The 143684-nt window shown below is 38.5% G+C and overlaps 16 protein-coding genes and 2 pseudogenes across 18 annotated transcripts; all 18 read left to right on the forward strand.

Moving 5' to 3' along the window:
* Positions 1–8220: 8220 nt before the first annotated feature.
* Positions 8221–14263, forward strand: LOC128615954 (C-C chemokine receptor type 5-like; annotated as a pseudogene).
* Positions 14264–15801: 1538 nt separating this feature from the next.
* Positions 15802–19065, forward strand: LOC128605400 (C-C chemokine receptor type 5-like; annotated as a pseudogene).
* A 6227-nt stretch (positions 19066–25292) lies between these two features.
* LOC128605408 (C-C chemokine receptor type 5-like) lies at positions 25293–27639 on the forward strand. Its single transcript, XM_053620814.1, has 2 exons — positions 25293–25485; positions 26387–27639. Exons 1-2 carry the CDS (start codon positions 25464–25466, stop codon positions 27433–27435), a joined length of 1071 nt encoding a protein of 356 aa, XP_053476789.1. The 5' UTR covers positions 25293–25463; the 3' UTR covers positions 27436–27639.
* Positions 27640–29580: 1941 nt separating this feature from the next.
* LOC128605417 (C-C chemokine receptor type 5-like) lies at positions 29581–32206 on the forward strand. The gene is made up of 2 exons (XM_053620827.1): positions 29581–30287; positions 31043–32206. The coding sequence occupies exons 1-2, from the start codon at positions 30266–30268 to the stop codon at positions 32089–32091; spliced, it is 1071 nt and encodes a 356-aa protein (XP_053476802.1). The 5' UTR covers positions 29581–30265; the 3' UTR covers positions 32092–32206.
* Positions 32207–33520: 1314 nt separating this feature from the next.
* LOC128605432 (C-C chemokine receptor type 4-like) lies at positions 33521–37039 on the forward strand. Of its 2 annotated transcripts, none has more exons than XM_053620861.1 (2): positions 33521–34927; positions 35668–37039. In XM_053620861.1, exon 2 carries the CDS (start codon positions 35972–35974, stop codon positions 36950–36952), a length of 981 nt encoding a protein of 326 aa, XP_053476836.1. In that variant the 5' UTR covers positions 33521–34927; positions 35668–35971; the 3' UTR covers positions 36953–37039. The 2 variants fall into 2 exon arrangements, with proteins under 2 accessions (XP_053476836.1, XP_053476831.1); XM_053620856.1 differs by having other exon boundaries at positions 35913–37039.
* Positions 37040–38510: 1471 nt separating this feature from the next.
* On the forward strand, positions 38511–42172 carry LOC128605426 (C-C chemokine receptor type 5-like). 2 transcript variants are annotated; one of them, XM_053620838.1, is made up of 2 exons: positions 38511–39882; positions 40867–42172. In XM_053620838.1, exons 1-2 carry the CDS (start codon positions 39855–39857, stop codon positions 41904–41906), a joined length of 1068 nt encoding a protein of 355 aa, XP_053476813.1. In that variant the 5' UTR covers positions 38511–39854; the 3' UTR covers positions 41907–42172. The 2 variants fall into 2 exon arrangements, 1 of the variants encoding a protein (XP_053476813.1); XR_008385550.1 differs by having other exon boundaries at positions 39833–39882; positions 40621–40919.
* A 2310-nt stretch (positions 42173–44482) lies between these two features.
* LOC128605447 (C-C chemokine receptor type 5-like) lies at positions 44483–46624 on the forward strand. The gene is made up of 2 exons (XM_053620883.1): positions 44483–44828; positions 45571–46624. The coding sequence occupies exons 1-2, from the start codon at positions 44807–44809 to the stop codon at positions 46614–46616; spliced, it is 1068 nt and encodes a 355-aa protein (XP_053476858.1). The 5' UTR covers positions 44483–44806; the 3' UTR covers positions 46617–46624.
* On the forward strand, positions 46624–53916 carry LOC128605438 (C-C chemokine receptor type 5-like). Its single transcript, XM_053620872.1, has 2 exons — positions 46624–48223; positions 51098–53916. The coding sequence occupies exons 1-2, from the start codon at positions 48196–48198 to the stop codon at positions 52147–52149; spliced, it is 1080 nt and encodes a 359-aa protein (XP_053476847.1). The 5' UTR covers positions 46624–48195; the 3' UTR covers positions 52150–53916.
* Positions 53917–54625: 709 nt separating this feature from the next.
* On the forward strand, positions 54626–56242 carry LOC128615962 (C-C chemokine receptor type 5-like). The gene is made up of 2 exons (XM_053638388.1): positions 54626–54632; positions 54969–56242. Exons 1-2 carry the CDS (start codon positions 54626–54628, stop codon positions 56009–56011), a joined length of 1050 nt encoding a protein of 349 aa, XP_053494363.1. The 3' UTR covers positions 56012–56242.
* Positions 56243–74748: 18506 nt separating this feature from the next.
* On the forward strand, positions 74749–76903 carry LOC128615970 (C-C chemokine receptor type 3-like). Its single transcript, XM_053638400.1, has 2 exons — positions 74749–74770; positions 75665–76903. The coding sequence occupies exons 1-2, from the start codon at positions 74749–74751 to the stop codon at positions 76663–76665; spliced, it is 1023 nt and encodes a 340-aa protein (XP_053494375.1). The 3' UTR covers positions 76666–76903.
* A 12803-nt stretch (positions 76904–89706) lies between these two features.
* On the forward strand, positions 89707–93082 carry LOC128605473 (C-C chemokine receptor type 4-like). The gene is made up of 2 exons (XM_053620921.1): positions 89707–90169; positions 90505–93082. Exons 1-2 carry the CDS (start codon positions 90142–90144, stop codon positions 91551–91553), a joined length of 1077 nt encoding a protein of 358 aa, XP_053476896.1. The 5' UTR covers positions 89707–90141; the 3' UTR covers positions 91554–93082.
* A 3489-nt stretch (positions 93083–96571) lies between these two features.
* Positions 96572–99707, forward strand: LOC128605456 (C-C chemokine receptor type 4-like). The gene is made up of 2 exons (XM_053620895.1): positions 96572–96681; positions 97017–99707. The coding sequence occupies exons 1-2, from the start codon at positions 96654–96656 to the stop codon at positions 98063–98065; spliced, it is 1077 nt and encodes a 358-aa protein (XP_053476870.1). The 5' UTR covers positions 96572–96653; the 3' UTR covers positions 98066–99707.
* A 3494-nt stretch (positions 99708–103201) lies between these two features.
* On the forward strand, positions 103202–106365 carry LOC128605462 (C-C chemokine receptor type 4-like). The gene is made up of 2 exons (XM_053620909.1): positions 103202–103308; positions 103644–106365. The coding sequence occupies exons 1-2, from the start codon at positions 103281–103283 to the stop codon at positions 104690–104692; spliced, it is 1077 nt and encodes a 358-aa protein (XP_053476884.1). The 5' UTR covers positions 103202–103280; the 3' UTR covers positions 104693–106365.
* Positions 106366–108857: 2492 nt separating this feature from the next.
* Positions 108858–112173, forward strand: LOC128615980 (C-C chemokine receptor type 4-like). Its single transcript, XM_053638411.1, has 2 exons — positions 108858–108885; positions 109417–112173. Exons 1-2 carry the CDS (start codon positions 108858–108860, stop codon positions 110427–110429), a joined length of 1041 nt encoding a protein of 346 aa, XP_053494386.1. The 3' UTR covers positions 110430–112173.
* Positions 112174–113057: 884 nt separating this feature from the next.
* Positions 113058–116370, forward strand: LOC128605488 (C-C chemokine receptor type 5-like). Its single transcript, XM_053620963.1, has 2 exons — positions 113058–114544; positions 115091–116370. The coding sequence occupies exons 1-2, from the start codon at positions 114499–114501 to the stop codon at positions 116134–116136; spliced, it is 1092 nt and encodes a 363-aa protein (XP_053476938.1). The 5' UTR covers positions 113058–114498; the 3' UTR covers positions 116137–116370.
* A 6774-nt stretch (positions 116371–123144) lies between these two features.
* Positions 123145–124753, forward strand: LOC128605496 (C-C chemokine receptor type 5-like). The gene has a single exon (XM_053620974.1). It carries the CDS (start codon positions 123389–123391, stop codon positions 124475–124477), a length of 1089 nt encoding a protein of 362 aa, XP_053476949.1. The 5' UTR covers positions 123145–123388; the 3' UTR covers positions 124478–124753.
* A 3216-nt stretch (positions 124754–127969) lies between these two features.
* On the forward strand, positions 127970–130027 carry LOC128605477 (C-C chemokine receptor type 5-like). Its single transcript, XM_053620936.1, has 2 exons — positions 127970–128233; positions 128858–130027. Exons 1-2 carry the CDS (start codon positions 128188–128190, stop codon positions 129907–129909), a joined length of 1098 nt encoding a protein of 365 aa, XP_053476911.1. The 5' UTR covers positions 127970–128187; the 3' UTR covers positions 129910–130027.
* A 6703-nt stretch (positions 130028–136730) lies between these two features.
* On the forward strand, positions 136731–139811 carry si:cabz01093077.1 (C-C chemokine receptor type 4). Its single transcript, XM_053620999.1, has 2 exons — positions 136731–136903; positions 138028–139811. Exons 1-2 carry the CDS (start codon positions 136878–136880, stop codon positions 139055–139057), a joined length of 1056 nt encoding a protein of 351 aa, XP_053476974.1. The 5' UTR covers positions 136731–136877; the 3' UTR covers positions 139058–139811.
* The last annotated feature ends 3873 nt before the right edge of the window (positions 139812–143684 follow it).

Here is a 143684-nt window from a genome sequence, read left to right on the forward strand (position 1 = left end):
CTTGGTCAGCAGGTTTGGACTTGAGCATGACTTGGTTAGCAGGCTTGGACATGAGCATGACTTGGTCAGCAGGCTTGGACATGAGTATGACTTGGTCAACTGGGTCAGCAGGCTTGGACGTGAACAGAACTTGGTCAGTAGGTTTGGACTTGAACGGAACTTGGTCAGTAGGTTTGGACTTGAACGGAACTTGGTCAGCAGGTTTGGACTTGAGCATGACTTGGTTAGCAGGCTTGGACATGAGCATGACTTGGTCAACTGGGTCAGCAGGCTTGGACTTGAACGGAACTTGCTCAGCAGGTCTGGACTTGAGCATTACTTGGTTAGCAGGCTTGGACATGAGCATGACTTGGTCAGGAGGCTTGGACATGAGCATGACTTGGTCAACTGGGTCAGGAGGCTTGAACCTGAGCATGACTTGATCAGCAGGCTTGAACATGAGCATGACTTGGTCAACTGGGTCAGCAGGCTTGGATGTGAACAGAACTTGATCAGCAGGCTTGGATGTGAGTGGAACTTGGTTAACTGGGCTGGACATGAGCGGAACCGGGTCAGCAGGCTTGGACTTGAACGGAACTTGGTCAGCAGATTTGGACTTGAGCATGACTTGGTTAACAGGCTTGGACATGAGCATGACTTGGTCAGCAGGCTTGGACATGAGCATGACTTGGTCAACTGGGTCAGGAGGCTTGAACCTGAGCATGACTTGATCAGCAGGCTTGGACTTGAGCATGACTTGGTCAACTGGGTCAGCAGGCTTGGATGTGAACAGAACTTGGTTAACAGGCTTGGGTGTGCGCCGAGCTTGGTTGTCCGTGTTAACATCAACTTGGTGGCTCATCTGCTCATAATGCATGTGGAATGGAAGATCAGCACTGTTCGCCACATTAACTCCCTTCAACAGCTCATCCAAGTTGTAGCTCTGCCCTGGTTCTCCAAACTCCCTCAGAAACAGGTCTGAAAACTGCCTACTGTCCTCCAGTACCTGGGGTCTCATGGCTGCTACTCGCTGTGCCCACTTGTGAGCTGGGCCAAAAACTCGGGACATCATGAACTTAATCCATTGTCTCTCCCTTGGCTTCGGGTCAAACAGGCTTGAGAAGTAACTCTGGCAGTCTATCATAAAATAGTCCGGATGACCAAAGAAGCCATCATACCGATCAGGAAGGTCCATGAAAGTCCATTGTGAAAACTGCATAGAATCCTGCATCTGCGTCCTCTTCGTTCTCGTGCTGCATCCATGATGGGTGGAATATTCTGTCACGTATCGTGACGTAACGGAGATAAGGTAGGATGCAAGTGCAGTATGAACAGTTTTATTTAAGAGAGAGACAGGCAGACAAATCCAAAACGTGATCCACAAACGTAATCCAGTAACATGCAAAGTTCAGGTGATCGGCAAACAGGCATAAAGGGGCGAGGCAGGAATCAAGGTCGCGGTCACGGAAATACAGGGTCGAGAAACAAAACAAGAAACGTGAACAATAGCGCGGGACTGGTAGCGGAGAAACCAGCGTGAACTAAACAAACAAACCTAAACATGAAACATGACATGGACTATGACTATGATTCTAAACATGAAACATGACATGAACTATGACTATGGTTATCTATCGTAAGGACTCTAAACTAAGCTACTATAATATTCTGCCTTGTGTGCTGGGAGGCGCACGGTATATATGCGGACATGATCAGTGTCGTAAATGCTCGCAGCTGAGGGCGATGCAGACACACTTGAAAATCCCAGCCAATGACAGAACAGGGAGGAGACATGATGGAAACATAAACAAACACACGTGTCCAAATGTCACTACTGTCAACAAGGGAAAAGCAGGTGCTCGTGCACCTGCTCGTGCACGCGTGCTCACATGCTCCACAGCTCGCTGCTTAAAGGGGAACTCGTGACAGAAACCCCCCCCCCCCCGCCAACGGCACTCCTCCTGGAGTGCCATGAAACATCCATCTCCATTGGCGGCCCCGGCCCCCTGGGCAGAATGTCCCAAGCAGAGCCTGGAGACCGCACGGCATTCTTGGCGAAACAAAAAAGCAGAGCGACGTACACGGCAGAGCAGGAAAGCAGAGCGACGTCCTCGGTGGAGCAGGGAGGCAGAGCGACGTCCTCAGCTGAACAGGTAGGCAGAGTGACGACCACAGCCGGGCAGACAGGCTGAGCGAAGTCCTCAGCGGAGCATGAAGGCAGAGTAAATCGATGGATTTATAAGCTCATAAATATCTGAAAAGTTTCCTTTAAATATGATGCAAAATTAAACATCGATCCTGTTAGATCCTTTACTTTTAGCTCTCCATCAATTTCTTAACATTGCACATACTATTAATAATTTAATAGGCTTTATATTTTCAGGTGTAATCCTTCTGGACCTGAAGAACTTGGATCCAAGTCAAAATGAAACACAAAAAAGATCATATTTCATAAACTTCCTAAATTGTAACCTAACTAATTGGCCCAACCTTCTATAATAACTTTTCTCTAGGATCTATATAGCCCCAGGAAGAAGGCAGAGGACCGTAAAATGGGTGGGGGACCACCAGCACCTTCACTCACTCCGGCTGAGGAGGTGGCACTGCCCCTTAATCAAGGGGGTAGATCCAGGGGGCAGTTTGTCAGAGTCGGCTCCCTCCCATGATATAAGTGGCTTGGTAAAATGTGTGTGTAGCATATTAGTACTCAGGACTTTTTTTTTTTTTTTACGTTTCCAGTGCTTTAAGTGATTAATTCTTAAACAATCAAGATGACAATAAACACGGTCTTAAAAAAAAAAAAAGGAATTTTAAAATAACCCTTTATTGGCAATGTTTCACTTGTGTATTATGCATATTTATTTTATTTTACTGCATATGGTGTGTACTGTAATCTTAATTGTAATGCCCCTACTAGATGTTCCCTATGTCTTTGTATATTGGTTGTATTTGTTTGAGAATGTACACACTTTCATTCATTTTCTTACAGTTGCGGATGGACACATTGTATTAATTGACCCTCCTGCAACAGCACATCCTACCACAGTTGAAAGTGATTATTGTCTTCAGGTATTGTTTCTGTTTGCTAGACCACACATCATTACTGATTTGCAGTGTAGGATGAAGATGAAGAGACCATCTCTGCTGTGACAGAGGTACAAAATGAAGATGCTGGGAGGCCCTCAGCGGTTTAACATATAATGCATTCCTTTTTTAAAATTATGGGATTATTAAAACTTTTTCATTGTCCCCTTAAAGATTATGGCTTGGGATTCCCGTACAGAGGAGGGTCCATCTACCTCCACACAGAATCTTGGCAGTGTAAAAAACACCCCAGACATTTATAATATCAATTATATTGAATTATCATTCCTGCTTCCTGCAAAGGAGCTGTATAAGGTCCATCTTCAAAGGCAAATTAGAAAAAGACTGACATGGAGATGGAGCTTCTACAGCTTTAAATGGAGGGAAAAAAAGCTGAACATAAAAAAGGCCAGGCTTGAAACTGAATTTCTGAAGCACTGGTTAAAGGTGGACAAAGTATTTGCCTACTGATTATTATTATTATTATAATTATAATTATTATTATTATTATTATTATTATTATTATTATTATTCTGTCAGTTATTGTTGATAATTATTGGTAAAGCAGTGAATTCAAATGTCTTTTTCAATTACAGAAAAGAAAGAAACAATGAACCCCCACTATTCACTTGTGCATTAGTCATTTCATTAGAAATTATGTGGGCGGATCACATCTTGTAACACCCTGCAATCTCTTTGGTTCACTGGCAGTTCGTCTTGCCATCTTCATCAATGGTTCAACATGGTTTATGGCCAGGAAACTGCATAAAATTGTGTAGGAACCGTTTGAGTACAAGACGTACTCATGAACGGTTCTACACACCGTTGTCCTTTCCACTGTGCTACATCACCCACGTTATATACAGAAAACTCCATGAAGGGCAATGCATAAAATGTTCTCGGTGTAAAGTGCTGATCCATGGTGTGTCACGTTGGCGATGTGAGGTTTCAAAATGTTAAATTAACGATTCTCGCTATAAATGGTAACACTCCCGCAAATATTCATCTGGGTATTAAAAAGATTTCGTATAATCAGCGTTTCCTCGTCCACTGGATCTTCTTCAAAAGGGCACGCTATCCTCATCAGCACTCTGAAACAAACTAACCCTGGCAACTATTTGGGGTAATTATATACCCTGAAAGTTACCTCCATTTTTGGAACCGAAAGTTGAGCTTATCTGTTAACTCTGAGTAAACTTACCGCTAAACTTACTTACTACCCCTAAATGGTTTGAAGTCCATTGTCAACAACTGTACGTGATCACTTGGTTCATAGGTTGGAGTCTCAAACGGGTGCCTGTTTATGACTTCCTTTTGTCTTGAACTGCTTGACCTATCGAGGTGCCTCTTCCTATACTTCCTCAATTTTTGAAACCACTCATCAACAGTTGGTGCAATTGTGGGCATGGTTTTCCAGGGAAGAGAGGCGGGTGGCATCCCAGTATGTATTGGAATGGTGTGAACTGGGTGGCTGTGAGGAATGCAGATCTATTATAAGGTCTGGGACCATGGTAATTGCGGGTCTCATAATTGCAGGAGTTTGGCAGCTGGGCATGGAACTTTAGCCTGGGTACACATGCATGACTTAACTATTCTCTTGCAGTATTGCAGTATTTTGTAGTGTTAAGTTGTTAAGTCTTGGTGACACCTTTGTGACCAGTGGCAATGTATGTACAATGCTGTGAAAAAGTATTTGCCCCATCCTGATTTCTTCTGTTTTTTTTTTTTGTTTTTTTTTTTGCATAGCTCATGCTAAATAGTTTTAGTATAGCTTTAGCAGGAATAATTGCAACCAAATGCTTCCAATAATAGGAGATCAGTCTTTCACTTACTTCCAGGACTAGGATTTCGTCCTATGCTTTGTACCATTGTCTCGCTGCATAATCCAGTTGCATTTGAGTTTCAACTTATGGAATGAAGACCAGACATTCTCCTTTAGGATTTTCTGGTAGGTGGCAGAATTAATTTTTCCCTCAATTATTGCAAGTTGCCCAGGTCCTGAAGCAGCAAAGCATCCCCACAGCATCACACTTCCTCCACCATGCTTGACTGTAGGTACGATGTTTATTTTTTTGGTGAAATTCGGTGTTTGATTTATAGCAGATGCAATGGTACTCCTGTCTTCTAAACAGTCCCACTTTCAACCCATCAGTCCATCAGTGCACAGCCTTAATGTTCTTCTGTGTTAGCAGTGGTTTTCACCTCACCACTCTTCCATGGATGCATCTTTGCCCAGTGTCTTTCTGATAGTGAAGTCATGAACAGTGACCTTTATTGATGCAAGAGAGGCCTGTAGTTCCTTTTCTGTTGTCCTTGGCTCTTCGACTTGCTGGATGTGTAGTTGCTGTGCTCTTGGAGGAATTTTTGAAGGTCGGCCACTTCTGGGAAGGTTCACTACTGTGCAGAGTTTTTCCATTTGGAGATAATGGTTCTGACTGTGGTTCTTTGGAGTCCAAGAGCCATTGAAATAGCTTTGTAATGCTTCCCAGACTGATGTATAAGACCTTTTAACCAACTTCATGCTGTAAAAGTTGTAATTAAGTGTTGATTTGATTGAACAGGGTTTGCAGTAATCAGGCCTGGTTGCGTCTAGTCCAGCTGAACCCCATACATTTTTTATGGCTTTTATATGACCCTGGGCAGAGACACTCAGAATGAGGTACTCAAAAGAAGAAAACTGTGGCACTGACACTGGGCTTATGTTGTGTTGTAGGTTATGAATCACCATAATACCCCTGCCTCTGCCAGAGAGTCACGGGAGATCAACCCATAGCCTGTGGGAGTGATTTGATTAAAGATGAGTCCATCTCTCTGTTTGTCCAATGTTTCTGTTAAACACACGAGGTCCAGGTATTTTTTCTGTGAAAATGTCCGGCAAAAGCAGAGACTTGCTATTCACAGAGCGTGCGTTAAATAACACCGCTTTAACTGGACTCAGAGACACAAGGAAAAACTTGGATCAAGGAAGTGCTGACAAGTGAACACCAGTACAAAACCGTCTTTCAGCTTTATGCCAAAACATTGGAACTGAGATGGCAGTAGAAGACAGGTGGATAAAACTGAGCCTTTCAGAGTGATATATGTAATGCTTTGGTCTCATAAGTTCATAAGTGTCATTCGCCAAATAGAAGTTCCTGTTTAGGATCAGTAGCTGGCGTGCCGTGTACCTTAAAGCCATGCTGAGGGAATCCACATCCACAGTAACCTCACGGTAGCGTAAATCCTGGGCAGGGCAACAGCAAGGTAGAGTCCACAAGAGAAAACTTACAGATGAAAACAATAGTTCGAAGTTTCAAAAGAGATCCCATATTGCAATAAGCCAATTACCAAAACAGCGATCAGACTATAAGAGCTTAAGACGTCAACGCTCCATAACCCCACACTACCATTCAAAATAACTAGATAATCATGTACAAAACAAATAAAACAGTGAGAGGAGTGACAACCAAACACACCAGCGCTCCCAATCCACCAATACCAAGCATGATCTTCTTGATTGTTGCAGAGTAGTTTCTTTGATCACCCAAGTGATGTGAAATGGTTTTGCAATAATGGAAAACTTTCACCTGTAGAAATGTTGGACCTTGGCTTATCCAGTCCATATGGCATTACAGAATATTAATAGTGACCTGATGTTGTTCTGAAGACCATCTTCCATTCCTCTCTGATTGAAACTAAAGTATAAGCACAACAAAAGTCATGGTTTTGAGCTGGTCCAGAGCTGAGGGCATCAGAGCATTATTTTACTATTTTACCGATTTGTTCCCAGTCATAAGTTCTGTCATGAGGTCAGGTCCATGCTCTGAATATGTTATTCACTTCACTTGTGTTGTACAGAGGCCTAGGCCTCAACGTATGACATAACACACTCAACCTATCCATCCATCCATCCATCTTCAACCGCTTACTCCTTTTCAGGGTCGCGGGGGAACCTGGAGCCAATCCCAGGAAGCATCGGGCACAAGGCGGGGTACACCCTAGACAGGGTGCCAGTCCATCGCAGGGCACAATCACATACACACTCACACACCCATTCATACACTACGGACACTTTAGACATGCCACACTCAACCTAGTAAAAAGAAAAAGGAAAGGAGACGTCAGTGCAGAGCAGCAGGAAAAGCAAAGACGCAAGAACTACAGAAGACACTGGAAAGCAGGACGAGACAAAAGAAGAATTCACAGCAGTGAAGAGATCCTTGGACTTCACCTGCACAACATTCAAATGTGGATGTCAAAGAGACAGAGACCACAGAAAGAATCTGATTGGGTATCTGATCAAATGAAAAAAGAATAGGGAGGAGGTTAGGATATTATTCGGTTCAACTTCTTTATGTGATACTAATGAAGGGAGAAAGTTTTTGTTTATTGGAAAAACATAATCTACAACAAAGAATCAGAGAGAACAGAAAAAAAAACAGGAAGTATGTCGACATATGCAATGAACAACTCACTCAAGAAATTGCAAGTCTCAATTCAGAGACCATTCTACAGCAATGTATGGCTGAGTTTCGCAAGTTAAGCATCTAGCAAACCAGCCACAATGGGAAGCGTGAAACCACACAGGTCAAGGCATTACAAACATATTGTCCTGCAAATGTATAAATGTCTAAGAACACGGGTCAAAATGGGAAGTGTGAATTCACTCAGCGGTTGAAAAAAAATGCTTTGTTTCTTGAAATGTAATAGGAGGTTTTGGAAGGCGAGCCTACTGAACTATAGAAAATCTCTTAGTGATGCTAGAAAAGTCTATCTCTCTGTTACGCCACGGCCAGCAGAGGGCACTGCGGCACGGCTTCTGACTGGTCACGTGACTCTTTTGTTTTCGTTTGCTTCCTGCTTGGACATTAATTTAAGTCTGATCTTGTCTCTGATTTGCCCCAGGTGTTCATGTTTTGGTTTGATTATGTTGACTATTTAAACCCCTCGGTGACTGCGCACTTTGCGCAGTATTATTTGGTTTACGTTTGTCATGTCAAGGAAGGAAGGATGACGGTATGTGCTAATGTGTAGCATGCTAGCGGTCGTAGCTAGATGACCAGAGTTTGTATAGTCAGTAGAGACCGCGCTCCCTGTGTTTGTTTATCTGCTAATTAATAAAGACTTTGACCTGCACCCGCCTCCAGTCCCATTCCGTAACAGAATACTGTGCCCAAAATGTGGAAGCAGCAGGTCGCCATGAGTGCCGGTGAAGAGGCCAGGATTTGGGCGCTTTACCGTTCGTCCCTGGAGATGAGCAAACAGCTCGAAGAGGAAACTGCTCAGTGCAAAGCCGAGCTGCGCGCCGCGTCATCCCTCGTGCCATTTACCCCGTCCCCGCCGCCGAAGAGCGACGCCGTGCAACACAGCCAGCAAAGTGACCTGAGCATCTGGGGCTTCCCACTGCAGGGGAGGTACACCTTGCTGCGCAGTCCAGAGGTGAAGGCTGGCCCAGAAATTTTTTTGGGGGGGGCAATGAGGACAGCAGAGCTCCAGCCTGAGCCCTACGGGGAGGTCTCAGCTGTGGAGCTCCCACCTGAGGTCAACATGGCGACCTCAGAGGGACAGGCTGAGGAGGCTGTCCCGCTGCCCTGCCCAGCCGAGGAGGCAGTCCTGCTGTCCAGCCCGGCCGAGGAGGCCGTCCCGCTGCCCTGCACAGCCGAGGAAGCTGTCCTGCTGTCCAGCCCAGCCGAGGAGGCCGTCCTGCTGCCCTGCACGGCCGAGGAAGCCGTCCTGCTGCCCTGCCCGGCCGAGGAGGCCGTCACGCTGCCCTGCCCGGCCGAGGAGGCCGTCACGCTGCCCTGCCCGGCCGAGGAGGCCGTTCCGCTGTCCAGCCCGGCCGCAGAGGCTGTCCTGCTGCCCTGCACGGCCGAGGAAGCCGTCCTGCTGCCCTGCCCGGCCGAGGAGGCCGCCCAGCCCTCCAGTGCCGCTGGGGGCGGTGCCCAGCGTCCCAGAGCCGCTGGGGGCGGTGCCCAGTGTTCCAGGGGTGGTGCCCAGCATTCCAGAGCCGCCGGGGTCAGTGCCCAGCATTCCAGAGCCGCCGCCCAGCGTTCCAGTGCCGCCTGGGGCGGTGCTCTGACTTTCAACCCCGGTGGGGGTGCTGCTCCGCTCCTCTGCTGCCCGACGGAGACTGCTTCCCTTTCTGTGGCAGCGAGAGACAGTTCGCACAGGGGCCCGGGACCTCCGTTGGAGGGGGGTTCTTGGTGCTCCGGGAGGAGCACCCTTTGGAGAGGGGTTCTGTTACGCCACGGCCAGCAGAGGGCACTGCGGCACGGCTTCTGACTGGTCACGTGACTCTTTTGTTTTCGTTTGCTTCCTGCTTGGACATTAATTTAAGTCTGATCTTGTCTCTGATTTGCCCCAGGTGTTCATGTTTTGGTTTGATTATGTTGACTATTTAAACCCCTCACTTTGCGCAGTATTATTTGGTTTACGTTTGTCATGTCAAGGAAGGATGATGGTATGTGCTAATGTGTAGCATGCTAGCGATCGTAGCTAGATGACCAGAGTTTGTATAGTCAGTAGAGACCGTGCTCCCTGTGTTTGTTTATCTGCTAATTAATAAAGACTTTGACCTGCACCTGCACCCGCCTCCAGTCCCGTTCTGTAACACTCTCCACCTTAATAGAAGATAGCAAAAAAAATTTGAGGTTTCTATTCAACACGGTAGCAATATTAACTAGGAATAAAACCACTACAGAAAGAAGCACACAATCATTACATTTCATTAAATTTTTCATTGGTAAATTCATTAAATTTTTCATTGGTAAATTCATTAAATTTTACATTGGTAAAGTTGAAAATATTAGATGTGAAATTCAGGCTATTAAATTTAAACCAGACAGTATTATAACTAACCCTGTAGATGGTAATATAACAATATCAGATCAACGTTTAGAATGTTTTGCTCCCCTTAGAGAGACTGAACTAGCTTCATTAATCTCTCCAGTGAATTCATCAACTTGCATACTCGATCCTGTACCTACATGTTTCTTTAAACAGATTTGTCCTGGAGTAATTGAACCGCTTTTAAATATAATCAATTCTTCCCTTAGCAATGGCTATGTACCTAAATCACTTAAATTAGCAGTTATTAAACCCCTGATTAAAAAACCTGACCTTGACCCCTCTCAACTGTCCAGTTATAGACCTATATCCAATCTCCCCTTCGTCTCACAGATCTTAAAAGGTTGTAGCACAGCAGCTATGCTCGTACTTACATAGGAATAACATTCATGAAATGTATCAGTCGGGGTTTAGACCTCATCATAGCACAGAGACAGCGTTAGGTAAAGTAGTAAATGACCTACTACTGGCCTCTGATCAGGGTTGTGTCTCATTGCTTGTGTTACTTGACCTTAGTGCAGCTTTTGATACTATAGATCATACTATTCCCCTTGATAGATTAGAAAATGTTGTTGGCATTAAGGGAACAGTCCTCTCCTGGCTCAGCTCTTATTTGACCGATCGTTATCAGTAAATGGAGACTTCTCCACGCATACCGAGGTTAAATTTGGTGTTCCACAGGTTCTGTTTTAGGCCCACTGCTTTTTACTTTATATATGCTACCTCTAGGTCAAATTATTCGTAAACATGGAATTAGCTTCCACTGTTATGCTGATGACACACAGTTGTATGTTTCAGCAAAGCCAGAGGACAGACAGCAGCTTAATAAAGTTGAGGAATGTGTAAAGGACATTAGACGTTGGATGCTTATTAACTTCCTATTACTTAATTCTGAAGACAGAAGTACTTGTACTAGGACCACGTGTAGCTAGAAGTAAGCTTTCTGATCCCATAGTTACTCTGGATGGTCTTTCTGTTTCATCATGTGCAGCAGTAAAAGACCTTGGAGTGATTATTGACTCCAGTCTATCATTTGATGCTCATGTAAATAATATTACTAGGATAGCCTTCTTTCATCTCAGAAATATTTCTAAGATGAGAAATATATTGTCACTACATGATGCAGATATATTACTTCATGTTTTCGTCACCTCTAGACTAGATTACTGTAATGCCTTACTGTCTGGATGTTCCAGTAGGAACATAAACAAACTCCAGTTAGTCCAGAATGCAGCTGCTAGAGTCCTAACTAGAACCAGAAGATACGACCACATCACCCCGATCTTATCAATACTGCATTGGCTCCCAGTGAAATCTTGCATTGATTATAAAATACTATTATTAACTTATAAAGCACTAAACGGTCTCGCACCACAGTATCTAAGCAAACTTTTGGTTTTCTATGATCCGCCAGGCCTACTTAGATCAAAAGATGCAGGCTATTTGACGGTACCTTGAATAGTGAAGGCTACAGCAGGGGGAAGAGCTTTCTCTTATAGAGCCCCACAGTTATGTAAATAACTAAATAGATAAATAGATAAATTTGCACTTTTAAAATCTGTATACTGTGTTTATATGTTTCTGTAAAGCTGCTTTGAGACAATGTCTATTGTAAAAAGTGTTATACAAATAAAATATAACTGAATTGAATTGAGGTTTTAGCTATGTTAAACAGTATATATATATATATATATATATATATATATATATATATATATATATATATATATATATATATACACATGCATGTTTTAAACCAAGCTTTGCTGAACCTCGAGTGAAGATCATTCACTGAGCAGACAGCCAGGTTTGGTACTTATTATATACAAGCTTTAAGTACATCTAGTTATTGATAAATAGAGAATTGAGCTCTGTTTAATTTGGACTATTTCCTTTTACGGTACCAACTTTTATTCTTTAATAAAAACGAATCCTTGAGAGAAGAGATTTGAGAAAAAGACAAATTTACAGATTGGTTTAATGAAGCTAGAAAAATAGACTTTAGGTTTAATATTTTCTTCTTCAAAGAAACTACCTACTAGAAGCTCTCTATTCCACTTTTCAAAACTCCAGAGCCCCAATGGTGAGGATTCACTACCCTGGAATAAGGTAATAACTTATTCTATGCTATACCTGATTGTCTAGCTTGTCTAACTTACGGTTTTAACGTTATCGCTGATTAGCGTATCTCGAATATAGTAAAATTCATGTAGTATATCCTGTTAAAAGTTTACGATAAACCAAATACAAGAAATCTTTAATTAAATTAAATATTTTTTATTTTTTGAAGTGCATGAATGTGTTAAAAAGAACTGAAATACATTAACCTAGGTTCACCGATCTGTCAACAGGAAAATCAGAGCTCAGCCTCTTGTTAATTACAAATAACTTAGCCCACTTTCCCAATCATTCCTGGACTGATGGCCATGATTTACCCAAATACAACACATAAGTGCATGCTTTCCAGTTTGCAGTTGCTTGGTAGCTATTACTGGTGATTACTATAATTAGTAAAGTGTGTCTAAAATTTCTTTCACTAAAACTGACACTGTGTAACCAAAAAGTGTTTTTCTGTTTCTTTGATTTGAATGTCTCACTGAGTCTCTAAAATTTAGAATGGACAATTATTTATTTACACTCAAGTCTACAACATACTTAACTCTTACCATTATTAATAACTGTTCATATATGACTCAGGGGCTGTGAATGCATATGCTTCTTTATTTACTGATGTGTTAAGCATTTGGTGCATGTATTGACTCTTTATGAAAGCATTAGTTAAGTATTAATATATATTTTATTTATCTGTGGACCTTGCACCACAATACCAACATTTCCCAGTAGATGGCACTCCAGGACAAAAATAAAATCGTACAACTGACATCTTCATCAGTATATTCATTAGATGATAAAGAAGCTAAACTACCAGCAGGTTCAGCTACTTTTTGTAGTGCATTACCCATTTTTTTGGAGTATACATTGTTGTATTGTGTAAGTGATAATGATACCATTGTTTTTTCATAAACAGCTGAGGACTATGCTGATTACTAAAATATTATTAGCATTATTTAGTGCTGCATGATAACAAAGGTGATGTTTTTCTTAAACAGTTGCTGATTCATACAGCTTCTATGACATAAGTCAGGATAATGACCAATTACAGATCTGCAACAACAACAGTGTATGGAACTTCAGCCAAGTCTTCCTTCCTACCCTCTACAGCATTGTCTTCATTGTGGGATTCATTGGCAGTGGCCTGGTGTTGCGTGTCCTTGTCAAGTACCACAACAGGTCAAATGTGACAGATGTGTGTCTCTTCAACCTGGCCATTTCAGACCTCCTCTTCCTGATCTCATTGCCTTTCTGGGCTCACTACGCTGCCATCTCTGAGTGGACCTTCGGGAGCTTCATGTGTCATGCACTGACAGCGCTCTACATGCTGGGATTTTATGGGAGTATCTTTTTCAAGATCCTCATGACCGTAGACCACTATGTCGTCATTGTCCATGCCCATAACTGTCTCTTCTCCAAGCACCAGTCTGTCAGAGCAGGCATAGCTGTGGCTTTGTTTATATGGGCACTTGGGAGCTTCTCTGCCAACCATCATTTTCTCCAAAGTGAAGAATGAATCAGCTGGTAATACATGCATGGTGGAATATCCACAAGGGACAGCATGGGAGTCCTTTCTCGTACATTGAACTGAACATCCTCGGCTTGATCATTCCTCTCTCGGTGATGGTGTTCATCCCCACCTTAATGCCCATGAAGTCTCAGAAGAAACACAAAGCTGTCAGGCTCATCCTGGTCTTGATCATTATTTTCTTCCTCTTCTGGACGCCCTACAACATCGTCATCTTCCTGCATCAATTTGACTATATGAAGTGCTGTCAAGAGCACATAAACATGACTATGCAGTGGGTGGAAACCATAGCGTTCAGTCACTGCTGCCTCAACCCCATAATCTACGCCTTTGTGGGACAGAAATTCAGGAATTTAGTTCTCAAGGTTCTGAACGAGTGGTGTCCTCTTTGCTTTGGCCAGTTTATGAATATTTTATGCAAAACCTGTTCACCCACATTATGCTACATATTATTAAATCTCATTAAAACTTAAAACATGTTTTCTGGTCATATATTTGTCACACTATTTGCACATATAGTGACATTGTGTGTATGGAGTCCCTAAATTGTTCACTCCTCAGAAGGAAATCGTTCTGACAGCTTATACGTGTGCCAACAGATGGCACTGCAGCACAATGTTAAAAATTTTAATTGACAATAAATGAGAAAAGATGAAAAAAAAAAATGAAAAAAAAAATGTGGACCTGTTCACCAGGCAGTTGATCAAATAACTATGAAACTCAAAAACTTTCTGTTCGCTGTATTCTCGTTTTAGCACAGCCTCAAAGAAAATAAAGGAAATTATAAGCATTAAATCATTTGCCTGGTTCCTTTCAGTACTACAAGGAAGTATATCAACCATGTTGCACTGGACAACAGCATATACCGTACATGGTTTTAAACCAAACTAACATTACGGCTGATTACAGCAGGGATTTTTCATTGTAATCGCTAACAGGTTTTCAATCCAAACATCCACTTTAAATCAATCAAATTTCAAAGATTTGGCTCCTATTTCGGCTGGAATGTAAACCAGCAGGCACAAACATTTATAAAACCCTACAACATTGTCTTCATCTAATTCTTAGGCCTATGTTTCCAGTATCTTCAACCGTGTGTAAGTCCCCTGCATATACTCTCTATATTTATTCTCAGTCTACAACTATTTAGCAATACATGGAGCTGCTGATATCATTTTATATGACCAATATTTTGGTCATAAAGGAATATATTCAGGCCATAAATTGATATAATGAGGACACAAAATAATATAACAAGGTCACGGGTTAATATATTCAGGTCATGAGATAAGATATTGAGATCATGAATGAATATAGTCAATCCACAACATAATAAGAGATATAAAAGTTACAGTTGAATATATTATGGTTATGAGATGGTATTTTGAGGTCAGAAGATAATACCTTAAGCTCACTAGGTGTTATATTCAGGCAACAAGGAAATATTTTTGCGGTCAAGAGTTAATGAGTTAAACTACTGGTGTCAAGATGCAGGTGAGGAGTCAATGATTTTATTAATGGTAGCAAACAGGACAAAGATTCTCATTTAATCTAAAAAACATAGTAAAAAAAACCAAACAGGCAAGGGTCAGGCGATGAGCAGACAACACAAACAAGAACCAACCAGTAACAAAAGGCTTGGTAACGTCTGGCACAAAAGGACACAGAGCATATACTTCACAATGAGTGAATACCGTGAAAGTTTGTGAACCCTTTAGAATTTTCTAGATTTCTGCATACATATGACCTAAAACATCAACGTAGGACCAAAAGTCCTAAACGTAGATAAAGAGAACCCAACTAAACAAATCAGTGAAAAATATTATACATGGCCATTTTTAAAAAATATCATTTCCAAGCTGCTGCTCTGCGCTACTAAAATCCTGATTTGATAACCGTGAATAACTCTGACAAAATCACCATACACACAAGTTCAAGACAACGGGTGTGCTGTGATTTCAGCTATATTTACGTGTAAAATGATCACTCCGAGAGAAAGTTAGAAGCGACAGAATGTCTTTATTATTTTTTCTCTCACAGTGAATGTGCTGCTCACTGAACAGAGTAGCAGCAGAGAGGTGTACCTGCAGTACTGGCGGCTCTCTTCTACAAAAGGTTTGCCGAAAAAGTTGCTAGATTTGTTCCAAGGTGTTTATTTGAAAATAAAAAATAAAAAAAGAATAATAATAAGTCGCTAAAGAGATCTAAAAAGTGTATCTGAGCTGTCTTGAATATTTGGAGGAGGAGGAGGGGCTGCAGTGGGGTGTCGATTTCTTATTTATTGACTTTTTTATGACTCAAGCACCACTTACAATTTTAATCACCAATCGATAAAAATGGCTATTTCCAAAGGTTTCCAGTGTTTAAATTTCAAAAAGCCAAATTCACCCACTTGGGCGCACGGTGGCTTAGTGGTTAGCACGTTTGCCTCACACCTCCAGGGTTGGGGGTTCGATTCCCACCATGGCCCTGTGTGTGTGGCGTTTGCATGTTCTCTCCGTGCTGCGGGGGGTTTCCTCTGGGTACTCCGGTTTCCTCCCCCAGTCCAAAGACATGCATGGTAGGTTGATTGGCATGTCCAAAATGTCCGTAGTGTGAATGGGTGTGTGAGTGTGTATGTGATTGTGCCCTGCGATGGATTGGCACCCTGTCCAGGGTGTATCCTGCCTTGTGCCTGATGCTCCCTGGGATAGGCTCCAGGTTTCCCCGTGACCCTGAAAAGGATAAAGCGGTATAGAAGATGGATGGATGGATGGAATTCACTCACTTTGTATGAACCCTGCTTACTTTAATGGAGAAGGATAATTACTAGCGTTACCTCAAATCATAACGTAGAAATTCAATCGTGAAAACACACTAAAATACTCACACTGTTTGTTTGAAAGAAGGACGTTATTAAAAATGTCTGTAATTCCTAAATGGTTAATGTAATAATTTTTTTTGCTAAACCTCTTGCTGAAAAGTCTACACTTCATTCTCATTTTTAGTCTCTTCAGCAATATCTTTGCCATGATCCTTCCTACTATCGACAGGAGAGAGATTCCTCTGTGGTTACCACACTCACTTCGGTCGCCTTTCTTCTTGTAATCGAGCTAAGACTAGTCTATTTCAATGACATGGAAGTGTATACGTAGACTTTTCCTAAGAACGCTGATGTTTGTGTAACCGTTATAAACATCTCATTTCATCACAGATATATGCAAAAACACCGTGTAACAGCCCGTTTATAGCTGGCTCAATCACACACTCTGGTTAACTTACTCTTTTCTGCAAGCTCCCAGTGAACACAGTCTATTCTATTGATTTCTCTGTCTCACTCATTTGAAAATATAATCGTTATCACAAGTTGAGTATTTACTGGCCACAAAATTGCATTGCTGATTCCCACTTTCGGGGGTTCCTGGTTTGATCCTGAGCTTGGGTTGCTGTCAGTATGGAGTTTTAAATGTTCTACAACTGTCCACATGGATTTCTTCTAGTCTTCCTGGGATTCATTAAGGTAAACATGTTAAAATGGATCAAACATGCTATCCTGCTCTTTTGAAAGGTGCATTTTTTTTCTACTGTGTCTTGGAGTAAATCTTTCCTTTGTTCACTTATTTCTAATCACTGATTCGATCATTTTTTTCTCTTTATTTATTATTTTTTATCCTGTGTGAGTTTTATATTAAAACGAAAGCGGTGGTGATGATGACACTAACACATAAGCAATCTGTGGAAACGATTTCCCCCACTGTGACAACGAGTAGGTACATGTTTTCCATTTTTCATTATTGCAAATTCCAGTAACTAATCGGTAGGCGTTGATGGTCATTATTTGAATGAGTAAAGTGTATCTAAAATCCCTAGGGCATTTTTATTTAAGCTGACACTGCGCAGGTTTCCGCGTCTTTAATCTGAAATTATTACTGCGTCTCTAAAACCTTTACTGACTGTGTACATACTTTGACAAGTCTGCTTTTACAGTGCCTCAGAGTAGATTACTGAAACTAGACAGTATCAGTACCACTTTACTATAAGGTCCACAAATATATTATTAATATACAGTACTATTATAACACTGAAGCTTTGCATAATAATGAATTTATACATAAACTAATCCTTAGCACATCAGGGAAATGGGATTAGATAAATGATAACATCTTGAGAACTCATTTTTTTAATTGAAGCAGCATTCATTATAAAAGCATTAGTGAAGTATTAATTAGAGATGGCACCATACCACACTTTGTCTTTTCCAATACCAATACTGAAGCCTTGAGCGTCGTCCGATATCTATACCCAACTGATTTTTTTTTGTTTAAAAACTACTGAGCATTTTTTTTTACATTTATTTATTTATTTATTTATTTTTATTGTTTAATTTTTTTTTTTTACTGAACACTTAATAATAAAAAAGACTGGAAAAATGACACAGCTCAACTATTTCATGCAAAAATCACTTACATTGCAAATATAATAAAGTATAAATATAATAAAATTATTCATATTTAAAAATACAGCTGTCATTTAAGATGTAAATATTTTTTTTAAAATCCTTTTAAATTTTCAGCACAATAATTGAAGTTTAAGTATTTTTTTTTTTTTTCATGAAACCACACAGAAAAACAAAAGGTCCAACATGTCAGATCTGTGTCTCTTCAACCTGGCTATTTCAGACCTCCTCTTCCTGATCTCATTGCCTTTCTGGGCTCACTACGCTGCCATCTCTGAGTGGATCTTCGGGAGCTTCATGTGTCATGCAGTGACAGCGCTCTACATGCTGGGATTTTATGGAAGTATCTTCTTTATGATCCTCATGACTGTGGACCACTATGCTGTCACCTACACCACCCTCTTCTCCAAGCACCGGTCTGTCAGAGCTGGCATAGCTGTGGCTTTGTTTATATGGGCACTTAGCTTGGGAGCTTCTCTGCCAAACACCATTTTTTTTTTTTTACAAACAAGGAATGATTCAAATGTATCAAAATGCAAGGTGGAATATCCCCAAGGGTCAGCATGGATGTCATTCCCATACATTGAGCTGAACATCCTCGGCTTGATCATTCCTCTCTCGGTGATGGTGTTCTGCTACTCACGCATCATCCCCATCTTAATGACGATGAAATCTCAGAAGAAACACAAAGCTGTCAGGCTCATCCTATTTTCTTCCTCTTCTGGATGCCCTACAACATCTTCATCTTCCTGATGTTCCTGCATCAATTCGACTATATGAAGTGCTGTCAAGAGCACATAAACATGGCTATGCAGTGGGTGGAAGCCATAGCGTTCAGTCACTGCTGCCTCAACGCCATAATCTACGCCTTTATGGTGTAGAAATTCATTAATTTATTTCTCAAGGTTCTGAAAGAGCGGTTTCCTCTTTGCTTTGGCCAGTGCACAACAATTGAAAGTGAGTTCTCAGAGAGAATGACTTCTATGTACTCACGCTCCTTAATAATTCCCAGCACAAAGACAAAATAAAACCAATAATTATTACTTTTCGTCAATCCAAACGAATTCAATCCAATTGCAGATTCCAAAAGTACTGTTTATATATACAATACCCTAAACTTTGCAATCAAATTCAAAAATTTGTTTACATGTGCGTTATATATATTCTGAACAAAACATCCGTGCAAGCGCAGAACGTCTGTCGTTGCGTTCCACTGTGCTGTGCATGTGTGCAAGGTATTTTTGAATCTGATTGAGAAAATAGTCAGATTCAAGCTTTTACATGGCAAATTTTTTCCTATTTACCGGATTATTATCAGATCTACACCACCCCTTTCAATCTAATCGAAATTCCATTCAGATCGAGCTCAGTCGTACAGGTTGATACTGATTGAGCTATCGATCCAATTACTAACAAATTACTTGTTTGCATGTAAATGTACCTATTGATCTGTTGAGTTTACGTAAAAGCACATGAGCCCTGGAAGGTGTTTTATTCACTTGACTCGTTTGTGAATAAGTGAATAAATAAACCTATGGTGTTCCACAATTGTATTTAGTAAGAAGACATAATTAAAAATGGCTACTTTATTTACCTGATGTCTTTAAACATCTAAACTGAACACTTGCTTGCTGTTACAAATGTTTTTCTTGATCAAGCCCCAGCACTGCCAAGCTACCACTTTTGGGCCCTTAACCCTCAATTTCTCAGTTGTATAAATGAGATAAATGGAAGTCACTGTGAATAAGGGTGTCTGCCAAAATGGCATATATATAAAAATCAAAATAATAATAATAAAGTAATATTGTCTTGAAGATATATATATATATTTCTAACTAGAGTGCATTATTAGAGGCTATTTGGTGTTTCTTATGGTTGATATTAGGCAATGTTAATATTAACTTTAGAGACAAAAATATGCTGTGTGCAAGAAGTATCTGATTACAGTGATCCAGTCTTCCTTTTCCGGTTAGATGTACAATTTGTCCCCAATACAATAAAAAGTCACAAATATTTCCACTTTCAGCATCACATGTTTCACATCAACGGTTTTCTTTACAAATAGCTAATCATGTGAGAGTCTTCGTCCATGCACCTATTATGTGTCCATCATTAAAAGACTGACACAACCACTAAAATGTCTGGTTTTACAGGTCTGACTTCTGAGGAGCCTGTTGGCAAGTACTATTATATTTATTCTTGTCTAAACGGTACCTGCCCAAACACATACATTCCAGGTAAGTAGAAATTACTAATCTGACATGCAATCTAGATTTAACAGCCAGTTCACTTGAAGACAGCATAACAGATCAGACATAGCAGACTTGTACTGACTTGCTTGGTCAAAAGACTAAATGGATTTAAGTGTTGGGTGTTCTCTAACACCTCCCTCAGTGAAAGCTTTTAGAATTACTAATCCATATTTTAAAAAAATAATAATGAAAATACACTGTTTTACTATTACACTACTACTTACACAAACTAATAGTTGTCATATCTCAACCCGGCCAGGACTCAGTTTCCAAAGAAGCAACACTCACCTCCCATGCACACATGCGCTCACCATCCCCGGTTCTAATCTCCCACACCTGTCACTAATCACACACACACACACACACACACTCTCTCCACTAGTATTTAGAGAGTCATTCGCCAAATGTTCATTGCGAAGTATACGTTCAGTAGACTTGTTCTCTGCGTTTCCAAGCCTTTCACATTCGTTTGCTATCTTTGTTATCTCAACCTCTTCCTGTTTACGACTACGCTTTCTGCCTGTCCCCTTCTGCTTTGTTTGTCCGATCGCCTGACCCTTGCTTGTTTTACGACTACGTCTTTGGAACTACCCTTTACTACGCACCCGCATCTGCTTCTGTGCCAACTCCGGTTCGTGACAATAGTCCTACAGAATAGACTAGCATTAGATTATCTCTAGTCCAGGCGAGGAGGAACATTTCCCTGGAGTTGTGTCCCTGGACAACTTTTTTTTTTATACATCATTTGCTTTTCACATTGAACAACCACTTTTTCTCCAGATCACTGAGCTTCCTTGACACTGGGTTGGACTGGGCATTAAACAATGTGGTCAATGGCCTCTCAGCAGTAGAAGCAAAACACCTTTCTCCAGATGGTTTTGATGTTCTCTAACTGTTAATTTGAGAAATCTGCATGGGCTGAATTTTGCTCTTAGTGCTGGAACACATCACAAAATAGTTCAGAGGGTAAATAGAGTGGGCTTAGAGTGATTTTATATGCTTTGGTGAAGTCCTCTCTCATGAAGCATCAATATAGCAAGAAGACAAACAAAAGGACTAGGCAATACTAAATGGTCTGCACTTATATAGCGCTTTTATCCAAAGCATTTTACACTTTGGTCTTATTCACCCATTCACACACACACACACACACTCACACACCAATGGTAGCAGAGCTGCCATGCAAGGTGCTAACTTGCCATCGGGAGCAACTTGGGGTTCAGTGTCTTGCCCAAGGACACTTCGGTATGTGGAGTCACGCGGGCTGGGAATCGAACCACCAACCCTACGATTAGTGGACAACCCGCTCTACCACCTGAGACACAGTCGCCCCAGTAAATACTCACTAAATACTCAGATACAAGAGATAAATACCTAAAAAAGAGGCAAAAGATAAGCAACCAAAACACCAATCAAAACTTCATGAGTTGCAGACAAGGGGCATGACATCCAGTAGTGATTGATAATTTGTTGGGATTCTCTAGTAATGAGGGTTAAAGGGTGAACCAACGGATAATTGTTACTATCATTACTGTTTTTCCAATAAAATACTATTTTCTTTTAGGGTTTCATAGCCCATATTTGTACACTGGGATGTTCATGAAGTTGCAATCCTGTGTAGACTGCAATAGCTGGGTCAAGGGTTTTGCCTAGCATTTCTGGGATATCCAAAGAACCACTGTGAACATGACAAGGACAAACTGCTTCCTGAAGATGACTGAAAGAATCTTTATTAACCCAATGTTAACCCAATGTTTTATTAACCCAATGTTAACCCAATGTTTTTTTTGTACTTCATGTTCACATTTTTGGACATTTCAAAAGTAAACAAAGCCAATGTCAACCCACGCTTCGGGCAGTTCACACACTGGGAAATCCATCACAGGTAACCATAGCAATGACATTAAAAAAAACAAAAACAACTATCTATATTTCACATACTGTTGAACGTGTCTGTAATTGAATGACATGAATTAGTATGTCTTATGCATCATTTCAAGATATTGAGTAATATGCTTAGTTTCCTTTTGGCACAGCAGTCTGATTTAATTGATTTCTCTGTCTCATTCATTTACTACAAAAGGTTGACACAAGCTGAATCTTTAGTGGCCACAAAATAGATCTCATGGCATTAATATATTAATAAAACAAAACAAACAAACAAACAAACAAAAAAAACAGCACGTCACTTAAATGGCTCAATAATAATACGAAAGCAACTGAAATGAAGTAGCATAGGGGTGCAGTGGATATGATCGGCAATTCACAGCACCAGGATCCCAGGCTCAATTCTGAGCTCGGGGTGCTGTCTGTGTGGAGTTTCACATATTCTCCAACTGCCCACATGAGGTTCCTTCTAGGCTTCCTGGGATTCATTACATTACATTAAATTACATTACATTACAGCATTTGTCAGACACCCTTATGCAGAGCGACTTACAATTATCTCATTTATACAACCAAGCAGTTGAGGGTTAAGGGCCTTGCTCAAGGATTCATTGTTAAATGGAATATACGTGCTATTTTGCTCGTTTGAAAGACGAAAGTCTTTGACGGTCGGTGGCTTATTAATGCCTTGTGTTCTTGGGATAGGATCTAGATCCAGCATGACTGTGACCAGTATAAAGAAAGGTGAATGAATGACTGTAAATAAATAATACTGTAAAAAAAACACTGGACTGAAACACTCCATTCTTTACTCTCCCGTGCCTTCTGAAATCTTCAAATCTTTATTCACTGCAGTCAATCCTGCTTCCCCTGTGCACTTATTTGTAACCACTGATTCAATCATTTTTATCTCCATGCATCTATTTTGCATAATTATTTATGTCAATATTTTTTATCCAGGTGTCTGTCATTAAAATTCGCTACCATTTGTATGTAATACATATCGTCACAACAGTTTAATAAATATTGAGATGTACGAACTGTATATTCTTGGTACAGTTCTTGTTTGTGGAATTGCATGTTCCTGTTTTTTTTTCTTTCCCCCACATGGACGTGTTGTGTTAAGATTAGCTGAAGTACATTAAACTTTATAGGTTCTATCAGCAGGACAAATCCCCACCTCAGGAAAATCCTCATTCTGAATGTGTGCAGTAGGGTGTAAACATTGTAGATATTAGCAGTAGACTTGAAACATTGTCAACAGTGTAAACAGCGATAAAATGAATAGGGATAAACAATTTTGTATAGCATGAATATGAGAAAATGAATAAAAGAAAATCAACAAAAAGTCAATTACAAGGTAATTTTAATTTATTTATCCTTTATTTAGCCAGGAAAGTCCTACTGAGATACAAGATCACTTCTTGCAGAGAGTCCTGGTCAACAAGGCAGCCCAAATAGTTTCACATATACAATACGAAAAAGTAAAACAGAAGAAATAGTAAAAGAAAAAAGATATAGAGGCCATACCAGTGATATATCGGTAACACATTTCAACTCAAGTCAAGGATTATGTAAAACAACAACGGGTTTCCTTTACGGCAATGTGTAAAAGACCTTTAATAGTATTCAGTGTCAATAGTAATGAAGTGTTTCGAAGGTAATAGTATTTTGCAGCTCATTCCATGCCCAGGGGAATGCTGTTTTACAAAACTCTGAGGAACATTTAAATAGAACTGGGCAGTAGATCTAGTACTTTAATTGCTAATACACTGTAAAACCGGATGAGTTCATTTAACTAAAAAATTTGAGTAAACTAATTACCTCAAAATGTTTTTAAACATGGGATTGAGACCTGTTTTTAGATCCAAATACACTTAAATATAACAAAATTGAGACCAAATTGAGACTGAGACCAAATACACTTAAATATAGCAAAAATTAATTTTAAATTACAAAGTTTGAGTTAAATTTTTGTTATATTGAAGTGTATTTGGCTTAAAGAAATTGATTTATCAACTTAAACATTTTGAGGTAATTAGTTTCCTCAAATGTTTTGAGTTAAATGAACTTATCCGGTTTTACAGTGCAATATGTAAGTGGAAAAACCTAATATAGGTAAGATATAGCGGCTCTCGAGATGCTGTAATTGGCTACCACTAGCACGGCATCGTCTTGGAATATCATAACAATATAAATTCTTTTTTCTTAAATATCGAGTACTACTCCAGGAATGTCATCCCTGTAGTGCTGGAGTATAACCCATACTTGGCCTTAAACAGGATAAAAATGAATTCTATAGCAAGAGGCTTTAATCGTGTCCTCAGTTCAACCAAGCAGGAGTCATACAAATTCCACTTTTTAAAGCAATTGAATCAATTTTAATCTTAAGCTTGCTGGAGACTCTGATCACACACATAACCCTGCTCTATGTCATCATATTCATCGTGTACCAGAATTTCTATCAAGTATAGTTGTCTATATAGAACCATTGCTCTGTATTGTACTTTGTACTGTGTTCTTAGAATCTTTTTACTTTCTCTTGTTTTGCAAATTACCCGTAATAACATGGTGAACCCACAGGATAAAATATTGAGGCCATGAAATAAATATATTGATGTTATGAGATAATATATTGAGACCTATAAGATAATATATAATAATATTGAAGCCACAAGTAGATGTCTTGAGGCCACAAATGAATATATTGTGGCCATGAGTTAACACTGAGGCTATGAGATAATATTTAGAGGCCAAAAAAAAAAAAAAAAGGTAGTGGTCATGAAATTCTATAACTTGAGCCTCCGATGAAATATTTTGCAGGAACAGGTGAAAAAGTCTATTTGCTTTGAGAATTTGCTTAAGGTGGTGTGGGCTAATGTTACATCCTTGTCACAAGGGCAGTGACTCCAGCATCTATTTATGCATCGTTCCAAGATAATAAAGTATAAGATTATTAATCATTTCCATGTGTGCTATCCTGTGAACACATCAGTCTAATTCACTAGGTTTTTCTGTCTCAGGCATTTTACTATGAATGTGAATGAGACATATCATATGAAGCAGGCTGCTGCATCATTTAAAGGAGTCTGCCTTTAAAATCTGTTAACATTCGACTATAATCCATATTTATACTGTTAATCCGTCCCAGGGCTTAGATTGGCTTGTACAGTTCCTATCTGTGGTATGTTGTAAATTTACAAAATGTTTTTTGGATTCGCATGTTTCTGTTTGGTTGAAAAATAACTCTTCTGGCAGCAAGAAAAAGCTCCACCTTACGAAAGCTTCCCTTTTAAGCACGGCGTCTTGTTAGAATACACAGTCTGTTTCACAATCTTTCTTGGGCCGACGAGAGACGCTCATGACATTCCTCAACATGACAAGTAGGTTTCCATTTTAAGTTACTTTCTGCTCATTAATTCTTATTAGTACAATCAGTAAACTGTGTGTAAAATTTCTTAGACAGAGAGCTGGAAAACTATTTTTAAACATGGGATTATCACTAAGCATTAAATAGTCAGTCATTATCACTTTTTTGTTTTTAGCAAGCTTCAATTTATGTACAAAAGCATTGAAAAGTGTTTTGACAGTTCATAAATGTACCATTGTACTACAATGCAGACTTTCTTTTCGATATGAAATGTGTGAGAAATGATTCATCAACAAACAACTCCAAAGAGTTGAGTTCTATTTTAGCCATAAAGAAAAGAAAAGAAAAAAAAACCCATGGGGAAATGATAAGCATTTGTCCGTTAGCCTGGTTTCCATCAATACAAACCTTTTTTTGATCTTGAAGAGATGTACGAATGACTTAAACTGGGTTCGTTGTCTCTCTAACTGAAGAGCAGCTCTGATTATGTTGATGAGTTTCTGGGTATTTTATCTGAATACAGATTCTCAAAAATAAAAAAACTTGGGTTGACATGAGTGTTTTTACACTGTTTAGAGTAGATTACTGGAAAATGGCCAATATCTATAGCTGGCGAGAGATGGCAATCCAGCACAATAATAAAATGGTAAAACGGTCACTTTTGGACCAGTGTCTTAAAGACACCATTTTTTTGTAAACCGATAATAATTTCAACTGCAGCACTAGCCTTTTTTCTGTTTTTTTTTTTTCCTGGTTTTTAACATTTGATGAGACCACTGTTTCTTCTGTCCACCCCCCAAACAGCTGACTATTCTGCTTACTACAACCTAACAAATCATAGTTTCCCAGTCTGCAACAACAACATAATGGACTTCAGCTGAGACCATGTTTTTATTATTTGTTTTTATTAACAGCTGAGAGCTACCTTGATTACGACAACATACAGAACGGCAAGTACTCAGTCTGCAGTAATATCAAATTAAAGGCCTTCAGCCGAGTCTTCCTACCTACCCTTTATAGCATCGTCTTCATCTCTGGGTTAATTGGCAATGGCCTGGTGCTGTGTGTCCTGGTCAAGTGCCACAAAAGGTCCAACATGTCAGATCTGTGTCTCTTCAACCTGGCTATTTCAGACCTCCTCTTCCTGATCTCATTGCCTTTTTGGGCTCACTACGTTGCCATCTCTGAGTGGATCTTCGGGATCTTCATGTGTCATGCAGTGACAGCGCTCTACATGCTGGGATTCTATGGAAGTATCTTCTTCATGATCCTCATGACCATTGACCGCTACACTGTCATTGTCCACACTTACACCTCCCTCTTCTCCAAACACCGGTCTATCAGAGCTGGCATAGCCCTGGCTTTGTTTATATGGGCACTTAGCTTGGGAGCTTCTCTGCCAAACATCATTTTCTCTCAAGTGAAGAATGAATCACATGGATGGACATGCAAAGAGGAATATCCTGAAGGATCAGCGTGGAAGCCATTCTCTTACATTGAGCTGAACATCCTCGGCTTGATCATTCCTCTCTCAGTGATGGTGTTCTGCTACTCACATATCATCCCCATCTTAATGACGATGAAATCTCAGAAGAAACACAAAGCTGTCAAGCTCATGCTGGTCTTAGTCATTGTTTTCTTCCTCTTCTGGACGCCCTACAACATCGTCATCTTCCTGAAGCTCCTGCATCACTTGGGCTACATGAGCACCTGTCAGTGGCATCAGGACCTGAGCATGGCTATGCAGTGGGTGGAAACCATAGCGTTCAGTCACTGCTGCCTCAACCCCATAATCTACGCCTTTGTGGGGCAGAAATTCAGAAATTTATTTCTAAAGATCCTGAAAGAATGGTTTCCTCTTTGCTTTGGGCATTGCATGACAACTGAGTTCTCAGAGAGGAGGACCATTAGGTTTTCACGCACCTCAGTGATTTCCAGCTCAAAGTCAAATTCAATATTGTAAGCATTATCACGTTTAATGAACTATTAAGTCTTATTATGTCTCTTTTGTCAGTATTTCAGTTGTCGTACTGTTTGGACAGTGTAAGCAATGTGAAGTAAAGTTACTAATACTGTTGTTAAGTACTATTTGTTGATTATTTTCTGATATTGATAATGTAAAATGTCATGCTGTTTTACTTGTTAAGAGAGAACAATGAACACTGTATTATATAATATATAATACAGCACATAAAAGTGTGCTGTTTTAGGAAAATAAGGCTCTGGGTCCACTGTGACCCTGACAGGGATGATGCACTTCAAAAGGAGGAATGAATTCCTCATCTTTTAAAAAAAAAAATTATTTATTTATTAATTTTCATATGATTCATTTACATGTGATTCATTTACATGTGATTCATTTACATGTGATTCATTTACCTTTTCTCTTCTCTCCTCCCTTCCCTTTCCCAAATATTTCATTGAGAAGAAGAAAAAACAAAACAAAAAAAAAAACACAAAACAAAAACCCACCCCCCGCCCACCCCCGCCTCATTATGGCTACTCAGTAACTGTCGCTGGTTATATAAATATTATAAAACCCAAGAACAAGCACAAAAATTTAAGTGGAAAGTGTCTGTAACTCCATAAAGTATACAATAAAGGGACGCCATTTATAAAAAAAAAAAAAAAAAATTCATCTAATTTAGGAGCGTATACAATACCTGTCTTTGCATTAGAGTACCAGCAACTATAATATATCTACCGTTCGCATCAGCGATAACGTTAGTGGACGAAAACTGTAACCTTTTGTCAATTAAAATAGCGACCCCTCCTACTTTCAAATTAAAGTTCGAGTGGAAGACGTTTCAAATATGTAAAAACCTTACATCTCTTGACAGGATTACCTCTGACGTTCCAACAAATAAATCTTAAAGGCGTGTCTGTCCCAGCCGGAGTGGGACCCCCCCATGAATTCCTCCTCTTAACATCCTGACAGTAAAGCAGCTTGTACATGTCTTTTGGGTATCAACGTGTTTGCACATGTTTTTACATGCCAGTTTTGTCTCAACGGACAAACAGTTTATTCAATGTCTGAGAAGGAAGTCGTTCAGTGACTATAAATCCGATATGGCTGATAGCATCTATGTGTTCTTTAGATTATACATGCATTACGAGCGAGTTTCTAAATTGAAACCTGTACAGCTAAGTTCGTGCCAGAAGTGCTGATATCATCACATCATTACATCACAAAGATATTTAATACTAGCATATGGCATCTGCATGTACACAGTGAGGCTTTCACAACACTGTAAAACTGGATAGTTCATTTAACTCAAAACATTTGAGGAAACTAATGACCTCAAAATGTTTAAGGTAATTAAATTTCTTTAAGCCAAATACACTTAAATATAACAAAAATTGAACTCAAACTTTGTAATTTAAAATTAATTTTTGTTATATATAAGTGTATTTGGCTTAAAGAAATTGATTTATCAATTTAAACATTTTGAGGTCATTAGTTTCCTCAAATGTTTTGAGTTAAATGAACTTATCCTGTTTTACAGTGCAATATGTAAGTGGAAAAACCTAATATAGGTAAGATATAGCGGCTCTCGAGATGCTGTAATTGGCTACCACTAGCACGGCATCGTCTTGGAATATCATAACAATATAAATTCTTTTTTCTTAAATATCGAGTACTACTCCAGGAATGTCATCCCTGTAGTGCTGGAGTATTACCCATTCTTGGCCTTAAACAGGATAAAAATGAATTCTATAGCAGGAGGCTTTAATCGTGTCCTCAGTTCAACCAAGCAGGAGTCATACTAATTCCACTTTTTAAAGCAATTGAATCAATTTTAATCTAAAGTTGGCTGGAGACTCTGATCACACACATAACCCTGCTCTATGTCATCATATTCATCGTGTACCAGAATTTCTATCAAGTATAGTTGTCTATATAGAACCATTGCTCTGTATTGTACTTTGTACTGTGTTCTTGGAGTCTTTTTACTTCCTCTTGTTTTGCAAATTACCCGTAATAACATGGTGAACCCACAGGATAAAATATTGAGGCCATGCAATAAATATATTGATGTTATGAGATAATATATTGAGACCTATAAGATAATAATATAGGTCTCAATATATTATAAAAAATATTGAAGCCACAAGTCAATATCTTGAGGCCACAAATGAATATATTGTGGCCATGAGTTAACATTGAGGCTATGAGATAATATATAGAGGCCAAAAAAAAAAAGTAGTGGTCATGAAATTCTATAACTTGAGCCTCCGATGAAATATTTTGCAGGAACAGGTGAAAAAGTCTATTTGCTTTGAGAATTTGCTTAAGGTGGTGTGGGCTAATGTTACATCCTTGTCACAAGGGCAGTGACTCCAGCATCTATTTATGCATCGTTCCAAGATAATAAAGTATAAGATTATTAATCATTTCCATGTGTGCTATCCTGTGAACACATCAGTCTAATTCACTAGGTTTTTCTGTCTCACACATTTTACTATGAATGTTAATGAGACATATCATATGAAGCAGGCTGCTGCATCATTTAAAGGAGTCTGCCTTTAAAATCTGTTAACATTCGACTATAATCCATATTTATACTGTTAATCTGTCCCAGGGCTTAGATTGGCTTGTACAGTTCCTATTTGTGGTATGTTGTAAATTTACAAAATGTTTTTTTGGATTCGCATGTTTCTGTTTGGTTGTAAATAACTCTTCTGGCAACAAGACAAAGCTCCACCTTACGAAAGCTTCCCTTTTAAGCACGGCATCTTGTTAGAATACACAGTCTGTTTCACAATCTTTCTTGGGCTGATGAGAGACGCTCATGACATTCTTCAACATGACAAGTAGGTTTCCATTTTAAGTTACTTTCTGCTCATTAATTCTTATTAGTACAATCAGTAAACTGTGTGTAAAATTTCTTAGACAGAGAGCTGGAAAACTATTTTTAAACATGGGATTATCACTAAGCATTAAATAGTCAGTTTTTGTTTTTAGCAAGCTTCAATTTATGGACAAAAGCACTGAAAAGTGTTTTGACAGTTCATAAATGTACCATTGTACTACAATGCAGACTTTCTTTTCGATATGAAATGTGTGAGAAATGATTCATCAACAAACAACCCCAAAGAGTTGAGTTCTATTTTAGTCATAAAGGAAAAAAAAAACCAACAACAACAAAAAAAAAACCATGGGGAAATGATAAGCATTTGTCCATTAGCCTGGTTTCCATCAATACAAACCTTTTTTTGATCTTGTAGAGATGTAGAAATGACTTAAACTGGGTTCTTTGTCTCTCTAACTGAAGATCAGCTCTGATTATGTTGATGAGTTTCTGAGTCTTTTATCTGAATACAGATTCTCAAAAATAAAAAAACTTGGGTTGACATGAATGTTTTTACACTGTTTAGAGTAGATTACTGAAAATAGCCAATATCTATAGCTGGTGATAGATCACATTTGCACCAGTATCTTAAAGACACCATTTTTTTTGTGAACCAATTATAATTTCAACTGCAGCATTAGCCTATTTTCTGTTTTTTTTTCTTCTGCTTTTTAACATTTGATGAGACCACTGTTTCTTCTGTCCCCCCCCAAACAGCTAAGGAGTATTCTGATTACTACAACCTAACAAATTGTAGTTTCCCAGTCTGCAAAAACAACAACATAATGGACTTCAGCCAAGTCTTCCTACCTACCCTTTACAGCATCGTCTTAATCTTGGGGTTAATTGGCAATGGCCTGGTGCTGTGTGTCCTGGTCAAGTACCACAAAAGTTCCAACATGTCAGATCTGTGTCTCTTCAACCTGGCTATTTCAGACCTCCTCTTCCTGATCTCATTGCCTTTTTGGGCTCACTACGCTGCCATCTCTGAGTGGACCTTCGGGGGCTTCATGTGTCATGCAGTGACAGCGCTCTACATGCTGGGATTCTATGGAAGTATCTTCTTCATGATCCTCATGACCATTGACCGCTACACTGTCATTGTCCACACCTACACCTCCCTCTTCTCCAAGCACCGGTCTGTCAGAGCTAGCATAGCCCTGGCTTTGTTTATATGGGCACTTAGCTTGGGAGCTTCTCTGCCAAACATCATTTTCTCTCAAGTGAAGAATGAATCACATGGATGGACATGCAAAGAGGAATATCCTGAAGGATCAGCGTGGAAGCCATTCTCTTACATTGAGCTGAACATCCTCGGCTTGATCATTCCTCTCTCAGTGATGGTGTTCTGCTACTCGCGCATCATCCCCATCTTAATGACGATGAAATCTCAGAAGAAACACAAAGCTGTCAGGCTCATGCTGGTCTTAGTCATTGTTTTCTTCCTCTTCTGGACGCCCTACAACATCGTCATCTTCCTGAAGTTCCTGCATCACTTGGGCTACATGAGCACCTGTCAGTGGCATCAGGACCTGAGCATGGCTATGCAGTGGGTGGAAACCATAGCGTTCAGTCACTGCTGCCTCAACCCCATAATCTACGCCTTTGTAGGGCAGAAATTCAGAAATTTATTTCTAAAGATCCTGAAAGAATGGTTTCCTCTTTGCTTTGGGCATTGCATGACAACTGAGTTCTCAGAGAGGAGGACCATTAGGTTCTCACACACCTCAGTGATTTCCAGCTCAAAGTCAAATTCAATATTGTAAGCATTATCACGTTTAATGAACTATTAAGTCTTATTATGTCTCTTTTGTCAGTATTTCAGTTGTCGTACTGTTTGGACAGTGTAACCAATGTGAAGTAAAGTTACTAATACTGTTGTTACGTACTATTTGTTGATTATTTTCTGATATTGATAATGTAAAATGTCATGCTGTTTTACTTGTTAAGAGAGAACAATGAACACTGTATTATATAATATATAATACAGCACATAAAAGTGTGCTGTTTTAGGAAAATAAGGCTCTGGGTCCACTGTGACCCTGACAGGGATGATGCACTTCAAAAGGAGGAATGAATTCCTCATCTTTTTAAAAAAAAAAAAATTTATTTATTAATTTTCATATGATTCATTTACATGTGATTCATTTACATGTGATTCATTTTCATGTGATTCATTTACCTTTTCTCTTCTCTCCTCCCTTCCCTTTCCCAAATATTTCATGGAGAAGAAGAACCCCCCCCCCAAATAAACAACACCCCCCCCCCCCCCCCGGCTCATTATGGCTACTCAATAACTGTCGGTGGTTATATAAATATTGTAAAACCCAAGAACTGGCACAAAAATTTAAGTGGAAAGTGTCTGTAACTCCATAAAGTATACAATAAAGGGACGCCATTTATAAAAAAAATAAATTAATAAAAAATTCATCTAAGTTAGGAGCGTATACAATACCTGTCTTTGCATTAGAGTACCAGCAACTATTATATATCTACCGTTCGCATCAGCGATAACGTTAGTGGACGAAAACTGTAACCTTTTGTCAATTAAAATAGCGACCCCTCCTACTTTCAAATTAAAGTTCGAGTGGAAGACGTTTCAAATATGTAAAAACCTTACATCTCTTGACAGGATTACCTCTGACGTTCCAACAAATAAATCTTAAAGGCGTGTCTGTCCCTGCCGGAGTGGGACCCCCCCATGAATTCCTCCTCTTAACATGCTGACAGTAAAGCAGCTTGTACATGTCTTTTGGGTATCAACGTGTTTGCACATGTTTTTACATTCCAGTTTAGTCTCAACGGACAAACAGTTTATTCAATGTCTGAGAAGGAAGTCGTTCAGTGACTATAAATCCGATATGGCTGATAGCATCTATGTGTTCTTTAGATTATACATGCATTACGAGCGAGTTTCTAAATTGAAACCTGTACAGCTAAGTTCGTGCCAGAAGTGCTGATATCATTACATCATTACATCACAAAGATATTTAATACTAGCATATGGCATCTGCATGTACACAGTGAGGCTTTCACAACACTGTAAAACTGGATAGTTCATTTAACTCAAAACATTTGAGGAAACTAATGACCTCAAAATGTTTAAGGTAATTAAATTTCTTTAAGCCAAATACACTTAAATATAACAAAAATTGAACTCAAACTTTGTAATTTAAAATTAATTTTTGTTATATATAAGTGTATTTGGCTTAAAGAAATTGATTTATCAATTTAAACATTTTGAGGTCATTAGTTTCCTCAAATGTTTTGAGTTAAATGAACTTATCCGGTTTTACAGTGCAATATGTAAGTGGAAAAACCTAATATAGGTAAAATATAGCGGCTCTCGAGATGCTGTAATTGGCTACCACTAGCACGGCATCGTCTTGGAATATCATAACAATATAAATTCTTTTTTCTTAAATATCGAGTACTACTCCAGGAATGTCATCCCTGTAGTGCTGGAGTATAACCCATACTTGGCCTTAAACAGGATAAAAATGAATTCTATAGCAGGAGGCTTTAATCGTGTCCTCAGTTCAACCAAGCAGGAGTCATACTAATTCCACTTTTTAAAGCAATTGAATCAATTTTAATCTAAAGTTGGCTGGAGACTCTGATCACACACATAACCCTGCTCTATGTCATCATATTCATCGTGTACCAGAATTTCTATCAAGTATAGTTGTCTATATAGAACCATTGCTCTGTATTGTACTTTGTACTGTGTTCTTGGAGTCTTTTTACTTCCTCTTGTTTTGCAAATTACCCGTAATAACATGGTGAACCCACAGGATAAAATATTGAGGCCATGCAATAAATATATTGATGTTATGAGATAATATATTGAGACCTATAAGATAATAATATAGGTCTCAATATATTATAAAAATATTGAAGCCACAAGTTGATATCTTGAGGCCACAAATGAATATATTGTGGCCATGAGTTAACATTGAGGCTATGAGATAATATATAGAGGCCAAAAAAAAAAGTGGTCATGAAATTCTATAACTTGAGCCTCCGATGAAATATTTTGCAGGAACAGGTGAAAAAGTCTATTTGCTTTGAGAATTTGCTTAAGCTGGTGTGGGCTAATGTTACATCCTTGTCACAAGGGCAGTGACTCCAGCATCTATTTATGCATCGTTCCAAGATAATAAAGTATAAGATTATTAATCATTTCCATGTGTGCTATCCTGTGAACACATCAGTCTAATTCACTAGGTTTTTCTGTCTCACACATTTTACTATGAATGTGAATGAGACATATCATATGAAGCAGGCTGCTGCATCATTTAAAGGAGTCTGCCTTTAAAATCTGTTAACATTCGACTATAATCCATATTTATACTGTTAATCCGTCCCAGAGCTTAGATTGGCTTGTACAGTTCCTATTTGTGGTATGTTGTAAATTTACAAAATGTTTTTTTGGATTCGCATGTTTCTGTTTGGTTGTAAATAACTCTTCTGGCAACAAGACAAAGCTCCACCTTACGAAAGCTTCCCTTTTAAGCACGGCGTCTTGTTAGAATACATAGTCTGTTTCACAATCTTTCTTGGGCTGACGAGAGAGGCTCATGACATTCTTCAACATGACAAGTAGGTTTCCATTTTAAGTTACTTTCTGCTCATTAATTCTTATTAGTACAATCAGTAAACTGTGTGTAAAATTTCTTAGACAGAGAGCTGGAAAACTATTTTTAAACATGGGATTATCACTAAGCATTAAATAGTCAGTTTTTGTTTTTAGCAAGCTTCAATTTATGGACAAAAGCACTGAAAAGTGTTTTGACAGTTCATAAGTGTACCATTGTACTACAATGCAGACTTTCTTTTCGATATGAAATGTGTGAGAAATGATTCATCAACAAACAACCCCAAAGAGTTGAGTTCTATTTTAGCCATAAAGAAAAAAAAAAACAAAAACCCATGGGGAAATGATAAGCATTTGTCCATTAGCCTGATTTCCATCAATACAAACCTTTTTTTTGATCTTGTAGAGATGTAGAGATGACTTAAACTGGGTTCGTTGTCTCTCTAACTGAAGAGCAGCTCTGATTATGTTGATGAGTTTCTGGGTATTTTATCTGAATACAGATTCTCAAAAATAAAAAAACTTGGGTTGACATGAATGTTTTTACACTGTTTAGAGTAGATTACTGAAAATAGCCAATATCTATAGCTGGTGATAGATCACATTTGCACCAGTATCTTAAAGACACCATTTTTTTTGTGAACCAATTATAATTTCAACTGTAGCATTAGCCTTTTTTCTGTTTTTTTTTTTCTGCTTTTTAACATTTGATGAGACCACTGTTTCTTCTGTCCCCCCCAAACAGCTAAGGAGTATTCTGATTACTACAACCTAACAAATTGTAGTTTCCAAGTCTGCAAAAACAACAACATAATGGACTTCAGCCAAGTCTTCCTACCTACCCTTTACAGCATTGTCTTCCATTGCTTCTTACTTCTTATTGCTTTTAAAACAGTTAGCTTGCTTACTTGCTTTTGTATACATTATTACACTGTAATTTTCTCATGCAACATGTCATAATAAGACGTTTCCCCCCCCCTCCATAAACAGCTAAGGATGATTACAACAGATCACTGCATGACTTCTCACCCTGCAATAATACCAACGTAATGGCATTCAGCCAAACCTTCCTCCCTTCCCTCTACAGCATCGTATTCATTGTAGGGTTAATTGGCAATGGCCTGGTGCTGTGTGTCCTGGTCAAGTACCACAAAAGGTCCAACATGTCAGATCTGTGTCTCTTCAACCTGGCTATTTCAGACCTCCTCTTCCTGATCTCATTGCCTTTTTGGGCTCACTACGCTGCCATCTCTGAGTGGACCTTCGGGGGCTTCATGTGTCATGCAGTGACAGTGCTCTACATGCTGGGATTCTATGGAAGTATCTTCTTCATGATCCTCATGACCATTGACCGCTACACTGTCATTGTCCACACCTACACCTCCCTCTTCTCCAAGCACCGGTCTGTCAGAGCTAGCATAGCCCTGGCTTTGTTTATATGGGCACTTAGCTTGGGAGCTTCTCTGCCAAACATCATTTTCTCTCAAGTGAAGAATGAATCTTATGGATGGACATGCAAAGCGGAATATCCTGAAGGATCAGCGTGGAAGCCATTCTCTTACATTGAGCTGAACATCCTCGGCTTGATCATTCCTCTCTCGGTGATGGTGTTCTGCTACTCACATATCATCCCCATCTTAATGACGATGAAATCTCAGAAGAAACACAAAGCTGTCAAGCTCATGCTGGTCTTAGTCATTGTTTTCTTCCTCTTCTGGATGCCCTACAACATCGTCATCTTCCTGATGTTCCTGCATCACTTGGGCTACATGAGCACCTGTCAGTGGCATCAGGACCTGAGCATGGCTATGCAGTGGGTGGAAACCATAGCGTTCAGTCACTGCTGCCTCAACCCCATAATCTACGCCTTTGTGGGGCAGAAATTCAGAAATTTATTTCTAAAGATCCTGAAAGAATGGTTTCCTCTTTGCTTTGGGCATTGCACGACAACTGAGTTCTCAGAGAGGAGGACCATTAGGTTCTCATGCACCTCAGTGATTTCCAGCTCAAAGTCAAATTCAATATTGTAAGCATTATCACGTTTAATGAACTATTAAGTCTTATTATGTCTCTTTTGTCTGTATTTCAGTAAAGTAAAGTTACTAATACTGTTGTTACATACTGTTTGTTGATTATTTTCTGATATTGATAATGTAAAATGTCATGCTGTTTTACTTGTTAAGAGAGAACAGTGAACACTGTATTATATAATATACAATACAGCACATAAAAGTGTGCTGTTTTAGGAAAATAAGGCTCTGGGTCCACTGTGACCCTGACAGGGATGATGCACTTCAAAAGGAGGAATGAATTCCTCATCTTTTTTTAAAAAAAAAAAAATTATTTATTCATTTTCATATGATTCATTTACATGTGATTCATTTACATGTGATTCATTTTCATGTGATTCATATTCATGTGATTCATTTACATGTGATTCATTTTCATGTGATTCATTTTCATGTAATTCATTTACCTTTTCTCTTCTGTCCTCCCTTCCCTTTCCCAAATATTTCATTGAGAAGAAGAACCCCCCCCAAAAAATAAACACCCCCCCCCCCCCCCCGCTCATTATGGCTACTCAATAACTGTCGCTGGTTATATAAATATTATAAAACCCAAGAACAGGCACAAAAATTTAAGTGGAAAGTGTCTGTAACTCCATAAAGTATACAATAAAGGGATGCCATTTATATATAAAAAATAAAATAATTAAAGAATAAATAAATAAATAAATGAATGAATAAATAAATAAATAAATAATAATAAAAAATCATCTAAGTTAGGAGCGTATACAATACCTGTCTTTGCATTAGAGTACCAGCAACTATAATATATCTACCGTTCGCATCAGCGATAACGTTAGTGGACGAAAACTGTAACCTTTTGTCAATTAAAATAGCGACCCCTCCTACTTTCAAATTAAAGTTCGAGTGGAAGACGTTTCAAATATGTAAAAACCTTACATCTCTTGACAGGATTACCTCTGACGTTCCAACAAATAAATCTTAAAGGCGTGCCTGTCCCAGCCGGAGTGGGACCCCCCCATGAATTCCTCCTCTTAACATGCTGACAGTAAAGCAGCTTGAACATGTCTTTTGGGTATCAACGTGTTTGCACATGTTTTTACATTCCAGTTTAGTCTCAACGGACAAACAGTTTATTCAATGTCTGAGAAGGAAGTCGTTCAGTGACTATAAATCCGATATGGCTGATAGCATCTATGTGTTCTTTAGATTATACATGCATTACGAGCGAGTTTCTAAATTGAAACCTGTACAGCTAAGTTCGTGCCAGAAGTGCTGATATCATCACATCATTACATCACAAAGATATTTAATACTAGCATATGGCATCTGCATGTACACAGTGAGGCTTTCACAACACTGTAAAACTGGATAGTTCATTTAACTCAAAACATTTGAGGAAACTAATGACCTCAAAATGTTTAAGGTAATTAAATTTCTTTAAGCCAAATACACTTAAATATAACAAAAATTGAACTCAAACTTTGTAATTTAAAATTAATTTTTGTTATATATAAGTGTATTTGGCTTAAAGAAATTGATTTATCAATTTAAACATTTTGAGGTCATTAGTTTCCTCAAATGTTTTGAGTTAAATGAACTTATCTGGTTTTACAGTGCAATATGTAAGTGGAAAAACCTAATATAGGTAAGATATAGCGGCTCTCGAGATGCTGTAATTGGCTACCACTAGCACGGCATCGTCTTGGAATATCATAACAATATAAATTCTTTTTTCTTAAATATCGAGTACTACTCCAGGAATGTCATCCCTGTAGTGCTGGAGTATAACCCATACTTGTCCTTAAACAGGATAAAAATGAATTCTATAGCAGGAGGCTTTAATCATGTCCTCAGTTCAACCAAGCAGGAGTCATACTAATTCCACTTTTTAAAGCAATTGAATCAATTTTAATCTAAAGTTGGCTGGAGACTCTGATCACACACATAACCCTGCTCTATGTCATCATATTCATCGTGTACCAGAATTTCTATCAAGTATAGTTGTCTATATAGAACCATTGCTCTGTATTGTACTTTGTACTGTGTTCTTGGAGTCTTTTTACTTCCTCTTGTTCTGCAAATTACCCGTAATAACATGGTGAACACACAGGATAAAATATTGAGGCCATGAAATAAATATATTGATGTTATGAGATAATATATTGAGACCTATAAGATAATAATATAGGTCTCAATATATTATAAAAATATTGAAGCCACAAGTCGATATCTTGAGGCCACAAATGAATATATTGTGGCCATGAGTTAACATTGAGGCTATGAGATAATATATAGAGGCCAAAAAAAAAAAAAAAAAAAGGTAGTGGTCATGAAATTCTATAACTTGAGCCTCCGATGAAATATTTTGCAGGAACAGGTGAAAAAGTCTATTTGCTTTGAGAATTGCTTAAGCTGGTGTGGGCTAATGTTACATCCTTGTCACAAGGGCAGTGACTCAAGCATCTATTTATGCATCGTTCCAAGATAATAAAGTATAAGATTATTAATCATCTCCATGTGTGCTATCCTGTGAACACATCAGTCTAATTCACTAGGTTTTTCTGTCTCACACATTTTACTATGAATGTGAATGAGACATATCATATGAAGCAGGCTGCTGCATCATTTAAAGGAGTCTGCCTTTAAAATCTGTTAACATTCGACTATAATCCATATTTATACTGTTAATCCGTCCCAGGGCTTAGATTGGCTTGTACAGTTCCTATCTGTGGTATGTTGTAAATTTACAAAATGTTTTTTTGGATTCGCATGTTTCTGTTTGGTTGAAAATAACTCTTCTGGCAGCAAGACAAAGCCCCACCTTACGAAAGCTTCCCTTTTAAGCACGGCGTCTTGTTAGAATACACAGTCTGTTTCACAATCTTTCTTGGGCTGACGAGAGATGCTCATGACATTCTTCAACATGACAAGTAGGTTTCCATTTTAAGTTACTTTCTGCTCATTAATTCTTATTAGTACAATCAGTAAACTGTGTGTAAAATTTCTTAGACAGAGAGCTGGAAAACTATTTTTAAACATGGGATTATCACTAAGCATTAAATAGTCAGTTTTTGTTTTTAGCAAGCTTCAATTTATGGACAAAAGCACTGAAAAGTGTTTTGACAGTTCATAAGTGTACCATTGTACTACAATGCAGACTTTCTTTTCGATATGAAATGTGTGAGAAATGATTGATCAACAAACAACCCCAAAGAGTTGAGTTCTATTTTAGCCATAAAGAAAAAAAAAACAAAAACCCATGGGGAAATGATAAGCATTTGTCCATTAGCCTGATTTCCATCAATACAAACCTTTTTTTTGATCTTGTAGAGATGTAGAGATGACTTAAACTGGGTTCGTTGTCTCTCTAACTGAAGAGCAGCTCTGATTATGTTGATGAGTTTCTGGGTATTTTATCTGAATACAGATTCTCAAAAATAAAAAAACTTGGGTTGACATGAATGTTTTTACACTGTTTAGAGTAGATTACTGAAAATAGCCAATATCTATAGCTGGTGATAGATCACATTTGCACCAGTATCTTAAAGACACCATTTTTTTTGTGAACCAATTATAATTTCAACTGTAGCATTAGCCTTTTTTCTGTTTTTTTTTTCTGCTTTTTAACATTTGATGAGACCACTGTTTCTTCTGTCCCCCCCAAACAGCTAAGGAGTATTCTGATTACTACAACCTAACAAATTGTAGTTTCCAAGTCTGCAAAAACAACAACATAATGGACTTCAGCCAAGTCTTCCTACCTACCCTTTACAGCATTGTCTTCCATTGCTTCTTACTTCTTATTGCTTTTAAAACAGTTAGCTTGCTTACTTGCTTTTGTATACATTATTACACTGTAATTTTCTCATGCAACATGTCATAATAAGACGTTTCCCCCCCCCCTCCATAAACAGCTAAGGATGATTACAACAGATCACTGCATGACTTCTCACCCTGCAATAATACCAACGTATTGGCATTCAGCCAAACCTTCCTCCCTTCCCTCTACAGCATCGTATTCATTGTAGGGTTAATTGGCAATGGCCTGGTGCTGTGTGTCCTGGTCAAGTACCACAAAAGGTCCAACATGTCAGATCTGTGTCTCTTCAACCTGGCTATTTCAGACCTCCTCTTCCTGATCTCATTGCCTTTTTGGGCTCACTACGCTGCCATCTCTGAGTGGACCTTCGGGGGCTTCATGTGTCATGCAGTGACAGCGCTCTACATGCTGGGATTCTATGGAAGTATCTTCTTCATGATCCTCATGACCATTGACCGCTACACTGTCATTGTCCACACCTACACCTCCCTCTTCTCCAAGCACCGGTCTGTCAGAGCTAGCATAGCCCTGGCTTTGTTTATATGGGCACTTAGCTTGGGAGCTTCTCTGCCAAACATCATTTTCTCTCAAGTGAAGAATGAATCACATGGATGGACATGCAAAGAGGAATATCCTGAAGGATCAGCATGGAAGCCATTCTCTTACATTGAGCTGAACATCCTCGGCTTGATCATTCCTCTCTCAGTGATGGTGTTCTGCTACTCGCGCATCATCCCCATCTTAATGACGATGAAATCTCAGAAGAAACACAAAGCTGTCAGGCTCATGCTGGTCTTAGTCATTGTTTTCTTCCTCTTCTGGACGCCCTACAACATCGTCATCTTCCTGAAGTTCCTGCATCACTTGGACTACATGAGCACCTGTCAGTGGCATCAGGACCTGAGCATGGCTATGCAGTGGGTGGAAACCATAGCGTTCAGTCACTGCTGCCTCAACCCCATAATCTACGCCTTTGTAGGGCAGAAATTCAGAAATTTATTTCTAAAGATCCTGAAAGAATGGTTTCCTCTTTGCTTTGGGCATTGCATGACAACTGAGTTCTCAGAGAGGAGGACCATTAGGTTCTCACGCACCTCAGTGATTTCCAGCTCAAAGTCAAATTCAATATTGTAAGCATTATCACGTTTAATGAACTATTAAGTTTTATTATGTCTCTTTTGTCTGTATTTCAGTAAAGTAAAGTTACTAATACTGTTGTTACATACTGTTTGTTGATTATTTTCTGATATTGATAATGGAAAATGTCATGCTGTTTTACTTGTTAAGAGAGAACAATGAACACTGTATTATATAATATATAATACAGCACATAAAAGTGTGCTGTTTTAGGAAAATAAGGCTCTGGGTCCACTGTGACCCTGACAGGGATGATGCACTTCAAAAGGAGGAATGAATTCCTCATCTTTTTTAAAAAAAAATTATTTATTTATTCATTTTCATATGATTCATTTACATGTGATTCATTCACATGTGACTCATTTTCATGTGATTCAATTTCATGTGATTCATATTCATGTGATTCATTTACATGTGATTCATTTTCATGTGATTCATTTTCATGTAATTCATTTACCTTTTCTCTTCTCTCCTCCCTTCCCTTTCCCAAATATTTCATTGAGAAGAAGAACCCCCCCCCCAAAAAAATAAACACCCCCCCCCCCCCCCGCTCATTATGGCTACTCAATAACTGTCGCTGGTTATATAAATGTTATAAAACCCAAGAACAGGCACAAAAATTTAAGTGGAAAGTGTCTGTAACTCCATAAAGTATACAATAAAGGGATGCCATTTATATAAAAAAAATAAAATAATTAAAGAATAAATAAATAAATAAATAAATAAATAAATAATTTAAAAAAATCATCTAAGTTAGGAGCGTATACAATACCTGTCTTTGCATTAGAGTACCAGCAACTATAATATATCTACCGTTCGCATCAGCGATAATGTTAGTGGACGAAAACTGTAACCTTTTGTCAATTAAAATAGCGACCCCTCCTACTTTCAAATTAAAGTTCGAGTGGAAGACGTTTCAAATATGTAAAAACCTTACATCTCTTGACAGGATTACCTCTGACGTTCCAACAAATAAATCTTAAAGGCGTGCCTGTCCCAGCCGGAGTGGGACCCCCCCATGAATTCCTCCTCTTAACATGCTGACAGTAAAGCAGCTTGAACATGTCTTTTGGGTATCAATGTGTTTGCACATGTTTTTACATGCCAGTTTTGTCTCAACGGACAAACAGTTTATTCAATGTCTGAGAAGGAAGTCGTTCAGTGACTATAAATCCGATATGGCTGATAGCATCTATGTGTTCTTTAGATTATACATGCATTACGAGCGAGTTTCTAAATTGAAACCTGTACAGCTAAGTTCGTGCCAGAAGTGCTGATATCATTACATCATTACATCACAAAGATATTTAATACTAGCATATGGCATCTGCATGTACACAGTGAGGCTTTCACAACACTGTAAAACTGGATAGTTCATTTAACTCAAAACATTTGAGGAAACTAATGACCTCAAAATGTTTAAGGTAATTAAATTTCTTTAAGCCAAATACACTTAAATATAACAAAAATTGAACTCAAACTTTGTAATTTAAAATTAATTTTTGTTATATATAAGTGTATTCGGCTGAAAGAAATTGATTTATCAATTTAAACATTTTGAGGTCATTAGTTTCCTCAAATGTTTTGAGTTAAATGAACTTATCCGGTTTTACAGTGCAATATGTAAGTGGAAAAACCTAATATAGGTAAAATATAGCGGCTCTCGAGATGCTGTAATTGGCTACCACTAGCACGGCATCGTCTTGGAATATCATAACAATATAAATTCTTTTTTCTTAAATATCGAGTACTACTCCAGGAATGTCATCCCTGTAGTGCTGGAGTATAACCCATACTTGTCCTTAAACAGGATAAAAATGAATTCTATAGCAGGAGGCTTTAATCGTGTCCTCAGTTCAACCAAGCAGGAGTCATACTAATTCCACTTTTTAAAGCAATTGAATCAATTTTAAGCTAAAGTTGGCTGGAGACTCTGATCACACACATAACCCTGCTCTATGTCATCATATTCATCGTGTACCAGAATTTCTATCAAGTATAGTTGTCTATATAGAACCATTGCTCTGCATTGTACTTTGTACTGTGTTCTTGGAGTCTTTTTACTTCCTCTTGTTCTGCAAATTACCCGTAATAACATGGTGAACCCACAGGATAAAATATTGAGGCCATGAAATAAATATATTGATGTTATGAGATAATATATTGAGACCTATAAGATAATAATATAGGTCTCAATATATTATAAAAATATTGAAGCCACAAGTTGATATCTTGAGGCCACAAATGAATATATTGTGGCCATGAGTTAACATTGAGGCTATGAGATAATATATAGAGGCCAAAAAAAAAAGTGGTCATGAAATTCTATAACTTGAGCCTCCAATGAAATATTTTGCAGGAACAGGTGAAAAAGTCTATTTGCTTTGAGAATTTGCTTAAGCTGGTGTGGGCTAATGTTACATCCTTGTCACAAGGGCAGTGACTCCAGCATCTATTTATGCATCGTTCCAAGATAATAAAGTATAAGATTATTAATCATCTCCATGTGTGCTATCCTGTGAACACATCAGTCTAATTCACTAGGTTTTTCTGTCTCACACATTTTACTATGAATGTGAATGAGACATATCATATGAAGCAGGCTGCTGCATCATTTAAAGGAGTCTGCCTTTAAAATCTGTTAACATTCGACTATAATCCATATTTATACTGTTAATCCGTCCCAGGGCTTAGATTGGCTTGTACAGTTCCTATCTGTGGTATGTTGTAAATTTACAAAATGTTTTTTTGGATTCGCATGTTTCTGTTTGGTTGAAAATAACTCTTCTGGCAACAAGACAAAGCCCCACCTTACGAAAGCTTCCCTTTTAAGCACGGCGTCTTGTTAGAATACACAGTCTGTTTCACAATCTTTCTTGGGCTGACGAGAGAGGCTCATGACATTCTTCAACATGACAAGTAGGTTTCCATTTTAAGTTACTTTCTGCTCATTAATTCTTATTAGTACAATCAGTAAACTGTGTGTAAAATTTCTTAGACAGAGAGCTGGAAAACTATTTTTAAACATGGGATTATCACTAAGCATTAAATAGTCAGTTTTTGTTTTTAGCAAGCTTCAATTTATGGACAAAAGCACTGAAAAGTGTTTTGACAGTTCATAAATGTACCATTGTACTACAATGCAGACTTTCATTTTTCGATATGAAATGTGTGAGAAACGATTCATCAACAAACAACCCCAAAGAGTTGAGTTATATTTTAGCCATAAAGGAAAAAAAAAAAAAAACCCATGGGGAAATGATAAGCATTTGTCCATTAGCCTGGTTTCCATCAATACAAACCTTTTTTTTGATCTTGTAGAGATGTAGAAATGACTTAAACTGGGTTCGTTGTCTCTCTAACTGAAGAGCAGCTCTGATTATGTTGATGAGTTTCTGGGTATTTTATCTGAATACAGATTCTCAAAAATAAAAAAAACTTGGGTTGACATGAATGTTTTTACACTGTTTAGAGTAGATTACTGAAAATAGCCAATATCTATAGCTGGCGATAGATCACATTTGCACCAGTATCTTAAAGACACCATTTTTTTTTGTGAACCAATTATAATTTCAACTGCAGCATTAGCCTTTTTTCTGTTTTTTTCTGCTTTTTAACATTTGATGAGACCACTGTTTCTTCTGTCCCACCCCCCAAACAGCTGAAAAGAATTCTGATTACGACAACCTAACAAATTGTAGTTTCCCAGTCTGCAACAACAACATAATGGACTTCAGCCGAGTCTTCCTACCTACCCTTTACAGCATCGTCTTCATCTTGGGGTTAATTGGCAATGGCCTGGTGCTGTGTGTCCTGGTCAAGTACCACAAAAGTTCCAACATGTCAGATCTGTGTCTCTTCAACCTGGCTATTTCAGACCTCCTCTTCCTGATCTCATTGCCTTTTTGGGCTCACTACGTTGCCATCTCTGAGTGGACCTTCGGGGGCTTCATGTGTCATGCAGTGACAGCGCTCTACATGCTGGGATTCTATGGAAGTATCTTCTTCATGATCCTCATGACCATTGACCGCTACACTGTCATTGTCCACACTTACACCTCCCTCTCCTCCAAGCACCGGTCTGTCAGAGCTGGCATAGCCCTGGCTTTGTTTATATGGGCACTTAGCTTGGGAGCTTCTCTGCCAAACATCATTTTCTCTCAAGTGAAGAATGAATCTTATGGATGGACATGCAAAGAGGAATATCCTGAAGGATCAGTGTGGAAGCCATTCTCTTACATTGAGCTGAACATCCTCGGCTTGATCATTCCTCTCTCAGTGATGGTGTTCTGCTACTCACATATCATCCCCATCTTAATGACGATGAAATCTCAGAAGAAACACAAAGCTGTCAAGCTCATGCTGGTCTTAGTCATTGTTTTCTTCCTCTTCTGGACGCCCTACAACATCGTCATCTTCCTGATGTTCCTGCATCACTTGGGCTACATGAGCACCTGTCAGTGGCATCAGGACCTGAGCATGGCTATGCAGTGGGTGGAAACCATAGCGTTCAGTCACTGCTGCCTCAACCCCATAATCTACGCCTTTGTAGGGCAAAAATTCAGAAATTTATTTCTAAAGATCCTGAAAGAATGGTTTCCTCTTTGCTTTGGGCATTGCATGACAACTGAGTTCTCAGAGAGGAGGACCATTAGGTTCTCACACACCTCAGTGATTTCCAGCTCAAAGTCAAATTCAATATTGTAAGCATTATCACGTTTAATGAACTATTAAGTCTTATTATGTCTCTTTTGTCAGTATTTCAGTTGTCATACTGTTTGGACAGTGTAAGCAATGTGAAGTAAAGTTACTAATACTGTTGTTACGTACTATTTGTTGATTATTTTCTGATATTGATAATGTAAAATGTCATGCTGTTTTACTTGTTAAGAGAGAACAATGAACACTGTATTATATAATATATAATACAGCACATAAAAGTGTGCTGTTTTAGGAAAAGAAGGCTCTGGGTCCACTGTGACCCTGACATGGATAATGCACTTCAAAAGGATGAATGAATTCCTCCTCTTAACATGCTGACAGTAAAGCAGCTTGTACATGTCTTTTGGGTATCAACATGTTTGCACTTGTTTTTACATGCCAGTTTAGTCTCAACGGACAAACAGTTTATCGAATGTCTGAGAAGGAAGTCGTTCAGTGACTATAAATCCGATATGGCTGATAGCATCTATGTGTTCTTTAGATTATACATGCATTATGAGCGAGTTTCTAAATTGAAACCTGTACAGCTAAGTTCGTGCCAGAAGTGCTGATATCATCACATCATTACATCACAAAGATATTTAATACTAGCATATGGCATCTGCATGTACACAGTGAGGCTTTCACAACACTGTAAAACTGGATAGTTCATTTAACTCAAAACATTTGAGGAAACTAATGACCTCAAAATGTTTAAGTTGATAAATCAATTTCTTTAAGCCAAATACACTTAAATATAACAAAAATTTAACTCAAACTTTCTAATTTAAAATAAATTTTTGTGAATTTTCTGAACAAAAGATCAAAAGGTTAAACAATAAAGAAAATTTTTCACAGCCTTCTTATATTTTAGCTTGTATTTACCAAGGGTGTAAATATTAGTGGAGGGCACTGTATATTATCAAACAATTATTTGGTAGGAATGGATGAAAATGTCTATTCAGTTTGAAAATTCTCCAGTGAGCAAACATTGAAATAAAGTGTAGTATTATCAGTCATCTCCATGTTTAGCTTCCTCTGGCCATAATTATTTCAACTGAATTCTTGGTCACTCATTTTACAATACAATAGTTGTCATTAAGTATTTAGAGGGCACAAAATAGATCACAAAATAGACCTCAGTATATTAACCGTGGCCGCACCTTATTAACAAAATAACCTCCATATCACCTTAGCAGCGTTGTAGTAATATGATGAAGCATGTCTGAGAACTGAATGACATTATTCTTTTATTACTTGAAAACCCTATCTCCTGTGCCTTGAAGTCAATCTTTAAACCAGTCAATTCTTCTTCCTCCTTGTACTGGAAATATAATAAAAAACCAAAACATCAAATTAAGAAAATGTCCTCTATTTATATAGCATTATTTGTAAACTCCAACGATGGCACATATGTATGTATTAATGTTTTAGATTAGCATGTATCTCATTTCTTCTCACATAGATGGAAAATAACTGTTCTGGCAACAAGACAAAAGCCCCACCTTATGAAATCACAGCTCAGCCTTTTGATATGTAACAACCTTCACAGCTTGTTTCACAGTTACTCTCGGAAGGCTGAGACATGGCTACGATGTACAGCAATGTGTCAAGTAGGTGGAACTTTTAGTCCTTCAGTTCCGTTATTGTTTCTCCAATCAGTAAAGCATGTCTAAACTCTCTCGTGCCTGTACAAACTGTCACTGGGTTCTTTGTCTCTCTGAAAAGGTAGTTTATAATTTTTTTATTTAGTCTTTATACCTTACTGACTGTATACATTGTTTGACATTTGTATCCTTCTATGCTGTTTCGAGTAGATTATTAATCAATGCATGAACAATTATCCATGAACTTGTACAAACACCTTGTAATTTGTGTCTTTGAAACTCAGAATTAAATGAATGTGCAGCGATTTGTACAAATAAAGACACATTTGTGAATACAAACGTCCTATTTTGTATTAGAACGGATCATAATTTGTGCATGCAACAAGTAAGATGTGGAATTCACTTGTGGATCAGGAGACACACGTGCATTCATCGACATCGATCCTGCTCGTTTAATATGGATTTCTAGACTTTTTTCTGCGGTATGCCTTGCACAATCCACACACGAATATCTCCCAATCTACACCTAAGAAAACAGCTACTACTACTGTAGATCGCAGTCTTAGCCTTACAGAGTCGGTGGTGCTAGGGGAGAGAGCGGGGCACAACCTAACACATTTTGTTTTCTTAAGTTTGTGGAAAAATACTTTTTTTTCACATTAATTTTTACAAATATCTGGTACAAATATTTGTACTAGTTTTATGTATAAAGCATATACTTTTTTCATTATTTAACCAGAAATAAGAGAAGTGAAATGTTAGAACGTTTTCGATTGTCAATTATAAAGTGTAATTTATCGATTTTTTAAAAAAAATTACTTTTAAATTTGCCTCAAGTTAAAAGTTTACTTAAATGTATTTTGGCAAGACTACGTTATTTCTATTTCTGTATTAAATTGAGTTGATTATAACGTATAATTGACATACTTCGAATTTTTTATTGAAAAATCACACTTGGTAGCCCGCATGTAATCTGTGACTTGCACGCCAAGCGCGTTCTATAAATAGGCTCATTTTTAACGACAGATTTTTCGTTTTTTAAATTTTTTATTTATACTTCCAAAAAAATATATATATATTTTTTTATGAAAACGTGTTAGCATTTCAAATATCATTAAAACATCAATATTTAGAAGTTTACGCATGCTATTGTTAATGTACGTAAAGTACGTTTCTCATGACGTTAATTATGGTTGATGGTTCACCAATCAGTTCAACTCTGGGAGCAAATCCCAAAATTTCAATACAAATTCTTGGATTATTTTCCAGAATTGATTGTTTAATAAAAAAAATCTTTATTATTATTACTAGTCATATTATTATTATTATTATTATTATTATTATTATTATTATTATTGTTGTTGTTGTTGTTGTCATTGTTGTTATTAGTGGTGTTATTATTAATAGTAGTATTGGTGCTATTGGTGTTATTATTACTATTATTAATCATTAACATTATTTTTTTTATGCCAGGATATCAAGATATTTCATTATCCCTTTGACATAATGTTGTTCATTGAAAGTAAAAAAAAAAAAAAATATATATATATATATATATATATATATATATATATATATATATATATATATATATATATATATATATATATATAATATTTTTATAGCCCTCTAGACTATTTTATCCCTTCAGGGAGCCCTCGCTCACAAAAAGTTTGGAGACCCCTGTTCTAGAGCGTATGGATCAGGCTCTAGTAACAGCCATCTCTAGGGAGTGTCAGCCAATCACAACACACCTGTTTCTACACCTGTCAGGCCTCCATGTGCCTCTCTCAACACCAATACTCCTAGTTCACCCTTACAACACCATCAATGATACCTCTGCCAGAGTGAACCAAGCTTTAAAGAGATGGCTGTAACTAGAGCCTGAGCCGTACTCCCTACAATGCTCTATCAAATAAATAAATAAAATCTATAAATTATACATTATAATGAACAATTGAATACGTTCTAACATTTCTCTTATCTTATTTCCGGTTAAATAATGAAAAAAAGTACATGTTTTATACATAAAACAAGACCAAATATTTGTACCAGACATTTCTCAAATTAGTGTGAAAAAAGAAAAATGCTTTAGAACCCTAAGTACTTTTCCACAGAACAAAAAGTGTTACGTTCGTTCGTACGTATGTACTATCCATGTTGTGTGTGGATCGGGGGGATATTCGTGTATATATATATTTGGATATATACATCTTGCTTGTTGCATGCACAAATTATGATACATTAATACAAAAATAGGACATTTCTATTCACAAATATGTGTCTATTCTATATCTACAAATCGCTGCACGTGCATTTAATTCTGAATTTCGCAGACTTAAATTGTAAGGCGTTTGTCTGTCCATTTATAATTGTTCATGCATTTATTAATCATTTTGAGATGAATTTCATCCCATAATAATAGACGATACCAACTGCATGCAATAGATGGTCCTCCAGAACAGTAATAAAATCCTTAAACTGTCATCTCTTCATACGTAAATGAATCACATGAAAATGTATCACATGTAAATGAATCATACGTAAATGAATCACATGTAAATGAATCACATGTAAATGAATCACATGTAAATGAACCATATGAAAATGAATAAATAAATTAAAGACAAAAAAGAAAAAAACCCAAAACAAAACAAAACAAAAAATGTCATCTCTTCACCAGTGTGTTCATCAGCTATTAATTAGGCCAGACTAACAACAGGTTTAACAGTTCTTTTAGAGCGGCCACACAGAAAATCCAACATTAGCCTTTTTGCTGCTTTTTAAAACTTGATTTCACTTCAAAAAATTTTACACTGTAATTTTTCATGCAATTTGTCTTAATGAGACCATGTTTTTATTATTTGTTTTTATTAACAGCTGAGAACTACTCTGATTACCAAAACATACAGAACGACAAGTACTCAGTCTGCAGTAATATCAAATTAAAGGCCTTCAGCCGAGTCTTCCTACCTACCCTTTACAGCATCGTCTTCGTTGTGGGATTCATTGGAAATGGCCTGGTGGTGTGTGTTCTGGTCAAATATCACAAAAAGTCCAACATGTCAGATCTGTGTCTCTTCAACCTGGCTATTTCAGACCTCCTCTTCCTGATCTCATTGCCTTTCTGGGCTCACTACGTTGCCATCTCTGAGTGGACTTTCGGGAGCTTCATGTGTCATGCAGTAACAGCGCTCTACATGCTGGGATTCTATGGAAGTATCTTCTTTATGATTCTCATGACCGTTGACCGCTACGCTGTCATTGTCCACACTTACACCTCCCTCTTCTCCAAACACCGGTCTGTCAGAGCTGGCATAGCCCTGGCTTTGTTTATATGGGCACTTAGCTTGGGAGCTTCTCTGCCAACCATCATTTTCTCCAAAGTGAAGAATGAATCAGTTGGTAGTACATGCAAGGTGGAAAATCCTAAAGGATCAGCGTGGGACTCCTTCACTTACATTGAACTGAACATCCTCGGTTTGATCATTCCTCTCTCAGTGATGCTGTTCTGCTACTCGCGCATCATCCCCATCTTAATGACGATGAAATCTCAGAAGAAACACAAAGCTGTCAGGCTCATGCTGGTCTTGGTTACTGTTTTCTTCCTCTTCTGGATGCCCTACAACATCGTCATCTTCCTGATGTTCCTGAAACAATTGGGCTACATGACAGGCTGTGAGTGGGAACAGGACCTGCACATGGCTATGCAGTGGGTGGAAACCATAGCGTTCAGTCACTGCTGCCTCAACCCCATAATCTATGCCTTTGTGGGGCAGAAATTCAGAAATTTATTTATAAAGATCCTGAACGAGTGGTTTCCTCTTTGCTTTGGTCGATGCACAGCAACTGAAACGAAGTTCTCAGAGAGTCGGAGCTGTAAGTCCTCACGCTGGACAAGTATCAGTACAAAGACAAAATCAAAACAGTAATTGTTATCACATATTATCACTAACGCCTATTTCAGCTTGTAAAAGTGAATAATTTATGCATATTTTATATGTTCATACATTTTGAATGAGCAGTGAGTTCATTTTCAAAATATAATCTACCGAGAATATGTAATCACATCATAGTAACTAATATATCTCATTATGTCTCTTTTGTATTTGACTTGTATTACTATTTGTAAAGTGCACCGGTGTATAGTGTCGTTACTATTGCAACCCAAAGTGGATTGTATTACTAGAAAATATTCAACTTTTGTGTCACCTGTTAAAGACAGAACAACAACCAACACGTTGCATTACATAATGAATAAAATACTTGAAGGCATGTTATATATTATAAGGCTCTGGATCCACTGTGACCCTGGCAATGATAAAGCACTTATTGAAGATTAATAAATGAATCCTTCATAAACCCTGCCAGCAAGTCAGCTTGTCCATTTCTTTCAGTGGGATCAAGTTTTGACATGTTTTTACATACAGGTTTTGAGTCACCAGGCTGAGCCAAATATTTTATGCACATATCAGAGAGAGAAATTATTCTTTGACTCGTATTTGGGTTGGACAGGTCAGGACCAGTTGCAGAGTGTTGTTATTTATAGAATTGTGGTGTGACTGATAGCATCTGTGCAACCTTTTACTTAACTGGGCGTCTATTAACAAAGGAGTTAGTTTGCTTTTACTTCAAACACAGAAATTTGTGCCAGATCACAACGCCACTTCTCAAAGTTATTTAATGCTATTGGCATTATATTGTGGTATATGCACAGTAACAGTAACTTTCACAATAACAAACTCTCGGGTATACTTTCTTTTTCCTGCAGGCTCCCAGTTATAATAATGTAGGCAACTACATATTGGAGCAACTACATTTCCCAAATACTTTCGTAAAGTACGAATCTTTAAGTGGTTAAAATGTAATTTTAACTAATTTTAACTGGAATTCAACTAATAGATCTCGTATGGTAGCACTTCTTGTATTGTTCTCTGCTTGATATCGCTTTGCTTGTATCTTTCTCATTTGTAAGTCGCTTTGGATAAAAGCGTCTGCTAAGTGAATAAATGTAATGTAAATGTAAAAGTGGTTACAAATATCTGTCAGTGAATCTTGGTTACAAAAAATGGATATGCAAGCGACACCTAATGAAAACCTTTCAGAAGTGCTTTCTGTGTGAACTCGTCTGGTGAAGTTTGTCGCAGTCATGGACCAAGAATAAAACTTCTGCTGTGGGATATATATTACCAACAGGGTGTTTTTGTTCATGAGGTTGTAAGGTATTGTTTTATACACAAAAAAAAATTACAATATGGGTGCAAATAAAAAGCAAGCACATGCTAATGTTCTTGAATCCTGAATCTCATATTCTAAAATCTATAGGAATATTTTGGTATCTGATCTGTAGTGAGCTGCTTTCTTATAATATTCCATGACTAGGCATTCTCAAAGGTAATTTCACCTTCAGGAACAGCCATCAAGCTGGAAATGTATTTTTCATCACTATTATTAAACATGGGTTCACCACTAAGCACTAAAGACTTAGTCATTTGCACAAGATTCAGTTTGTGAGAGGAAAAAAAAGGATTGAAAACAGAAGGAAAGTGTTTTGACAGCGCTTAAATGTAACAATAGATGATACCACAGATCGGAAATAAAGTTTTAAAGATTCAAAGATTAATCAACTGACAAAGAACACCGAAAAGCTTCCATTTCTAGCAAAGTCACAATGAAAACAAATAAATAAAAAATCGGGGGAAAAAGCATTTGTCCGTTTGATTGGTTTGAGTTAGTCTTCTTGATCTTATGGCTATATGTTTGTTTTAAATAAAGTTTTCTTAAATATCTGACTACGTCATACCTTGTAGTGGTGGATTTCTACCCATACCTGCCTTTAAGCAAGATGAACATTAAATCCTTGTCTTGTGTTTTCTTTTCATAATGTACTAACCTTCCCAACAATGTTGATGGCCTCACCAAAATCTTACAACAAACAAACAAACAAACAACAACAAAAAAAACCCAACTTCAATGGGTTTGTGGTAATATGATGAATCATTATGAACAATTCAATAACTTTTAGTCTAAGTAAATCCTTAGACGAGGCACTACAGTCAATCCTGTTACATGATCGATTTAACTATTTAATGTCTGTGAAAAGTGTTTCTTATTAAATGAAAGCGCCCTGTTGTGTTGATTTCAGGTGTCTGTCATTAATGCATGTTAATACCATTTGAATGTAATACATATCATCAGAACAGTAATAAAATTTAAGATGGTACAGTTCTTATTTGTGGACTCTGACTACATTACTTATATAAGTTGTGAATGTTTGTATTTGCATGACTGTTCGGTCAGGAGGATTTAGCTCCACCTCGCAGCTCAGCCTTGTTTTATTGTAGCTTACACAGTCAGCTTTTACAGTCGCTGCTGGACTCAGGAGTCACAACCATGATATATCCCAACATGACAAGTAAGTGGCATTTTTCCATTCTGTATAAGTCTTAAATCTAGGAATTGTTTGTAGCTATCAATGGTCATTATTCCAATAAGTAAAATGTGTGTAAAATTTCTTTTACACTGGTTTACATTGTTTAGAGTAGATTGCTGAAAATATACCTTCGCTATAGCTGCAAACAAATACTGTAGTGATCAGTTCATCAGCTGATAAAATACCAACCAGCAATAGGTTTAATTGTCTTTTTTTTTTTTTGAGCACAGCCACACATAAACATGCAATAATGTATACATGATTGTTTTATGTGCGCTAATGAGGCCCTTGTTTGTTTGCTTTTTTTTCCATAAATAGCCAATTATTTGGACTACGACAACCTAATTTTAGACCATAACCAAGTCTGCAACATTGACAATATAACGTCTTTCAGCCAAGTCATCCTTCCTTCCCTCTACAGCATTGTCTTCATTGTGGGATTCGTTGGCAATGGCCTGGTGTTGTGTGTCCTTGCCAAGTACCACAAAAGGTTAAATATGACAGATGTGTGCCTCTTCAACCTGGCCCTTTCAGACCTCCTCTTCCTGATCTCATTGCCTTTCTGGGCTCACTACGCTGCCATCTCTGAGTGGACCTTCGGGAGCTTCATGTGTCATGCAGTGACAGCGCTCTACATGCTGGGATTCTATGGAAGTATCTTCTTCATGATCCTTATGACCATACATCGCTACGCCATTACTGTTCATGTCCATACCTCCCACATCTCTAAGCACCGGTCTGTCAGAGCTAGCGTAATGCTGGTTTTGTTTATGTGGGCACTTAGCTTGGGAACCTCTCTGCCAACCATCATTTTCTCCAAAGCGAATAATATATCAGGGGAATGGACATGCAGGGGGGAATACCCACAAGGAACAGCATGGAAGTCATTCTCTTACATTGAGCTGAATGTCCTAGGCTTGATTATTCCTCTCTCAGTGATGGTGTTCTGCTACTCGCGTATCATCCCCGTCTTAATGGCGATGAAATCTCAGAAGAAACACAAAGCTGTCAAGCTCATCTTTGTCTTAGTCACTGTTTTTTTCCTCTTCTGGGCGCCCTACAATATTGTCATCTTCCTGAAGTTCCTGCATCACTTGGGCTACATGAACACCTGTCAGTGGCATCAGGACCTGAGCATGGCTATGCAGTGGGTGGAAACCATAGCGTTCAGTCACTGCTGCCTCAACCCCATAATCTACGCCTTTGTGGGACAGAAATTCAGGAATTTAGTTCTCAAGATCCTGAAAGAGTGGTTTCCTGTTTGCTTTGGTCAGTGCACAACAATCATCAGTGAGTTCTCAGAGAGGAGGAGTGCTATGTCCTCACATTCCCCAAAACTTTTCAGCACAAAGATTGTGTAGCCAAAACTAGGCAAAAGTGCAGCAGTTGAAATGCATTTTTGTTTAGATTATGCATACTTTATATGTTTAGTTCTCCATTTCATACTGATTCTCCACATACAGACCGATGAGCTCATTTTAAGCATAATCTACTGAATCTAAATACAGCTCTTTAAGGATATATAATCGCATTACATTAGTATTATTACATTTCATCAAGTCTTCTCGTCTTTCACTTGTCCTAATTGCACATTGTAGCCGATGTGAAGTGAATTACTGTTACCAACTGATTGTCTACCAGCTAGACAATCAGTTGGTAACAGTAATTCACTTCACATCGGCTACAATGTGCAATTAGGACAAATGAAAGACAAAAAGACTTAATGAAATGTATAGGAAGCTAGACTCTAACTTGTTAAGAGTGAACAACAATGAACACTGAGTTATGTAAGATATACAACACTCACTGCTGTGTTGCCCTGACGTGAACTGGAGCTACTGTCACCACCCCCGTCAATTATTTTCCTATAAATGTACCTACCAAAGAATTTTATTCTTCTTATACTACAGCAATCTGCTAATGATTAGAATAGTTAATTGATTAAAGAACATACTTTTTAATGACGTGTAGTTATGTTTAATGTTGTATAATGTGTGTGTGACAAGCTAGTTCCTGTTATCATTTACATTATAGCAGCTATAAACATATATACAGAATGCTTTTGTAAGAATATGCCAAACAGAGAAAACTCTTACCCAAAAAGATTGAATGCCAAGGTGCTTCAACTAGAGCTGCAACAACTAATCGATAAAATCGACAATAATCGATTATGAAAATCGTTGTCAACGAATCTCAATATCGATTAGTTGGTCTGCGCACGGTACATTTACTCATTACGTTACTTCTGTTCCGAAAACACGCACTGTGCAGTAGTGCAATTACACCCTAGTGGTCAGTGGTGTAATTGCAGGGGGTCCGCTGGAAAGTTTTAAAAATGTTTAAATAATATAATATATCCATCCATCCATCTTCTACCGCTTACTCCTTCTTCATGGTCGCGGGGGAACCTGGAGCCAATCGGGCACAAGGCGGGGTACACCCTGGACAGGGTGCCAATCCATTGCAGGGCACAATCACATACACACTCACACACCCATTCATACACTACGGACACTTTAGACACGCCTATCAGCCTACCATGCATGTCTTTGGACTGGGGGAGGAAACCGGAGTACCCGGAGAAAACCCCCGCAGCACGGGGAGAACATGCAAACTCCGCACACACATGGCCCCGGCGGGAATCGAACCCCGGACCCTGGAGGTGTGAGGCAAACGTGCTAACCAATGAGATGTTTTAAAAGTAATCCATTTGGTTATTCGCGTGCATTCACAAATATCACGTTAGCTGAGCTGACGGTCGTTCACTGATGGATTTATTTTAAATTTACTTTTCATAGATGCAAAAAAAGCACGGAATTAAACTACAGTCCTAAATTAATAATATATATTCTGATGTGTTTATTTGGTTCTTTTCAGTTTTATAGAATTGGACGAACAGTTGTGTAAAGGTTTAGTCTTAAGTTTATATTTGTAACACTCAGTTTGTGGATTTTATTTTAAATAAATGAAAAAATGGTACTGGAAGTCTCCTCCCCATCCGATTAATCGAAAAATAATCGGCCAACTAATCGATTATGAGAATAATCGTTAGTTGCAGCCCTAGCTTCAACTCAGAACGGTGTACACACTTATGCAACAGGTTATTGCATATTTTTTCTTTGTCTTTTTTTGTCCCTAAAAAGATTCTTATTTTTTTTTTTTTTCCATTTTAATAGCTTACAATTTCACAATAAAGGTAGAAATGTTCTGACATTATTTATCTTGGTTTAATGTTTTTTTTTTTTGTTTTGTTTTGCATCACAAAAACCTGCCATTTTAACAAGGGTTGGTATAGGCTTTTTACAGTATATTTACTGTATTTGCATTTCTTTCTCCAACTGGACAGCAGGTGTAGACTTATTTGAACTAGGTTGTTCTAGATTTAATTTCAGTAATACATTATTATAATGCCTACTTTTTCTTTCAAAATGTCTGCTTTCTTTTAAACTAACAGAAACCAGCCTACACTCCAAGCCTGCAGGAAAAGAGAAATAAACTACTGTACGGATTGTACAGGCTGTTATGTTGTACATGTTATTGTGGCTAAGTATTTGTCAGTCTGCCTAATCCACTGAAACAAACAAAATGATATGTAATAACAAGTCCACTGTTTTCTCATAAACAGCACAATAACGCAGCATAAAAAATATCTGTGGTAGACAGCCTTTGACAAAAATGCATGTATTAAAAAAGCACGACTGAGTTTCTAGGCTGCTTTCCCTACAAACCCGGAAGTTTGTATGCTGATATGATCACATTGATGCATCACAAAATTTATTACTGCTTATATATTCACATATACAAATACCCAGTGAAGCTGCCACAATAACAGCCCGTGTAAACAGCCTGTACAAGCAATACAGTAGTTTAGTTCCCTTTTCCTGCAGGCTTCCAGTAAGTAAGCATCCACAGCAACTACATTTTCCATCATTCTGTGACTGCTGCCTGTAATTTTATTGTTGGGTTAAATGAGACACACATGCAACATGTGCATGAATTCTGCATGAATTGATCTGTTGAAAGTTGACACAATTATGGACCAAAAGTGAAACGTGTAATCTTTTGGACATGCGGGCCAGTGCAGCTCAGAGTTTAATATTTCATGGTAAAAAAATATTAGGCAACGATCAGAAACAAAATAAGGTGTACACAATGAACGTCTCAGAACTTACACGTTAAGCAATATTGGTAAACCTTCACAATATGAATGAGTATGAATGAGCTTTATACTGTCTGTGAACAGGAATTGCCAATAAAGAGAAAACGTGTCCTATAAATTGGGGGATGTGGCGCTCTGGTGGCGTGGCAGGGATGCGACAGGTGAATTCTACAGCAGGGATTTTCAAACTTACCTGCATGTGGTTGTGGGAGTGTGGTTGTAGGATTTCCATCCAAACAAGCAAGAGTCATACTGATTCCAAACTGATTGAAGAGCCCTTATCTGTAAATATTGGTCGTCTCATAAGCGTATCACGTGCTAACTCTTCCAGTAATGTCAGTTCTGCTATTTACACCACCTCAGCTTGTAGACAGCACATCCTCCTTTTATACATTGAAATTCATCTTAATTGAACAACTAGCCTTAGCTGTCCTTAAATAGATTCTATAATATGTATTTATAATATATACAGTACTGTGCAAAAGTTTTAGGCAAATGCAAAGAAATGCTGTAGAGCAAAAATGCCTTCAAAATAATAAAATTAAATGTTTCTACATTCAAAAAAATACAGCAAAGAGCAGTAAATAAAAGTAAATGAAACAAAGTCAATATTTGGTGTGACAAAAAAATAAAAGAGAGTAGTCTCCGATACAGTGTGTGCAGTTTTATAAGGAAATGAGCTGTAAGTTTTATTGAGCATCTTGCAGAACCAGCTACAGTTCTTCTGGAGACTTTGACTGTCGCACTTCCTTCTTAATTTTGCAGCAAAACCCAGCAGCCTTCATTGTGTTTTTTGTCTGAAAGGTGGTCCCTTACGTAATATGCTGCTTTCTTTACTGACATACAAACATTTCTCTGTAACATTTCATTTTGTGCTAGAAAACTAATGTTTGGGAATCTAAAATGCAATTTTTTTGTACTGACTTAAATAAAAAATCAACTTCACAGATTGGTGAACCTCTGCCAATCTTTACTTCTGAAAGACTCTGCCTCTCTAAGATACATTTTTTATACCCAATCATGTTACTGACCTGTTGCCAATTAACCTCCAGCTGTTTCTTTTTAGTAATACTTACTTTTCCAGCCTTTTGTTGCACCGGTCCCAACTTTTTTGAGACGTGTTGTGGCCATCAAGTTAAAAATTACCTTATTTCCCCCTTAAAACGGTACATTTCCTCAGTTTAAACATTTGATATGTATTCTGTGTTCTACTGTGAATAACATACGGGTTTATGAGATCTGCAAATCATTGCATTCTGTGTGTATTTACATTTTACACAGTGTCCCAACTGTTTTACATATATATATATATATATATATATATATATATATATATATATATATATATATATATATATATATATGTGTGTGTGTGTGTGTGTGTGTGTGTGTGTGTGTGTGTGTGTGTGTAACATTTCTTTAATGCCATTTAGGCCTATATGAAACGACGGGTCTATAAAATATTTCATTTTTGTGTGTATTTGAAATAATCCATATATAAAAATGCAGTAACTCATCACAAATGTCAATCAATCGAAGTTTACATTGGTTACTTAGTTAGTTTTTATGCATAAATTTAGATTTACACACACTCTGGAGCAGGAGATGAAAGTTATGTTTCCGAATTTATGGGATTTTCATGAATACCAAATTTTTACACATAAATTCATTCATATCCAGCATGAAACCCATTGTCTTCTTCTAACACTTCTGCCACAACTTGTATAACTGTGTATCTACAGTAGGACTCTCTATTGTACTCTGAACCGGGATCTTGGCAGCTTTATATTTCATCTTACTCATACAAATTCTCAGTAATACTTTGAGCCAGTTACGCATATATATATATATATATATATATATATATATATATATATATATATATATATATATATATATATAGCCAATTATGAGTAAATATGTTCAGGCCACAAGATAAAACGCACTTACTGGCAGCATTTTTCTTTACTGTTTCTTTTCTTTCTAGTACTGTTGTTGCTTATTGGTAAAATGGCTTCCATATTGACTTTGAACCAAAGAAGTAATATTGCCACGTGAATAGAGCCTAACACACAAGTGTAAACATTGTTTTAATCACCCGGTAGGGCCTACACTCCTGAAATTCTCATCAACTCATTCCCCCTAGGTTACAATTATATATATACACCTATACACCTACATATACACTCCTGGGGGGCGGGGGGGGGGGGGGAGGGTCAAGCCCAAAATGTCAAAATATTAAGCTTTTAATGGCCTTCACAATTCCTGCTGGGCTTAAACAATCAAATGTAAACAGCTTACTAATAATATATACAAAGGCTGCACGGACAATACGCATGATGCTCAAAACCTGGATCTGCAGTGCTGGGGTTGACTTGCTACAAACTAATAAAAAGGCAGGAGAAAACTGGAAGGGAATGTTCAGGGAAAGAAATGCGACCTGAGTACACTAAGAACTGTGCCTCTTACGTAAATCCTTAAACTATGCACTGAACTCAATCCTGTTTCTCTTGTGCACCGATTTTAACCACTGATTTAATAATTGAATATCCATGTAATGTGCTTCTCAGTAAATATCTGCTATGGGGCTGATGACAAATAACATATCAGGTTATGACACATCATGACACATAACACATCACTGGGAACATCACTGCCTAGTACGGGAACTACAGACCACTGCTGAAGACCAAAAAGCCCTGCAGACGGTGGTGAGGTCTGCTGAATGGATCACCATGTCTACACTGTCTACAGCAGGTGGTGAAGGTCCAAACCAGCAAAGATCTTCAAGCATCCCACATACCCCAACAATAGATAGGACCAAATGGCCAAGGTGACTTGAGGAACAAGCCTTGTTCCCCTAGCCATCAACCATGAATTCATGAACACTACTCCAGCTCCTAACCCCAATGCACCCACAAACAGCAACCGGACATAGTAACTCATACAGGTGACATACGACGTATTTACACATGCACTGGACACTTTATTGTGAATACATATGCTATGTGCCTGCAAATAGAGATACATACTGTACATACTTTTTCATATGTGTATTATTTGTATGCTCTTGTTTGTGTCATCTTACACTCCATCCTTACCTTATACCCATTGTATATTTTTTGTATAGTCTATTTATTGTTTGTTACACTCAGTCTTCGGAGATGCCACTTCTCATTTCACTTCCACTTTGCACCAGTTACAAAAGAACCTTGGTCAGGGAGGTTCAGAGGTCCTCCACAGAGATGGTAGAAATTGCGAGAAGGACAACCATCTCAGAAATACTTAAACAATCAGGAAGTCATGCTAAATGGAAGCCAAAAAGCCAAATGGATAAATGTGTGTGGCAGGCTTTTAATGCAATCTAAAAGCATTAAGAAAAAGATTCTGTGGTCTGATGAAACCAAAATTGGTTTTCACAGAATTGGCTCCAAATGTCTTGGAGTGGCCCAGCCCAGACTTGAACCCCATGGGATATCTGTGGCTGAGCTTGAGAGGATCTGCCGGAAAAATAGGGGAAAAAAGCATGTGCAAAGCTTGCGGAGAATTATCCAAGAAGACTCAAAGCTGTAACTGTTGCTTCGAGTCTGTAAAAAAACAAAAACAATAAAAAAATCCCAGACAAATTAGATAAATCTAATCAATTTGAAAATAAACACAACATAAATGTGCAAAAAGCCGAAGGGGTCCGAATACTTTCTAAGCCCACTGTATATATGTTTGTTAATTTAATGTTTCTTTCATGTACGTTTTGTTCATTTTGTTATCATATAGATGGCGTTTAAAGTTCTGTCAGTAAAACAAAGCCCCACCTCAGGAAATCACAACAAAGCCTCACAGCCTACACAGCCTGCTTTTCCAGTCACTCTTGAATAGAGTCATGGCAGGATAAAATGTTCTCCTCAGATCTTAGAACATACATAAAATTTTTTATTCAATTCTAATAGTCCATATGCATTAAGTAAAGAATAAAAAACTTAGCAATTTGCTGTTATACGTAAATAATCAACAATGGGACTGTGTAAAGCAGAGTTAATGTTATCATCCCTAATTATTAGTATAATTATTATTCTATTTAGTCATATTTAAAGATAGAAAGTTGAATAACTTTCAACAAATCAGATGCGCAATCAGGAACATTTTGGTATTAAGCATTTTGTCAAATTTGCTTCTCATACAGCATTCCATCTTTTTTCACTAATCCAAGTCAAAAAAGTTTCTTCTTAAGCATTATGGACTATAATGAATACATAATCTGCATAAATATGATGTAAAACATCGTCAGTCCTGAAAATAGACAAAGAGAACCCAGTTAAACTGTGGTGGTGCTTGAAAGCTTGTGAACCCTTTAAAATTTTCTAGAATTCTGGATAAAAAGGACCTTAAACATCATCCTATTTTCATAGAAGTCCTAAAAGTGGATAAAAAAAATACAACTTTAAAAATGAGACAAAAATATAATACTTGATCAATTATTCATTGTGGAAAATGTGGAATCCAATATGACATATCCGTGAGTGGCAAAAGTATGTGAACCTCTATGATTAGCAGTTAATATGAAGGTGAAAACAGAGTCAGGTGTTTTCAATCAATTGGATTTAGTGGGAATCAGGTGTGAATGAGCGCCCTGTTTTATTTAAAGAAAAGAGATTTATTAACGTGTGATCCCATGTTTGTGGAAGTGCATCATGTGTGTAACGAACCTGTGAGCTCTGTGGCTCTTAGATTAAAGGGCTATTCCCCGGTAGCAGGCCCCCGGGGTGGCGTAGTCGACATATTGAGGTGTGGTGTTCTTTATTTTTTGGGTTTTTTTCCATTAATATAGTCAAAGTCTGATTACGTTAACGTGCTATTTTTCCGGTCCTTTTTATTTACACCCTCGTGCTGCCACACTGGCTATGACTGACTCTGTCTTCCCCAGAAGCACTGTCTACACTAACAATGTCTGTCTAATTCATGATTTACACTGATTGTTTTGTAAGCTGACTTTTTGTCTCTCACCCAGATTTAATTACATTGCCTTTCTGGTCGTTTACTCAGCATATAATGATTACACAAGTATCTGTGCCAAATTAAGACAAATAGCTGATGTAGGCTGTAATATCAGGGAGTTGGTACATCCACTATATTGTATCAGACCGGCTAAGGCCAAAGTAACAATCACCCACATAAACTATCTGCTCAAAAGAGACTGTCTTTCCTTTATAAAAAATAAAATATAAAAAAAAAACGACAGTCAGTTTCCCTTTCTCTCTGACTAGCCAAAACCACACAGCAGCACCCATGCCTAACACAAACGGCTAGCCAAGGCCTATATCCACTGATTTGGATTAAGATACACAAATATTGACAATAAACAACAATATTTACGTAAAAGAAATATACAAATCCAGCAAACCAACACCAAATGGGACAGGCTAATCTAGAGTTCATAAACAAGCTAAAGTTCACATACCGGAAGACAACTACAATAACAAATAGCAAATTGCAAAGCAAAAAACAGAATCCAGTCAGCACTAGACTGCCAACATTCCATCTGCCCGTGCCTTATATGCTTGTCGTGACGATGATACCGGCACATCTGCAGAAGGTCAGAGATGCCACACTAGCAGAGCAATTTCATTTATAAAGTTAATGCTATATAGGCACATAGCAAACTGCTGTTTCGAGACTCCAGTGGTTACATCAAAGATCATCAAGTCTGGCCTCTCTATTAATGGAGTCAAATGCAATCTTGAAGTCAATGAAGGCCAATACTAGTGGAAGCTGATATCCCTCCATTATCCTGTGCAGGGAGTGCTTTTGATGTGTAAGGCTACTGGGTCAAAAGCCAGCCTGGTTGGTTCTCAAGATAAGATGACCATATGGTTGGATTCTTTTTTAGCAGAATCTTGTTGAATGCTTTTGTATCAACTGACAAGAGAGTTGTTCTATAGTAGCTTGTCATGGAGGAAAGAAGAAGAACAGTGGGGTTTATTTTTCTGAAAAGAAGTTATGAATGGTATCTACTATTGCCTTGCCCCCGGACTGCAAGGCTACAACTGTGATGACACAATACTACTATCAGCTACTACCTGATTTAATACTGCAGCAAAGCTAACTAGGAATAAGACCACCACAGGAACCTGCATACCATCAATACTGTATGTAGTAGTGATGACTTCATGAATTATTTCAATGACAAAATAGAAATACCCTATTGAAAAAAACTAGCTGAAGCCAACTTAGGTTGGTTTTAGCTGTTTTTTTCAGCAGGGTAGAGTATTTGTACAAGGGCCACAGGTAGCTAGAAGTAAGTTTTCTGATTACATAGCAAGTCTCAGTTGTCTTTCAATTACATCAGGTGCTGCAGTAAAAGACTGTGGTTTGATTATTGACCACAGCCTCTCATTTGAATCTCATGTACAATATATTACTAGGATAGCCTTCTTTTGTCTCAGAAATATTGCTAAGATAAGAAATATAATGTCAGTACATGGTGTCGAAAAAACTAGTTCATGCTTTTGTTACCTTTAGGTCAAATTATTGTTGTAAGGGACTGTATATTGCAATTGGGTTTAGGGTGGAGTGCTTTTTAAGATGGTTTTCACTCTTTATATAGAACTTCTCAGCAGTGCATTAACGATACATCGATCATTGTATTCAGAACTGAAGGTGACAGTATAATGTGTGTGTGGTTTGTTCTGAAATAGACAAATGAATAACTCTGAGTGCGTCTGATAACATACTGTAGCGAGCTTAGACAGCAGTGGGCTGAGCACAGACACAAAGGAAGCCGTTTCTGAGGCAAATGTGCAGAGTTCATTTAAGTGCAGTGAGGGTGTGAGGTGCAAAGGAGGTCCAGTGGGGTGATGTGCTCGGGCACCAGTGTCATATACGGAGCTGCCGGGGCCGTGCTGGGGGCTTTCCAAGCAGCTGAGGTCCCTTTCTACAGTCCGTCAGCACTGCAGGTGCAGCCAGGGGGTGAAATCCTCAGTTTCCTCCGATTTCTCTGCAAGAAACACAAGACAGATTATCTTGCACGCCTCGGGGGCTCTCTCTCCCTTTGCGAGCGGAGGATCGCCCCTTTTATACTGTCCCGTCGGCTGCTGGATGGTGGAGAATTGCCGCGCTGTTTATTAGCCAGCAGCCGTGTGTGTGTTGGCAGCCCCGCCAGGTGCCGACTGGCCAGGTAGTAACGCAGCTCCTCAATGGCCCACTTTATCGCCAGGGCCTCTCTTTCCATGGCCGTGTATCTCCTCTCAGCTGGGGACAGCTTTCTGCTGATGTAGAGAACCGGGTGATCTTCTCCTTCAAAGGTCAGCGAGAAGACAGTGCCCAGCCCGGTCTCGGACGCACTGGTGTGCACGGTGAATGGAAGGGCGAAGTCCGGGTTACGCAGCACCGGGGCACTGATGAGAGCTTCTTTCAGGGCTCAGAATGCCCGCTGTGCCTCTGTAGACCATTTTACCCAGTCCGATTGGCCCTTCTTCGTGAGATTTGAGAGGGGGGAGGCTATAGAGGAGATGTTAAGCACGAACCTGCGTTAATATCCCGCCAACCCCAAGAAGGTACGTACCTGTTTCTTCGACGTAGGCCGGGGGTAGTCTTTCACTGCCTCAATTTTCTTCGTCTGTGGCTTCAGTAAGCCCCGGTCAATACGGTAGTCTAGGTACTGTGCCTCAGTCAGCCCCAGGTGGCACTTTTTGGGGTTGGCTGTCAGCCCGGCCTTCCATAGCTCCTTCAGCACCTCATCCAAGTGGAATAGGTGATCCGACCAAGCGGAGGAATGGATGACCACATCGTCCAGATAGGCGGCTGCGAATGTACGATGGGTTCACAGGACAATGTCCATCAGCCGCTGGAATGTTGCGGGCGCTCCGTGTTGCCCGAAGGGGAGAACCAGGTACTGCCAGTGGCCATTTGCCGTGCTGAAGGCCGTCTTCGATCTCACCTCTGCAGGTGCAGCCAGGGTGCGAAATCCATCCAAAGACAGATTATCATGCACGCCTCTGGGGCTCTCTTTCCCTTTGCGAGCGGGGGATCGCCCTTTTATACTGTACCGTCGGCTGCTGGATGGTGGAGAATTGCCGCGCTGTTTATTAGCCGGCAGCCGTGTGAGTCGGTGGCCCCGCCCCGTGGCCACGTGCTCTCAGGCTGTCCAAAACATCGGTGGTGCTGAAGTGGAGCTGTCTCTTCCGCACCACAGTGGCAGTTGCAGAGGAGTGCTCTTTACTACTTGTGCGCCAGCCGCCGGCCTGTCGCCACAATACAAACACACATAGGGAATTTAGCACAATTGTAATGCCTTGTTGTCTGGATGTTCTAGTACTGTATGTGCATAAACAAGCTCCAGTTAGTCCAGTTAGTCTAGAACAAGAAGATATGACCACATCAACCCTATCTTATCCACATTGCTCTGGGTCCCAGTAAAATTTCTCATTGATTATAAAATAATACTATTGATCGTGCCATAGCACCTTAGCAAACTTCTGGTCTTTTATTATCTGCCACACCTACTTCTATCAGAAGGTGCAGGCTCTTTGTTGGTACCAAAAATAATGAAAGCTACTGCAGGAATCAGATCTTTTTCTTGCAAAGCCTCATAGTTAATGAACAGCCTTCCAATCAGTGTTTGGGACTCAGTTTGGGACACAGTCTCAGTGTTCAAATCTAGGCTGAAAACATATTTGTTTAGTCAAGCCCTATGTTAATATTTCTTCCTTAGGTAAAGGTGTAGATTTGAGGGTTCATGGGCATAGAGCGTTTTGGTAAACTGGGATGTTTGGATACTGTACCTGCAAATAGATTTCTATTGGAAGCCATGTATTAGCTGAAATACGTGTATCTTGCCTACTATGTAGTAGGTAAGTACGCGATTTTGCCGTCAGACAATTGAGCACTGCCATGTGTACCTGTCCTATCGCAAAATGCGGTGAAAACTCCCACACGATGTTAATAGTGTGATGAAAGTGTGTACATGTCTGTAATGCACTTTGATAATGCGACTAAAACAGGAATACTCCACACGTAATTAATTTGATTTGTGTTTACTTTGAGTATGACTTTAGTCGGATTAAGGTAATCAATAATCGCTGTTTACATGCTAGTTTCTTAATCAGAGTATCGTCTTAATCGGGATAATATCGAATTATTGTTGTCCATGTAAACGTACTGACTGTTTGCAGGTCTACCCAACCGATAAAATATAAAACTTTCAAATACTTTTAAAATATAAAACCTTTCTAACACATGACTAGGCTAGTTTGGTGTTGCTAGCCAAGGGGAGGCACAAATAAGCTATCATCTGCTACAGTGCCATGCAGAGTATATTATCTTTCCTTAAGCTCTGCTCATGTCATATTCACAAACTTATATAGACATTTATACACCTTGGTTTTCTGCTCAGAACGAGAGGATGACTGTGGTTAAACCAGCCGCAATTCCTGTAAACACGGTAAATCTAGTCACACATAATTAGGGGCGCGGCTTTTACACACTTAGCGGTAACAGCACCTAAAGGTAGACATTTCAAATTGGTAGACAATCAAAAACCCACTCAGATCAGTTCACACAGACCTACTCCATTCCCAAAATAAAGATTAATTTATTTTACTGTAGAATTTTAAAGTAATTGTTGCTCAAATTCACTGGATCTGGCAATACAATGGAGTCAGAAGGCTATTTTAATTCATTATAAAAAGGGGACGTGTCAAATTGGTAGACAATCAAGCCCACTTTTATCTCTTCACAGTGACCTACTCTATGCTCACAATAATGAGTAATTAATTTTACTGTATAATTTTTAAGTAATTGCTCTTCAAATCACTGGATCTGTCAACATGTTTGAACTAGGAGGCACTTAAAAAATGGACATTTCAAATTGTTAGATGATCAAACCCACTGAAATCTGTTCACAGTAACCTATGCTATGCTCACAATAAAGATCAATTGATTTACCTGTTGACTTTTAAAGTATTTTATTTTTAAAGTCTTCAAAATCACCTGCTCTGTCAATATAATTGTGCAAGGAGACAATAATAATAATAAAAATTCAAATTGGTAGACAATCAAACCAACTGAAATTAATTCACAGTAAGTTACTCGATGCTCATGATAAAGATCAATTAATTTGACTGTAGAATTTTGGAGAAATATGACATTATCCCACTTCAGCGATCTACAGTGCATCCGGAAAGTATTCACAGTGCTTCACTTTTTCCACATTTTGTTATGTTAAAGCCTTATTCCCAAATGAATTCATTTAATTATTTTCCTCAAAATTCTACAAACAATACCCCATAATGACAACGTGAAAGAAGTTTGTTTGAAATCTTTGCAAATTTATTAAAAATAAAAAACAAAAAAAGCACATGTACATAAGTATTCACAGCCTTTGTTGAAGTCTTTTTGAGTATGATGTCAAGTCTTTTTGAGAATGATGCTACAAGCTTGGCACACCTATTTTTGGGCAGTTTCTCCCATTCTTCTTTGCAGGACCTCTCAAGCTCCATCAGGTTGGATGGGGAGCGTCGGTGCACAGCCATTTTCAGATCTCTCCAGAGTGTCACGTTTCGTGACGTAACGGAGATAGGACGGATGCAAGTGCAGTAGGAACAGTTTTATTTAAGAGAGACACAGGCAGGTAAATCCAAAACGTGATCCAAAAACGTAATCCAAAACAAGAGGTCAGGCAATCGGCAAACAGGCATAAACGGGGCAAGGCAGGAGACTATGTTGTGGTCACGGAAAACAGGGTCGAGATACAAAACATGAAACATAAGCTATGACTATGAACTGGGAGCGGAGAAACCAGCGTGAACTAAATCTAATGTATAACCTAACTAACTCTAACAAGGAACCTGACTATGACTATGACTATGGTGACGAATCTAAACTAAACTTATCTTATCTAAGTTACTTATCTAATATGCCGCACCGTGTGCTGGGAGGCGCGCGGTATATATACAAACATAATCAGCGTCGTAATAGCTGATGGCTGAGGGCAATTCAGACACACGTGAAACAACAACCAATGACAGAACGGGGAGGAGACATAACAGAAACATTAACAAATGCACGTGTCGAAATGTCACGATTGTCAACAAGGGAAAAGCAGGTGCTTGTGCACCTTGCTCGTGCACGCGCACTCACATGCTCCACAGCGCGCTGCTTAAAGGGGATGTTGTGACACAGAGATGTTCAATTGGGTTCAAGTCTGGGCTCTGGCTGGGCCACTCAAGGACATTCACAGAGTTGTCCTGTAGCCACTCCTTCATTATCTTGGCTGTGTGCTTAGGGTCGTTGTCCTATTGGAAGAAGAACCTTCACCCCAGTCTGAGGTCCAGAGCGCTCTGGAGCAGGTTTTCATCAAGGATGTCTCTGTACATTGCTGCATTCATCTGAAAAACATCCCCACAGCATGATGCTGCCACCACCATGCTTCACTGTAGGGATGGTATTCGCCAGATGATGACTGGTGCCTTTTTTCCTTCAGACATGTCCCTTGCCATTCAGGCAAGTTTCATCCTTTGTTTCATCAGACCAGAGAATTTTGTTTCTCATGGTCTGAGAGTCCTTTAAGTGCCTTTTGGCAAACTCCAGGCGGGCTGTCATGTGCCTTTTACTGAGGAGTGGCTTCCGTCTGGCCACTCTACCATACAGGCCTGATTGATGGAGTTCTGCAGAGATGGTTGTTCTTCTGGAAGGTTCTCCTCTCTCCACAGAGACACGCTGGAGCTCTGTTAGAGTGACCATCGGGTTTTTAGTCACCTCCCCGACTGAGGCCGTTCTCCCCGATCGCTCAGTTTGGCTGGGCGGCCAGCTCTAGGAAGAGTCCTGCTGGTTTCAGACTTCTTCCATTTAAGGATGATGGAGGCCACTGTGCTCATTGGGAGCTTCAATGCTGCAGAAATATTTCTGTACCCTTCCCCAGATCTGTGCCTCGATACAGTCCTGTCTCGGAGGTCTACAGACAATTCCTTGGACTTCATGGCTTGGTTTGTGCTCTGACATTCATTGTTAACTGTGGGACCTTTTATAGAGAGGTGTGTGCCTTTCCAAATCATGTCCAATCAACTAAATTTACTACAGGTGGACTCCAGTCGAGTTGTAGAAACATCTCAAGATAGTTTAGTGGAAACAGGATGCACCTGAGCTCAATTTTGAGTGTCATAGCAAAGGCTGTGAATACTTATGTACATATGCTTTTTTATTTTTATTTTTTATTTTTAATAAATTTGCAAAGATTTCAAACAAACTTCTTTCACGTTGTCATTATGGGGTATTGTTTGTAGAATTTTGAGGAAAATAATTAATTTAATCCATTTTAGAATGAGGCTGTAACATAACAAAATGTGGAAAAAGTGAAGCGCTGTGAATACTTTCTGGATGCACTGTATATACAGGTCTGTACAGACATCAATTCTAATAAGTAGAAAAAAACAAAAACAAATGGCCTGTTCTTGTAAGGAAACGTCCATTCTACATGGAGCATGGATGATGTCCCTATGAACTGATCAGACTGGGCTTTGATTGTCTACCAATTTGAAATGTCCATTTTAATGGATGTCCATTTTAATGGATATAATGGATTAAATATTGCCTCCAAATATTACCAATTTCAAAAATGTCCATTTTATAATGGATTAAATATTGCCTCCAGGCACAATTATATCGACAGATCCAATGACTTTGAGCAGCAATTACTTTAAAATCCTACAGTAAAATTAATTGATCTTTATTTGGAGCATAGATAAGGTCCCTATGAACTGATCTGAGTGGGTTTTGATTGTCTACCAATTTGAAATGTCCATTTTATATAGTTTCTTATATAAATTTATAGTTTCTTAAAAGATGCTTTTAATGAATGTATTTATGTATATATACACATGTATGTATATAATGAATTTTATTCAGCTTAATGCTTTACAACGTCTTGATCAATTTTGCCTTTTTTTAATGTAAAGAATTATAATAACTTTTAGCCTGTAATCTCATTTTTGTCATCTGTTGGTGGTAGTTTATAACCAGAAGGTACATCTTTTTTCCCTTTGAGTTTTGCTTTAGGCGTTGTAAATCATTTTAACCTGTAATCATTTAGCCTGTAATCTCAGAAATACTGTAAATGTTTTGTTTTTGTTTAATGATGATTGTTAACGTCTTGCTGCTGTGTAGGAGCTCACTGACGCTCCTTTTCCGCTTTCGGTGCTGTTACCGCTAAGTGTGTAAAAGCCGCGCCCTTGAAATTTATGTGCGGCTAGAATAGATTGCGCTTTCAGGAGAGTGGCTGGTGGTTTAACCGCAATAGAGGACTTTACTGTTTCAGTTTCAACCCATTTACTGATTAAAAAATAATAATAATAATGATAATTGTTCTGGCCTCCGTTCAATGAAGATATAAAATTACAGGCAGTCTTCTTTTACTGACGTTTCAGTTACTTAGTGACAAAAATGGAAAATTATTCGGGGCTAAAGAAAAAAAAAATCTGCCCCAGTAAATGACCAATTATAATATTTTTTGTTTCATTTGTTTAATTGGGTTCTCTTTGTCTACTTTTAGGACCTGTGTGAAAATCTGATGATGTTTTAGGTCATATTTATGCAGATGTATAGAAAATTCTAAAGGGTTCACAAACTTTCAAGCACCACTGTATATGTATATAAAGAAGGCTATGACTTCAAAGAAACAGCCAGATCTGTTTTGACACTGAGAATTTCAGATTTGTTCTTGTGGGACAACATAGTGACGTCATCTGTTGGTGGTAGTTTATAACCAGAAGGTAAATCTTTTTTCCATTTGAGTTTTGCTTTAGGCTCCAACACAAGAAGACAGCAGGAGCCAAAAGGATATGTACGCAATCTGTTCCATGTCTTATATATAAACAGTATCACTTTTATGCCTAATACTACTACTACTACTACTAATGATAATAAATAACATTGTCCTTATGTAGATTAATTACAATGGAACAAATCTAGCAATATGGTCAAACAGCCTAAATGCAATGTTTACAGAACTTTCCACAAACATCCCTTAATAGTCCCCTGGAGGTTTTTTGGATGTCCCATAAGATTGTCCCCTACAACAAACATCCATAGGATCTTCCAACACTGTATTTTTGTTAATGATAATGAGTCTTTACTGATCACATATACATTACAGCACAGTGAAATTCTTTTCTTCGTATACCCCAGTATGTCAGGAAGCTGGGGTCAGAGTGCAGGGGTCAGCCATTATACACTGCCCCTGGAGCAGAGAGGGTCAAGGGCCCAACAGTGGCAGCTTGGCAGTGCTGGGCCTTGAACCCCTGACCTTCTGATCAGTAACCCAGAGCCTTAACCACCAAGCCACCACTGCACTGTACTTTTGTTAGCTGGGATATTGAAACCACAAGGTAATATATTCAGGCCACGAGCTAATATATTAAGTCTGCAAGTCTTGTTGCGGTCATGATGTACTGAGACCACAAGAAAATATACTGAGACCATGAGTTAATACATTTTGGTTGCATGATACACATACTGTGGTCACAAATTAATATAGTGAGGCCATACGTTAATATATTGAGGCAATGAGTGAATATATTGAGACCAGCAGATAATATATTGAGGCCACAAGATAATATTTAGATGGCAAAAAAGTTCTAGTCACGAGCATCCAATGAATTGTTTGTGAGGTGCTGGTGAAAAAGTCTATTTGCTTTTGTAGTATATTTTTTTCCAGTCAAAAGAGAAGACACCGAATAAGGAAAATTATCATTTATTATCAGGTACATAAGTTAGACATATATTTAACTGAAAAAAGGTGGTGGTGGTGGTGGGGGAGGGACCCATATATATATAAAGTACTGTAATTCCTACAGTGTAATTCCATATTGAAAGAAAGATCAGAAATGGCTTTGAAGAGCATTTGCTTTAAAATTCTACAGTAAAATGAATTGATATTTAATTGGAGCATAGACGAGGTCCCTATGGTTTTGATTGTCTACCAATTTAAAAAATGTCCATTTTATAATGGATTAAATATTGCCTCCAGGCACAATTATATCAACAAATCTATTGGCTTTGAAGAGCAATTGCTTTAAAATTCTACAGTAAATATGTAAATACCCTCAAATTAAAGCTGAAAGTCTGCATGATAAACGCGAATTCACTATGTTAGACAGCTAAAATAATGATACCATTTTCAGTGTTTAAATATTGATGAACCGGAGTGTATTTCAAAGAGAGCGACATGCTTTGGAGAGCGACATCTATCAGTTTCACCAGGAATCGCCTGAAAATGTCCCGTCAATACCATACAGTAGCTGCTTCTTGTCTACATGTATTTGCATAACTTTTACAATGTATTCTGTCACAGACTGGTTTTATAGCCTAAAATCGAGACCTCTGTGTGTTTAGGTACCTGTGGCCAAAACTGATCAATTTTAATTGATTTCGCTTTCTCATTTTATGATTCAACCCTTGTCACATGTTAAGTATTTAGCTGGCTCAAACCAGCTCTCATGACCTTAGTTTATTCAATCATGGCCACATCTTATTGAAAAATAACCACCATATCACCTCGGTGGCTTTGTAGTAATATGACAATACAATGCTGAGAATTATATTACTTGAAAACACTTGACTGAAATGCTCTATTGTAAGGATATTTTTATTCTCCCACGCCTTTATTAAATCCTAACACTAGGCAGTGCCTAGTCAATCCAGTTTCCCTTAGATACTTATTTTCAAAATCGCTGAATTTAATAACTGAATATGAATGAAAAGACTTTATTTTCATCATATTGTTAGAAATGTTTTTGCATTTGCATATTATTTGTTTTGATTTCACAAAGACGATGTTAAAATAACAGTTCTGGCAACAAGTCAAAGCCCCACCTCATGAAATCATACCTCAAGCTCTTGTTATATACCAGCATACACAAGTCACTCTGGAATGAATGAAGCATGGCTACGATGTACTCCAACATGACAACAAGTAGGTGGAACCTTTCCATTTTGCAGCTGCTTGATAGCCTGTAATGGTTGTTAATACAATTAGTCAAGTGTGTACTTTCTTCTTTTCTTCTTTTCAGGGGAATAAGTTAACAGTGTGGTGCACATTTCTGATTTGTAGTATCTGCAGAATGCTGCCATTATACGTGCAACTTGCAACAGTGCTTACTGCAGCAAGTTCATTAACATGGATATAAATAAGATGTGCACTGTTAATTTCTTTAATCTTTATCGTTGCGTATTGAGCCATTCCTCACCCATGCAGACCACATACTGTGCACAGAGCAGCATGTATCTGCTGGTTTGCCAAAAAAAAAAACAACAATCCAAAACAATCATTAATTTCCATCCATCCATCTTCTATACCACTTATCCTTCCATCAGGGTCATGGGGAAACCTGGAGCCTATCCCAGGGAGCATGGGGCACAAGGCGGGGTACACCCTGGACAGGGTATCGTTAATTTCATTTAAGAAATACATTTACTATCTTGTATATTCATTGTGTGTGTTTTTTTTTCTATGAATGTTCTCCATTGTTATTAAAAGAAAATCTTCCTAGACAATCATATGAGCATTTTTAATGAAATTCTGCCTAAAAGATTTTGACTTGCAGATATATAATACTAATTCTGACAGTGTGTCCAGTAAACCTTTCTGATCTTTCTGGAATGTATCAAACCCAGAGTCTGATGTAAATTTGTTATAATATTGTTAGATATCTACTGTTGTCACCTGTAAATAAGAGTTTGTTGATTTGGGAACGATCATTGCTTTTAAAACAGTTAGCTTGCTTACTTGCTTTTGTATACATTATTACACTGTAATTTTCTCATGCAACATGTCATAACAAGACGTTTTTCCCCCCCCCATAAACAGCCAAGGATGATTACAACAGATCACTGCATGACTTCTCACCCTGCAATAATACCAACGTAATGGCATTCAGCCAAACCTTCCTCCCTTCCCTCTACAGCATCGTATTCATTGTAGGGTTAATTGGCAATGGCCTGGTGGTGTGTGTCCTTGTCAAGTATCACAAAGGATTCAACATGTCAGATCTGTGTCTCTTCAACCTGGCTATTTCAGACCTCCTCTTCCTGATCTCATTGCCTTTCTGGGCTCACTACGCTGCCATCACTAAGTGGACCTTCGGGATCTTCATGTGTCATGCAGTAACAGCGCTCTACATGCTGGGATTCTATGGAAGTATCTTCTTTATGATTCTCATGACCGTTGACCGCTACACTGTCATTGTCCACTGCTACACCTCCCTGTTATCCAAGCACCGGTCTGTCAGAGCTAGCATAGCCCTGGCTTTGTTTGTGTGGGCACTTAGCTTGGGAGCTTCTCTGCCAACCATCATTTTCTCTCAAGTCAAGAATGAATCGGATGAATGGAAATGCAGGGTGGAATATCCACAAGGGACAGCATGGGACTCCTTCATTTACATTGAGCTGAACATCCTCGGCTTGATCATTCCTCTCTCAGTGATGGTGTTCTGCTACTCGCGTATCATCCCCATCTTAATGACGATGAAATCTCAGAAGAAACACAAAGCTGTCAGGCTCATGCTGGTCTTAGTCATTGTTTTCTTCCTCTTCTGGATGCCCTACAACATTGTCATCTTCCTGAAGTTCCTGCATCACTTGGGCTACATGAGCACCTGTCAGTGGCATCAGGACCTGAGCATGGCTATGCAGTGGGTGGAAACCATAGCGTTCAGTCACTGCTGCCTCAACCCCATAATCTACGCCTTTGTGGGGCAGAAATTCAGGAATTTATTTCTAAAAATCCTGAAAGAGTGGTTTCCTCTTTGCTTTGGGCATTGCATAATAATTAATAATGATTTCAGAATGATTTCAAAAGTCAGAATTTAAATTCAAGATTTTTTTTATAAAAATCCTGTAAGAGTGGTTTCCTCTTTGCTTTGGGCAAATGCCATCCAAAAGTATTGAACCCTCGTAAAAGTAAACAGTTTCTGAATTTCATTACCTTATCTTTACCTTAAAAGAATATTCCTTAAATGCTCCTTAACCTTAATTTTCACTCATTTCCTTCTCTCAAAGTTTCTTCAGTGGTAGTTCTGAGGTGCTTTTCATTTATTCTTGTTCATAAAATGTAAGCTGTTTTAATATATATATGATATTATATATAGGTATATATACACGATATCTTTCATCTGGAGCATCCAGAACCTGGGACTAAATACTTAATTATTTATTTTAGCACCATTTTTCATTTTTTGATTTTCATAGAAATACTTGTTGACCAGACATTTGACTTGATCATGAGTTTGCAATAAAAAAATATACTGACAGGAAGAAAATGTGTATTTATCATTTGTTATTCGAATAAATATGATCAATTCTGGGGGTAGGGGGGTTGAAGACCCTTGCAAGTTACTATATGCACTCACGCTCCTCAGAAATATCAGTGTAATCTACTGATAATATGTAATCACATTATATTAACTACTAATAAATATACTGCTTTGTATATTATTTGCCTAGTGTAGCTGATGCATGGGAGTTACTTCTCAGTGTTTATTATCTTCTGACATTGTAACAGGAAAATAATCAACTTTGTGTTGTGTGTCTTTTGTTGAGAGAACATTCATTATGTAATGAATAAAACACTCGAGAGCATGCTTTACTTTGAGTGGTGTCAAGTTTACGTGTGTTTTTACACACACATTTTTGCTGTATTTACTCACCAGACTGAGTCAAGCTGTCTACCAAAGCTCATATTATTCAGGAAAGGGAAGTCATTCATTGACTTGTATCTAATATATTACAGGGTTTGACAAGTTAGGATTACAGGGTTTGGCTTCACTTGGATGGACACGTGCAACTCCATGTTTCATATATACAGTGCCCTCCACTAATATTGGCACCCTTGGTAAATATGAGCAAAGAAGACTGTGAAAAAATGCTGGCTTTATTTTTTTAACTTCTGATCTTTTGTTCAGAAAATTCACAAAAATTCTCTGCTCTTATGGATATCAAACAATTGCAAACACAACACTGGTTTATAAAAAAATATATATTTGTTAAATATAGGTGTGCACCAATCATTGGCACCCCTATGAATTCATATGAGAAATTTTTTTCGAAGCAAATTCCCATTGATATTTTAAAAATGTTTAGTAAACCTGGGTAACTAGGAACAGGAAATTGTTTAACCATGACTTCCTGTTTCACAGGGGTATGAATGTGAGGTAACACATAGGCCAAAGTCCCTTAGTCATTCATAACATGGGGTAAGACCAAGGAATATAGCTGTGATGTGTGGCAAAAGGTTGTTGAGTTTCACAAAATGGGAAGTGGATATAAGAAAAATGCCCGTTTCCATCATCAGGACAATAATTAAGAAGTTACAGTCAACTGAAAATGTTATGAATCGACCTGGAATTGGACGTGTGTCTATATTGTCTCAACGCACTGTGAAGAGGATGTTTCGAGTGGCCAAAAAATCTCCAAGGATCACAGCTGGAGAATTGCAGAAGTTAGTTGCATCTTGGAATCACAAAGTCTCCAAAACTACAGTCCGAAGTCACCTACATCACCACAAGTTGTTTGAAAGGGTTTCAATAAAAAAGCCTCTAGTCTCATCCAAAAACAAACTCAAGCTTCTTCAGTTTGCCAGACACTACTGGAACTTCAAATGGGATCGGGTTCTATGGTCAGATGAAACCAAAATAGAGCTTTTGGGTAATCAACACGAGAGGTGGTTTTGGCACACACACAGAGGTAGCCATATGGAAAATTACCTCATGCCCACGGTTAAATATGGTGGTGGCTCTTTAATGTTTTGGGGATGTTTTTCTGCCAGAGGACCTGGACAATTTGTTAGGATGCATGGCATCATGGACTCTACCAAATATCAACAGATATTAAATGAAAACCTGACTGCCTCTGCCAGAAAGCTTAAAATGGGTCATGGTTGGATCTTCCAGCAGGACAATGATCCAAAACATACATCAAAATCATCACATAAATGGCTTACTGACCTCAAAAAAAGGTCTCATCCGAGGATGAAACCTCTGAGAGTAATCAGTGTCACGTTGCTGCGATGCCTAGGTGCTCTGAGTATTTGGAGGTACCCGCAGTTTCTAGCCTTGGGTCATCCTCTAGAGACATCTCCTTACTGCAAGACGGTAATGACAGACGCGTCCCTCACGGGCTGGGGTGCAGTCTTAAATGGCTGTCCAGCTCACGGTCAGAGATGCGGGCCGTACTCCTAGCACTGAAATTCTTTCTTCCTCAGTTGAGAAGTTATCATGTGCTAGTTGTGTCAGACAACACAGCGGTGGTCTCATATTTCAACCACCAGTGAGGGTTACGTTCACGCCCCCTGTTCAGGCAGGCGCAACTAATCCTTCTCTGGGCAGAGGGAAAGTTCTTGTCAGTGCGTGCAATGTGCATTCTGGGCAGCCGGAATGTAGGGGCAGACATCCTGTCGAGGCAGAGGCTGAGGCCTGGGGGTTGGAGGCTCCATCCACAAGTGGTGGAGTCCATATGGCAGAGGTTCGGACAAGTGGAAGTGGATGTGTTCGCCTCCGAGGAGACAACACACTGCCCGCTGTGGTTCACCCTCACTCCTCCCGTACCATTGGGGCTGGACGCCATGGTGCACACGTGGCCAAGGTCTATATGTCTATAACCCTGCAACGTCGAAGTTCCCTTTGAAAGGGAACGTCGGGGTTACGCATGTAACCCTGTTCCCTGAGAAGGGAATGAGACATTGCATAGCTTTGTCATACCAGGGCAGGCCTGTGAATTGTGTCTTCGCTTCAGATAATAGAGGCTGATGGCGTGCTTCACATCTACAGTGGATCCCTATGGATGGGAAACTCCCAAGGAGTGCCATTTCGCAGTGATATTATCTCTCAGAACCATATTCGAGCTGACCAATAAGGTGCTACTAGCAGCAGACATAGACTGTCTTGGCGAACTCTCGCTAGAACTTGTGGGAGCAGAGCGATAGCTGTCTAAGACTGCGCTCCAGCCTGTGAGGGAGGTGTCTCTAATTATCGCCTTGCGCTAAGGAGACACCCCTAGAGTGTGACCCAAGGCTAGAAACCGGGGACACTCAAATTCTCAGAGCACGTAGGCATCGCCACGTGACACTGATTATTCTCAGAGGTTTCGACGAAACCCCCAACTTCTCAGCCACCACTGAACGGTCTCCTGTGCAATAGGCCTATAAACGCCAATAGTCTCCCAAGATCCAGCTTTATCTTCAGTGTTGATAGGATTGACCCTACGCATGTTGGGGATAGACACGCCCTCATCATAGTAGAATCCTTATAACCCCTAGAAAAGTTGTCCACTGCACTGGAGAAAGCATACTTTTCTAAGATTCAACCTGAGCCCCAAGCTCTTCATGTGGGCGAGAACAACATCTCGATGTTGAACCGCCAGTTCCCTGGATCGTGCTAGAATTAACCAGTCATCCAGGTAGTTTGGTACACAGATGCCCTGGAGTCACAATGGAGCCAGAGTGACAGCCATGCACTTTGTGAAGGTGCGAGGGGATAAAGCTAGTGATATTTCTATGTGGAAATATGCATCTTTTAGATCTATCGCCACAAACCAGTCCTTGAACGGAATCTGTGGCACAATAAGTTTGAGCGTCAGCATCTTGAACCCGTATGTCCGAAGAGTACAGTTCAGATGACACAGATCTAAAATTGGCCGCATACTCCCATCTTTTTTGTGGACCAGGAAATAATGGCTGTAAAAACCTCCCTCCCTTAGGGAATGGGGTACATGCTCTATGGCCCCATTGTCCAAAGGGGAACTTACTTCCTGCACTAACGTCGGTCTCTGGTCTGTGCTGACTACTGTGGTGAGCACACCTCTGAACCGGGGGGGGGGAGCTATAAACTGGACCCGGTAACCCTTTTCTACGGTAGACAGAACCCATGGAGACACATTTGGCAGTAGTTTCCACGCTGCCCGATGGTCTTTTAGTGACGTTAACTATTCCACATTCTATTGCAGGGAAAGCATCAGAAAGCGTCAGGCTACCTGCCCTAACAACCTCATGTCCCCTGATACGTCCCTCCACATCCCCTCAGGACCGCTCTTCGTTGCCTGCTTGGCCTTTATGACCATTCTCAGATCAGGCCTAGTAGCAGACCGCGACTGTGGCCGCCTGGTTCCCCTGGCTGTCTGCGGGGGTTCTGGGTCTTCCTCGCACTAGTGCTGGCCCAGGCTCCACTCGTGGATGCCCGGATGAGCTCGAGACAACAGGGAAGGAACTGGCTTTTTTGAATGCCGCCATATGTCGAGCTCACTCATCAGGCCTGCTTGGTAGGCCTGCAACACTGTCATTGTCTGCAGGGACCCACAAGCAAGACTACTACTGCATAGGCTTGCCCACCAATGCCACGGCAGCTTTATGCAGTGGTTTGGATGCAAAGCCGGCCCCCCTAATTACCTGCCATCGATGGAGAGAGGTAGCTCGCAAGTGCCTCCTCCATCTTCAGCATAGCTAAATAGCCATGTCGTTCCTTCCCCACAATGGCCGATATAAATATGGCTTACGCATGGTTTTCCCCCAGAAGCCTGATATTTTGTCATGCACTTCTGGAAGAAAGGGGAGTTCCCTTTCAAATGCAACGTTCATTTAGCATAACAGTATGGGAGCGCCTTGCGCGCGTGACCGGTATCTGAAGCTTGTGTAAAATCATGCCTCTACTTATAGGCCTGCCATGATCAGGTGATGTGGCAATTAAGTGTGTCACATGATGTATATATGGCACCTGTGAACCACGCTGCCAGCCTTATTATCTTCAGCGAGACTGCATGTCTGTTGTTTGTGTGAGAAAAAACGCTTTATTTCTACCCGATATTTTCTCAAAATCTCTGAACTTTTCTATCCCTTTTTTAGAAAAAAATACTATGATGAGGGCGTTTCTATCCCCAACATGCATAGGGTCAATCCTATCAACATTGAGCAAGATAAAGCTGGATCTTGGCATCCCCTCCAGTCTCTATGGGAGACTATTGGAGCTTATGGGCAGCCAATGTCATACCATTGGGCCTATTACACAGGAGACCGTTTCAGTGGTGGCTGAGAAGTTGGGTGTTTCGGCCAAGGACAAAACCCCTGAGAGTAATCAGTGTTACATGGCGATGCCTACATGCTCTGAGAATTTGAGTGTCCCCGTATATATCAATGTCTCATATATTGACCACCAGGGCGGATTATGTCCGCTCTCCCTGTTCAGGCAGGTGCAACTAATTATTCTCTGGGCAGAGGGAAAGTTTTTTCAGTGAGTGCAATGTACATTCTGGGCAACTGGAATGTGGGAGCAGACATCCTGTTGAGGCAGGGGCTGAGGCCCAGGGATTGGTGGCTCCAGCCACAAGTGGTGAAGTCCATATGGCAGAGGTTTGGCCAAGTGGGACTGCATGTGTTTGCCTCCAAGGAGACAACACACTGTGGTTCGCCCTCACTCCTCCCGCACAATTAGGGCTGGATGCCATGGTGCACATGTGGCCGAGGTCACATCTGTAAGCTTTTCCCCCGATCGCTCTGCTCCCACAAGTTCTAGCAGGAATTCGCCAATACAGTCTATGTCTGCTGCTAGTAGCAGCCTATTGGCCAGCTCGAATATGGTTCTCAGGGATAATATCGCTGCGAGATGGCACTCCTTGGGAGATTCCCATCTGCAGAGATCCACTGTAGACCCAGTGAACTGTGCAATAGCCACAGTTCTGGAGTTCTTACAATAATGTTTCTCAGTGGGGTGGGCTCTTTATACAATCAGGGTTTACGTGGCTGCTATTTTGGCCAGCCACGGCCTGTTGATGGAGCCTCTGTGGGGCAACATCCTCTAACTTCGACGGGCACAGTAGAGGTGATGCTGTGTCAAAGAAGCATAGTGTTATGCTAAACGCAACACCTCGTTCCCTTCTCAGGGAACAGGATTACATGCGTAACCCAGACGTTTTCATGAATTTAATGCAATTCTAGCTGAAGCATTATTGGATGTAGTTTTTTTCCAACGGTTTTGTAGACATATATCCCAACTGATCTAAGGTACTGGTAGTCAATGCAGAAATCTGAGGACTTGCATATCTTCAAGTTTTTGTCTTTCTTACCTTTTTGTAGATGAAGATGGAGAGAACCCATACTATGCAGGATCCAGAAACACCCACCCATGGCATGCTGCAGGTTAAGGGGGCGAGACATTCTCACCGAGTGGTCATTCTCACTCAGTCTCCCCTCTCTCTTCCTCCCTTTACCTCTCTCACCTTCTTTCTCTTTCTATCTCCTTTGCTGTGCAGAACTACATGCACATAGTATCTCCCTTCAATAAGAAAACTCTCTCACAACACACACACACACACACACACAAACACACATGCATGTGTACTCACATACGGACACACGTTCCCATTACCCTGTGTTCATTCCTGTTACTGTAATGTTTTTTTTTTTTAACTGTGGCCTTAGTTTATCAATTCATGTCTATGCCTTATTGATTGAAAAAACCCAACATCGACTTTAGTAAATCCTTAGACTAAGTTTGAATCATTGATTTAATAAATGAATATCCATTGAAAAGTGTTTCTTTCCATATTGTTATAAGTTTATAAATGATATCTGTATTTTGCTCACACTCCTCATTATCTTCCTGCACAATGACAAAATCAGAATTGTAACCGTTATCACATGTTATCACGAAAGTCTATTTCAATTTCCATAACACCATAATACTATTAGTAGACATCCCCTTTTCAGACAGGGTGACTGTATTACTACAGCGAGCAATTAGCAGAAGTGTAAGTATAATTTACTGAGAATATGTAATCGCACTATATGAACTAATAATTATTACGTTATCCAATGTATTTCTGTTTGCTCTCTGTGCCATTTCTGTGTCTATGTCGGTGGTGGGATGGGTTTCTTTTGTCTCCTCCCCCTTATCTAGGCCCCGCCCACTACATGCGTCACGTTCCGGCTTGCTACTGGATGATCACGTCTTGTCCACGCCTGCTCCGGCCTTGTGCGACAGGATTGGTTGCCTGCATGTTTCCGGAAGTGTACTTAAGCCTCGTCAGTCTCCATCCCAGGGCAGATCATTGCCATTGCTTTATGTATAGAGAGATGTGCTTTTCGCCTGTGTATGACTATTTCGCCTGTGTATGACCCTATACCTGATTTGACTTTGTTTACGCTCTGCCCCCTTACGATTCATGTGATACACTTGTGTATGTATATATATATATAATATGTTAATTAACACACTAATAGTCACCTCTGTAAATAGTGCACGGTTAAGAGTGGTTTGTAGGAAGTCGGCACCATTTGTGTTAATTCTTCTTTTCTCCTGGTTTTGGGTTAGCTAGGGAGTGAGGGAAGACGGTGTATTTTCTTGTAGTTTAGTTAGTTTTCTTGTGGTAAGGTTAGAGGGTATTTTTGTTTGTTATTTTGGCCTGGCCAGTTTCTGAAGAGTGAAACCACTGTGTATGTATAAAAGGTGCTCCGTTTGAAGAATAGACAAAGGAAACACAATCTTGGTCTCGCCAACCCTTTTCTTTTTTTTATTTTAGTGTATGTTTCGGCCCGACCTAGACCGGGTCGTAACAATAATAAATCTCTTTCAGACTGCTTTGTATTTTTTTGTCATATTATTTGCACAGTATACCTGATACATAGTGGAGTTCAATTCAATGCAATTAAGTTTTATTTGTATACTGCTTTTAACAATGGACATTGTCCCAAAGCAGCTTTAGAGAAACATATAAACACAGGATACAGATTTTAAATGTATGAATTTATACCTAATGAGCAGGCCAGAGGCGACTGTGGCGAAGAAAAACTCCTTGAGGCGATATGAGGAAGAAACCTTGAGAGAAACCAGACTCAAAAGGTAACCCATAATCATCTGGGTGATATCACATAGTGCAATTATAAATAAAGTAAATATCTTCTATAAATGTACTAATACTACATGCTCAGATAGTGCAATTGTGTAACCAGGAAAATTCATTACAGTCTGTTTTGTTGAACTTAATCACTGGTCAATGATGGAGACTTGAGTACCAAACTGTTTGTGGCAATTGTTGACTGCAGTCAACGTTTTAACAGACACATGAGATGGTTTTCTTTCTCTTACTGCAAAAGATGTCCAATCACATTATATCCAATGACTGGCTCTTCTGCCACACCAGATGTTTTTGCTATCAACAATGGCACAAGCAGCTCTATGATGGATGCACTAGAGGGTAATACATCCACGGAAGCAGATGTATGTCTGATTTACTGCCTTTCCAGTCAATGTCCCTGGTCCCAGTATCTCCTCCATACGTCTAACTTTTGTGTGAGGTAGGTGTACTTTGCGTCACTTTTCGCTGATAAGGTGGATCTGTGAACCCGTATCCCGTAATGCTTGAGTGGGCAATTGACAGTATATTTTTTTTCAGCAGTTGAGCTTTATCCACATTGGACAAGTACAGATGTCACGCTTCATGACATAATGGAGATAAGGTAGGCTGCAATTGCAGGTTAACAGTTTTATTGAGAGACACAAGCAGGTAAATCCAAATCGTGAACAGAAACGTAATCCAGAAACATGCAAAGGTCAGGCGATCCGCAAACAAGCATAAAGGGGCGAGGCAGGAATCAAGGTCACGGTCACGGAAATACAGGGTCGATATACCAAACATGAAACATAAACAACAGCGAGGGACTGGTAGCGGAGAAACCAGCGTGAACTAAACTAAAGAACCTAAACATGGACTATGACTCTGACTCTAAACATGCCATGAACTATGACTATGGTTATCGATCCTAGTTTCTTTTCTAGCCAATATTCTGCGCTGTGTGCTGGGAGGCGCGCAGTATATATACAAACCTAATCAGCCTCGTAATGGCTGACGGCTGAGGACAATTCAGACACACGTGAAACCATAACCAATGACAGAACGGGGAGGAGCCATAACAGAAACATAAACAAATGCACGTGTCGAAATGTCACGATTGTCAACAAGGGAAAAGCAGGTGCTCGTGCACCTGCTCGTGCACGTGCGCTCACATGCTCCACAGCGCGCTGCTTAAAGGGGAACTCGTGACAACAGACAAGTAGAATTGAATTAAAACCAAGATTAAAGCGACAGCTGATGAACCTTAGACTCTTGTGGCATTGATCCCAAACAAGAGGAAAGAAGGGCAATGTCAACGACAAATACAAACAGTCTGTGGCCATAGACCACATCACACCAAATTCCAGCCCCGCTCTGTGAGAGTGGTGAGTACTCTCATACCTGTCCTGTCCTCTGACCCCAATGACTGTAGATATGGCTTGAGCTTGTAATCGGGAGTAAAAATGTCCCTGAGGCCCTCTAGTGGTTGGCTGCAGTAGAATTTTTAACCCTGTCCATTCCCATATTAATGAATGGGACAGATGGCAATTTTTCATTTTAAGTTACAGCTCTACAAATTATTTTCGGGAATTGCGTTCTGTTGTTTTTAAGTTCAGTCGATCATGATATCTGCCCCAATATTCTCCCTTACTGTTAGAATGATTGATTGATTAATTGATTGTGCGTCTCTGTACTGGTAGTGCATCAACTGGCGAAACTCTACAGTTACTTTATTCCTTAGTCCACTGTCGAATCAACTATTTGGCGTTGTACATTGAATGGATAGTTTTGTGGTTTCTACAACAATGAGAATATTACATATCACAACATATTAAATAATCAATCTGGATAACAAAAAACATACTATGCTACAAGTGTGTACAAGTGTGACAAAGTACAAATAATGCTATGCATGTAAATCTCCACTAGGTGGGGCATTGCACCAAAATTGAGCTTTATAGGATTCACAGACTTGCTCATTATTGTGCAATTAATGCATAATCCTAACAAATTAAGCTTTACAGAACTCTGTGAGGTCATTTATTATTATTACTCTCAAGTCTACATAACTAATGTACAAAACCATATACAGTATATAATTCTAGGTATTTCTAGCGCTTCACTATTTGAATTATTTGTATACATGGTTCATTATTGGAGAACAGGCAACTGTCAACAATTCCAAGGAAACAAATAGCACATCACTGATTGTTTTGTACGTACAGCTAACTACATGAGGTCATTACAAACTGTGTATGTAAGAACTTACTTTGTCAGCAACGTACAAATATAACAATATATGACCAGTGAAACAACAATCCAGGGTGTGAATCCAGCGTATACGCAACAGTACTCTTCCCCATTATAAAACTAAACAAACAACACTGTGCAGAAAAGGTTGACATAACCATCAGTATAGCCTATGTGGAGCAGGGAATTTTGCACGCTTATGTTATGATAAATGCATTTTATAGAAGTTATTTGACAATAAATAAAAACAAAGGTGGTCGATGAGGTGATTGACAGTTTTGTGTGTATATGCCGAGAGTTTTCTGGTAAACTATTTCTTTGAAACCAAATGAAAACAATGGGAAAATCAACCAATGACAAAATAATGGCTAGGCTTGGGACGATTGACAATAGTATTGGGAATTGCCAATAGATTTCAGCTATCATGATGATTATCAGGTCAGACGAATTAAATGTCTGTCAGAAATGTGCTGTCTTAATAACCTGCTGTCTGACTTCAGAGCAGAGCAATGAAAAAAACTTTCTGTGATGTGTCTTAGCTTCCCTTGTCCACGCTGCAAAACAGATAAAGCTGTGAATGTCTTCGTTCTCAAAATATGAAGACAGATTTCAATTAAGAAAAAGAAACTAGCATGTTGTTTATCAGGGCTAATTCAACAAGTATCTCCAGGAGACTCGGTGCAATGGTTGAAACTAGACATGGAAGAATGATGCAGGTTTTGCCCAGTTCTTAGACCAGTTCTTTACTCTGCACAGCACCCCTGGAGCAGAGAGCATTAAGGGCCTTGCTCAAGGGCCCAACAGTGGCAGCTTGGCAGTGCTGGGGCTTGAACCCCCAACCTTCTGTTCAGTAACCCAGAGCCTGGATTGCTGTGCTTACTCTCTGTGACAGAGTGAGGAGTTCGGCAATCTGTGAGAGCCTCTGAGTAGAACCTGCTGCTCCTCTGAATAGAGGAGCCGGCTGAGGTAGTTTTTACACCTACAAGAATGCCCCAAAACAGCTAGAGCTGTATCAGGCATGTCCCGATGGACAGAGACTCCAGAGAGAACATACACATGAAGCTTCACACAGACAGTAACACAAGCTTAGCATCAAACTACAGACCCTGGACTTATGAGGTGGCAACAATTGTTTTTGAATTGTAATTACAGTATATACACTGTACAGGGTATGAATTAAATAAGGCTTGATCCCCCAAAGGATGTCAAAACAAGATGTGTGTGTGTGTGTGTGTGTGTGTGTGTGTGTGTGTGTGTGTGTTATAGGAAAATAATCAACAGCAGTAACCCAAGAGTTACTCCTACCACCTCAAAGTTGATTATTTTCCAATAACAGCACACTCAAAGTGTTTTATTTATTCCTATTATACAACAAATAAAACAATTTTTAAAAATGTATTGCTAAAGTTGATCTTTTATAGTTATAGTAATTTAGTTTTCATTCATGTTATAGCAGCGATTAACAGTCATTCCTTACCTTACCTTTCCTTACCTACCTTCTCTCTCTCTCTCTCTCTCTCTCTCTCTCTCTCTCTTTCTCTCTCTCTGTCTCTCTCTCTCTCTGTCTCTCGAAGTTAAGAAGTGAAAATACATAGTTTGTCAACTATTATGTCCATTTTTGAAAACGTAAAAAAATTACAGCTTCACCCCTGACTCTTGCAAAGTGCTGGAACTGGAGACTCCTTCCAAGTCGAATGAGCACTTTCATATAAACCTGTGATTTTCCTTGCAGCCAAATCTAAACACCAAACACCTTCTGACCAATCAGATTTGAGAACTCATGTATAGAATATAAATACTCAAAATATACAGTATGTATCTGACCTGTTAAGCTCCTTGGACAATGTTAGCAAACACTTCTACGTGTTTTTTATGGTTTAGCTTCAAATTGGCCTACATGTACATAATTATAATCAAATCAGATGTTTGTATCATTTTGTTGGGTCAAAAGATGAAGTGACAAGAAAGCCAGACAAACCAGGCTACACCTTTATTCACATGTAAAGTGTTTTTAGTGTCTAGAAAAGTGCCATATAACTGTAAGAAATTATTATTATTATTATTATTATTATTAATGCAGTGACCTTTTCACATATAAATAACAGAGGCCTTTTTTTGGCACTCAGATTTAACTTCACACTATTGATTTCATGAGTAAGGGAACAGAGAAAGGGAACAGACAGTTTTTTTTTTATTATTGGCAAGAAAAGACAAGTAGGTTGAGGAATAGTTCAGAGAGTACATATGACTTTTTCAAGGCATTCATGGCTCTATTCATTTTTGGTTATTAACTGCATATTTTTTGTTCAATAAATAAGATCCATTTTAATTAAGTTGGCTAAATTTGGTTCACTGAAGCACGCATCTGCATTACATGAACTAGTTAATCTGGGCAAACAGATAAAAACCTGACCCCCCCATAAAGTCAATGTATAATCCACACACTGATTATATACTTATATTCTGAAATCTATTGAAATGTTATGGTCTTTAATCTCTAGTGAGCTGAATGTTTTTATCTTCACGAACAGCCAGAGGGCTAAAAAAAAAAAAAAAAAAAACCCAAAAAATATTTACTATTTTTCAAATATGGTATTATCACTATACATTAAAGTCTTAAGTGTTTTCTTTTGCAAGCTTCAGTTTATCACCTAATTTGTTATTTTTTTTCTATTTCTATTTCCTTTTTGTTTATTTTGTTTCATGCCAGTTCATAAATGTAACAACAGGTGGCACTGCAGCACAATACTAAAGATTTCAACTGAAAATAAGTAAGAAAATATTGAAAAATATTGAAAACAAAGAAAACTGAAAAAGAACTACAAGAAATGTTCTATAGGCTCAATTCCATTTTTACCACAACCACAAAGAAAAAGAAGGAAAGAAACTTTGGAAAATTATAAGCATTCGGCAGTTTTTTTGCAATGCAAAACAAACCTGTGTCATAAAACTAATCTTGCACTGTATGGTATTTTGTACTGTGACCCTTGAAACGTTAGATTTTTCCAATTTCAATTCAATTTTATTCGTATAGCACTTTTAACAATGGACATTGCCAAAAAGCAGCTTGCTGTATATGGATGCAAACAAGATTATATTTCTCAAATACATGGTGTTACAAGGTAAGTAGGACAAAGCCCCACTCCAGGAAATTGCAGCTCCGCCTACTCATATAGCAGCTTCCACAGTTTGGTTTCACAGTCAGTCTGAGACTGAGGAGACATGGCCACGATGTACTCCAACCTGACAAGTAGGTGGAACTTTCATTTTGCATCATTGTTAAGTCTGGCAACTACTTAGCTACTACTTTCACACTGTCTAGACTCTAGAGCAAATGATTGAAAACAGACATTATTTATAGCTCTCAATAGATGGCGATCCAGCAGAGTACCAAAATAAATTTCTGATGTTAAAACAAAGGCAAATAATTCAGATGATTAAAAAAAGGGGCATAGTAACAGTAGCATCAGAAAAAAATGTGTTAGCCTTTTATAATGTATTATTATTTATTATTATTGACCTTTTCATTTATTATTGCATTGTACTTTTCTGTGATAATGAGACCATTGTTTGTTTCATATATAGCTGAGGACTACTCTGAATATTACGATCAAATATTAGATGAAAACACACAGCTCTGCAGCAACACCAATGTAAGTGCTTTTAGCCAAGTCTTCATACCTGTCCTCTACAGCATTGTCTTCATCCTGGGATTCATTGGAAATGGCCTGGTGTTGTGTATCTTGATCAAATATCGCCAAAGATCAAATGTGACAGATGTGTGCCTCTTCAACCTGGCCCTTTCAGACCTCCTCTTCCTTATCTCATTGCCTTTCTGGGGCCATTACGCCGCCATCTCTGAGTGGACCTTCGGGGGCTTCATGTGTCATGCAGTGACAGCGCTCTACATGCTGGGATTCTATGGAAGTATCTTCTTCATGATCCTCATGACCTTGGACCGCTACGCTGTCATTATCCATGCCCATAACTCTCTCTTCTCCAAGCACCAGTCTGTCAGAGCTTGCATAGCTGTGGCTTCCTTTATGTGGGCACTTAGCTTGGGAGCTTCTCTGCCAACTATTATTTTCTCCCAAGTGAAGAATGAATCAAACGGGTGGATATGCAAAGAGGAATATCCAGAAGGGTCAGCATTGAAGTTTTTCTCGTACATTGAACTGAACCTTTTTGGTTTGATTATTCCTCTCTCTGTGATGGTGTTCTGCTACTCGCGCATCATCCCCGTCTTAATGGCCATAAAATCTCAGAAGAAACACAAAGCTGTCAGACTCATCCTGGTCTTGATAATTATTTTCTTCCTCTTCTGGACGCCCTACAACATCGTCATCTTCCTGAAGTTTCTGCGTCAATTAGGCTACATGAGCACCTGTCAGTGGGAACAGGACCTGCACATGGCTACTCAATGGGTGGAAACCATAGCGTTCAGTCACTGCTGCCTCAACCCCATAATCTACGCCTTTGTGGGGCAGAAATTCAGGAATTTGGTTCTCAAGATACTAAAACAGTGGTTTCCTGTTTGCTTTGGTCGGTGCACAATAATCGGCAGTGAGTTCTCAGAGAGGAAGGGCTCTATGTCGTCACGGACCTCAGTGATTTCCAGCACAAAGATTGTGTAGTCAAAAGTGCAACATCTGAAACCTGGATTAATCATTGAAAATTAAAACTGTAACCATTACTGTTAAAACATTGCATATAAATTTGTAAAAAGTTCACAATTCCATACTTTGGTTAAATCCTCCGTATTAAGTACAGATACTTTTTATTGACATGTTGTCCTTATGTTTTTTTGTTTTTTTTTACTTATTTAGTCATTGTTGTTTATGTATAGTTTTTGTGTACTTTATATGCTTAGTTTTCCATTTTTAAATGAATTGAGCATGTATTGCTTACAGCATGCAAACGGTGTTGTGAGGCAATTTTAGAGATATATTTTACTGAATGTAAATAGTGCCGTCTCACATAATATGTAATCATTTTATATCAAGCATCATTAAATCACATTAAGACTTAAGAAATCATTTCTTGTCATATATTTGTCATACTATTTGCACAGCATAATTGTGTTTCTGAAGCCCCTCTATTTTCTTGTATTTTGAATTATGATCCTAATTTGAGGTTTGATATTTCACCCCACTTACTGTATACATGAGCCTTGATGGGATTATAAAAATGTATTTGGTCGGTAAGCTGATGAACCCTTTCCTTGAGCTGTGAAAATATTATTAAGACTGGCAATGCTTGATGCCACATCCTGAATAATAGCAGAAAAAATCCCCCTCCGCCACCTCCCCATGCAGCCAAGCGCTTGTGGCATACACTATATAACATAATGTATTCAACTGTACTAGTTTATATGCCTTAAGTAAGAAATAAAACCAAACATACTATTACTGGAAAATAATCAATGATGGGGTGATGTGATGTGGCCTGATATGAAGCTGAACATGACATGAAGGTACCCAGAGCTCACATCATGGCTGATTCGGAGTCTGTCACTTGCATCTGCAAGCTGATAGTTCAAACCCCTCTGGATGCTGCCAGAACCAGGATCAAGGTGAGTTGGAAGGGTTCCACCATGGGGCATGAAGTATTGTATTTACCTTCAGCTCCAAAACCAGTTATTGTGGCTGAGCCATGTCTGATGTCAATGACTCCATCTGCTCAGAGAGAGCCTCAAGGCAATTTCTGGGCTTTTTCCTCCAGCACAACGTCTGAGAATTTGCGTGTTAGAGGCTTTCCTGGCTGGACCAGGATTTTAGGCCTGGCCCCCAACCTTGGGTTTTAGGCCAGCTTGCCATGCCTGTTGAGTTAGCATTGGCATAGCCTTGCATTTGGCACATGAAGCATCTGAGTCAAACAAAATATATTTATTGTAATAGTTCATATACATTAAGTGAGAAATAAAACATTTTGATGGTGTGCTTTTACTGTTCCCACCCTGAAGCTGATTATTTCCCAATAACAGCACATCCTGAAGTGTTTTAGTCCTCTTATGCCACAGTGATTTGCCAACAATTTCCATTTTTATTTTCTTTAAGAAATGGCACATTTTGCATCATATCCATTTATAGTTATATTTACTGGTGTAAAGTTAAATAAGTTTTAACAGTTCAGATACACAATTAAGGACAATTAGGGTTCAAGCATTTTGTCAAATTTGGTTTTTCAAACAAAAGAAATCCATCTTTCTAAACAATTATTATTATTATTATTATTATTATTATTATTATTATTAATTTTTATTATTATTATTTTTTTTTTACAAGTATTAGGGACTATGATAAATAAATCAAAGTGCACTAATTGAGTCAATATTAGGTGCTTGGTGCAAAAAGGTGACAGTAGTTAACACTGTGTATTAGTGCATTAGTGCTAAACCACATGCATATGTTATACTGTACTTTAATACAGCTTGACATGAATCTGTTCCTAAACATGATAAACCATTGTATCACATTCACATACAAAGCACAATATCTCTGTAGCCCTACTAATGGAACCTGGCTTTGGGAAGATGGAATGTCACTTTGCCATCACACTGGTGGGAAAAGAGCCAGAGTTAGTGTGTTAGATGGAAAAGTATGGGCCAGATATAGTTGGCCTTACATCCTCACACATTAAGGGCTCCTGCAACAAATATTTTAATTTTTTTACTTTTACCAAGTTGATATCTTTCCTACTCTAGAGTTGTCATCCACCTCAGTGTGGGGATACACTCCAGTCCCCAGTTGGGGGTTTTCCCAGAGTACAAGACATTTGCCTCAGTGAGATTTTAACTCTTAGAAAGGAAAACTCTGAGTGGTGTTTGTACATGACTATTTCTTGGAGAAGTTGAAGCAGATGCTTGACTAAGTAATTGCTAATGACCCCATAGAGCTCCTGAGGAAAGACAAAACTCTAAAATGTGTGGTCAGGGACATTGAGTCTGAATAGACTATGTTCAAATCCTCAATCTTAGAGGTAGCTGAAAGAGGGTATGGCCAGAAGGCTGTCTGTACCTGTTATGGTAGTTACCCTGAGATGGGCTGGTGGACACCAGTAGTGAGGGAAGCTCTCAAGCTGAAGAAGGAGGTCTTCTGAACCTCTGGCAGGCATTTGGGTAGTGACCAAAAGTAGGTTCCTGATTGCTGGACTTATTTTACATGATCGGATGAGAAGCTTCTCGAGGAGTAGAGCCCGCAGCTCTGAATTGAGGGGTGGCATTTGAGCTGGTTTGGACACCTTACAAGAATGCTCCTAAGCAGCTAGAGCTTTAATCAAGCAAGTCCCACTCTACAGAAGCTCAGGATCGAAACACAGATCCTGGATCCTGGACCTGTGAGGTGGCAAGACTTGAATCTTGAATCTTAATTTATATACTTATATTCTGAAACCTATTGAAATGTTATACTCTCTAGTCTGTAGTGAGCTGATCCTTTACAACATCCTACTAACAGTAATTCTCAGAGTTAATTTTACCTTCAGGAATAGCCAGAGGGCTAAAAATCTATATAGCATTTTTAAACACAGGATTACTGCTATACATTAAAGACCCAGGCTTGTGGAATGTTTATGTCAGTTCAGACATGTACCAATAGGTGGCACTGCAGCACAATGCGAACGATTTCCATGAGCAATAAGTGAGAAAAGATTCAAACTAACAAAGAAGTACAAAATAAATAGATAAATAAATGCAAATAAGGAAACTTGGGGAAATTATAAGCATTCGGCAATTTGCCTGGTGTCTTTTCTTTGTTCTTGTAGCTAAACATCTTTGGATTTTTTTTTTCCTAATGCAAAACAAATCTGTTAGTGTCATAACACTAACTTTAACCTTGCACTGTATGTTACGTTGTCCTGTGATCATTGATTCTTTATATTTTATCTCACTGTATAAATATTCAGTAATATGATGAAGTGTAGCTGAAAATATAATTATATTATACACTTATTACTTGAAAACCCTGTATACCATCCATGCTACAAACATCTTTATTCTTTAAGTAAATCATTAGACTATTAGGGCTGTAGTCAGTCCTGTTTCCTTTACACACTTATTTTTAATTGCTAATTTGATAACTGAATATGCATGGCTATGATGTACCCCAACGTGACAAGTAGGTGGAATGTTTCCATTTTTCATCATTTAATTGTAATGGCTGTCAATGGTCATTACTCCAGTTAGCAAAGTGTGTCTGGAATTATATAAATACATAGCTTGTCAACTATTATGTCCATTTTTGAAAACGTAAAAAATTACAGCTTCACCCCTGACTCTTGCAGAGTGCTGGAACTGGAGACTCCTTCCAAGTCGAATGAGCACTTTAATATTAACCTGTGATTTTCCTTGCAGCCAAATCTAAACACTAAACACCTTCTGACCAATCAGATTTGAAAACTCATGTATGGAATATAAATACTCAAAATATACAGTATGTATCTGACCTGTTAAGCTCCTTGGACAATGTTGGCAAACACTTCTATGTGTTTTTTTTTTTTTATGGTTTAGCTTCAAATTGGCCTACATGTACATAATTATAATCAAATCAGATGTTTGTATCATTTTGTTGGGTCAAAAGATGAAGTGACAAGAAAGCCAGACAAACCAGGCTACACCTTTATTCACATGTAAAGTGTTTTTAGTGTCTAGAAAAGCGCCATATAACTGTAAGGAATTATTATTATTATTATTATTATTATTATTATTATTATTATTATTATTATTATTATTAATGCAGTGACCTTTTCACATATAAATAACAGAGGCCTTTTTTTGGCACTCAGATTTAACTTCACACTATTGATTTCATGAGTAAGGGAACAGAGAAAGGGAACAGACAGTTTTTTTTTATTATTGGCAAGAAAAGACAAGTAGGTTGAGGAATAGTTCAGAGAGTACATACGACTTTTTTAAGGCATTCATGGCTCTATTCATTTTTGGTTATTAACTGCATATTTTTTGTTTAATAAATAAGATCCATTTTAATTAAGTTGGCTAAATTTGGTTCACTGAAGCACGCATCTGCATTACATGAACTAGTTAATCTGGGCAAACAGATAAAAACTATTTAAAAAAAAAAAAAAACTATTTACTATTTTTCAAATATGGTATTATTACTATACATTAAAGACTTAAGTGTTTTCTTTTGCAAGCTTCAATTTATCACCTAATTGTTTTTTTTTCTTTTCTATTTCTATTTCCTTTTTGTTTATTTTGTTCCATGCCAGTTCATAAATGTAACAACAGGTGGCACTGCAGCACAATACTAAAGATTTCAACTGAAAGTAAGTAAGAAAATATTGAAATCAAAGAAAACTGAAAAAGAACTACAAGAAATGTTCTATAGGCTCAATTCCATTTTTACCACAACCACAAAGAAAAAGAAGGAAAGAAACTTTGGAAAATTATAAGCATTCGGCAGTTTTTTTGCAATGCAAAACAAATCTGTGTCATAAAACTACTCTGCACTGTATGGTATTTTGTACTGTGACCCTTGAAACATTAGATTTTTCCAATTTCAATTCAATTTTATTCGTATAGCAGTTTTAACAATGGACATTGCCAAAAAGCAGCTTGCTGTATATGGATGTAAACAAAATTATATTTCTCAAATACATGGTGTTACAATAACTTTTCTGTCAGTAGGATAAAGCCCCACCCCAAGAAATTGCAGCTCCGCCTACTCATATAGCAGCTTCCACAGTTGTTTTCGCAGTCAGTCTGGAACTGAGGAGACATGGCCACGATGTACTCCAACCTGACAAGTAGGTGGAACTTTCATTTTGCATCATTGTTAAGTCTGGCAACTACTTAGCTACTACTTTCACACTGTCTAGACTCTAGAGCAAATGATTGAAAACAGACATTATTTATAGCTCTCAATAGATGGCGATCCAGCAGAGTACCAAAATAAATTTCTGATGTTAAAACAAAGGCAAATAATTCAGATGATTAAAAAAAAGGGCATAGTAACAGTAGCATCAGAAAAAAATGTGTTAGCCTTTTATAATGTATTATTATTTATTATTATTAACCTTTTCATTTATTATTGCATTGTACTTTTCTGTGATAATGAGACCATTGTTTGTTTCATATATAGCTGAGGACTACTCTGAATATTACAATCAAATATTAGATGAAAACACACAGCTCTGCAGCAACACCAATGTAAGTGCTTTTAGCCAAGTCTTCATACCTGTCCTCTACAGCATTGTCTTCATCCTGGGATTCATTGGAAATGGCCTGGTGTTGTGTATCTTGATCAAATATCACCAAAGGTCAAATGTGACAGATGTGTGCCTCTTCAACCTGGCCCTTTCAGACCTTCTTTTCCTGATCTCATTGCCTTTCTGGGCTCACTATGCCGCCATCTCTGAGTGGACCTTTGGGGGCTTCATGTGCCATGCAGTGACAGCGCTCTACATGCTGGGATTCTATGGAAGTATCTTCTTCATGATCCTCATGACCTTGGACCGCTACGCTGTCATTATCCATGCCCATAACTCTCTCTTCTCCAAGCACCGGTCTGTCAGAGCTAGCATAGCTGTGGCTTCCTTTATGTGGGCACTTAGCTTGGGAGCTTCTCTGCCAACTATTATTTTCTCCCAAGTGAAGAATGAATCAAACGGGTGGATATGCAAAGAGGAATATCCAGAAGGGTCAGCATTGAAGTTTTTCTCGTACATTGAACCGAACCTTTTTGGTTTGATTGTTCCTCTCTCTGTGATGGTGTTCTGCTACTCGCGCATCATCCCCGTCTTAATGGCCATAAAATCTCAGAAGAAACACAAAGCTGTCAGACTCATCCTGGTCTTGATAATTATTTTCTTCCTCTTCTGGACGCCCTACAACATCGTCATCTTCCTGAAGTTTCTGCGTCAATTAGGCTACATGAGCACCTGTCAGTGGGAACAGGACCTGCACATGGCTACTCAATGGGTGGAAACCATAGCGTTCAGTCACTGCTGCCTCAACCCCATAATCTACGCCTTTGTGGGGCAGAAATTCAGGAATTTGGTTCTCAAGATACTAAAACAGTGGTTTCCTGTTTACTTTGGTCGGTGCACAACAATCGGCAGTGAGTTCTCAGAGAGGAAGGGCTCTATGTCGTCACGGACCTCAGTGATTTCCAGCACAAAGATTGTGTAGCCAAAAGTGCAACATCTGAAACCTGGGTTAATCATTGAAAATTAAAACTGTAACCCCTACCGTTAAAACATTGCATATAAATTTGTAAAAAGTTCACGATTCTATTTGTGTAGCCAAAAGTGCAACATCTGAAACCTGGGTTAATCATTGAAAATTAAAACTGTAACCCTTACTGTTAAAACATTGCATATAAATTTGTAAAAAGTTCACAATTCCATACTTTGGTTAAATCCTCCGTATTAAGTACAGATACTTTTTATTGACATGTTGTCCTTATGTTTTTTTGTTTTTTTTTACTTATTTAGTCATTGTTGTTTATGTATAGTTTTTGTGTACTTTATATGCTTAGTTTTCCATTTTTAAATGAATTGAGCATGTATTGCTTACAGCATGCAAACGGTGTTGTGAGGCAATTTTAGAGATATATTTTACTGAATGTAAATAGTGCCGTCTCACATAATATGTAATCATTTTATATCAAGCATCATTAAATCACATTAAGACTTAAGAAATCATTTCTTGTCATATATTTGTCATACTATTTGCACAGCATAATTGTGTTTCTGAAGCCCCTCTATTTTCTTGTATTTTGAATTATGATCCTAATTTGAGGTTTGATATTTCACCCCACTTACTGTATACATGAGCCTTGATGGGATTATAAAAATGTATTTGGTCGGTAAGCTGATGAACCCTTTCCTTGAGCTGTGAAAATATTATTAAGACTGGCAATGCTTGATGCCACATCCTGAATAATAGCAGAAAAAATCCCCCTCCGCCACCTCCCCATGCAGCCAAGCGCTTGTGGCATACACTATATAACATAATGTATTCAACTGTACTAGTTTATATGCCTTAAGTAAGAAATAAAACCAAACATACTATTACTGGAAAATAATCAATGATGGGGTGATGTGATGTGGCCTGATATGAAGCTGAACATGACATGAAGGTACCCAGAGCTCACATCATGGCTGATTCGGAGTCTGTCACTTGCATCTGCAAGCTGATAGTTCAAACCCCTCTGGATGCTGCCAGAACCAGGATCAAGGTGAGTTGGAAGGGTTCCACCATGGGGCATGAAGTATTGTATTTACCTTCAGCTCCAAAACCAGTTATTGTGGCTGAGCCATGTCTGATGTCAATGACTCCATCTGCTCAGAGAGAGCCTCAAGGCAATTTCTGGGCTTTTTCCTCCAGCACAACGTCTGAGAGTTTGCGTGTAAGAGGCTTTCCTGGCTGGACCAGGATTTTAGGCCTGGCCCCCAACCTTGGGTTTTAGGCCAGCTTGCCATGCCTGTTGAGTTAGCATTGGCATAGCCTTGCATTTGGCACATGAAGCATCTGAGTCAAACAAAATATATTTATTGTAATAGTTCATATACATTAAGTGAGAAATAAAACATTTTGATGGTGTGCTTTTACTGTTCCCACCCTGAAGCTGATTATTTCCCAATAACAGCACATCCTGAAGTGTTTTAGTCCTCTTATGCCACAGTGATTTGCCAACAATTTCCATTTTTATTTTCTTTAAGAAATGGCACATTTTGCATCATATCCATTTATAGTTATATTTACTGGTGTAAAGTTAAATAAGTTTTAACAGTTCAGATACACAATTAAGGACAATTAGGGTTCAAGCATTTTGTCAAATTTGGTTTTTCAAACAAAAGAAATCCATCTTTCTAAACAATTATTATTATTATTATTATTATTATTATTATTATTTATTTATTTTTATTATTATTTTTTTTTTTTACAAGTATTAGGGACTATGATAAATAAATCAAAGTGCACTAACTGAGTCAATATTAGGTGCTTGGTGCAAAAAGGTGACAGTAGTTAACACTGTGTATTAGTGCATTAGTGCTAAACCACATGCATATGTTATACTGTACTTTAATACAGCTTGACATGAATCTGTTCCTTAACATGATAAACCACTGTATCACATTCACATACAAAGCACAATATCTCTGTAGCCCTACTAATGGAACCTGGCTTTGGGAAGATGGAATGTCACTTTGCCATCACACTGGTGGGAAAAGAGCCAGAGTTAGTGTGTTAGATGGAAAAGTATGGGCCAGATATAGTTGGCCTTACATCCTCACACATTAAGGGCTCCTGCAACAAATATTTTAATTTTTTTACTGTTACCAAGTTGATATCTTTCCTACTCTAGAGTTGTCATCCACCTCAGTGTGGGGATACACTCCAGTCCCCAGTTGGGGGTTTTCCCAGAGTACAAGACATTTGCCTCAGTGAGATTTTAACTCTTAGAAAGGAAAACTCTGAGTGGTGTTTGTACATGACTATTTCTTGGAGAAGTTGAAGCAGATGCTTGACTAAGTAATTGCTAATGACTCCATAGAGCTCCTGAGGAAAGACAAAACTCTAAAATGTGTGGTCAGGGACATTGAGTCTGAATAGACTATGTTCAAATCCTCAATCTTAGAGGTAGCTGAAAGAGGGTATGGCCAGAAGGCTGTCTGTTCCTGTTATGGTAGTTACCCTGAGATGGGCTGGTGGACACCAGTAGTGAGGGAAGCTCTCAAGCTGAAGAAGGAGGTCTTCTGAACCTCTGGCAGGCATTTGGGTAGTGACCAAAAGTAGGTTCCTGATTGCTGGACTTATTTTACATGATCGGATGAGAAGCTTCTCGAGGAGTAGAGCCCGCTGCTCTGAATTGAGGGGTGGCATTTGAGCTGGTTTGGACACCTTACAAGAATGCTCCTAAGCAGCTAGAGCTTTAATCAAGCAAGTCCCACTCTACAGAAGCTCAGGATCGAAACACAGATCCTGGATCCTGGACCTGTGAGGTGGCAAGACTTGAATCTTGAATCTTAATTTATATACTTATATTCTGAAACCTATTGAAATGTTATACTCTCTAGTCTGTAGTGAGCTGATCCTTTACAACATCCTACTAACAGTAATTCTCAGAGTTAATTTTACCTTCAGGAACAGCCAGAGGGCTAAAAATCTATGTAGCATTTTTAAACACAGGATTACTGCTATACATTAAAGACCCAGGCTTGTGGAATGTTTATGTCAGTTCAGACATGTACCAATAGGTGACACTGCAGCACAATGTGAATGATTTCCTTGAGCAATAAGTGAGAAAAGATTCAAACTAACAAAGAAGTACAAAATAAATAGATAAATAAATGCAAATAAGGAAACTTGGGGAAATTATAAGCATTCGGCAATTTGCCTGGTGTCTTTTCTTTGTTCTTGTAGCTAAACATCTTTGGATTTTTTTTTTCCTAATGCAAAACAAATCTGTTAGTGTCATAACACTAACTTTAACCTTGCACTGTATGTTACGTTGTCCTGTGATCATTGATTCTTTATATTTTATCTCACTGTATAAATATTCAGTAATATGATGAAGTGTAGCTGAAAATATAATTATATTATACACTTATTACTTGAAAACCCTGTATACCATCCATGCTACAAACATCTTTATTCTTTAAGTAAATCATTAGACTATTAGGGCTGTAGTCAGTCCTGTTTCCTTTACACACTTATTTTTAATTGCTAATTTGATAACTGAATATGCATGGCTATGATGTACCCCAACGTGACAAGTAGGTGGAATGTTTCCATTTTTCATCATTTAATTGTAATGGCTGTCAATGGTCATTACTCCAGTTATCAAAGTGTGTCTGGAATTATATAAATACATAGCTTGTCAACTATTATGTCCATTTTTGAAAACGTAAAAAATTACAGCTTCACCCCTGACTCTTGCAGAGTGCTGGAACTGGAGACTCCTTCCAAGTCGAATGAGCACTTTAATATTAACCTGTGATTTTCCTTGCAGCCAAATCTAAACACTAAACACCTTCTGACCAATCAGATTTGAAAACTCATGTATGGAATATAAATACTCAAAATATACAGTATGTATCTGACCTGTTAAGCTCCTTGGACAATGTTGGCAAACACTTCTATGTGTTTTTTTTTTTTTTATGGTTTAGCTTCAAATTGGCCTACATGTACATAATTATAATCAAATCAGATGTTTGTATCATTTTGTTGGGTCAAAAGATGAAGTGACAAGAAAGCCAGACAAACCAGGCTACACCTTTATTCACATGTAAAGTGTTTTTAGTGTCTAGAAAAGCGCCATATAACTGTAAGGAATTATTATTATTATTATTATTATTATTATTATTATTATTATTATTATTATTATTATTAATGCAGTGACCTTTTCACATATAAATAACAGAGGCCTTTTTTTGGCACTCAGATTTAACTTCACACTATTGATTTCATGAGTAAGGGAACAGAGAAAGGGAACAGACAGTTTTTTTTTATTATTGGCAAGAAAAGACAAGTAGGTTGAGGAATAGTTCAGAGAGTACATACGACTTTTTTAAGGCATTCATGGCTCTATTCATTTTTGGTTATTAACTGCATATTTTTTGTTTAATAAATAAGATCCATTTTAATTAAGTTGGCTAAATTTGGTTCACTGAAGCACGCATCTGCATTACATGAACTAGTTAATCTGGGCAAACAGATAAAAACTATTTAAAAAAAAAAAAAAACTATTTACTATTTTTCAAATATGGTATTATTACTATACATTAAAGACTTAAGTGTTTTCTTTTGCAAGCTTCAATTTATCACCTAATTGTTTTTTTTTCTTTTCTATTTCTATTTCCTTTTTGTTTATTTTGTTCCATGCCAGTTCATAAATGTAACAACAGGTGGCACTGCAGCACAATACTAAAGATTTCAACTGAAAATAAGTAAGAAAATATTGAAATCAAAGAAAACTGAAAAAGAACTACAAGAAATGTTCTATAGGCTCAATTCCATTTTTACCACAACCACAAAGAAAAAGAAGGAAAGAAACTTTGGAAAATTATAAGCATTCGGCAGTTTTTTTGCAATGCAAAACAAATCTGTGTCATAAAACTACTCTTGCACTGTATGGTATTTTGTACTGTGACCCTTGAAACATTAGATTTTTCCAATTTCAATTCAATTTTATTCGTATAGCACTTTTAACAATGGACATTGCCAAAAAGCAGCTTGCTGTATATGGATGTAAACAAAATTATATTTCTCAAATATATGGTGTTACAATAACTTTTCTGTCAGTAGGATAAAGCCCCACCCCAAGAAATTGCAGCTCCGCCTACTCATATAGCAGCTTCCACAGTTGTTTTCGCAGTCAGTCTGGAACTGAGGAGACATGGCCACGATGTACTCCAACCTGACAAGTAGGTGGAACTTTCATTTTGCATCATTGTTAAGTCTGGCAACTACTTAGCTACTACTTTCACACTGTCTAGACTCTAGAGCAAATGATTGAAAACAGACATTATTTATAGCTCTCAATAGATGGCGATCCAGCAGAGTACCAAAATAAATTTCTGATGTTAAAACAAAGGCAAATAATTCAGATGATTAAAAAAAAGGGCATAGTAACAGTAGCATCAGAAAAAAATGTGTTAGCCTTTTATAATGTATTATTATTTATTATTATTAACCTTTTCATTTATTATTGCATTGTACTTTTCTGTGATAATGAGACCATTGTTTGTTTCATATATAGCTGAGGACTACTCTGAATATTACAATCAAATATTAGATGAAAACACACAGCTCTGCAGCAACACCAATGTAAGTGCTTTTAGCCAAGTCTTCATACCTGTCCTCTACAGCATTGTCTTCATCCTGGGATTCATTGGAAATGGCCTGGTGTTGTGTATCTTGATCAAATATCACCAAAGGTCAAATGTGACAGATGTGTGCCTCTTCAACCTGGCCCTTTCAGACCTTCTTTTCCTGATCTCATTGCCTTTCTGGGCTCACTATGCCGCCATCTCTGAGTGGACCTTTGGGGGCTTCATGTGCCATGCAGTGACAGCGCTCTACATGCTGGGATTCTATGGAAGTATCTTCTTCATGATCCTCATGACCTTGGACCGCTACGCTGTCATTATCCATGCCCATAACTCTCTCTTCTCCAAGCACCGGTCTGTCAGAGCTAGCATAGCTGTGGCTTCCTTTATGTGGGCACTTAGCTTGGGAGCTTCTCTGCCAACTATTATTTTCTCCCAAGTGAAGAATGAATCAAACGGGTGGATATGCAAAGAGGAATATCCAGAAGGGTCAGCATTGAAGTTTTTCTCGTACATTGAACCGAACCTTTTTGGTTTGATTGTTCCTCTCTCTGTGATGGTGTTCTGCTACTCGCGCATCATCCCCGTCTTAATGGCCATAAAATCTCAGAAGAAACACAAAGCTGTCAGACTCATCCTGGTCTTGATAATTATTTTCTTCCTCTTCTGGACGCCCTACAACATCGTCATCTTCCTGAAGTTTCTGCGTCAATTAGGCTACATGAGCACCTGTCAGTGGGAACAGGACCTGCACATGGCTACTCAATGGGTGGAAACCATAGCGTTCAGTCACTGCTGCCTCAACCCCATAATCTACGCCTTTGTGGGGCAGAAATTCAGGAATTTGGTTCTCAAGATACTAAAACAGTGGTTTCCTGTTTACTTTGGTCGGTGCACAACAATCGGCAGTGAGTTCTCAGAGAGGAAGGGCTCTATGTCGTCACGGACCTCAGTGATTTCCAGCACAAAGATTGTGTAGCCAAAAGTGCAACATCTGAAACCTGGGTTAATCATTGAAAATTAAAACTGTAACCCCTACCGTTAAAACATTGCATATAAATTTGTAAAAAGTTCACGATTCTATTTGTGTAGCCAAAAGTGCAACATCTGAAACCTGGGTTAATCATTGAAAATTAAAACTGTAACCCTTACTGTTAAAACATTGCATATAAATTTGTAAAAAGTTCACAATTCCATACTTTGGTTAAATCCTCCGTATTAAGTACAGATACTTTTTATTGACATGTTGTCCTTATGTTTTTTTGTTTTTTTTTACTTATTTAGTCATTGTTGTTTATGTATAGTTTTTGTGTACTTTATATGCTTAGTTTTCCATTTTTAAATGAATTGAGCATGTATTGCTTACAGCATGCAAACGGTGTTGTGAGGCAATTTTAGAGATATATTTTACTGAATGTAAATAGTGCCGTCTCACATAATATGTAATCATTTTATATCAAGCATCATTAAATCACATTAAGACTTAAGAAATCATTTCTTGTCATATATTTGTCATACTATTTGCACAGCATAATTGTGTTTCTGAAGCCCCTCTATTTTCTTGTATTTTGAATTATGATCCTAATTTGAGGTTTGATATTTCACCCCACTTACTGTATACATGAGCCTTGATGGGATTATAAAAATGTATTTGGTCGGTAAGCTGATGAACCCTTTCCTTGAGCTGTGAAAATATTATTAAGACTGGCAATGCTTGATGCCACATCCTGAATAATAGCAGAAAAAATCCCCCTCCGCCACCTCCCCATGCAGCCAAGCGCTTGTGGCATACACTATATAACATAATGTATTCAACTGTACTAGTTTATATGCCTTAAGTAAGAAATAAAACCAAACATACTATTACTGGAAAATAATCAATGATGGGGTGATGTGATGTGGCCTGATATGAAGCTGAACATGACATGAAGGTACCCAGAGCTCACATCATGGCTGATTCGGAGTCTGTCACTTGCATCTGCAAGCTGATAGTTCAAACCCCTCTGGATGCTGCCAGAACCAGGATCAAGGTGAGTTGGAAGGGTTCCACCATGGGGCATGAAGTATTGTATTTACCTTCAGCTCCAAAACCAGTTATTGTGGCTGAGCCATGTCTGATGTCAATGACTCCATCTGCTCAGAGAGAGCCTCAAGGCAATTTCTGGGCTTTTTCCTCCAGCACAACGTCTGAGAATTTGCGTGTTAGAGGCTTTCCTGGCTGGACCAGGATTTTAGGCCTGGCCCCCAACCTTGGGTTTTAGGCCAGCTTGCCATGCCTGTTGAGTTAGCATTGGCATAGCCTTGCATTTGGCACATGAAGCATCTGAGTCAAACAAAATATATTTATTGTAATAGTTCATATACATTAAGTGAGAAATAAAACATTTTGATGGTGTGCTTTTACTGTTCCCACCCTGAAGCTGATTATTTCCCAATAACAGCACATCCTGAAGTGTTTTAGTCCTCTTATGCCACAGTGATTTGCCAACAATTTCCATTTTTATTTTCTTTAAGAAATGGCACATTTTGCATCATATCCATTTATAGTTATATTTACTGGTGTAAAGTTAAATAAGTTTTAACAGTTCAGATACACAATTAAGGACAATTAGGGTTCAAGCATTTTGTCAAATTTGGTTTTTCAAACAAAAGAAATCCATCTTTCTAAACAATTATTATTATTATTATTATTATTATTATTATTATTATTATTTATTTATTTATTTATTTTTATTATTATTATTTTTTTTTTACAAGTATTAGGGACTATGATAAATAAATCAAAGTGCACTAACTGAGTCAATATTAGGTGCTTGGTGCAAAAAGGTGACAGTAGTTAACACTGTGTATTAGTGCATTAGTGCTAAACCACATGCATGTGTTATACTGTACTTTAATACAGCTTGACATGAATCTGTTCCTTAACATGATAAACCACTGTATCACATTCACATACAAAGCACAATATCTCTGTAGCCCTACTAATGGAACCTGGCTTTGGGAAGATGGAATGTCACTTTGCCATCACACTGGTGGGAAAAGAGCCAGAGTTAGTGTGTTAGATGGAAAAGTATGGGCCAGATATAGTTGGCCTTACATCCTCACACATTAAGGGCTCCTGCAACAAATATTTTAATTTTTTTACTGTTACCAAGTTGATATCTTTCCTACTCTAGAGTTGTCATCCACCTCAGTGTGGGGATACACTCCAGTCCCCAGTTGGGGGTTTTCCCAGAGTACAAGACATTTGCCTCAGTGAGATTTTAACTCTTAGAAAGGAAAACTCTGAGTGGTGTTTGTACATGACTATTTCTTGGAGAAGTTGAAGCAGATGCTTGACTAAGTAATTGCTAATGACTCCATAGAGCTCCTGAGGAAAGACAAAACTCTAAAATGTGTGGTCAGGGACATTGAGTCTGAATAGACTATGTTCAAATCCTCAATCTTAGAGGTAGCTGAAAGAGGGTATGGCCAGAAGTCTGTCTGTACCTGTTATGGTAGTTACCCTGAGATGGGCTGGTGGACACCAGTAGTGAGGGAAGCTCTCAAGCTGAAGAAGGAGGTCTTCTGAACCTCTGGCAGGCATTTGGGTAGTGACCAAAAGTAGGTTCCTGATTGCTGGACTTATTTTACATGATCGGATGAGAAGCTTCTCGAGGAGTAGAGCCCGCTGCTCTGAATTGAGGGGTGGCATTTGAGCTGGTTTGGACACCTTACAAGAATGCTCCTAAGCAGCTAGAGCTTTAATCAAGCAAGTCCCACTCTACAGAAGCTCAGGATCGAAACACAGATCCTGGATCCTGGACCTGTGAGGTGGCAAGACTCGAATCCACCCATCCATCTTCTACCGCTTACTCCTTCTTCAGGGTCGCGGGGGAACCTGGAGCCAATCCCAGGGAGCATCGGGCACAAGGCGGGGTACACCCTGGACATTGTGCCAGTCCATCGCAGGGCACAATCACATATACACTCACACACCCATTCATACACTACGGACACTTTGGACACACCAATCAGCCTACCATGCATTTCTTTGGACTGGGGGAGGAAACCAGAGTACCTGGAGGAAACTCCACACACCCCAAACCGCAAACCCCACACCGCAAACCCCAGCGGGAATCGAACCCCGGACCCTGGAGGTGTGAGGCGAATGTGCTAACCACTAAGTGAGCTGATCCTTTACAACATCCTACTAACAGTAATTCTCAGAGTTAATTTTACCTTCAGGAACAGCCAGAGGGCTAAAAATCTATGTAGCATGTTTAAACACAGGATTACTGCTATACATTAAAGACCCAGGCTTGTGGAATGTTTATGTCAGTTCAGACATGTACCAATAGGTGGCACTGCAGCACAATGCGAACGATTTCCATGAGCAATAAGTGAGAAAAGATTCAAACTAACAAAGAAGTACAAAATAAATAGATAAATAAATGCAAATAAGGAAACTTGGGGAAATTATAAGCATTCGGCAATTTGCCTGGTGTCTTTTCTTTGTTCTTGTAGCTAAACATCTTTGGGTTTTTTTTTTTCCTAATGCCAAACAAATCTGTTAGTGTCATAACACTAACTTTAACCTTGCACTGTATGTTATGTTGTCCTGTGATCATTGATTCTTTATATTTTATCTCACTGTATAAATATTCAGTAATATGATGAAGTGTAGCTGAAAATATAATTATATTATACACTTATTACTTGAAAACCCTGTATATACTGTCCATGCTAAGAACATTTTTATTCTTTAAGTAAATCATTAGACTATTAGGGCTGCAGTCAGTCCTGTTTCTTTTATGCATTTATTTTTAATTGCTAATTTAATAACTGAATATGCATGGAAAGTGCTTCTCATTAAAAGTTTACAGTGGGGATTATGATATATAACACAATTGAATGTATGTGCATTCAATTAAATTTCAATTCCATTTTAGTTGTATAGTACTTTTATTAATGGCCATGATAACAAAGTAGCTTGCTGTATACGTATGTATATAAAAGATCTTAAATACAAGGTGTTAAAATGACTAATAAATACTTTCCTGTCAGAAGGAAAGCCCCACCCTAGGAAATAGCAGCTCAGCCTATACATATACGCTAGCAGCTTCCACAGCCTGCTTTCACAGTCAGTCTGGCACTGAGGAGACATGGCTACGATGTACCCCAACGTGACAAGTAGGTGGAACGTTTCCATTTTGCATCATTTAATTGTAATGGCTGTCAATAGTCATTACTCCAGTTAGCAACGTGTATCTGAAATTTCTAAAAAACAAAACACTTTCATACTGTCTAGAGCAGATTATTGAAAACAGACATTATTTATAGCTCCCAATAGATGGCGATCCAGCACAGTACCAACATTTGTGATGTAAAACCAATGACAAGTTATGTATGTATATGTGTATATAAATATGTATATGTTATGTATGTATGTTTATGTGTTTAGGGGTATATATGTGTATATACTGTGTAAAGTGACCTTGGGTGTGAGAAAGGCGCTATATAAAATAAATGTATTATTATTATTATTGTTATTATTGTTATTATTATTGTTGAGTCGTTGATAATAAAAAAGGCACACTAGCAATTGCATCTGCTTTTTTTTTAAGTGTAGCCACACAGAAAAACATGTATTAGTCTTTTTTAGTATGTATTACTGCATTTTAATTTTTGTCAAAATGAGACCATTGTTTGTTTCATAAACAGCAGATGAATACCCTGACTACGGAGGTCTAGATGACAACTTCCAGCTCTGCAACAACACCAATGTAAGTGCCTTCAACCAAGTCTTACTTCCTTCCCTCTACAGCATTGTCTTCATCGTGGGATTCATTGGAAATGGCCTGGTGCTGTGTGTCCTGGTCAAGTACCACAACAGTTCAAATGTGACAGATGTGTGCCTCTTCAACCTGGCCCTTTCAGACCTCCTCTTCCTGATCTCATTGCCTTTCTGGGCTCACTACGCTGCCATTTCTGAGTGGACCTTCGGGGGCTTCATGTGTCATGCAGTGACAGCGCTCTACATGCTGGGATTTTATGGAAGTATCTTCTTCATGATCCTCATGACCTTGGACCGCTACGCTGTCATTGTCCGTGCCCATAAATCTCTCTTCTCCAAGCACCGGTCTGTCAGAGCTAGCATAGCCCTGGCTTTGTTTATATGGGCACTTAGCTTGGGAGCTTCTCTGCCAAACATCATTTTCTCTAAAGTGAAGAATGAATCAAACGGGTGGATATGCACAGAGGAATATCCAGAAGGGACAGCATGGAAGTTATTCTCTTACATTGAACTGAACATCCTCGGCTTGATCTTTCCTCTTTCGGTGATGGTGTTCTGTTACATGCGCATCATCCCCATCTTAATGGCGATGAAGACTCAGAGGAGACACAAAGCTGTCAGGCTCATCCTGGCTTTGGTTATTATTTTCTTCCTCTTCTGGACGCCCTACAACATTGTCATCTTCCTGAAGTTCCTTCGCCAATTAGGCTACATGAGCACCTGTCAGTGGGAACAGGACCTGCACATGGCTACGCAGTGGGTGGAAACCATAGCGTTCAGTCACTGCTGCCTCAACCCCATAATCTACGCCTTTGTGGGGCAGAAATTCAGGACTTTGGTTCTCAAGATACTAAAACAGTGGTTTCCTGTTTGCTTTGGTCAGTGCACAACAATCGGCAGTGAGTTCTCAGAGAGGAAGGGCTCTATGTCCTCACACTAGTCAATGATTTCCAGCACAAACATTGTGTAGCCAAAAATTCAGCAGTTAAAACCTGGGCTAATCATTCCAGGTGTCATCACCAAAGCGCATTTCACAATTCTTCATACTTTGGTTTGATTTCACTTTTTCTGAAGAAGTTTTTTGGTTACACATTCATTATTTTACTTTTTAAGTTAATGCCATTTTCATAGGTTGTGCGTAATTTAAAATGTTTATGCTTGTAACAGAGCATGCAGCAATCAAAAGGTGTCATAAGCCCATTAAAATGTATATATATATATATTCTATTCTTATAATACGCAATCACATGACGTTTACATTTCAATTAAATCTCATTAAGATGTAAATGTTTGCGTGTTATATATGTGTCATACTCTACGTACGTCATTATGTATACGGAGCCCGTTTATTTTGTTTTATTTTATTTTGAAAGATGTTCCTAGAGGTTTGATATTTCACCCCACTGAACACATGAGCAATGATGGGACGCTAATAATAGACCTGTCGTTATTCTGATTAATCATTTCAAAAGTTTTGAAAAAAACCTGTTTGCACCTTCAATACCAAGAAAAATTGTGTAATGTCACATTCTGAGTCATGATGGGATGAAAAAAGTTCCCCCAGCGCATTTAATATATAACAAAATGTACTTAATTAAAAGCGACATAAGAAAACAATTAATGATAGGGTGGTGTGATTTGGCCTGACTCGAAACAGCATTATTTTTACCATCGCGAAGTTACATTGATGGCAGTTGGGTTAAAGGTTAAGAGTTAAGGCCCAGCAGTGAAAGTTTGATAGTAAATTTAATATAATGTAATCAGTATTATTTGTCAGTTGCAAAGACGTGAGTATGGAAGCCCTAAGCGGGCATGTATTATTATTTTTTTCTTTGGGTTTTCTCGTGATCTTGACACATCAAAAGCTGTTTCCTTACAGCGTTATTTAATCTCGCGCCTTGTGAATGGGACTGGTATTACATGCACGTTGACATCTTCGCCATCATAAATGTAATAACTGCTGCCCGGTGTAGAGACGGACTTTATCTCCACATTAAGAGAGAAGGGAGTGTGTCCCCCTTCTCAAGTGTTGGACACTAATGTGGAAGTCCTCGATCCTGCAGGCATGAGGTATTTTTGTAGGCCAACCCGGAAGTTAGCATCACCCTGGTTCCCTCGACAAAAATCCAAAAGGATTTTTCCATTGATTTTTGGATTATTGCAGAAAATAAACTCTGTGACAAACAAAAGTTTATGATTCTTACACGTTTTGTTCATTAAGATAATCTTCACAAATGAACACAACTTGAATGAATTTTGAAGCCTATACACTCGCCAGAAGCTATAAACGAAGTACACCACGGTCGCATGGCTTTAACGTCACCACCGCTACGCTTCCGACAACTCTTTCAAACTTTATTTTAAAAATAATACAATCGGAAAATGCTATAAATTGATAAATCTACAAGTTGGAAAGTTTGAGTTGAAATAGTTTGCAAGAGTGTGAGTATAAACACAACGAGGCTGTAGTAGATGAGTTTTCCTGTTCGGCGCGATGATGTTTAACGTCCCCGACAACCTCTATAGTCTCATTTAGCCACTTGTTAGCAACCGCCTTTTTCAAACCACGTAAAAGCTTAAAAAAAATCACGAGTGGTGTATTACTGATGTATTTTATGTCGTAGAATAAAATGACAAAATATCGTGAGCTTGTCTTAGTCCTAGACCTTATTTCAGGCATTTAACCAAAAACCCAGTAAAAAAAAAAAAAACATTGACTTTGGCACAATGGATGATGGAAGTACACAGAAAAATTAAGGCGAGACCACGAGAAAACATGAAAGAAACAATTAATAATGCCGCTTAGGGTTTCCGTACATGACAGCAGTTAGGAATGTGCAATTGTGAACACTTTACAGGAATAACAAAGGCTTCAAAATTGATATACATGTGAATGATATTCACCTTTTATACATTTTCACTGAATACCTCTGATCCCGAGCCACAGCTCTCAAGTTATCGTCCTGCAGAGTCTCATTTTTTTTTTTTTCCAGACTCCCACAGATGCTCCAAATATTAAGGATTTCCACCAGTTTAGTCAGATTAGTTCTGTTCACAGTAGGAAAAATATCAAACTCCACAGGGCAGTAATCTCTAGGAACCCCTGGCCTAGATTAAACGACTGAAATCAACTAATATTTCGAGCTACCAGTAGAGGGCTCTGCAGCCCATTACTGAATTTTACAGTTACTGTGAGCGGCAGGTCTGTGATAAGAGAGATCAGAGGAGAATGACCAAACTAGTCTGAGGTGACAGGAAGGCTTACAGCAACTCACATAAACCACTCTTTACAAAAACGGTGAGCAGAAAAGCATCTCAGAATGCAGTTTTATCCATCTCAAAACAAAAAACACGACTTGCACAGCCATTAATAATAATAAACAGATGCTGTGGAAGTCATCCCTTTGTTACTTTTGTGTGCATTTTGAATAGGAACTAATGTCCTATATCTTTAAATTAATCTTAGCACCCATGTTCTATATAAACTATAACAAGAGAAGAGGAAAAATGGGTTTTCAGTGTCACAAATGAATGGGCATATATTTAAAATGGCCCATAATTACCCACATACATGTACACTATTTGGGAAAAAGTTTGCGGACACCAGACCATCACATCCATATGTCTATGTTGAACGCCCCATTCCAGATTTAGTCCCTCCTTTGCAGTTACAATAAACACCACTCTTCTGGGAAGACTTTGCAGTAGATTTGGTAACATAGATGTGGAGATTTTCTTGTTTCAGCCACAAAAGCATTCGAGAGGTCAGGTACTGATGTTGGGTGAGGAAGCATGGCGTGCAGTCAGTGTTTCAATTCATCTCAAAGGTGTTCAGTGGCATCGAGGTCAGGAAACTGTGTAAACCAGTCAAGTTCTTCTACTCCTTGGCAAACCATGTCTTCATGGAGCTTGCTTTGTGCACAGGGGCATTGTTTAGCTGGAACAGGTTTGAGCCTCTTAGTTCCAGTAAAGGAACTATACAATTGTGGAAGAACCACATGTGTGTGATGGTCAGGTGTCCACATGTTTTTGGCCATATAGTGTAGCTATAAAACTAAATAAAAATCATACCATTTTTAGTGCATGATCACTATCTTCATATTGAAATATTTAGTTTGTTTCTTGTGACAAACAGCTTAATTAAACTTTTTTTCTTTCTGTCTGCTCTTTACCTGTAATTTCATTTCCTGTTCTTGGCTAACCATGAAGTACAGGGCTAACTTCTGTCACGGCTAGCTAAATGCTAGCTAGCTAACTAGTCAGTGACCATCAATGTTGGCTACGTCTTTTAGTTTACACTAAGCTATAGGGGCTAGCTAGATAGCCCGAGGCTATAATAGAATATGTTCATCTGTGGTTATGCACTCAGGTGCAGTTTTACTTGTTAGATGGTGATGTTGTGGTTAATATTCATTCATTAGTAATTAGATAATGATAACTACATGCTTATAGAGAAGACTGATCTACACTTGAAAACTTTTAAAAGGTTTTTTTTTTTTTGACAATGCAGTTGACAATGCTGTACGACAGAGCAAGAACAGTATTAGCCGGACATGAGACATCACGGCATCGTTAATATGGGGATATGGGGATGATATTGGAGTAGTAGAACATCGGTGTTAGTTACTAAGAGGTCACAAATAACACTGTCAGGACCTTAAATATTTTTGCTTGAATAAAAATGTTTGGCATCATTTCACGAGTATTTCTTTAAACATGTATTAATTAATAGAAATATATTGTATTAGTTTCTGAACTCAAGCCTGGTACAATAAAAAGTTCTTGGTATCAACCTAAAACTTCTAAACAACATCGTGGGTGCATTTTTTGGTAAGATATACTCATGTGTATGATGTGGTAAGATATACTCATATTCAGTATTTCGTCAATACAATGAAGATCCGCCTCAGGAAACTGCAGCTCAGTCTGTTATCAGATTGAATCTGTTATCAGATTGAAGTTTAATGTACATAACCTGATTTGACAGTAAGCATTTGAACTAATGAGACATGGCTATGATATGCTCCAGCAATATGACAAACTCCAACAATACATGTAAGTTTAAGTTGCCTTATTCCAATTTCATTATTGTTAAAATTTCTTCTGTAGTTGGAAATGCACTTGGTTTTGCTAAAAGTAATATCAAGTACTTTGTTTCTCTAACTTAAATGTGGGTTCGTTGAGTTATTTACTTACTTATTTATTTTTTAAAAATAAAACGGTTTGAAATAAAAACTTTTCCTGATCTGCAGTTGGATTTTTGCAGACCCTCACCATACCTGATAAAACCTGTGTTAAACTGCGTGAATGAATCAGTTGCATCCAGTTTGTTTGTTGGTAGATGGTCAAACTCTCCAGAGGAGTGATCTCCAAGAATTTAATTTAAACGGCTGGTCTTGAGTAGATTACCAGATTACCTGATATTTCTAGCTACCAATAGAGGACACTACAGGTCATTACTGAATTTTCCACAGAAACAACATTTAACCTGAGGAATTTCCTTTATGCTAAATTCTATTTTACCACAGCAACACAATTTTGACAAACTTACATATGTAGTGATGCTTGATAACAAAGGTGATTTTTTTTTTTCTTAAACAGCTGATGAATATGCCGATTACTATGGCATAGCTACTGACATGTACCAGATATGCAACAACAACAATGTAAGGGCCTTCAGCCAAGTCTTCCTTCCTACCCTCTACAGCATTGTCTTCATTGTGGGATTTATTGGCAATGGCATGGTGTTGTGTGTCCTTGTCAAGTACCACAACAGGTCAAATGTGACAGATGTGTGCCTCTTCAACCTGGCCCTTTCAGACCTCCTCTTCCTTATCTCATTGCCTTTCTGGGGCCATTATGCCGCCATCTCTGAGTGGACCTTCGGGGGCTTCATGTGTCATGCAGTGACAGCGCTCTACATGCTGGGATTCTATGGAAGTATCTTCTTCATGATCCTCATGACTGTAGACCGCTATGCCGTCATTGTCCATGCCCATAACTCTCTCTTCTCCAAGCACCGGTCTGTCAGAGCTGGCATAGCTGTGGCTTTCTTTATGTGGGCACTTAGCTTGGGAGCTTCTCTGCCAAACATCATTTTCTCCAAAGTGAAGAATGAATCAGATGGTAGTACATGCAAGGTGGAATATCCACAAGGGACAGCATGGGAGTCCTTCTCTTACATTGAGCTGAACATCCTCGGCTTGATTTTTCCTCTCTCTGTGATGGTATTCTGCTACTCGCGTATCATCCCCGTCTTAATGGCCATGAAGTCTCAGAAGAAACACAAAGCTGTCAAGCTCATCCTTCTCTTGATCATTATTTTCTTCCTCTTCTGGACGCCCTACAACATCGTCGTCTTCCTGAAGTTCCTGCACAAATTGGGCTACATGAACACCTGTCAGTGGGAGAACGACCGGCACATGGCTGTGCAGTGGGTGGAAACCATTGCGTTCAGTCACTGCTGCCTCAACCCCATAATCTATGCCTTTGTGGGGCAGAAATTCAGGAATTTAGTTCTCAAGATACTAAAACAGTGGTTTCCTGTTTGCTTTGGTCAGTGCACAACAATTGTCAGTGAGTTCTCAGAGAGAAGGAGCTCTATGTACTCACGCTCCTCAGAGATATCCACAACAAAGATTGTGTAGCCACAGGGTGCTGATGGCAACAGGGTTTTATCAGAGGAAATCAAAAAGCTGCAGATTTGCTCAGCAATGCACCGCATTACTGGTGCAACGCTTTCGATTTTCTAAAAGTATGTCATTGCGTTTATTCAATTTTGCTTCTTTTTTTTCAGTTGGTGAAGGGATTCTGTTTTGGTCATGTGAAATTGTTTTACTATACGTTTATTGTTAGTTATGCACAGCTTATGCGTATGTTTAGAATTGAAGCTCAATTTAAAACTATAACTGCATGGTCTGCATACAGCATAACAGGTATTACATACAATGTCTTTACTGAGCAGCTGAATTATGTTGAAAATGTAAATAAACATTAAGTGTTTACCCAATGCTCCTATTGTATTAGTAATTTACTAACCCAAGTATCTGTTCTGTTTAATAAATTGACATGCTTACAGTTCATGCATTCTCACAAGACTTTTAGGAACTTAACCCTTTTAAGAACTTTCAGAAAGCAAGAGAAGTCTCTGTGTGGGAGAGTAATGTGAGAAAAGTGATAGAGAAATGGTGTGCATTTGAGGCAACAACACAAAGGCTCTGAATGACTTAAACCTTGGCCAAAACAAAGCTGCCACAGTTGGGACCATGAGAAAGCTGCTTAAGCCTCAAATGCTCAGATGTATCCTGTCTCAGTAGAAAGTCCTTGGATTAAAAAAAAAAAAAACCCATTAGCCAATGTATATGCAACACTGTCCTATTTCTTACATTTAAAACATTAATATCATAACATTATTCATACAATTTAAATTACAATGTAAATGCATTCGTGCCACTAAATGCCACTTCAGATGCAGCTTCTGTGCCTCTTCTGCAGTGCAAAGGTGGATTTTGTTGATACTGATTTCATTTAATTGGTAAGAGCCCTATAGTGTTTTATTGTTCTAAATGAGTTTATTGATTAAATGTAAAAATTTGACATGAAAGATGACATCCATTTAATAAGGTTACAAAAATTGCCATTTTACATTATAAATGTAAAAAAAATGCCCTTGGAAATAAATTTAAGTGGGAAAACATCACCCCTTAATGGAAAAGTTAATTTTTTCCACTGCAATAATAATAATAATAATAATAATAATAATAATAATAACGAGAGGTCCCCCTGCCACAGGGGTACGTAGGGCCCTTACATGGCTGTTTAAGCCTTAGGGAATTGATTTCCTTGAGATACAACACTAAACCAGATACAAAAGTCTTTTTGGACAGGACAGAGTTGAAAACTTATTGGAAAATGCACAAATTTCAAAATGGCCGACTTCCTGTTGGGCGGATTCACTCAATCCAATGTTAAAATTTTCTGAAATGATGACAGTTATGCTCATGTCAAATTTAATGAATGTGAATGCAACTGTGTCCTGTCCACAAAGACCTTTGTATCTGGTTTAATGTTGTGTGTCAAGGAACTCAATTACCTGTCATTCCACTTTCTTTTGAGATATCCACTATTCCTTCTCAATTTATTATCATATATGTCGGGAGGTTAAATCCACCAAATTTCAAGAGAATCCAATTAACTTTGTAGATGCAGTACGAAAGAGTTTGTAAAAATTAGTTGGAAAATGCACAAATTTCAAAATGGCCGACTTCCTGTTGGGTGGAGCTAATACAAGCCAATTAGTAATATGTCCGACATGGTGAGGACAATGTCCCTACAAAATTTCATGAATATTCAATGAACTTTGTGGCAACTGTAGTGATAAAATAATTCAAAAATGTTAGGGGGCACTATGGAGTGCACTGACCATACCTAAGTTAAATGACCAAATAAATGTGTCATTTTGCCATACTTTAATAAGTGTGCCAGCTTTCGAGCATTCCAAAGGTGTCAAATGTGCATTTAAAAACGTACGGGGCACTATGGAGCCGATGAGGCACAGCTATGATAAAATGCAACATCACATCAATTAATGTCATAAGACAATTGCATTTATAAAGTTTCATGGATTTTCAGCCATCTTAAGTCTCTCAAAACTCCGCGGGAAACTTTGAAAATCCAACATTTCATCCAACATGGCCGACTTCCTGTTGGGAGTCAGATACAACCATGTGAACTTTGTCTCACTTGATGAGAGCAATGACTATGGTAAATCTCGTGCACATCAGAGCAACTTCATCTCGACCACTGCCTGCATTCGGGGGTGCTACGGAGCTCCGCGACCATGCCCATGCCCTATGTAACTATTACATTTTCACCAGGTTTGACGCCTGTGTCGAATTTTGTTACTTTTCACATGACGTGAATGCCTTAAAATCACATGAATGCATGAAAAAAATAAAATAAATAAAATAATAAACATGCAGAAAACACTAGGGCCCTGCACCTCCGGTGCATGAGCCCTCCAGTTTGCACCGGAGGCACGGCATTTTCGGTGCTTGGGCCCTAATAATAATAATAATAATAATAATAATAATAGTAATAATAATGGTAACAATAATAATAATAATAATAATATGTATTTTTATATAGTGCCTTTAAAGCAGCTTCTCAAGGCACTTTACACAATAATAAAAAAAAAAGATAAAAAAAACACAGGTAAAAACACAAACATACAAAAAAAAAAAAACAGACTCAAATACAAAATGATTAAGACCATTATGAAAAAGCTAAACTAGAAAAAATTAAATTTAAAAATGCTCAAATTCTGTGCATCTCTAATATGAACAGGGAGTGCATTCCAGAGTCTAGGAGCATAGGATGAGAAAGCCCTGTCCCCTACAGATCGCAACCGTGTTTGTGGGACAGCCTGAGCGGAGTGCAAATGATGCTTGGGAGTATATCAATTTAAAAGCGCAGACAGATACTGAGGGGCCAGACCATACAGTGCCTTATATGTGAGCATAAGGATTTTAAAATCAACTTGAAACCTGAGCCAGTGCAAGGAATTCAGTATTGGAGTGATGTGTTCATTTCTCCTGACAGCAGTCAGGATCCTAGCAGCAGACTTTTGCACACATTGCAATTTATTTAGTGTGGCTTTAGGAACCCCGAGCAAGAAGTGCACTGCAGTAATCAATACGAGAAAATACAAAAGTGTTGATAAGCCTTTCAGTCACAGGAGAAGATAACGTAAGGCAAAGTCTAGCAATATTTCTGAGATGAAAAAAGGAATTCTTGACAGTAGATTGTATGTGTGGGTCAAAAGACAAACTCGAATCAAATATGACACCTAGATTTTTTAATTTAGTTTGGAACTCCAAAGCAGAGACGTTTACCTTCAACATTAGTAAACCAGCTTTACAAAGCAGATGAGAAGAGCCAATAAGCAAAACCTCAGTCTTATCACTATTAAGACACAAAAGGTTTTGGGTCATCCATGTTTTTATCTCAGAAATACAATGCGAGGGAAAAGAAACAGCCACATTTTGACCCGGCTTAGAGTGAATATAAATCTGAGCATCATCTGCATAGAAGTGATAATGAAGCCTGAGTGATCTTTAGAGCAATCCAAGAGGAAATATATAAATACTAAAAAGTAAGGGGCCTAAAATTGATCCCTGAGGGACACCAGTGGGAACAGAGCCGATCTCAGACCTGAAACCTCTCATATAAACAAACTGGCGGCGATCAGAGAGCTAAGATCTAAACCAGGTTATAACAGTCTCAGAAACACCAGACATTTTCAAGTCGGTTGAGTAAGAGGTTGTGATTGACAGTGTCAAAAGCAGCGCTAAGATCAAGAAGGATAAAGATGGAAAGAGAACCAGAATCTGAGGCTATTAACAGATCATTCGTGACCTTAAGCAAAGCTGTCTCTGTACTGTGAAGTTTACGAAAACCAGACTGAAGGGGCTCGAAAAGATTATTAACAGTAAGGTGATTGTGAAGTTGCAAAGCCACAACACGTTCTAAATTTTTTTGCCAAAAAGGGAAGGTTTGATACAGGATGCTAATTATTTAAATTGTCCAAATCAAGATTATGCTTTTTTGGAACTGGGGTTACAGCAGCAGTTTTCAATGCTGCTGGTACAAGACCAGCGCACAGAGTCGTTAATAATGCTGAGAAGAATCGGGCAGAAAGAATTCAAACAAGATTTAAATAAGCTTGTAGTGAGGGGATCAAGCATGCAAGTGGTGGCTTTCATACGTGAAACCTCCCTAGTAAGAAACTCTGAGTCAATTTGAGAAAACATTTGTGAAAGATGTGCCGGAGATATTAGGCAAGCAGAGTGTTAAAGAGGAAACAGGTGTAGCATGAAATAGGTTATAAACATTGTCAATTTTAGAACTGAATAAATAAAGAAAAACTTATTACATAACTGATTTGAAACAGGTAAAGAGGTGCCACTTTGAGGAGTTTGTCTATAATACGGAAGAGATGCCTGGGATTGCTTTGATTATTCTCAATAATCTGAGAAAAATAAGCAGATCTTGTAGACTCAATTGCAGCTCTATATTCCTCCAGGCTGTCTTTTCCAAGCTTGAAAAAATACATTCAAGCCAGAGTCACGTCACTTGCGCTGCATTTTACGACAAGCTGCCTTCATAGAGCGCAGGGTGACATTATACCAAGGAGCAGAACGAGCAACAGTCACATTGCAGGCTTCAAGGGAGAAAAGGAGTCCAGATTAGAATCGAGAATATTATTCCCCTGTAAAATCTTATCTTCAAGAGGAGCTGATCAGAATCCATGAAGAGAGGAAATGACAGAGTCTGCAAAAACTGTTGGATTCATTGATTTCAATTTATGTAAATGAACAGTGTGTGAAGATGATGTACAAAGAACAGGCAGTTCCAGATTTAAAAAGACTACCAAATGGTCAGAAAGACCAATATCAACAGAAGACAGCTGAGACACTAATTAATCATTTGCAATCACAAGGTCTAGAGTATGAACTTTGCTGTGTGTTGGGCCACTAATAAACTGTAAGATTAAAACAATCCAGTAAAAATAAAAAGTCCTTTGTCATCACACAGTCATTTTGGTCAATGTGTGTATTAAAACCCTCCCAAAATAAAGATTCTCTTGAATTTAAAACACAATAAATCAGCAAACTCAGACAAAAAAGCTTCATTTGGCTTTGGCGGTCGATAGACGGTAGCGATGACAGTTGCTTTGGAGGCAGAGAGACTCAACACAAAGTGTTCAAATGATGGAAACTGTAATACACACACAGTGATGATGCCAAGTTGCAATTTGTGTACTACAATGTTTCCTCCACTTCTGCCGTGAGTTGTGGGAGATCAAACAGCCCATAGCCCTTTGGAGTATTCTGGCTAAAGAGAAGTCCATCATTTTGTTTATGCCACGTTTCCGATAAGAACAGTGAATCCAGTTTCCTATCTGAGATGATGTCCGATAAAAGCAGAACCTTGTTGTTTACTGAACGAGCAGTGAATAACACAGCAATCACTAGGCTCTGGGACACCACAGAAAGCAACTCCGAATGAACAAGCGAAGATAATTACTGAGGACCGCACCAGTTTGAGACACTCGTTTAATCTGCCTCATAAGAACACTGATCTTAGAAGAAGAAGAAGAAGAAGAAGAAGAAGAAAGGCTATAACTGTGTCCAAGACTCCGATGTATATACCGCTTTTGTCTCAACAGGTTGACAGTGCTGCGCAACATTGATTATGCTCATTTACCGATTCCCGCATAATACCAACAAAGCACAGGTTATGAAATCAGAAAGAAAGGGAGCTACACCAGGCGACTTAGGGTAGCAGCTCTCTTCTATCCTGGATCAGGCCATCTAGCAGTAAGGAGGACGAGGGAGATGTATTGCCACCTGATACAGAACCCATCACAGATGAAGACGAAAGCTCAGAGTCTAGAGCAGAGTCATGTTCAGGGACAGCTACAGAAACAGTGCTCTCTAACACAAGATCAAGATTATGTTGAGATACAGGCAGGATTCTCTATAGCACATGAAGTGTATGAGCAAAAACCAGCTGTTAATGAAGGACAGGAAGTAATTGCAAACGTAACTACTACACAACAAAATGTGTTCAACTGTAATAGCTCACATGCATTTACAATTATAGTTACACAATGAATAATTTGGTAACATACATTCAAACAAATTATGTTTCACACAAGTCAAACTAATTTGTTCTTAATCAGTAGGAAAACTGAATAACTTACACAACTATCTAACTAATAACTAAAGAAGCTCACTATTTGAGTCAATATTAGGTGTTAGTTACTAAGAGGTCACAAATAACACTGTCAAGACCTTAAATATTTTTTGCTTGAATAAAAATGTTTGGCTTCATTTCTTGAGTATTTCTTTAAACATGTATCAACTTAGAAATATACTGTATTAGTTTCTGAACTCAAGCCTGGTACAATAAAAAGTTCTTGGTATCAACCTAAAACTTCTAAACAACATCGTGGGTGCATTTTTTGCATTATGTATCCTAGAAATCTAGAATATTTTAACCATTAAACAATATTCTGATGAAAAAGATACATTTTGTTTAGTTATTGCATGCATGTGGAAAGATTGGGTGAGGCGCATTAACTCATATTCAGTATTTCATCAATACAACAAAGATCCGCCTCAGGAAATTGCAGCTCAATATGTTATCAGATTGAAGGCTAATATACGTACAGTAGCCTTATTTGACAGTCAGCATTTGAACTAATGAGACATGGCTATGACATACTCCAATAATACGACGTACTCCACCAGTACACGTAAGTTTAAGTTACCTTATCCCGTTTGCATCGTTGTTAAAGCTAGCATTAACTTGAAGGTCATTATTGCAGTTTGTAAATTGTTTCTAAAATTTCTTCTGTAGTTGAAAATATATTTGGTTTTGCTAAAAGTAATATCGGGTACTTTGTTTCTCAAATGTAAATGTGGGTTTGTTTATTTATTTATTTATTTTTAAATAAAACGGTTTAAAATAAAAACTTCCTGATCTGCAGTTGGATTTTTTCAGACCCTCACCATACCTGATAAAACCTGTGTTAAACTGCACGAATGAATCAGTTGCATCCAGTTTGTTGGTTTGACCATGTGGTCCAACTCTCCAGAGTGGTGATCTTCAAGAATTTAATTGAGAACTGCTGGTCTAGAGTAGATTATCAGAACAGCCAGTATCTCTAGCTACCAATAGAGGACACTGCAGCATATTACTGAATTTTCCCCAGAAACAACATTTAACCTGAGGAATTTCCTTTGAGCTAAATTCCAATTTACCACAGCAAGACAATTTTGACAAACTTACAGATGCAGCCTTGCCGCTCTGTTGAGTATACACTGTGTAGTCATGCATGATAACAAAGGCAATGTTTTTTTTTCTTCAACAGCTGAAGACTACTCTGACTATAATCAAATCCAAAATGGAGACAACTTCCAGCTCTGCAACAACAACAATATAATGACCTTCAGCCAAGTCATCCTTCCTTACCTCTACAGCATTGTCTTCATTGTGGGATTTATTGGCAATGGCCTGGTGTTGTGTGTCCTTGTCAAGTACCACAACAGGTCAAATGTGACAGATGTGTGTCTCTTCAACCTGGCCCTTTCAGACCTCCTCTTCCTGATCTCATTGCCTTTCTGGGCTCACTATGCCGCCATCTCTGAGTGGGCTTTCGGAGGCTTCATGTGTCATGCAGTGACAGCGCTCTACATGCTGGGATTCTATGGAAGTATCTTCTTCATGATCCTCATGACTGTAGACCGCTATGCCGTCATTGTCCATGCCCATAACTCTCTCTTCTCCAAGCACCGGTCTGTCAGAGCTGGCATAGCTGTGGCTTTCTTTATGTGGGCACTTAGCTTGGGAGCTTCTCTGCCAACCATCATTTTCTCCAAAGTGAAGAATGAATCAGATGGTAGTACATGCAAGGTGGAATATCCACAAGGGACAGCATGGGAGTCCTTCTCTTACATTGAGCTGAACATCGTCAGCTTGATTTTTCCTCTCTTGGTGATGGTGTTTTGCTACTCGCGTATCATGCCAGTCTTAATGGCCATGAAGTCTCAGAAGAAACACAAAGCTGTCAAGCTCATCCTTGTCTTGATCATTATTTTCTTCCTCTTCTGGACGCCCTACAACATCGTCATCTTCCTGAAGCTCCTGCAACACTTGGGCTACATGAGCACCTGTCAGTGGGAACAGGACCTGCACATGGCTATGCAGTGGGTGGAAACCATAGCGTTCAGTCACTGCTGCCTCAACCCCATAATCTACGCCTTTCTGGGGCAGAAATTCAGAAATTTAGTTCTCAAGATTCTGAAAGAGTGGTTTCCTGTTTGCTTTGGTCAGTGCACAACAATTGTCAGTGAGTTCTCAGACAGAAGGAGCTCTATGTACTCACGCTCCTCAGAGATATCCACGACAAAGATTATGTAGTCACAGGGTGCTGATGGCAATGGGGTTTAATCAGAGATAAAGCCAAAAGCTGCAGATTTGCTAACGCTTTCGAATTTTCTAAAAGTATGTCATTGCGTTTATTCAATTTTGCTTCTTTTGGGATTCTGTTTTGGTCACATAAAATTGTATTACTATACGTTTATTGTTAGTTATGCACAGCTTATGCGTATGTTTAGAATTGCAGCTCAATTTAAAACTATTACTGCATGGTCTGCATACAGCATAACAGGTATTACATACAATGTCTTTACTGAGCAGCTGAATTATGTTGAAAATGTAAATAAACATTATGCTTTTTACCCAATGCTCCTATTGTATTAGTAATTTACTAACCCAAGTATCTGTTCTGTTTAATAAATTGACTTGCTTACAGTTCATGCATTCTCACAAGACTTTTATGAACTTAACCCTTTTAAGAACTTTCAGAAAGCAAGAGAAGTCTCTGTGTGGGAGAGTAATGTGAGAAAAGTGGTAGAGAAACGGTGTGCATCTGAGGCAACAACACAAAGGCTCTGAATGACTTAAACCTTGGCCAAAACAAAGCTGCCACAATTGGGTCCATGAGAAAGCTCCCCAAGCCTCAAATGCTCAGATGTATCCTGTCTCAGTAGTAAGTCCTTGGATAAAAAAACCCCATTAGCCAATGTATATGCAACACTGCCCTACTTCTTACAACCAGGTTAATGTCACCCCACATAAATAGGTTTCCAACCTTAATACTAATTAAAGTCATCTCACTGAATTATTTGTTCTGTACCAAATTAGAACAACTCTGGTGTCGCTACTAAAGACCAGTTATGCCAAAGGACTTTCTATCATTTAATTTACTTTAATTTAATAACATTTCATATTTCTATATTCAAACTTTTTTTTTTTTACATTTAAAACATTAATCTCATAACATTATTCATGCAGTTTAAATTACAATGTAAATGCATTCGTGCCACTAAATGCCACTTCAGATGCAGCTTCTGTGCCACTTCTGCAGTGCAAAGGTGGATTTTGTTGATACTGATTTCATTTGATTGGTAAGAGCCCTATAGTGTCTTATTGTTCTAAATGAGTTATTGATTAAATGTAAAAATTTGACACGAAAGATGACATCCATTTAATAAGGTTAGAAAAATTGCCCTTTTACATTATAAATGTAAAAAAAATGCCCTTGGAAATAAATTTAAGTGGGAAAACATCACCCCTTAATGGAAAAGTTAATTTTTTTCCACTGCAATATAATAATAATAATAATAATAATAATAATAATAATAATAATAATAATAATAACGAGAGGTCCCCCTGCCACAGGGGTACGTAGGGCCCTTACATGGCTGTTTAAGCCTTAGGGAATTGATTTCCTTGAGATACAACACTAAACCAGATACAAAAGTCTTTGTGGATAGGACAAAATTGAAAATTTGTTGGAAAATGCACAAATTTCAAAATGTCTGACTTCCTGTTGGGTGGATTCACTTAAACCAATGTTAAAATTTTCTGAAATGATGACAGTTATGCTCATGCCAAATTTAATAAATGTGAATACAACTGTGTCCTGTCCACAAAGACCTTTGTATCTGGTTTAGTGTTGTGTGTCAAGGAACTCAATTACCTGTCATTCCAGTTTCTTTCAAGATATCCACTATTCCTTCTCAATTTATTATCATACATGTCGGGAGGTTAAATCCACCAAATTTCAAGCGAATCCAATTAACTTTGTAGATGCAGTACGAAAGAGTTTGTAAAAATTAGTTGGAAAATGCACAAATTTCAAAATGGCCGACTTCCTGTTGGGCGGAGCTAATACAAGCCAATTAGTAATATGTCCAACATGGTGAGGACAATGTCCCTACAAAATTTCATGAATATTCAATGAACTTTGTGGCAACTGTAGTGATAAACTAATTCAAAAATGTTAGGGGGCACTATGGAGTACACTGGCCATACCTAAGTTAAATGACCAAATAAATGTGTCATTTTGCCATACTTTAATAAGTGTGCCAAATATCCTGAGCTTTTGAGCATTCCAAAGGTGTCAAATGTGCATTTAAAACGTACGGGGCCCTATGGAGCCGATGAGGCACAACTATGATAAAATGCAACATCACATCAATTAATGTCGTAAGACAAATGCATATATAAAGTTTCATGGATTTTCAGCCATCTTAAGTCTCTCAAAACTCTGCGGGAAACTTTGAAAATCCAACAATTCATCCAACATAGCCGACTTCCTGTTGGGCGGAGTCAGATACAACCATGTGAACTTTGTCTCACTTGATGAGATCAATGACTATGGTAAATCTCGTGCACATCAGAGCAACTTCATCCTGACCATTGCCTGCATTCGGGGGCGCTATGGAGCTCCGCGACCATGCCCATGCCCTATGTAACTATTAAATTTTCACCAGGTTTGACGCCTGTGTCGAATTTCGTTACTTTTCACGTGACGCGAACGCCTTAAAATCACATGAAAGCATGAAAAAACTTAAATAAATAAAATAAATTACTGAGGACTGCACCAGTTTGAGACACTCATTTAATCTGCCTCGTAAGAACACTGATGTTAGAAGAAGAAGAAGAAGAAGAAGAAGAAGAAAGGCTATAACTGTGTCCAAGACTCCGATGTATATACCGCCTTTGTCTCAACAGGTTGACAGTGCTGCACAACATTGATTATGCTCATTTACCGATTCCCACATAATACAAACAAAGCACAGGTTATGAAATCAGAAAGAAAGGGAGCTACACCAGGCAGCCCAGGGTAGCAGCTCTCTTCTATCCTGGATCAGGCCATCTAGCAGTAAGGAGGATGAGAGAGATGTATTGCCACCTGATACAGAACCCATCACAGATGAAGAAGAAAGTTCAGAGTCTAGAGCAGAGTCATGTTCAGGGACAGCTACAGAAACAGTGCTCTCTAACACAAGATCAAGATTATGTTGAGATACAGGCAGGATTCTCTATAGCACATGAAGTGTATGAGCAAGAACCAGCTGTTAATGAAGGACAGGAAGTAATTGCAAACGTAACTACTACACAACAAAATGTGTTCAATTGTAATAGCTCACATGCATTTACAATTATAGTTACACAATGAATAATTTGGTAACATACATTCAAAGAAATTGTTTCACACAAGTCAAACTAATTTGTTCTTAATCAGTAGGAAAACTGAATAACTTACACAACTATCTAACTAATAACTAAAGAAGCTCACTATTTGAGTCAATATTAGGTGTTAGTTACTAAGAGGTCACAAATAACACTGTCAAGACCTTAAATATTTTTTGCTTGAATAAAAATATTTGGCTTCATTTCTTGAGTATTTCTTTAAACATGTATCAACTTAGAAATATACTGTATTAGTTTCTGAACTCAAGCCTGGCACAATAAAAAGTTATCAAAGGTATCAACCTAAGATGTCTAAACTACAATGTGGGTGCATTTTTTGTATCCTAGAAATCTAGAATATTTTAACCATTAAACAATATTCTGATAAAAAAAAAAAACAAGATACATTTTGTTTAGTTATTGCATGCATGTGGAAAGATTGGGTGAGGCGCATTAACTCATATTCCGTATTTCATCAATACAACGAAGATCCGCCTCAGGAAATTGCAACTCAATATGTTATCAGATTGAAGGCTAATATACGTACAGTAGCCTTATTTGACAGTCAGCATTTGAACTAATGAGACATGGCTATGACATACTCCAATAATACGACGTACTCCAACAGTACACGTAAGTTTAAGGTGCCTTATCCAGTTTGCATCATTGTTAAAGTTAGCATTAACTTGAAGGTCATTATTGCAGTTTGTAAATTGTTTCTAAAATTTCTTCTGTAGTTGAAAATATATTTGGTTTTGCTAAAAGAAATATCAGGTACTTTGTTTCTCAAATGTAAATGTGGGTTTGTTTGTTTATTTATTTATTTTTAAATAAAACGGTTTAAAATAAAAACTTTTCCTGATCTGCAGTTGGAACTTTTCCTGATCTGCAGACCCTCACCATACCTGATAAAACCTGTGTTAAACTGCATGAATTAATCAGTTGCATCCTGTTTGTTGGTAGATGGTCAAACTCTCCAGAGTGGTGATCTTCAAGAATTTAATTGAGAACTGCTGGTCTAGAGTAGATTATCAGAACAACCAGTATCTTTAGCTACCAATAGAGGACACTACAGCATATTACTGAATTTTTCCCAGAAACATCATTTAACCTGAGGAATTTCCTTTGGGCTAAATTCCAATTTACCACAGCAACACAATTTTGACAAACTTACAGATGCAGCCTTGCCGTTCTGTTGAGTATACATTGAGTAGTGATGCATGATAACAAAGGCAATGTTTTTTTTTAATTAAACAGCTGAAGACTACTCTGAATATAATCTAATCCAAGATTCAGATTCCCGATTCCAGCTCTGCAACAACAACAATGTAATGGCCTTCAGCCAAGTCATCCTTCCTTACCTCTACAGCATTGTCTTCATTGTGGGATTTATTGGCAATGGCCTGGTGTTGTGTGTCCTTGTCAAGTACCACAACAGGTCAAATGTGACAGATGTGTGTCTCTTCAACCTGGCCCTTTCAGACCTCCTCTTCCTGATCTCATTGCCTTTCTGGGCTCACTATGCTGCCATCTTTGAGTGGACTTTCGGGAGGTTCATGTGTCGTGCAGTGACAGCGCTCTACATGCTGGGATTCTATGGAAGTATCTTCTTCATGATCCTCATGACTGTAGACCGCTATGCCGTCATTGTCCATGCCCATAACTCTCTCTTCTCCAAGCACCGGTCTGTCAGAGCTGGCATAGCTGTGGCTTTCTTTATGTGGGCACTTAGCTTGGGAGCTTCTCTGCCAACCATCATTTTCTCTAAAGTGAAGAATGAATCAGATGGTAGTACATGCAAGGTGGAATATCCACAAGGGACAGCATGGGAGTCCTTCTCTTACATTGAGCTGAACATCGTCAGCTTGATTTTTCCTCTCTTGGTGATGGTGTTGTGCTACTCGCGTATCATCCCCGTCTTAATGGCCATGAAGTCTCAGAAGAAACACAAAGCTGTCAAGCTCATCCTTGTCTTGATAATTATTTTCTTCCTCTTCTGGACGCCCTATAACATCGTCATCTTCCTGAAGTTCCTGCACAAATTGGGCTACATGAACACCTGTCAGTGGGAACAGGACCTGCACATGGCTATGCAGTGGGTGGAAACCATAGCGTTCAGTCACTGCTGCCTCAACCCCATAATCTACGCCTTTGTGGGGCAGAAATTCAGAAATTTAGTTCTCAAGATTCTGAAAGAGTGGTTTCCTGTTTGCTTTGGTCAGTGCACAACAATCGTCAGTGAGTTCTCAGACAGAAGGAGCTCTATTTACTCACGCTCCTCAGAGATATCCACGACAAAGATTATGTAGTCACAGGGTGCTGATGGCAATGGGGTTTAATCAGAGATAAAGCCAAAAGCTGCAGATTTGCTCAGCAATGCACAGCATTACTGGTGCAACACTTTCGAATTTTCTAAAAGTATGTCATTGCGTTTATTCAATTTTGCTTCTTTTGGGATTCTGTTTTGGTCACATAAAATTGTTTTACTATATGTTTATTGTTAGTTATGCACAGCTTATGCATATGTTTAGAATTGCAGCTCAGTTTAAAACTATTACTGCATGGTCTGCATACAGCATAAAAGGTATTACATACAATGTCTTTACTGAGCAGCTGAATTATGTTGAAAATGTAAATAAACATTAAGTGTTTACCCAATGCTCCTATTGTATTAATAATTCACTAATCCAAGTATCTGTTCTGTTTAATAAATTGACTTGCTTATAGTTCATGCATTCTCACAAGACTTTTAGGAACTTAATCCTTTTAAGAACTTTCAGAAAGCAAGATAAGTCTCTGTGTGGGAGAGTAATGTGAGAAAAGTGGTAGAGAAGTGGTGTGCATTTAAGACAACAACACAAAGGCTCTGAATGACTTAAACCTTGGCCAAAACAAAGCTGCCACAGTTGGGACCATGAGAAAACTGCTTAAGCCTCAAATGCTCAGATGTATCCTGTCTCAGTAGAAAGTCCTTGGATTAAAAAAAAATCCCATTAGCCAATGTATATGCAACACTGTCCTATTTCTTACAACCAGGTTAATGTCACCCCACATAACAAATAGGTTTGCAACCTTAATACTAATTAAAGTCATCTCACTGAATTATTTGTTCTGTACCAAATTAGAACAAACAACTATGGTGTCGCATGTTCAGTGACAGCTACAGAAACAATGCTCTCTAACACTTTAGATCAAGATGATGGTCAGATAGAGGCAGGATCCTCTATAGCACATGAAGTGTATGAGCAAGAACCAGCTGTTAATGAAGGAGAGGAAGTTATTGCAAACATAGCTACTATGCAGTATCCTACAGAGCATTTCACTTCAGGTGCAATGAGAGCTACATTTCGATGTGCTGGTGTGTAGGCATAGCACATCCTGTCAACCAGATACGGTATATCCCAGAAATGATGAGGGATCGTTCTCTGGAAATATATGGCTTGAGCACCCTCGGAAAAAAAATCAGACAACATTCAGTCACAGAGTTCCACACGACAAGCATGGTGAGATTACGATATAATTATATATATTATATATAATATATATAATAGAGAAATCGTGACCAGGTTAATATACAGCATGGCAGGGATAAGCATTCCCAGGTGACGATCAGAGCAACACCAGTAACAACCGTAGAAGCTTCCTTGAACTTGTGAGTGTATTTTACCATACTGTATTTGTGCTGAAGTTGCATATAGAAAATGTTGCCAGATTGAAAGTCACCAAGACAAGGCCCCAGGTGTCAATTCTGTCTAATAGAAGCCAAAATGACATAATTACATCAGGACGGAGCTACAACGTGAAATAAAAGAGGCTGAAATGTACGCCATCTTTTTGGATGAAACATCTGATGTTTTGCACCAAGAACAAGTGTCAAGTTTCAGTGCAAGATCTTTGAGGTGTTCATCGAGGTGTATAATATTGATACAACTACAGGCCAGGACCTGGAAAGTGCTGGAAAACGTCTCTCTGACCTTGTCCTGCTTGCCGTAGAGAAAGACATCCAGATAAACCATAGCGAGGTCATCAGTATCTTCCAAGACAAGGCACTGAGGAGGATTCTCCTGCTCCCTTCACTTCAGTACACCTTCACGCACTTAACCTAATTGTTCCAGCTGAACATAGGCCTACATTGTATTTTCGATGGTAGATTGGTTGGTTTAATATTTTATTTATTCAAAGAACAAGCTTTTTCATTGTTGTGTCAAGATTTGTTGATTTTGAATGAATATTTATTTTATAGACTACTAAAGCATGCACATTGTGGCATTGTTTTGTTTTGTTGTTGCCTGTTCTTGTGATAGTCTATATGTAGAAATAATGAATGCTAAAGACCATTGAGAATTGAGAATTTTCTAGAAATCTGTTGAGTATTGAACTTCTGCATGAATGTATGGGTATTAAAATAAATAAATAAATAAATATGTAAGCAATTAAAAGATGTTCTATATTATGTAATTTTTTTTTTTTTTTTTTTTTTTTTTTTTTTTTTTTTTAAATAAAGAATTAGGAGAGGGGTGCACGACCCTGCCAAAGACTTCTCTAAAGTATTTTTTGTCTGAAATTTCTGCACGCTCCTGGCTTAAACAACATTAAAAATCGACCCTAGTCTAAATATACCTGACTCACAGAAAGTGTCGAGAAACAATCCATAGAAACACTTTAATGCAAAGGCATCATGGGTAGTCATGGTACAATTAGGCCAAACGACAAACTGAAAGAGTAAACAAGAAATCAGCCATAGGATCAGTGGAGTAACAAGAGTCTTACCCAATCACACTGTTTGTGGAACTTACGCAGTCACAAAGTTTGGAAATGTTCAGCAATGTTTCATAATAATAAAAAAAAATGTTACAGTTTATAACTGATGAGTCAAGAAATGATGAAGAAGAGGTTGCTCTGGGGACCACTAGACTACCTCAGCTGGTGGGTAGCAGTGTTACAATGATGACACAGTAATGATATGAGTAATGATGTATGAAACATGTGTGCAATCCTGGATGACTGTTGTAGGGGAAATTAGTTTATTTATACAAGAAGCACCACTAATTAGTACGAACTCATTAGGCAGGGAACTTAAAAGTCAAAGTTCAATAAGTCAAAGTTATTAAAATTTCAACTCAATTTTCAACTGGGAGACCTAATAATCATTGACTTCTTTTTACAGCATTGGTTCTGAATAGTTAATGCAATGTCAAAGAAATCATCCATCCATCTTCTGTACCGCTTTATCCTTTTCAGGGTCACGGGGAACCTGGATCCTATCCCAGGGAGCATCGGGTACAAGGCGGGGTACACTCAGGACAGCGTGCCAATCCATCGCAGGGCACAATCACACACACATTCACACACCCATTCATACACTACGGACACTTTGGACATGCCAATCAGCCTGCATGTCTTTGGACTGAGGGAGGAAACCAGAGTACCCGGAGGAAACCCTCGCAGCACAGAGAGAACATGCAAACTCCGCACACACAGGGTGGGAATCGAACCCCCGACCCTGGAGGTGTGAGGCGAACGTGCTAACCACTAAGCCACCGTGCGCCCTCAAAGAAATAATAAGACGATGCAATTAATGCATCAATTAATGCAATTAATACAAGTAACGTAACTGCTGTTTCTATTTGTAAACAGTAAGTCAAAAGGAAAGGAGAATGGGTGACAGAATATTCAATTCAATTCAATTCAATTTTATTTGTATAGCGCTTTTTACAATAGACATTGTCTGATAGCAGCTTTACAGAAATATATAAACACGTTATACAGATATTAAAGGTGCAAATTTATCCCAACTTAGTGGCGACGGTGGCAAGGAAAAACTCCCTAAGATGTTAAGAGGAAGAAACCTTGAAAGGAACCAGACTCAGAAGGGAACCCGTCCTCATCTGGGTAACAACAGATAGTGTGAAAATGTTCATTATGGTTTTATATGAAGTCTGTTTGGCCTTAGAAGCAGCCGTAGTCCCAGTAATCTGGAATTGGAGTAGATGGGAGCTCCATCCAGAGGTAGGACATCCGAAACAGATCAGGCAGGTCCGGAGAGCAGAGAGGATCAGGATCTCTAGTATCTCCATAAAATCATATGTGGCTCGACAGAAGGAGAGAGGGAGAGAAAAAAATTATTAGGACTGTGCTTAGCGTAACAGAAAGTCTAGTCAGGGTAGGCTTGAGTAAACAAATACGTTTTAAGCCTAGACTTAAACACTGAGACTGTGTCTGAGTCCTGAACACTAATCAGAAGACTGCCCCATAACCGTGGGGCTCTATAAGAGAAAGCTCTTCCCCCTGCTGTAGCCTTCGCTATTCGAGGTACTGTCAAATAGCCTGCATCTTTTGATCTAAGTAGGCGTGGCGGATCATAGAAAACCAAAAGGTCGCTTAGATACTGTGGTGCGAGACCGTTTAGTGCTTTATAAGTTAATAATAGTATTTTATAATCAATGCAAGATTTCACTGGGAGCCAATGCAGTGTGGATAAGATCGGGGTGATGTGGTCGTATCTTCTGGTTCTAGTTAGGACTCTAGCAGCTGCATTCTGGACTAACGGGAGCTTGTTTATGCCCCTACTGGAACATCCAGACAGTAAGGCATTACAGTAATCTAGTCTAGAGGTGACGGAAGCATGAACTAAAATTTCTGCATTATGTAGTGACATTATATTTCTTATCTTAGAAATATTTCTGAGATGAAAGAAAGCTATCCTAGTAATATTATTTACATGAGCATCAAATGAAAGACTGGAGTCAATAATCACACCAAGGTCTTTTACTGCTGCACATGATGAAACAGAAAGACCATCCAGAGTAACTATGTGATCAGAAAGCTTACTTCTAGCTACACATGGTCCTAATACAAGTACTTCTGTCTTATCAGAATTAAGTAAAAGGAAGTTAATAAGCATCCAACGTTTAATGTCCTTTACACATTCCTCAACTTAATTAAGCTGCTGTCTGTCCTCTGGCTTCGCTGAAACATACAACTGTGTATCATCAGCATAAGTGTGTGTGTGTGTGTGTGTGTGTGTGTAAGCAGAAGGTGCGAGGAGGAAGGAGTAGGTGTGAATTGTTGCACACTCCACCCTAGAGGTGTAAACAAAAATAAAAAAAGATCACTGACTGAGTGACCATGCTAGGAAGCAGAGAGGAGATCACATATTATGTTAAGAGAGAGAGAGAAAGAGAGAGAGAAAGAGAGAGAGGGAGAGAAAGAGAGAGAGAGAGAAAGAGGGAGAGAGAGAAAGAGAGAGAGAGAGGTGAGATTCACAGTGATGTGCTTGAATCCCTTTGTCTACAATAATGTCCATTGTAAAAGCAGTTTACAGACTCAAAATGAAAACTATACACAAACAGTAGTAACCTTTCCTATATTTTCCTGCCTAGTTGCAGTCGTACTTTGAGAAGCTTTCAGTTCATGGTGGAGAGAAAGAGAGTGTGTTCATGTATTTGGATCCATTCTTGGGGTGAAATTTGGCTTTATAACTTGTGGATGCATGACTGCCCAATGAACTTTAAGCAGCAGCTGTTTTCTCTGTGGAAAAAAGGGGAAAGATAAATGAACACGTAATTGTAGAGCAGGATTTGTCTTTACAACCAACAATTGTTGGTTTCCTACTAATAAGAGCTGTGGGCCTTGTCTTTGTGGGTTGATTGCCAGGTGTTTCAAACATAGACCTAGAGGTTCTTTTGGTGCTTTACCTGTGTGATGCATCACATGATGTCCATCTGGTTTACGGTAACAATACAGTCTCAAAGGGAACCCCTAGGGAACCCCTATCTGTGGAAGCATGGTACTGACACTGATACTTGGTGGTAAGAAATTGGATTAATTTCTTATTCATTCTGTATTTGAAAAGATCTGGTGCACGCGTAATCCATTTGTCCATTTTGGGATAGCCATGGATGTGGCTCTCTCCTCTCTCTTTTTTAGCTCACTTTCTGGAGATTACTTTGTACTGCTTTCCCGATCTGCAGTCATCCACTCATCAACAGATGGGAGTTTCGTTGGTTCGCCAGATGATGGAAAAAATGGTGGTTGGTATCCAAGGACATGCAGTCCTATGTTCTCCATCCAGTACACACTTCGTTCGTTCTATTTTTTGATTGGGTTTTCAACTTGATTTGAGTGGCTCCATTTCAGGGTTTTGGACCTTGCTTTGTGTTAAGAGGAGCTGTCATGATCTTCCATTTGTTATACTCTCTCATCGGGATGAGGTTATACGCATATGTTAATCTAGCTGGTGAAGATACGAGCAAGACAGATTGCGCTATGGGTAGTGGATAGCAACGTTTTAATGTAATGGCATTTAGAACCCTATCATCACAGAGTTCAGAGACTCTGTCCCGGTTTTATAACAGATTCTGATAGTGTGTCCAGCAAACATTTCTGATCTTTCTGGAATGTAAACAAAAAACCTAAAAAAGAATAATAAAGTAAATCAGATAAAATATTATTACATGGCTATTGTTGTCAAATGTAGCCTAAATCACTGTTTCTTGATTTGGGAAAGATGTTATTATGAAACATAATTAGCCTTTTGCTAATTGTTGTTATAATTTGTGAATGAAAAATGGCTTTATTTCGAGCAGCCCTGCTTTTTCCCCCCATTGTTTTCCAGTTTCTAGGGCACAGTGGTAGGGTTAACATTTAAAAAAAAAAAAAAAATTGCGGATGGAGTAATTACATTGATAATAATATTGGGGACAATACTGTTTAATTTACTGGTAGTATGCTTTTCAGTGAGGTTGGTAATTTAGAGGAAATGCATAGGGGACTCTGAGGTTAAAAACCTTGACTACAGCTTCCTATTGTCTAGAACTAGCACTGTGACCATGTTTAAAAGGTCAAAATAAGAATAATTGCTAAGGCGTAAGCTGTCAAAGCATTCTATAGTGGGTGGCCTTTGACTTTTGACCATATCATTTACTGTTCTTTAAGAGTAATGCCGTGGGTGGGGGAGCTCAAGTAAGTTTTGAGTAGAAATCTTGCCTATGAATAAATGAGTCATGAGCCATCTTATCTCTTCTGTTGGAATTTCTGCAGTGCATCCAGACAAGCTAACTTGCAAATGGCAGGAAGTCTCACCTCATCTTCCCCCTGTACTTCTGAAAAAAAAAAAAAAACTCACTCATGCACATACTCATACAGGCCACGTTTTACAGGAAATTTGCTCGAGCTAGGGTTCAAGAAAAACAGCAAGTTGAAATGCCCTTGTCTCACTTGAATGTATGCCTAGGACTCCAAAGAACACGAGAGAGGACAACAGCTTATTTCCACTATGGAGCAAACTGGAACCACAGAAAGGTAACCTGAAATCTAAATCTGTATCTGGTGCCTTAAGCTGTCTGTGTGTCAGTTGTGAAGTGATCATAATACAGGAACTACAGATCAAACCACAGTGATAAAAAAAAAAATGTCAACGAGTAGCAAGATTGTGGTGGGCTCTTTAAGGGGCCTGTGGTTAAGAGAAGGTGCATATGTTGTGGTTTGAATTGCAAAGCTGAAAGGAGATCATATATTTTTACTTCAAAATTCAGCATTCAAAATTCAAGCATTCAATTCAAGTCACTTCTGATATTACAATACAGCAGTTTAATAAGGATTCAGGTCAGTGTAATATAAATTCAGAAAGAGTGACTGAAGTTCATCCTTCGTACCAAAAGGACAATTTGATCTGATTTAAAAAGAGATTTCAGGAAAGAGACAGTAAAGTGTTGTGGTTAGAAAAAAAAAAAAAAGGAAATGTGTATCTATTAATTCATTACATGTTTGAATAAAATGTAATAATATTTAACTGAAAAATGTACATATAGGCATTTATGAATACATATACAGTATAAGCACACACAAACATATCTATCTATCTATCTATCTATCTATCTATCTATCTATCTCTCTATACACAGCAAAATCACCAGTGTTGATTTAACACCCACAGTGTTGAATTCACACCCTTCAGCGTTTATATAATTCCACTGGACTCATAAACACTATGGGTGTTAATTCAACACTAGGGATTTTACTGTGTGTGTGTGTGTCATATTATATATATATATATATATATATATATATATATATATATATATATATATATATATATATGAAATGAAATATAAATAAAAATTAAATAAAAACTCATTAAATGTAAGTAAAAATTTGCATTGCCAAACCAAAGACAAAATATTAGAGAAAAACGAATCAAATTTGCATTGTAATTTTATTTTACATTCCTGACAGCACAGGTAAAATATTATCATGGAATGTAGTGCTTCAGAAAAGTCATAATATTATTTGTTCCCCCATGGGTTAAATAAAATTTCTGTGTTCGCATAATATGCAAATGAATGTCTCCGTAAAGCGCCCCCCCCCCCCAAGTCTTCCTCCCTACAGTTTCACTGAATAATAATGTCAATTTCTGTTCATTTCAGAATGACCACTATGGACACCACTATGAACTTTAATAGCACTGATAATTATTATGATTACACAGAGCCTTGCTCTCATGAGTCTGCGTTGAACCTGACGTTCATGGTTACCATCTTCTACCTGGTATTTGCCCTTGGACTTCTGGGTAATGGTATGATTTTGTGGATGTTGCTGAAGATCATGCGCATAAAAACCATGACAGATGTGTGCCTGCTAAACCTGGCAATTTCTGACCTGATCACCGTGCTCTCACTGCCTTCGTGGGCGCTTTACTTCCAGAAGAATTTACTTAATTCTAATGCCATGTGCAAACTCATGGTTGGTACCTATCAACTGGGCTTCTACAGTGGCATACTTTTTGTGATGCTGATGAGCCTTGACCGCTACATGGCCATCGTCCACGCAGTGGCATCTTTAGGAACACGGACTTTGCGTTACGCCATTACTGCTAGCCTTGTCATCTGGACCATCTCTTTCTCCGCTGCACTCCCAGGGGCCCTTTTCCACAACATGATCAAAGATGTGGATAACAACACACAGTGTGATTGGGATGTCAAAGATGGATCAGTCAGGACGTGGAAGCTGTTCCTTAATTTTAGCCAAAATACAGTAGGGCTCTTTGTCTCACTGCCTGTCACAATCTACTGCTATGTCAGAATCCTCCTAGTGCTAAGGAGAACAAAGAACTCCAAGCGAGGACGAGCCATGAAGTTAATTTTCGCCATTGTTGCCGTCTTCGTGGTCTTCTGGGTACCATACAACATAGCCGTATTTCTGAAGACCCTGCAGGACTTGGAAATTGGTGATACCTGTCAGAGCAATCAACAGGTATCTATCACCCTGAATGTGACTGAGACCATTGCATTAACCCACTGTTGTGTGAATCCTGTAATCTATGCTTTTGTTGGAGAAAAATTCAGGAAATGTCTGGCCAGAGAGTTTTCAAAATGGCTACTTTGTGCAAAGTTTTACAAACCAGCATCGACGTATTCGAAAACCTCAGAAAATGAGACATCCAACACACCTGTATAAGAGAACTGTTTTTATAATATCTGTATATATATGTACGTATTTGTGTAAATGCCAGAGGATATAGAATCAGAGGTGACTTGAATTAAACTGTACATACTTCTTTTATCTACAGTAAATCAGTTAGTATATTAGGGTAGCATTGCCGACTCACAACTCCAGAGTGCCTGGTTCAATCCTGAGCTTTGGCTGCTGTCTGTGTTTTTTGTTCTTCCCATATCTTCCTGAGTTCTTTGTTTTCCGCCAGCCTTCCAAACCCACACTGGTACGTGCCCTGAGCTGGACTGCTGTCCCATTAAGGGTGTATTCCCGCCCTGCTCCCAGCCTTCCCAGAAATCACTCCAGATCCACTGCAACCACAACTAGAATAAAACAGTTACTAAAGAATGTTCTAATGTTTGCAAATATTAGGTCTTACTACATTAGTATTATATTATATTTATTATATTAATAATACCAGAGTCATAGGAATACTAAAACGTGATGGTAATTTTGTTTGATTTAGTTCTTAAGAAGATATAGAAGCTATAAGACCTAAGACCCCTTAGTTTTCCCTAAGACAATTCTTGTGAATTATGAGATAATGATATATACCCCATACCAAATAGAACATTACAGATATTCTGTCAAAAACAGAATCATCCACTAAATTTAAGTTCTATAAACATAATGTACCACACTGAGGGTTCAAGTTTCAGTGACTCCTTCATTATCTGGTTGAATGATGGTTTATATATTAATTATGTATATGACCAATATTAACTGTCCTGTGCATTATTACAAGCCTTATTAAAAACCTCTTAATTGCCCAGTTCATAGTACATAATTGCATCATTGCACAGAGTCATGTTTTTTTTATTTTATTGAAATGTGCACAGTTTAACCCCTCCTTAAATCAAGCCACAAAGCCAAATGTTTTGAAAGACTTGCTGTAGCACACGCAACTGTGAGAGCCGGATTTCCTGCATATGACTCTTTGTTCTTACAAGAAAACCTCGGTAGCATGCGTGTAACAAATGACTGAAGGACGAAGCTTGAAACTGTCAAACATAACAAGAAGGCGCATGTTGTAATATGCATAAATGTATGTTATGGTCTATTATTATAACAACCAAAGTAATGAAGCTTTGTCAGTTTTGCAAATTGTACACCACTGCAGGCGGGGGTTCTTTGATATGTTCTAAGCAGAGCTGGCCTTAGGGTTTGTGAGGCGCTAAGCAAGATCATGACCATGGGCTCTAAACCCACAATTATACATTCAACCAATTCATAGTACAACATGACCCAGTTTCTTTCTTTGGTTAAAGTGAGCACTCCAAAGAAAGGACATTTTTTGTGTGGCTTTTGAGTTGGGGCAGACCTTTGTATAAAAGTGCATATGATTTAATATAACTATCAAGAATGCGAATTCAATTGGGGGGGGGGGAAAGTGTGCATTTAGAGCGAAATGAAATAATTAAATAGTCCAATAGATTTAGTAAAACAACAGCATATTGAAAAGGCTCTACGCATGTATGGGAGCTCTTCTTGTGTAACATGGGCTAAATTGTTACTAAAGTTAATCTTTCTTTGACAGGACAATGGTCCAGGAAGCAGGACTAGGTGGCAGTATATAAATGCAACACTGAAGGGAGAAGCAAATAAAAAATTTTAAATCCTGCATCTTGGCTTATCAGGTTTATGACAGCAGTGCAAATGATATCTGGCTATAGTTTTAGGTTTTGATTGAAGGTAAATGTAAATTAAATAATGCAATTTGCCCTCACTAGGAGCACATAGAACATTCTGAGTTTGGGTTGTCTCTACAGCTTTAGGTACACTTAGAAATTTCAGAATACCACCTTTAGAAACAAACCCAGAGCATAAAAAGTACCACATTAGAGATACCACTTGTAAGACATGTGTAAAACATGTTGTCTGTTTTCACATAAACTTGCATACAAGGGTATATTTCTCTATTATTCAATAATACGATGTAATGTCTTACTCTTCTTGAAAAAGGAACAGCCAAGTTACACTATATGGCCTGACCATCACACCCATATGTGTTTTTTGAACATCTCATACCAGATTTCATCCCACTTTGTGTTTATAATAGCCTCCACTCTTCTGGGAAGGCTTGCCACTAGATTTTGGAGCATGGCTGTGGGAATTTTGATCATTCAGCCATTAGAGCATTAGTGAGGTCAGGCACTGTTGTTTGGCAAAGTGGCCTGGGGTGCAGTCAGTGTTCCCAATGTTTCTCAAAGGTGTTCAGTTGGGTTGAGGTCAGGGATCTCTGCAGGACACTTGAGTTCTTCCACTCCAACCTTTGCAAACCATATCCTCATGAAGCTTGCTTTGTGTACAGGGGCGTTGTCATGCTGGAACAGATTTGTGTTTCTTAGTTCCAGTGAATGGAAATTTTAAATTGTAAAACATACACAGACATCTTATACAACTCGGTGCTTCCAACTTTGAGGCAACAGTTTGGGGAAGGCTCGCATATGGATGTGATTGTCCACAAACCTTTCACCATATAGTGTAATTAGCTACTCCGAGTAGATGAAAATGAATTGCTAGACTATAAGCTATGACACAAACCACCACTACCAGTGAACCAAGTCACCTTGGCAAAATATCATACATTTGTATCAACTTAGCTAATATGCTAGCTGCCTATGTTTACAGTATTGAAATAATTCTGAACAATGTAGCTAGCTAATACTAGGTGCTGCTAGCTAGCTACCATGAATACTCTAACCAATAAAGCTAATATGACAAATGTTAACTTTGGGAATAACATCTGCTTGAGAAGCTGGGAGCTTGATTCTGTCTGGGAACAATGTTAAGTTATTATAAATGGATAAAATTTACGATATCATTAATTCTATAATAAGTAAACATTTAAATTGTTCGCAAATTGCTGAGCCGTAAAATGAATAACGCACTTCAGCACAGGATGCAACTGGAAAATAATCAACTTTGTGCTGGTAACAGTAAGTCAGTCTTACTGTATCACTGCTTCATGACAACACCCTGCTATTGACACACATTTTTTTCCATCACTCTTCATTATATTTCTGGTGTTTCCTTTTTGCTTTTTTTTTTTTTTTAAGCACAAATGCAAAAAATTGCATCGGAATGAGTGGAATGGAAATTCCCTCAGCAGACAGTTATGCATGTGTTAAGATGCCAGTACAGAGAGTAGCATTTACCTGCACAAACAACATCTGAACCTACATTTTAAGAAGAAAAATAGATGAGAGCTGTAGATTAACAGGCCACTTCCTTGCTGTGAACAGCTTCTGATTTGTATCGGCACAGCTATTAGCATCAGAGACCTGCTTTTGGTACGGTTCTGGGAAGTCTTAGGCGGAGTTCTCATTCTGAAGAGAATTTTATCAGCATCACTATCAGTATCCATATGTACAATACATGGGATTTTATAACAATCAAGTGCTTACATTCATGCAATAACAAGAAAGGCTGCAAATGGGAGCTTCAGATGTCTTCCATTTAAAACAGATTCAACAGCAGAAACTCTATTTAATAAAACTGATGTTGATCAAAGTCATAAGAAAAAGGGTACAAGCCCTATACTCTCACATTCTGAGGAGATGAAAGGAGTTTCTCAGTGTCATTGTGAGTATGGCCTGAAACCTGATTCATACCAAAAAATGTGAAAGAATTCTTATCTTGAAGGAATTGAGTAATACGAGTTGCAAATAATGTGGAGCTAACCTCAAGGCTCACCTTATTTGACCTATTTGCCATTTTCTTCCTAGTTTGCAGCTGTTTTTTTGTTTGTTTGTTTGTTTTTTACACATTTGGAATGATGAGACTACTTCGGAAATAGAGAAAACACTGTGAGGAAATTTTCCAGTACAAGTTCAATAATATTTTTTTTTAACTTAAACCCCCGTCTTCCTTTTACATGTTGATGCACTGATTCATTGCTGCACTTTGGAGACCGTACCTGTTGACACCTCATTTGCATATGATCTACTGTTGCAGTCCCTCACCTCATGTGAATGAGCGAAGTACATTTACTGTATATGCATTGTTTTTTAAACCACGACAGTTATTTATCTTTGAGAGGTTTTTTTTTTTTAAATTTATATTTCTTCTTCTTATGTCATTTTTATCTTGTTCCAATGCTGTATAATATACTGCACAATTTCTAAACCCTGGTCTATTTTTAACTATATAAAGTTATTGAGTAATGTGTCTTAAAATAACGTTCAGTAACATTCAGTAGCCATATCTCCCTGCAGTTCTCGCCTGGTGTCCCACTGAAGTTAAGCAGAGTTGAGCCTGGCCAGTACCTGGATGGGAGAACTCCTGGGGAAAACTAAGGTTGCTGCTGGAAGTGCTGGTGCTCCCCCTGTGGTCTGGGTGGGTCCTAATGCCCCAGTATAGTGACAGGGACACTATGCTGTAGAAACAGCATCGTCTTTCGGATGAGATGTTAAACCGAAGTCCTGACTCTCTGGGGTCATTGAAAATCCCAGGACACTTATCGTAAAAGGAGTAGGGGTATAACCACTGTTGGCAACCACCGCTGCCACTGTTGGACCCTTGAGCAACGCCCTTAACCCTCTCTGCTCCAGGGGCGCTGTATCATGGCTGACCCTACACTTTAACCCAA

Source organism: Ictalurus furcatus, chromosome 1 (genome assembly GCF_023375685.1).
Source record: "Ictalurus furcatus strain D&B chromosome 1, Billie_1.0, whole genome shotgun sequence".
Taxonomy (NCBI): domain Eukaryota; kingdom Metazoa; phylum Chordata; class Actinopteri; order Siluriformes; family Ictaluridae; genus Ictalurus; species Ictalurus furcatus.

Bases quoted from the DNA above. Each gene is read 5' to 3' on its own strand.
- LOC128605408 (XM_053620814.1), top strand. From the start codon at position 25,464: ATGACATTCCTCAACATGACAA. The intron at 25,486-26,386 runs GTAGGTTTCCAT...TTTTATTAACAG, and splicing joins GACATTCCTCAACATGACAA to CTGAGAGCTACCTTGATTAC.
- LOC128605417 (XM_053620827.1), top strand. From the start codon at position 30,266: ATGACATTCTTCAACATGACAA. The intron at 30,288-31,042 runs GTAGGTTTCCAT...CCCCCCAAACAG, and splicing joins GACATTCTTCAACATGACAA to CTAAGGAGTATTCTGATTAC.
- LOC128605432 (XM_053620856.1), top strand. From the start codon at position 34,906: ATGACATTCTTCAACATGACAA. The intron at 34,928-35,912 runs GTAGGTTTCCAT...CTCCATAAACAG, and splicing joins GACATTCTTCAACATGACAA to CTAAGGATGATTACAACAGA.
- LOC128605426 (XM_053620838.1), top strand. From the start codon at position 39,855: ATGCTCATGACATTCTTCAACATGACAA. The intron at 39,883-40,866 runs GTAGGTTTCCAT...CTCCATAAACAG, and splicing joins GACATTCTTCAACATGACAA to CTAAGGATGATTACAACAGA.
- LOC128605447 (XM_053620883.1), top strand. From the start codon at position 44,807: ATGACATTCTTCAACATGACAA. The intron at 44,829-45,570 runs GTAGGTTTCCAT...CCCCCCAAACAG, and splicing joins GACATTCTTCAACATGACAA to CTGAAAAGAATTCTGATTAC.
- LOC128605438 (XM_053620872.1), top strand. From the start codon at position 48,196: ATGGCTACGATGTACAGCAATGTGTCAA. The intron at 48,224-51,097 runs GTAGGTGGAACT...TTTTATTAACAG, and splicing joins GATGTACAGCAATGTGTCAA to CTGAGAACTACTCTGATTAC.
- LOC128615970 (XM_053638400.1), top strand. From the start codon at position 74,749: ATGTACTCCAACATGACAACAA. The intron at 74,771-75,664 runs GTAGGTGGAACC...CCCCATAAACAG, and splicing joins GTACTCCAACATGACAACAA to CCAAGGATGATTACAACAGA.
- LOC128605473 (XM_053620921.1), top strand. From the start codon at position 90,142: ATGGCCACGATGTACTCCAACCTGACAA. The intron at 90,170-90,504 runs GTAGGTGGAACT...TTTCATATATAG, and splicing joins GATGTACTCCAACCTGACAA to CTGAGGACTACTCTGAATAT.
- LOC128605456 (XM_053620895.1), top strand. From the start codon at position 96,654: ATGGCCACGATGTACTCCAACCTGACAA. The intron at 96,682-97,016 runs GTAGGTGGAACT...TTTCATATATAG, and splicing joins GATGTACTCCAACCTGACAA to CTGAGGACTACTCTGAATAT.
- LOC128605462 (XM_053620909.1), top strand. From the start codon at position 103,281: ATGGCCACGATGTACTCCAACCTGACAA. The intron at 103,309-103,643 runs GTAGGTGGAACT...TTTCATATATAG, and splicing joins GATGTACTCCAACCTGACAA to CTGAGGACTACTCTGAATAT.
- LOC128615980 (XM_053638411.1), top strand. From the start codon at position 108,858: ATGGCTACGATGTACCCCAACGTGACAA. The intron at 108,886-109,416 runs GTAGGTGGAACG...TTTCATAAACAG, and splicing joins GATGTACCCCAACGTGACAA to CAGATGAATACCCTGACTAC.
- LOC128605488 (XM_053620963.1), top strand. From the start codon at position 114,499: ATGGCTATGATATGCTCCAGCAATATGACAAACTCCAACAATACAT. The intron at 114,545-115,090 runs GTAAGTTTAAGT...TTTCTTAAACAG, and splicing joins GACAAACTCCAACAATACAT to CTGATGAATATGCCGATTAC.
- LOC128605496 (XM_053620974.1), top strand. From the start codon at position 123,389: ATGCATGATAACAAAGGCAATGTTTTTTTTTCTTCAACAGCTGAAGAC.
- LOC128605477 (XM_053620936.1), top strand. From the start codon at position 128,188: ATGGCTATGACATACTCCAATAATACGACGTACTCCAACAGTACAC. The intron at 128,234-128,857 runs GTAAGTTTAAGG...TTAATTAAACAG, and splicing joins GACGTACTCCAACAGTACAC to CTGAAGACTACTCTGAATAT.
- si:cabz01093077.1 (XM_053620999.1), top strand. From the start codon at position 136,878: ATGGAGCAAACTGGAACCACAGAAAG. The intron at 136,904-138,027 runs GTAACCTGAAAT...TGTTCATTTCAG, and splicing joins CAAACTGGAACCACAGAAAG to AATGACCACTATGGACACCA.